General features: G+C 41.3%; 8 protein-coding genes across 17 annotated transcripts; 3 read left to right on the forward strand and 5 right to left on the reverse strand.

The window, feature by feature from the left end:
* Positions 1-277: 277 nt before the first annotated feature.
* On the reverse strand, positions 278-46503 carry LOC124276626 (SANT and BTB domain regulator of class switch recombination-like). Of its 3 annotated transcripts, XM_046712278.1 has the most exons (21): positions 46430-46503; positions 45401-45554; positions 42328-42508; positions 38912-38982; positions 38123-38163; positions 36002-36193; positions 34425-34483; positions 33149-33243; positions 31113-31178; positions 30215-30301; positions 28629-28694; positions 26459-26789; positions 21281-21441; positions 20139-20250; positions 17088-17235; positions 14608-14686; positions 12332-12402; positions 10583-10665; positions 10013-10104; positions 8277-8352; positions 279-594 (listed from the first exon to the last, which is right to left on the reverse strand). In XM_046712278.1, exons 5-20 carry the CDS (start codon positions 38154-38156, stop codon positions 8286-8288), a joined length of 1743 nt encoding a protein of 580 aa, XP_046568234.1. In that variant the 5' UTR covers positions 38157-38163; positions 38912-38982; positions 42328-42508; positions 45401-45554; positions 46430-46503; the 3' UTR covers positions 279-594; positions 8277-8285. The 3 variants fall into 3 exon arrangements, with proteins under 3 accessions (XP_046568237.1, XP_046568234.1, XP_046568236.1); XM_046712280.1 differs by lacking the exon at positions 8277-8352; XM_046712281.1 differs by lacking the exons at positions 42328-42508; positions 45401-45554; positions 46430-46503 and having other exon boundaries at positions 278-594; positions 38912-38975.
* Positions 46504-46796: 293 nt separating this feature from the next.
* On the forward strand, positions 46797-52325 carry LOC124276627 (CD2 antigen cytoplasmic tail-binding protein 2 homolog). The gene is made up of 4 exons (XM_046712282.1): positions 46797-47238; positions 47966-48087; positions 50612-51179; positions 52015-52325. Exons 1-4 carry the CDS (start codon positions 47079-47081, stop codon positions 52296-52298), a joined length of 1134 nt encoding a protein of 377 aa, XP_046568238.1. The 5' UTR covers positions 46797-47078; the 3' UTR covers positions 52299-52325.
* Positions 52326-58797: 6472 nt separating this feature from the next.
* On the reverse strand, positions 58798-69105 carry LOC124276628. 2 transcript variants are annotated; one of them, XM_046712283.1, is made up of 4 exons: positions 69028-69105; positions 61551-62425; positions 60976-61032; positions 58798-59717 (listed from the first exon to the last, which is right to left on the reverse strand). In XM_046712283.1, exons 2-4 carry the CDS (start codon positions 62222-62224, stop codon positions 58865-58867), a joined length of 1584 nt encoding a protein of 527 aa, XP_046568239.1. In that variant the 5' UTR covers positions 62225-62425; positions 69028-69105; the 3' UTR covers positions 58798-58864. The 2 variants fall into 2 exon arrangements, with proteins under 2 accessions (XP_046568239.1, XP_046568240.1); XM_046712284.1 differs by lacking the exon at positions 60976-61032.
* An 18926-nt stretch (positions 69106-88031) lies between these two features.
* LOC124276629 lies at positions 88032-101336 on the reverse strand. Of its 2 annotated transcripts, none has more exons than XM_046712286.1 (3): positions 101281-101336; positions 90589-91501; positions 88032-89108 (listed from the first exon to the last, which is right to left on the reverse strand). In XM_046712286.1, exons 2-3 carry the CDS (start codon positions 91065-91067, stop codon positions 88682-88684), a joined length of 906 nt encoding a protein of 301 aa, XP_046568242.1. In that variant the 5' UTR covers positions 91068-91501; positions 101281-101336; the 3' UTR covers positions 88032-88681. The 2 variants fall into 2 exon arrangements, with proteins under 2 accessions (XP_046568242.1, XP_046568241.1); XM_046712285.1 differs by lacking the exon at positions 101281-101336 and adding an exon at positions 97175-97625.
* Positions 101337-108455: 7119 nt separating this feature from the next.
* LOC124276632 (leukocyte receptor cluster member 1 homolog) lies at positions 108456-123159 on the reverse strand. The gene is given in 8 exon segments (XM_046712294.1): positions 108456-109335; positions 115109-115205; positions 115938-116031; positions 117085-117202; positions 119394-119615; positions 121733-121795; positions 121797-121833; positions 123122-123159. Coding segments are annotated over 8 exon segments (975 nt in total). The 5' UTR covers positions 123145-123159; the 3' UTR covers positions 108456-109014.
* Positions 123160-123259: 100 nt separating this feature from the next.
* Positions 123260-134459, forward strand: LOC124276630. 5 transcript variants are annotated; one of them, XM_046712291.1, is made up of 4 exons: positions 123260-123573; positions 127521-132082; positions 132318-133552; positions 133663-134459. In XM_046712291.1, exon 2 carries the CDS (start codon positions 127532-127534, stop codon positions 129239-129241), a length of 1710 nt encoding a protein of 569 aa, XP_046568247.1. In that variant the 5' UTR covers positions 123260-123573; positions 127521-127531; the 3' UTR covers positions 129242-132082; positions 132318-133552; positions 133663-134459. The 5 variants fall into 5 exon arrangements, with proteins under 5 accessions (XP_046568247.1, XP_046568246.1, XP_046568245.1 ...); XM_046712290.1 differs by having other exon boundaries at positions 132318-132434; positions 132474-134459; XM_046712289.1 differs by having other exon boundaries at positions 127521-129465; positions 129561-132082; positions 132318-134459.
* A 3654-nt stretch (positions 134460-138113) lies between these two features.
* On the reverse strand, positions 138114-143755 carry LOC124276633. Of its 2 annotated transcripts, none has more exons than XM_046712295.1 (2): positions 143469-143755; positions 138114-140211 (listed from the first exon to the last, which is right to left on the reverse strand). In XM_046712295.1, the coding sequence occupies exon 2, from the start codon at positions 140202-140204 to the stop codon at positions 138633-138635; it is 1572 nt and encodes a 523-aa protein (XP_046568251.1). In that variant the 5' UTR covers positions 140205-140211; positions 143469-143755; the 3' UTR covers positions 138114-138632. The 2 variants fall into 2 exon arrangements, with proteins under 2 accessions (XP_046568251.1, XP_046568252.1); XM_046712296.1 differs by having other exon boundaries at positions 138114-140217; positions 143463-143755.
* On the forward strand, positions 142887-143450 carry LOC124276595 (vegetative cell wall protein gp1-like). Its single transcript, XM_046712242.1, has one exon. It carries the CDS (start codon positions 142887-142889, stop codon positions 143448-143450), a length of 564 nt encoding a protein of 187 aa, XP_046568198.1.
* Positions 143756-144179: the final 424 nt, after the last annotated feature.

Raw genomic sequence — 144179 nt, forward strand, 5'->3', positions numbered from 1 at the left:
AAATATATTTCGTATAAATACTTGTCAAGTTTCTTTTGCGAAACACGATTTGACACATGAGGAAACCCCGACAGTAGGAATCACTTGCGTTGCCATGCAACGATATACGTCACTATTTTTCGATTGGCTAAAAACTACACTGTTGCTATTTATATCCAGTCGGACCTGACATTTCGCACATCACACGGTCGCTCAGTTATTTCTCACGCGACTTCAAATACAAATACATGGTTGGAAATAGTGATCGATGAATCGTCCAGACAAACCACATCACCAACTCGCTCACACAAAAACATGTCAGGACTCCTTCAAAATTCTCAGTACACCTCCACTTGCAATATGATGTGTAAGTACACTCACACCCCAAAAGTTATCTGGAGCCCTGTCTGAACAAGATAAACAAAATGTGTAGTGCTGACAGCTGAACGTTGTTCAAAAAGAAGCAGCCATTTGTGAGCTGAGCTCCGAGTATACAAAGCCGTGAAGTACTGACAGTGTTCACATTGTAATGTCTCCAACATGTAGTTGGGGCTGGCAGATGACGAGAAGGATCAGGAGAAGGAGGATCTCACTTGTCCCAGTCTGGGTTTGGGCCTGCAACAAGAAAACACATCCAGCATTGGTGAGTGAGTGAGTGAACACTTGTTAACATGCTTCAGATACCGATGAAGTGTGAGTTTGAGTGTGTGAGTGGTTTTACACTGCTTTTAGCAATATTCCAGCAATATCACGGTGAACACCAGAAATCTGCTTCAAACATTGTACTGGGGAATCGAACCCAACAAGTGGACGCTTTAACCACTAGGCTACCCCACCGCCAGTTTGATCTGTGAGGAAAGACCAAAGTGGGGCTGATCCTGTTACTTACCATAGATGACAAGTGGGGCTTGGTGCTGGTGCTGGAGACTGATCAAGGGGAAGCTATGGTTTGAACACACGGCAACTATGAGGAACTGGGGACTGACTAGGTCATGAAATCTGAGTGAGACAAGCATAAGGTACGAGGGACCTGTTCTGTCCTGGAAGTTCATGGGGAGAAAAGCAAGATGTACTGGGCCCCTACTCTGTCCTGGAAAGCCACAGGGAGACAAGCATGGGGTACTGGGGACCTACTCTGTCCTGGAAAGCCACAGGGAGACAAGCATGGGGTACTGGGGACCTACTGTCCTGGAAAGCCACAGGGAGACAAGCATGGGGTACTGGGGACCTACTCTGTCCTGGAAAGCCACAGGGAGACAAGCATGGGATACTGGGGACCTACTCTGTCCTGGAAAGCCACAGGGAGACAAGCATGGGATACTGGGGACCTACTCTGTCCTGGAAAGCCACAGGGAGACAAGCATGGGATACTGGGGACCTACTCTGTCCTGGAAAGCCACAGGGAGACAAGCATGGGATACTGGGGACCTACTCTGTCCTGGAAAGCCACAGGGAGACAAGCATGGGGTACTGGAGACCTACTCTGTCCTGGAAAGCCACAGGGAGACAAGCAAGCATGGGGTACTGGGGACCTACTCTGTCCTGGAAAGCCACAGGGAGACAAGCATGGGGTACTGGGGACCTACTCTGTCCTGGAAAGCCACAGGGAGACAAGCATGGGATACTGGGGACCTACTCTGTCCTGGAAAGCCACAGGGAGACAAGCATGGGATACTGGGGACCTACTCTGTGCTGGAAAGCCACAGGGAGACAAGCATGGGGTACTGGAGACCTACTCTGTCCTGGAAAGCCACAGGGAGACAAGCATGGGGTACTGGGGACCTACTCTGTCCTGGAAAGCCACAGGGAGACAAGCATGGGGTACTGGAGACCTACTCTGTCCTGGAAAGCCACAGGGAGACAAGCATGGGGTACTGGGGACCTACTCTGTCCTGGAAAGCCACAGGGAGACAAGCATGGGGTACTGGAAACCTACTCTGTCCTGGAAAGCCACAGGGAGACAAGCATGGGCATACTGGAGACCTACTCTGTCCTGGAAAGCCACAGGGAGACAAGCATGGGGCACCGAGAACCTGAAATCCACATTACTACACAAGCATGCTCTGTTCTAGAATATCACAGGGAGACAAGCATGCAGAACTGGGGCCCTAGTCTGTCCTAGAATCCCATAGGGGGACCAGCAATTTCTGCCATGGATTCCCAAAGCAAAACCATCTGGTGGTGCTAAAATCAACCTGGTCACAACTCAGATCTGTTCCATCAAACAAGCTTACATTATGAAACATCGAAAGGAATTAAAAAATTCTAGCCTTTCTTGAAAAAAGGTATTTTTTTGTATTTGAAGAAAAGACATATTTTGTTGGCATTTTAAAAAATTTCAGAATTTTAAACTTAAATCAATTAGTCATATTTACCAACCTGACTCAATAACACAAGAAACAACAAATCCAATTGGTCTGTTCACTCAAATAACATATTCATGGAAAAACATCTCGGCTGGAAACCATAAGAATGCATGGTGGCTTTCCATGAAAATCAATATTGAGAAAGAAATAATATGACAGGGCTAGATTTATTTATTTTCTTGGCTGGTAACTTTCAACAGAAAAATACTGGTTGGGAAGTAGGGAGAAAAATCAATGGAAAGACCTTTCAGAAAATCTTTGGGTGGTACTTGAAAAGTTATCTGAATACATTTCTATATCTTCAGCATGAGCAGTTAGTTTCATCACTAAAACAGTCTACAATTGTCTCATTGAAACATCTTGTCTTTCTGGTATGAATTGTACATACACAATTTCTGTGCAGTGAAAACAAGTTAACATTCTGTAGAATTGAAAATAATACAGAAATACACACTGTTTCAATATTTTAGGGTCAACAGAATTTGTAGAACAATTATTAGAGATGTCTTGTCTAAGATTCATATGACATATCTTTATCTGTGGCCTCACTGACAAAAATCAAAACCAACATTTGCTAGATATGTAAGAGAGGTTACACAAGTACAACGTTAATTTGGGATCAACTGGAAACCATATATTTCATATATTTTACATAGTTTTGTTATACTAAAAGAGCAAATGTTGAGAAGCGATTTTCACTGCCATACATCTACCACTAACTACTGTAATTTCATTACAAATACTGTAGAAATTTATCATTTGAAAGCTTGTGGATACTCTACCTGTCTAGTTAGATTGGTAACAGGAACCAGCTGGTCAACAGTTGTGCAAACCAATAACATAACCCACTGTGCAAATAAACATAAGGGAGGGATGAGGAGTGTAGGAAAGTGGAAATATAAACTTGGCATGCCTCAGAGGTCACAGAAATTCTGCCTGGAGTTGATTACACAACTCAGTTTCAAACACCCGAATTCATCCAATAAATCATAAATATTATATTATTAGTGAGTGAGTATGGTTTTACGCCGCTTTTTTTTAGCAATATTCCAGCAATATCACGGTGGGGGACACCAGAAATGGGCTTCACATATTGTACCCATGTGGGGAATCGAACCCGGGTCTCCAGCGTGACGATCCAACGCTTTAACCACTAGGCTACCCCACCAGCCCAAATATTACCAAAGAATAACATCTCAAGTTCTCATTGATTTTCTGTATCTAATTTTGAATTTTGTTATCTTGGACATATGGGTGTCACACAATATCAAATAACTTTTTCAAACAGTTACTATGGTGTCCTCCCATTACGCAGACAGCCAGTTCGCAGACACCTTAAAACAACAACATTTGGGTTCAGTGAACAGATTATCTACTACCTGTTACCTACACATTATAATGGAATAGTAAAAAAAAACCACAGGAACAAACTGAAGCTATATTATTTATTTTGAAAGATGGACGAAAAGACAGTAATTTGAAGTTTTATTGCTGCAATATAAACAGTATATTTTCATAAACATTTCGGTTTAACCTTCTAGTCTAACGGGAGTCGGCACATCATATTGAAAACATCTGCTTAGCTATTAGAAATTGCGACACTGTTGTATCAAATAAATCAAATAAAGACAAATGTGAACCTAAATATTATTCATATGGAATAAAGAAGTTATATGTTTTGCACACAATATTAAGATATATATATGAGTTCACTTAATTACGACTTATTTAAAATAAATATTTAAAAAATGATGTATCATGTCAATGTGGCCATGGATGTGAGAATGTTTTCCATTACGTCCTTGAATGTCCATTGTATACTACTCAAGGACATAAACTGTTACAATCTTTAGAAAGTATTGTTAAAATTAGAACACTGATTGGTATTAATCGTATCTTACATGGCAATGCAGGTGTCTCATTTACTGCAAATCAGATTGTTTTCAAATATGTACATATCTATATCTCTCCAACAAAACATTTTCTCAGTTAACTTCTGTTGTACATATGCTATTATTGGGCGGGGGCTTTTCTATTAATAAACACAATCAAACCTCTCAGTGACAAACCTGTTTTCATATTCGATAGTAATTGATAGTAAAATCAATTTTGAGAAGAGAAATCATTTATCATTTAATCACAACAAAGTTCTATTTACTCACAATCAAACTTCTCAGTAACGAACCTGTTTCAGGCTCACCCTGCTCTGCTCACTGGACAGTGGACTGTTCCATTATACCCGTAGGTGTTACCCTAATTAACCTTCTAGTTCAGTATCTGTCAATTGGGTGTCTGTCAATTGGGAGATAACCGTTACTATAGAATCCGAATTGATATTTATTGAGATAATTCTAGCAATCTTACAAGAAGTGCATTGCAGTAGAATCTACCAACCATGTATTGCTTCAGCATTATAACCTCCTCAGTTCAGCAAAAAATCTCCAAAAATATTTTAGAATGGAAGCAAAAATGCATTTAAAAAAACACGTGACCTTTAAAAAAAACTCATGTGACCTCTGAGTAAGAAATAGGAAGAGATCTGTGTTGATATCAGGGGACTATGTACTGTAGACTCGACATGCTGTGTGTGTGACAAGGGTGGGAAAACATGCATGTGAGATACATTGTCATGCAAAAAGACACATTTGTCTATTACCGTACAAAAGTTTACTTAAACAAATTTAAACTAACTGAGAATACTCATAACATCTAAGAGTAATTGAAAAGGCTGTGTTGAAACATACACATGCATGATGTGAAGCAAAATCTTCTACAAAATTGAAAAACAACTAATGATACGAAAGGGAACCCCATATCTATCTAGTTGAAACCATCAAAATATTTAATTTTTCTAACAATCTCCCATTAATTATCAAAACCTCTTTCTTTCACCACTAATAGACTTCTTTCCCCCACAACATACAGACATACCACCTTCCCAACCACCAGAGACATATGTCCTTCGCAGACACACCTCCTTCCATCCAGTGAGACACCTCCTTCCCCCATCCCTTGCAGACACACCTCCTTCTACCCAGTGAGACACCTCCTTCCCCCATCCCTTGCAGACACACCTCCTTCCATCCAGTGAGACACCTCCTTCCCCCAACCCTTGCAGACACACCTCCTTCTACCCAGTGAGACACCTCCTTCCCCCAACCCTTGCAGACACACCTCCTTCCATCCCTTGCAGGCACACACCTCCTCCCATCCAGTGAGACACCCTCCTCCCCCATCCCTTGCAGACACACCTCCTCCCATCCCTTGCAGACACACCTCCTCCCATCCAGTGAGACACCTCCTTCCCCCATCCCTTGCAGACACACCTCCTCCCATCCCTTGCAGACACACCTCCTCCCATCCAGTGAGACACCTCCTTCCCCCATCCCTTGCAGACACACCTCCTTTCATCCCTTGTAGGCACACCTCCTCTCATCCAGTGAGACACCTCCTTCCATCCCTTGGAGACACATCTCCTCCCATCCCTTGCGGGCACACCTTTCATTCAGTAAGACACCTCCTTCCCCCATCCTTTGCAGACACACCTTCCATCCAGTGAGACACCTCCTTCCATCCCTTGCAGACACACCTCCTCCCATCCCTTGCAGGCACACCTCCTCCCATCCAGTGAGACACCTCCTTCCCCCATCCCTTGCCCCCTTTTCATCCCTTTGTAGGCACACCTCCTCCTCATCCAGTGAGACACCTCCTTCCATCCCTTGCAGACACACCTCCTCCCATCCCACTGAGGGCACCTCTTTCATCCTTTGCAGGACACTCCTTCCCCATCCCTTGCAGACACACCTTCCTTCCATCCAGTGAGACACCTCCATCCCCCATCCCTTGCAGACACACCTCCTTTCATCCCTTTGTAGGCACACCTCCTTCCATCCAGTGAGAGACCTCCATCCCCATCCCTTGCAGACACACCTCCTTTCATCCCTTGCAGGCACACCTCCTTCCATCCAGTGAGACACCTCCTTCCCCATCCCTTGCAGACACACCTCCTTTCATCCCTTTGCAGGCACACCTCCTTCCATCCAGTGAGACACCTCCCATCCCCCATCCTTTGCAGACACACCTCCTTCCATCCCTTGCAGGCACACCTCCTTCCATCCAGTGAGACACCTCCATCCCCATCCCTTGCAGACACACCTCCTTTCATCCCTTGCAGGCACACCTCCTTCCATCCAGTGAGACACCTCCTTCCCCATCCCTTTGCAGACACACCTCCTTCCATCCCTTGCAGGCACACCTCCTTCCATCCAGTGACACACCTCCATCCCCCATCCCTTGCAGACACACCTCCTTTCATCCCTTGTAGACACACCTCCTCTCATCCAGTGCAGACACACTCCTCCTCCCATCCCTTGCAGACACACCTCCTCCCATCCCTTTATGCAGGCACACCTTTCATTCAGTAAGACACCTCCTTCCCCATCCTTTGCAGACACACCTTCCATCCAGTGAGACACACCTCCTTCCATCCCTTGCAGACACACCTCCTTCCATCCAGTGCACCTCCTTCCATCCCTTGCAGACACACCTCCTTCCCCCCATCCTTTGCAGACACACCTCCTCCATCCCTTGCAGACACACTTCCTTCCATCCTTCCCATCCAACCCTTGCAGACACACCCTTCCATCCCTTGCAGACACACCTCCTTCCCATCCAGTGAGACACCTCCTTCCATCCCTTGCAGGCACACCTCCTTTCATTCATTCCTCCTTGAACCATCCCCAGTACAACCACACTTCCCCATCTCTTGAAGACACACCTCCATCCATCCCTTGCAGACACACCTCCTCCCATCCCTTGCAGACACACCTCCTCCCATCCCTTGCAGACACACATCCTCCCAACCCTTGCAGACACACATCCTCCCAACCCTTGCAGACACACATCCTTCCATCCAGTGAGACACCCCCTTGACATAAACTTAGAGTAAAACCTTTCATTTGTAAGCATGTAATCTACTTAAGCACCTAAATAAAAAGAAAAAGCTTGAACCTCCTCTTAATCATCAACTTCTTCAGTTACCAGTTTTCTGGCTACAAACACCTTGTACATCAACAAGTGTAGAAGTGAGCACAGCTCACATACCCCCGCTTCCCACGTTGGGACATGGAAATGACTGATATTGATATATATAATGTGACAAGGATCAGCAGCTCACAAGACTTTCTCCTTGACTCTCTTAAAGTTTATATACATGTTAGATAATAGTTTTGCCATGTACTGATTACAGTAATAATTTATGGAAACATTATTTTTTTGTGTTTTCCGTGGAAACCTGACATACCAATGAACTTGACAGTCTCATGTTGCACACAATGATGTGGACGTAGATGAAGATTGTTATTTTTTAGCACATGGCATATCTGTGGGTCATGATTAACTTGTGTATTAAGTTTTGTGAACCTAGCATGTATAGTTTCGATGATATGCTGTGGCCAGGTAACCATCAAACACATTTTGCACCAAGTCAACAACAAAACAAATTCTGAAAAAACTTTAAAATAGCAAAAGGCACATCAATGGGTAATGATTAACATGTGTGTGAAGTTTGGTGAACCTAGCATGTAAACTTTAAGAGATATGCTACGGACAAAACCATCAAACACATTTGGCACTAAGTCGTGTTTCCATGGAAACAGCAAAAAAAAAAAACTTCTGAAAAAACTTTAAAATAGCAAAAGGCACATCAATGGGTAATGATTAACATGTGTGTGAAGTTTGGTGAACCTAGCATGTAAACTTTAAGAGATATGCTCCGGACAAAGTTCCAGGACGGGAGGACAGACGGAAGGACAGAATGAACGCTATATACCCCCGTTACTTCATAGCAGGGGTATAATTAGTGATGCCTGAGACAGGTGAGTACATGCCTAGTAGTGCAGGAGATGCAAGAGAAACATATACCTGATGTACCTTAACGAGCTAGGATTTGTTTGTAAATGACTGTTGTCTGCGCTGGTAGTACGTCTGACCTGACCCCATGCGATGCCTGGGAAGGAGGATGCAGATACAGCAGAGGTTCAAATTTTTTTAAAAGCCACTTGCCACAGGGCAAGTGACTTTAAGAAAGTAACTTGTCCTGACTAATTTTCCACTTGCCCTGATTTTATGACATAATCATGATGATGTAAGTATGAAAGAATAAATCAACATGGTATTTGATGTTAATGTTTACTGGACTATTTATTGAAAAGTGATAAATAGCAAAGAAAGAATACTCGACTTTATTATCATTGCGAAATGAAATAGCTACATTTTGAGCAGATATGAAATTAAATCCAAGTTTATTTTCAGTTTGAAACCATAAGTGGAAATTATCTAGTAGCCCACGGACAAGTAAGATACCATTATTTGATTGCCCGAAATGAAAACTGACTTGTCCTGGGCGTCGGGCGATGGGATTTTTGAACCCCTGTACAGCAATTTCATTATTTGTTTGTTGTTTGTTTAATGCAACACTCGGCAAATTTTCAGCCACATGATGGTGGTCTGTCAATTCTGGACCAGACAATCCAGTGATGAAACTTGTGAGCAGCTATCAACGCTGCCAGGGAGCCAGGACATATATGAATATAACAAGACTAACTGACCAATCCATTTGGCCATCTGATACAACATAGGTTGCTTGAGACCTATTAGAACCTGGATTCACCAGAGGTTTCAATTACAAGTCAAGAAACTGGAAAAGAAGGAATATTTTCATCATTAAGGCTTCTCGTATTTAATTGTTTGAAACAGAGAGAAGTCAATGTCACTGACATCCAATCTTTTACTCTGAAAATCTGAGGACACCTCTATAGGATGTGTCATCAGAGGCAACCGTAACGAATTTTGACCGATAAATGATGACTTGGTCATATATTTTGATAAGACAGCAAAGAAACCTAATTAATCCAGGTGAAATTTTCATCATGTTGAAATGCATCTTTAAATGCTTGGTGGTTTGGAATGTCAGTTTCATTAATCAATCAGAGGCCCAGATAAGCTGCGTATCCGGGTAAAATACGCATAGAAAATTTCCAATTATGCATTGAAAAATAATTGTTGCGTACCAATTACGCATTTAAAATGTTAGATACGCAAAATGTTTAAAACAAATGCATACGGAATATATTTATAAAAATCGCTTGCGTAATGAAAAAGACATCGATTGCTATCAAGTTGTACTGTTAGTATAGGACAAGTGTTGTACTGCCAGTATAGGATGAGGGATTTTTTATGAAATCATTTCCATTATATTTAAGTTGGTTTTGATTAGGTATGACATAAGGCAGAACATACCTGCTTAGTAAACTTACTCAATGACATAATACTTAGGTGAGTAAACTGACTGAAATACGCACATATTTGAAAGCAGTGGGTAACAGAAAATGAAATACCCACTCAACATTCATAATACCCACTCCCAAAAAATACAGTGGGTACAGTCCCCACATGAGCTAAATCTTATCTGGAGATCTGTCACTTTCACCTGGGGTCTCACCTGACCTGGAGGTGATTAATGAATACATCTGGCCAGGAGGTCATTAGCAAACTTACCTGACGTGGATGTGATTACCAGATTCCATGGTCCAGGAACTAATTAGTGGGCTCACCTGGCCAGAAGGCCATTGGTAGACTCACTTGACGGACATGATTAGTAGACTCACCTGGCCTGACTCTGTCCCTGCTGTTTGCTGGGCTGGGTAGTGTTGGCCATCTTCCACTGGGCTTCCAGTTTGCTGAATATTCCACCAGAGAACTATGGAGACAAAACAACCAACATCACATAGTGTCCATTAACATATCAGAAACTAAAGGCGAGAATTTATGGATTCAACTACTTGCTCGCTGTTTCACATGAACATATACTGAGGGCAAAAAATAAGGGATCATGTGAAAGCACAAGTGTTCCTTTATTTTTTTTGGTACAAAGCTTGTGAAGAAACCTTGGAAAAAAATTAACAAACACTTGTGCTTTGCATGTGATCCCTTATTTTTTCCCTCAGTATATATAGCTATCTGTTTCCGAGTCTTTCCTTCACCTGATGAAGGGGTAAGACTATACTCCGAAACATTACGTTCCTCAAACAAAGACGTTCACATCCATAAATGTTCGCCTTTATGTGTATCACTTCTAAATGCCATTCAAAGAGTCAATAAGAAACTAGCCAATCAAATGCAATGGAATCACTTGCTATTTTTTTATTCCATAAAAGATGAACTTTCTCAATTATTACCTCCTTTTTCGGCTTATCAATCCTGTCTGCATTCAGCCTCAGTTTGGTCAAGTATAGACGAATGTCCTTCATTCTTCTCTGGTCTGAAAAAAACCCAAATAGCACTAAATAGCAACAAAATCCTTTCCACATCCATAAGAAATCTCTGCTAAAAGCACAGTCAATTGTGCAGTTCCGACTATATTATAAGCATGTGTTTGATTATGTTTTTGCTTAACATTGTACTCAGCAATATAACAGCTGTTTTATGGCGGTCTGGAAAACAATCAGGTCTGGACCAGACGATCCAGTGGTTGACATCATGGGATACAATGACAGAGCATGTGTTTATGATCACAATTAAGTAGCGATGATACCAGGTGTTCACGAAATGGTGAGTATGTTCTGATCGGTTGGTGGTACACATCACAAACACATGCAAAATACTGATCGTCTGAACATTTTTGTGAACATTTGGTACAAGTCAAAATAGGGAAATTCGTGAACATTTGGTACAAGTCAAAATGGCGAATTTGGTACAAGTCAAAATAGGGAAATTCGTGAACATTTGGTACAAGTCAAAATGTCTACCATAGAACTTTTTGAAAGTTTTCCTGAGGCCTTGAATGTTGTAACCACAATCAAACAACTTCGGAAAAATTTCTGAAATCTTGATAAAAAAGAGCATATGCTCAATTGTACCCCAAAAGTTGTGAAAAGTAAACAACAAAGGCATGCACACTTCATCTCTGTACTTGCAAACATTACTTGTACTGTGGTGATGGAGTTTATATATAAAGTCTTATCAAAAGTCAAATGACATGTTTACATATTAGTTTTTTGCAGTATCACATAAGGGCATCAAGATCGAAAGACGTCCATACACCATGGCATTGAGAAATAGAGAGTGAGTGAGTGAGTATGATTTTAAGTCACTTTTACGCACAGCAGGGGACACCAGAAATGGTCTTCACACACTGTACCCAAGAGGGGAATTGGACCCAGTTCTTTGGTGTAATAAGCAAATACTTTAACCACTAGGCTACCCCACTGCCCCGCAATAAGAGGGAGAATGATGGGGCTGGGTTTGTCAGGGCTAGCTTTTGTGCTTTGTTACTTGCACTGGTGCAACCCAATATTACACAGTGCAACCTAGTTATTAGCCTAACTTGCACCAGGTGCAAGTCAATTTTTGAGAAATAAATCAACAATTAATTTAACATTATAAGCATTATTATAATTATGTCGGCTCATTTCTCTTCTAAACTTTGAATAGCTATGGCACCGAAACAGTGCTATTTATAGACAGGTCTCAGGTATGACAGCTCTTGTAAACAGGGATCAGTTGCGTCTCTGTATTGCCATGGTTTCATGAGTACTACATCATGGAAATATGTATAAGTGCACCGAAACCTCTCATGTTTTAACACACTACATTGCAACTGAAATTTGGCTGGTGCAACAAGGATTTTATCTTAGGTTGCACCTGGTGCAAGTAGATTAACATCTCTTAAATCGAGTCCTTTTTGTCAAGTGATCAGGTCACACAGGGCTACATTGCATGCAGTGATGGGTGACCCATTATTTACATGATCACCATGGTGATCTGGGATGTGTTTGGGTGAGATGTTTTGTTTTGAAGCGGGACTGTTAGTTCTAAGGCATTTCCATACCAGGATCAAAAGAAGAAAAGCATAGTGTGAGATAAGATAAGCTTCAAAATCAAGTCTTCTTAAACATATTTAAAGTAGTATACTATAATTGTCCTACCTTCCTGTCTCTGTGCATCCTGGTTGTATCTCATTGACCTCTGCGTATCCCATGTTGACTTCTTCGTCTGTCTGAAATGTACACAGAGTAAGCGGGACCCAGTGAGTGAGTGAGTGAGTGAGTTTGGTTTTACGCCGCTTTTTGCAATATTCCAGCAACTTCACGGCGGGGGACACCACAAATGGGCTTCACACATTGTGCCCATGTGGGGAATCGAACCCGGTTCTTCGGTGTGACGAGCGAACGCTTTAACCACCAGGCTACCCCACCGTCCCAGGGACCCAGGTTGAATGTTTGTAGTGAGTAGCTACTTCTTCGGAGCTACACCCACAGCTTGTCAATGAACAGCCGTCCTTGTGATTGAGGAGCAATGATGAAATAAAAGCCAAGTTATGGTGTCTGAGGGCGAACTCCAAGGATGTCGCCTCTTGCTACTAACTAACATGTGCTGGGGATCCATTTCATTCAATTTTCACGAGGAAAGTCACAACCTTTCTGACCATCACAAAATTACCTTTCAAAGCTGCCAACATTTCTGTTTGTTCACAGTTCAGTTTCAAACCTTGGAGTAATTATAATATTAAATCATAAAATCAGTTCTTGTGTGTATGAGTGATCAGGTCAGTGCTCATACAGAACATCAAGCTGGAAGCTTTGAAACAAGGCAACTTTTCATATGAGGTGAGGTGAGGTGAAATTGGGTTTAACGCCGGAGTGCTTGAGAATATTTAAGCTCATATGACAAGCGTGCATGCGTGTGTATGTGTAATGCGGCTGCTTGTACTAGCCCAGACTTAGGCTGGTTTTATAGTGCTAGCCCACTGAGATACCATGCGCAGTGAAGCATGAATACCCCACTCCAGACACATTATATTGACTCCGAGCCGACCAGTCCTTGTTGTACCCATTAGTGCGGCGCCAGGCAGGGACCAACAAGTACCATATTTTAACGTCTTTTGGTATGGCGGTTGGGGATCGAACTTCGCGACCTTCCGCTCTCGGGCAGGCCTCTAACCCACTACACCCTGGAGGTGGTCACTTTTTCATATGAATGTTTAGACAAAAAAAACTATAATATGCTGAGAGAAACAAATAGAGGAGTACAGGAAAATTCAAGCATTCCTTTAATATTTTCCAGTTTTCATCACCAGCTTTGAATAGCGTTGTGGTGTTGAAAACTGGAAAATGATAAAGGAACGCTTGAATTTTCCTGTGATCCTTTACTTGTTTCTCTCAGTATATACAAACCAGAAAACTACCTTTTATTGGGAATACAATTGATATGTTGTTTTTAACAAAAGTCGTTTACAGCTTTATCAGTGTTGTGCCATATTTAGAGTGCAACAGACACTGTTTCTGCATTTAATGCAAAAACTAAAAGAGAATATCCAGAATTATCTCCCTTCTCTTAATACCCTGACAGAGACAAAAGCAGTACTGATGCCTCAATGGACCGCCTGCTTCGTTTAGTAGATACAGCGCCATCATATCCCATTTGTGTAGATCGATGCTCATGCTGTTGATCACTAGATTGTCTGTTCCAGACTCGACTATTTACAGACTGCCGCCATATAGCTGGAATATTGCTGAGTGCGGCCTTAAACAACAAACCAACAACCCTGACGAACATTACGGCATCCTCGCATTCCAGCGTCAGTCCTGACTCATACAAACAAGCGCATGCCTGCATACTCTCAAGCACATTTAAGTTGCTATATGCATGAATGCAATGTTTAAAACCCATTCAAGTCATGCTGTAATGGAATGTAAGTTCATTTGCTGATTTCCCAGGGCAGGATGAGGTGAGGTGAAATTCGGCTTAAAGTCATGCTTGAGAATATTTCGCTCATATGACGACGTGCATGCGTGTGTATGTGTATGTGTGGCTGCTTGTACTAGCCCAGACTTAAGCTGGTTTTATAGTGCTAGCCCACTGAGATACCATGCCGCAGTGAAGCATGAATACCCCACTCAGACACATTATACTGACTCCGAGCCGACCAGTCCTTGTTGTACCCATTAATACCGAGCGCCAGGCAGGGACCAACAAGTACCATATTTTAACGTCTTTTGGTATGACGCAGTCGGGGATTGAACCCGTGACCTTCCGCTCTCCGTGCGGACGCTCTAACCACTACACCACGGAGGCGGTCCAGGGCAGGATGATACATATTCAAGTTGTAAGACATTTTTTAATTCAGAACGATCGTAGAAGGAGAACACACATAATACATACAGAGCACCTAACTGAATGATGTAAAGCATTTCTGACTTACTCAAATCCTGGAGCGTCCAGCAGGATTGCCTGGGGGTCGATGGTGACTCGGGATTTCCTGGTAGCCCTTGGTTTCTTGACTGCAAACAGTACATGAGTACGAGTCAATATAGAGCTTCCTATTGGGCTAGGCTTTAAATATACTGGACAAATTAAGTTAGGGATATTGGTATTTTCATGATTGATATTTTATCAATGTGTCAATGAATAAATACATCAGTATTCATAATTTCAAAATTTACATATATCCTAACTATTTTGTCCAGTACAGTGAAGCCTGGATTAATCGGACGGTTCGCGTTTCTCAGTAAATTAGATCGGATTGCGAATAGATCCGGACTACTGAATCAAGACCCAAGTTGCTTCCCTAAAATTACAAAAGCGACCAGCGAATCTGGATAAAACAAATAAGCATTTAATGTAAAGCAATTCATCACATCAATAATTTTACCGAGTGACATCGCATGTTGATCCGGCGTGTCTGATCCGTCCTTCCTCATGTCCTTCCATAGCTAATGTTCAAGTAACGTGTAGAGGCGAGGGTAACTTTGCCCTGATCTATTGTGAGTATGCCTTGAATGTCTGAATTATTCCTGCATCCATCGGTTGAATATGAGGCGTGGTATTTGGTTACATTTAGCAAAGTTAAGCGAAACTTTTGCTTGTGACTTGCAGCATTGTTAAATAAAAAAGCAAAATCACTTTTAGTCCGCGTGACGGATCTCTCTGTCAAAGTACATTAACCAATCACAAAACAGTTCACTTGTCATCCACTGTGCTTTGTATTGTGGTGTCAATCAAAGTGTAAATGTACAGTATCTTCAGTCGGGAGCTTTTTATGTCTAATTAAAACAACAACCCAGTTGGCCAGTTAATTAAGTAAACATCGCGGTGCGGTGTTATTCGCGGTTCGTGAACACGACTTACAGTGTCGGACTGTGAAGCAATTTACTGTTTATTTTACTGATTGGTGACAGCTACTTACCGTCGGTTCGAGCCGAATTTCCGGATTATCGAGGAAAAATTATATAGGCATAGATTGGTAACAAGATGTTTGTTAGACTGAAATCCGTTGAGATGTCCGGGGGCGGTAACTGTAATCTATAGAGGCAGAGACATGTCTTGGGCTGATGGATTAGTAGGCTGAAATCGCCGGGGCCGAGACTTCCGGATTATCGGAGTCGGACTAGCGGGGGCTTCACTGTATATGTCAATCTCAAAATGCAGGTCATACTTGTATCAGTCAAAGTAATTCTGTGGACCATCTCGCGAAGACCATCTACAAAGTGACCAACCAAATCCAGCATGAATATGACATTGAGTGACTGGTTATTTATGAGAGCTGGGAGGAGACCGGTTTCAGAACTATCACATTTTCATTTTAAAAAACCCCATCATTAACACACATCCCCCATCTCCCTCATACATCAAACATTTTATTTCTGATTTTTCATGACTCCTCCTTATTATATATGATAAGTCCCCAAATAATATTTGTAGATTTATGTTTTCTTTTAAAACTGAACTGCACTTTTTTCTTGCCCCTACGCCACATAAATTTTGGCCACCTTCCTCTTTTGCTGAAATTATTTTCGACCCCCACTTAATCTTGATCCCTCCCTATAATAACTGAAAAGTCCCAGACAAAACTCTTCCCTGTTTTATCAAAATTGTACCACGCCTGAGTGTCGGTTCCTTTGATCTTACCCGTGGTGTATTTGCTGCTGGAAGACAACAGTTTTGTGCTGAAGGCAGATTCGTCTGCCATTGGCTCCTAAAAGCCATTACGGCAATAGGACTGAACACAACATTGTTCAACATTGTACACAATTTATGTCAGTCAAAAGGATTGCAACAAGGAAATGTAACTTCTACGAGTTTTAATGGTTTCAAATGAATTTACAAGCTGAAATTGACCAACCCTTTTATTTATGAGAACAAAAATGCTGTAATAAAATGAAAAAGAATTAAGCGTATACATGTACTTTATATGTACTTTGAAATTTACACAATAATGAAAGTTATAGTTCCAAAAATGTTTTTCAGATTTAGATTAATTATTGTAGAAAACACAGTTATTATAAATAGCACTCATTTTAGCAACTAGACTGAAGAATGAAGCGATTAGTTAAAACTTTAAAATTTTCCCGCTTCCCATACATAATAGAGCGTGGTACAAGTCAGTTAGCTCATCAATCCTCGATCTGTGCTCATTATACACCACAGTTTTGCGGAGTTGATTGACAGGTGTTGAGGAAGCTCGAGCAAAGCTCTCGCGTCTCCCACCTGTCAATCAACTCGGCAAAACTAATATGTATACTGAGCACAGAATCGGACTGAAATGATCTAACTAATACTAAGAATACATTCTACCTATTTACTAAGAAATATTGTCTTGTAACAGGTAAACTGTCACCAACAGTGTACTGGGATGTATATTATGACCTCAGATATCAGTTCAGGATTAATCTGTCCATTCACCTGAACCTTTGAGAGACTCCTCATCTCCAATCTCATCATCGCTTTCACCGAAGGCAAACTCGTCAATCTCAAAGGACACTTCTCTCTCCACAGTGAGGGCTTGTAGGCGTGGCTGGGGCTTGCTTTGGTGGTGGTGGTGGTGGTGGTGCTAGGACACAAAAACACTGCTGAACATTCCACACAACTACCTGGTTTTACCTTGACTTACAACAGTGGGGGTCAAGGGGACCCCTGATCAATAAATATTGTAGGGTCCTTGTAGGTAATATATGAGGGTAGTGTAAAGTATTAAAAAGGTGTGGTGTGGGTGTGTGTGTTGTGGTGTGTTGTGGTGTGTTGTGTGTGTGTGTGTTGTGTTGTGTGTTGTGTTGTGTTGTGTTGTGTTGTGTTGTGTTGTGGTGTGTGGTGTGGTGTGGTGTGGTGTGGTGTGGTGTGGTGTGGTGTGGTGTGTGGTGTGGTGTGGTGTGGTGTGGTGTGGTGTGGTGTGGTGTGGTGTGGTGTGGTGTGGGGTAAAACTCATGTGGTAAAATGTCCAATGCAGCATTGAAAAACAATTGTTTGCATACCAATTATGCATTTAAAATGTTAGATCATAAAAAGTTTAAAACAAAATGAGCACAGGAATATATTTGTAAAATCGGCTTGCATAATGAAAAAAGACATCTATTGCTGTCAAGTTGTACATGTTGTACTGTCAATTATAGGATGATGTGTTGTATGCAATCATTTCCATTATATTTAAGTTGGTTTTGATTAGGTATGACATAAGGCCAGAACATACCTGCTTAAGTAAACTTACTCAATGTAAACTTAAGCTCAATGACATAAATCGTATGAAAAGCAGTGGAGTAGTAAACTGGCTGATATACATATTTATGAAAAGCAGTGGATGTAGCGGTCAGAAAATGAAATACCCACTCAACATTCATAATACCCTCCAAAGACATACAGTGGTACGTATATTTGTACCTATGAGCTATGTAGTATGGTGTGTTGTGTTGTATGCTAATGTGTTATGTTTCGTTAGTGGTATGTTGCGTGGTGTGTTAGTTGCGGTGCTGTTGTAATGTATGGTAGCGGTTAGTGCATATTTGGTGTGTATCATATGTTGCGTAGTTATGTTGTGTGAGTGTATATTATGGTGGTGCAGTATGTATTGTGTATTTATATGCGGTGTGTTGTGTGTGGTGTATATTTGGGTGTGGTATGTGTTGTATGCGGGTATGTTGTGTGTATGTATTTATGTATGTGTATGTGTTGTATATTTTGGTGTGTTGTGTGTGTGTTGTGTTGTATGGTGTGGTGTGGTGTTAGTGTATTGTATAGTGTATGTTGTGGTGAGTGTGTGATGTGTGTGCGGTTGTGGTGTGTGTGGTTGTATGGTGTGGTGTGTTGTATTTGGTGTGGTGTATGCTGTAGTGTGTGTGTGTATATGGTGTGGTGTGTTGTGTTGTATATGTGGTGTGTTGTGTTGTGTATTTATAGTGTAATTATGGTGTATTTATGTTGTATGGTGTGTTGTGTGTTGTGTATGTATTTAATATGGTGTGGTGTATTGTATTGTAGTGTGTTGTATTAAATGTTGTGGTGTATTTGTATGTTGTAGTGTGTTATGTATATTTAATGTGTTTATAGGTGTATGTATATTGTATGTTGTGTATGGTGTGGTGTTGTATGTTGTATTGTATGGTGTGGTGTGGTGTTTATGTTGTATATTTATGTGTTGTGTATGTTGTATTGTGTGTGTTGTGTTGTATATGTTTGTGTTGTGTGTTTGTATAGTGTGTTGTGTTGTGTGTGGTATGTTGTGTTGTGTTGTGTTGTGTGTTGTGTGTATGTTGTGTGTGTGTGTTGTGTTGTATGTTGTGTTGTGTTGTATGTAGTGTGGTGTGTTGTGTTGTATGTTGTGTTGTGTGTTTGTATGTTATGTTGTAGTGGTGTGTTGTATGTTGTGGTGTGTTGTGTTGTATGTTGTGTTGTATGTTGTGTTGTATGTTGTGTTGTGTTGTATTGTGTGTGTATGTTGTGTTGTGTGTTGTGTTGTATGTTGTGCGGGTGTGTTATGTTGTGGTGGGTGGTGTGTGTGTATGGTGTGTTGTGTTGTGGTGGTGTGTCGTGTGTTATGGTGGTGTGGTGTGTTGTGTTGTGTTGTGTATGGTGTGGTGGTGTATGGTGTGTTGTGTTGTTGTATGTTGTGGTGTGGTGTGTTGTGGTGTTGTGTGTGTATGTTGTGGTGTGTTGTGTTGTATGTTGTGTTGTGTTGTGGTGTGTTGTGTTGTATTGTATTGTGTTGTATGTTGTGGTGTGTTGTGTTGTATGGTGTGTTGTGTTGTGGTGGTGTATGGTGTGTTGTGTTGTGGTGGTGTATGGTGTGTTGTGTTGTGGTGGTGTATGGTGTGTTGTGTGGTGTGGTGTATGGTGTATGGTGTATGGTGTGTTGTGTTGTGTTGTGTGGTGTGTTGTGGTGTGGTGTGGTGTGGTGTGGTGTATGGTGTGGTGGTGTATGGTGTGTTGTGTTGTGTTGTGTTGTGTGTTGTGGTGTATGGTGTGGTGTATGTTGTGGTCAGATAAATGAATCAGTGGTCACGTGGACAGTGGTCTTGACTGATGGGTGAAATAACAGACACAGAAAACTACTTGGTATTTTTGTGCATATCTCTGGACTCAGCATTTTGCGTTTTCTGCATCCATTCTCTACATTTGTGAGTACTGGACACACACTTGTGTGTCGCATAAAACCCTGAGCCACCTACAGTTTATCAAACACTAAGAAATCATACAATGCTTAATTCAACGTTAATCTAAGATTACTACCTCACGAACATCCCTCTCATATATCCTGTATTTCAGCTGTAGTCACATATAAAATCCTCCGATTTCCAACATAAAGAAGTGAGCGTTTCCTCAATGCACATGTACAAGAGCCTTTGGGTAAAGAGCTACTATTACCTGCACAACTGTTCATGGATAGCTGAAAGTGAAGAGGACTTCTGTTATACAATAAGAGAATAAAGGGATGTAGTTTAAATATGACCTGTATATGTTAATTACCTCTACTTTCTTGTCCTCTTCTCCTAAGGAGGACAACTTGGATATATGCACTCCCGTTGACCTTGACCTACTGGCAAACACCTCATTGCCAAATATGTTCAGCTCAGCTTCACTGCAACACAACGAGAACATTATACATGACATAACGTCTGGCAACATTTCAATCAACACTCTTGATTTAAAGTCAAAACTCACAAAACAACCATCCTCGATCATATCCAGGGTATACGTTACGATCACTCTCCACTATACCCTGGATGCATCCACTGCTTGGCCCAATAATTATATTACCTCCCTTTGCTGGCTCCACATTCTCACAGTAGCCAATCAGCTAAGCCGCCGTTACATCCAAGCTTTTTACCCAAACAGGTGTCTACGCTGGGAAGTTGAGCGAACCAATCACAACTCACTTTCGATTCTAAATTTATCTAACCGTTTAAACTTTGCAACACAATTGATGCAGAGGTACTCTGAAAAGGGTAGAAGGAGTTCTTTGATATATTTTTTTTGTCTGTATGATTTCCCCAAAAATATGTGTGGCACTGCGAACGAACCTTCGCGACTGCGACCGCTATCTTTGTTGACACTGGAAAGCTCGGATGTAACGGCGGCTTAGCTGATTGGCTACTGTAAGAATGTGGAGCCAGCAAAGGGAGGAAATATAATTATTGGGCCAAGCAGTGGATGCATCCAGGGTTTAGTGGAGAGTGATCGTGACGTATACCCTGGAGATTATCGAGGATGCAAAACAACATGAACATGAAGAATTAAATGCTCATATAGTTTTGAAAATATTTTAGCATTTCACAGTAGTTCTGGTAAACTGGAATACATGTTGCAATATTTTTCCGTGTTCCAGATATCTTGCCTAATAAATATAGCAAACTTTGTTATTACTGTTGTTCTGTAGCCTAAAACCTTCAGAGAAATTCATTTACAAATGTTTCCCCTTTGAAATCAATTGACAAAATTAATGGCAGAAACATAATTTACCCTCGCAATGTTATTACCCCTGTATCCATGTGAACAAAATGGCAGCAACTGACTTTCATTTTCAAGTATGTAGAAAGGAGAATCTGCATGCACATGTGGAAAGGGTTTTGCTACTTTTATTCAGAACAACATGAGTTAACAGCACCCACCTTGTCTCAGGCAACCTCTGATAGGGAACGCAGATCACATCTCGATGAGCCAGGAGGTCATCATAGATCTTGTGTAGAGGAGACTTGGTGTTTGTGTCAAGGTCACCACCACCAGGGGTCGTCTCGGTCAGGTTGATGATGTGGTCCTTTACACGACAACCCTGAAAGACATTTACCTTATACAGCCTTTGAAATTCATGCTAGTCTGCTAGCCCAAGATTACAAAACTGTGCAGAGCAAAAATTCATTGATGGAAGCCATCACGGACAAGCAGCACTTAATGGCTATCATTCTTAACCAGTTCTCAGTGCTTCAATTTCCAACACATAAAAACTGAATAAACCTGACAAAAATTTAATTTTATTAAAATCTAAATATTTTAGATATTTAAATACTTACCTTACCATAGGTTTTATGCATATTACCTCAAGCTCCGCTGAAAAGAGATCAGACAGTCGTTGATTCGCCATTCTCTAGAATGGCTGTCTCAAGTATCGATGAGTGTACAGGAACGGAAGTGACGTGATCTCCCCTCCAGCATAGCGCTTGTCTATCCAAAAATCACTTTTACTGACCAGGTCCGAAGAGCTCAGAGAGGGGAGGAGCATCCAGCGTTGGGAGGGAGTTACCGCCCTATGGTAAGGTAAGTATTTAAATATCTAAAATATTTAGATTTTATTACATTTTTAACTTACCTTACCATAAGTCTTATGCATATAGATTCGACAGTAGGACGGCGGTGTCGGGCTCCAGAGGACCGTCCCATGAAGAAAAACAAGACCACATGCCAAGGGAAACCAAGGAAAACTAACTGAATCGGCAGACTGTCGCAGGAAGCGCCTGGAACAAGAAACAGATAGTAACGTAAGGAAACACTAAGCATTGACATCCAATGCGTGGATCTCACTGACCCTCGCTGTGGCCAGGCCAAGAGAAAAGCTGTCTTTCTGGAGAGGTTCTCGAATGAAGCAGTGTCCAAGGGCTTGTAAGGTGGACCTCTCAGATGCCGGAGAACGATGTTAAGGTCCCAAGCAGGAGGATGAAACTTTGCCTTCTGGTCCTCCAGATTGAAAGCTTTGAGTACGGCAATGAGCTGCGGCACCTTGGAAATCTTTTTTTGCACTTGATCGCCAAAACAGAGTTAAGAGCTGATAAATAAGTTCCTATAGTGTTGCCCTTGAGATGCCGGGACTTCCGAAGGAAAAGAAGGAACTCTGCCATAAACTGAGGAGAAGCTTTCAACAGGTCCTTGGACTTATGTGCACAAAACTTCTCAAAGGAAGTCCACTTATCATCATAGAGTGATCTTGTGGAGACTAGATGAGCACGAGCAATAACCTTGGCTACACCCGTGGAGAAGCCCTTGGCCTTCAGCGCCTTTTGCAGATGATCCAACCGTACAGATGAAATCGCGTCGGATCGGGATGCAGCTGTCGACTGTGCGGATACCTGTGCAGGTGAGGCCACTCTGGTAACTGTTGTGGATGTCTTTTGGCGAGATGGCGCAGATCTGGGAACTAGGTTCTGGTTGGCCACTAAGGCGCGACCAAAAGCAGATGAATCGTCTCTGTCTGCTTGGCCTTTGCTATCACTGCTGGCAGCAGAACTGGTGGTGGAAAGGCGTATGCATCCAGACCGTCCCACAACAAGGCCACGGCATTGACTGCCCATGCCGCCGGATCTGGAATCAGAGACACGTACAACGGAAGCTGTTTGTTGAACCGAGTCACAAACAGGTCGATCAGAGGGCGGCCGTGACTGTGACATAGAAGGTTGAAAGCTTCTGGATGTAACATCCACTCTGTTGGCGATGGCTTGCCTGGCCTTGAGAGAGCGTTTGCTAGGACATTCTTGCACCCTGGGATGTGGCTCTGATGCCATTGTTGTCCAGGAAACTCGCCAACAGGAAGGTCTGCTCCAACAACTGCTCCAATCAACCACACCACCGTAGAATTGTCCGATGCTATCCGGAGCCTGGTGCTCCGCAGCAGAGGCGTCCAGTGTCAAACCGCTAGAATGACTGCTTGGAGCTCCAAGTTGTTGATATGCAAGCCTAGCTCGGCGTGGTCTGGTTGTTGAGGTGTGCACCCCAACCCTGAAGAGACGTGTCTATAAAAAGTTCGTGATTGTGAACAAACTCTGTCAAGGAGACTCCCACGCAGACGTTCGACTCTACAGTCCACCAGGGGATGCAGAGGCAGAAGGAACCTCGACTGGAGGTCGTCCGCCTGGATGTAAGGCAAGAGGAAGCGCTGTAACGGCCGGAGCATCAAACGACCTCTGAGTGTCAAGTCCTGGGCTGAGGTGAGGAGACCTAAGAGGGACTGCCACTCCCTGAGCGTGAGCGGCTGGGACAGACCTCAGCTGGCGAAACTGACAACTTTCCTCCAGCGATCCTGTGGAATCCTGACAAGCGCGCAGTGAGTCAGGAACAAGCCTCCTATGAACGTCAGTTCCTAGAACGGCTCCAGGTGGGACTTGTCTGTGTTGATAATCCACCCCAGTTGCTCCAGGAGACGAATGGCAAAGTTCATTTGTTTGCGAAGCAACTGAGGGTCGAGGTGGTTCATGAGACAGTCGTCTATATAAGGGTCGAAATTGATGCCCCTGAGATGGAGGAACCGGGTGATCGGCAAAGTAATCCGAGTAAAAAGCTACGGGGCTGTGGAAATTCCAAATGGAAGCACTTTCCACTGGTAGTGGGACCCGTTGAAAATAAACCTCAGGTACTTGCTGTGATGATGGTAAATGGGCACATGCAGGTAGGCATCCTGGAGGTCGAGGCTGGCCAGCCAGACCCTGGGCGCAAGCTTGGCATGAAGCTGTTCCAGGGACACCATCCGGAAGTGAGGCAGCTCCGAAGGGTAAAGGTTGTTGAAAACTGCCATGTTGTGAATCATGCGCATTTTCACCGAGTCTTTCTTGGGAACCAGGAAGATGGCTGAGTAGAACCCCAGGGACTGTTGGGGGTCTAGCACTGTCTCTATAGCTTCTTTGTCTAACAGAGTCTGAATGTTGTCTGCTAGCAGTAACTGTTGGTCTGGAGCATACACACGTGATTTGGGCGTCGTAGTCAGAGAGACAGTTTAGCAAAGTTGGCATCCAAAGAGGCCACGGCCACCATCGGGTTAGGCGGGAGGAGTAACTCAGGAGAAGACCTAAAACCTCTCGGGTCATCAAGAGCTTGAAGAGGGAGAAGGACAATCCGGCAGTCTGTCGGCAATCCAGTCAAACACAGCAGATAGGGGGGAGGTAAGTACCCCCATCATCTTCCTCTTGTAACATCTCGTTATAATCAGGAGAAAAATAGCTCTCCTCAGTGTCCTCCCAGGACACGGTAGTAGCATTTTCCCGTTGGCCAGAAGCAGCAGGCGGCGGGCTCTAAGATGACAGCTGAGAAACAGCACTGAAGGTAACTGTAGGGGAACGTGGTCGTCGCAGCGAGCTGCGAAAAGGAGGCGACCTTGAATGGGACCGACGGTAGCGCCTCCCACGAGTCGGTAACCTTGAACGCCTCTCCCTATCATTGGGACGTCTGGGAGACAGGACCTGGAATCAGACCAACGAAGGCGATGATTAGTATCAGAACTATGACGAGGCCTTCTAGAATGATGGCGCTGTCAAGGAGACCTAGAGTGAAACCGCTTGGAACGACGGGAGCTCTCGGCTTCCTGGCGTCGGGAATGCTCTTCCAATAACTGACGCTGTAAATCCTCCTCTCGAGACAACGTAGACACAGGCGCCTTCTTGGGGATACGTTAGTCTAACAACGGCGTTGTCGTTGGCCGTCGTCGCTGGAACTGCACTAGGCAACACAGAATTCGATGCTGGGACAGCCCTAGGTAACGAGGGTGTCGGCGCTGGAACGGCGCTAGCTTGGGCTTCAACTGCTGCAAGCAAAAGGAGCGTCCATAGAAGCTTCTGTACCTCCAGATGAGATAAGGCGTCCGGCTGAAATAAGTCCACGAAGGCGTCAGACGGGCACTGGGCGTCCGCGTCAGCATACGCGGCGCAGGTGTAGACGTCTGTTCTTCTAAAGGAGAGGAGCGTCCGTCCGGCGTCCATGGAAGAGAAGATCAGGACCCGAAAGAAGAAGCAGGTGAAGACATCTTCCTCTTACGCTGCGACAAACGTTTCTTCTTGGCGGCGGTATAAGCCTTAAAATCGGCGACGGACAATGGAGTACAAAAAAGACAGCGCTCAGCAAGAGAACAGGCTACAGTAGCGCAGTCTGGGCACCAAGGGTGGGGATCCTTGGCAGACTTCTGCACCTTGCAGATACAGCAAAACTGCCGGGTCATGCACACAAAGGCTGTAACACACGAACAAAAGTGAAACGTAAATACTATGTAAACACACAGAAAAAAACACACCTGCAGCAAGAATGGGCATGCCCAAGCAGGCGGAACAGTAGAGTAAACAACCAAGATGGCTGCCCCCACTGAGCCGAAAAGAGCGTGAAAACATGCACAAATTAGGCAATAATATCAAGATACACAAAACCAAGCATGAACATTATGGTGAAAGAGACATAGGAGAATACAAAACACCAAACATGCCCAGTGGAGTGACACTCGCGACGTAGGAACACACCCCACACCGAAGTGAGAGACATGAGGCAGCCAGGTAAGGGAAGTTTACTTTAATTATGTTCTTCACCCACACAGAGAAGAATATAGGATATAAAAAGCATACATACCAAAAACAAACAAGAACTTTAATATCTGAAAGTATCAGTAAGTAGCAAACTAGCGACTTAAAAAAACGTCTGACACGCAGTACGCTTGAAGTGAAAGTGATTTTTGGATAGACCGCTTTCGCGGGAGGGGAGATCACGTCACATCCGTTCCTGTACACTCGTCGATACTTGAGGCAGCCATTCTAGAGAATGGTGAATCAATGACTATCTGATCTCTTTTAAGCAGAGCTTGAGGTAATATGCATAAGACCTATGGTAAGGTAAGATAAAAATTAATTAATTTGATTTGATTTGATTTGATTTAATTTAAAGGTGAATCATAAGGCTTGCTGGTGAGACTTACTGACTTTGTTAATGTTTTTTATCATATCTCATTTGCACATGTCGAGACTCATGATGTCAATCACTAGATTGTCTGATCCAGACTGCCACAATACAGTAGAACAGTGCTGCATTAAAACAAGGACTAAGAAACAAACCTTATTGAGTTGGATAGGATCAAACCGCATGGTTTTCTGATGACAGCAGGGGTATAGCCCAACACACGACGAAGTTGCCGGCCCCGTTGTTGTCCCCTCATTATCATATCGGGGAGCTTCTGGGTGATATTTACAGTGTCCGAACTCTGTGAGCGGGAATGTCTCTCCACAGCGACTACAGGCCAGCGAGTTGATGGTCCCCCACACTCGCCAGTAGACATCTCGCCAGTACTTCATCTGGGACTTGAGTTCCAGCAGGTAGTCGTTCAAATCAAAGGTGGTGTCTTTCAAGTGACAGTATGTCAGTCCACCTCGCTTGTTGATGGTCATTCTGAACAGGAGAGAATCATGAGATAAATGGGTTCAGATTTGAAGGTATTCAACAGGAACTATAATTTTTTTTAAATTGATTTAAAATTCCAGAACAGAATCATATATTTCAAGCAAACTATTCACAGGCAGTGAAATCCCATTAGCAAAGTCTCAAAGCCAGTACAATTGCAGCACATTCAACATGAATGTCATTAGGGGTGGGTATTGCAGAGAATTTTCATATTGCGATATATTGCGATGCGGAAGCATATATTGCGATATGTATTGCAATATATTGCAATATATTGCAAGGATTATTTTTTTAACAAAAACTACTTATAATTGAGTTAATGCTTGATTATAAGCAAAAACACAACAAAATCACTATGATTGATTAACCATTTATAAAAACTTTTAATCATGACAAAATAAAAATGTAAGTAACATTTGGCACTAATGAAACAGGGAAAAGAACAATTAAAAAAACGGAAATATCCGAAGATTTCCGAGTGTTACGAAGTTTTCCGAATGCATGTCAAAATACCGGTTTTCGATCAGTGTATCGCAATACGTATCGTTTTCATGTCTGAACCGGTAAATACCGGTAAACCGGTTATATTACGCAGCCCTAAATGTCATGAATGTTTAACAGATAAATGAAATCCAGAAATACAACAAGGTGCTGAAGCTCAAATGGTCATGGGCATGTGACTGAACAGTGCATTCTGGTATGACTAAGGGAGGCAACTCTGCATTAAACAGCATGAACAACAACAAGGATCTACCATTCCATGACTTCAGAAATTAAGAAATGGTTTAATGGTACCATATGTTTTGATAAAATTTGAATAAAAAATGATCATTTATGAAATGTCAATCAATCACCATGACAACCATGCTTCATAGTTTAAGATAAGACACACAAAAAGATTGTTAGACAATAATAAAAATTTTTTATTAGATTCTTATCCCTGTCTATCTCTATACAAAATGTTCCCAACTACCTGCGAAGAACATAACTGGTGGCCCAGTTATCTTTAGCAATTCAAGTTTCTGTGCATACTTGCTTTCACTGGGTACAAGAGAAACCTAATTCTAGGTGTGTAACAGCATATCCATACTCATGGTGTCTAACCAAAGCTGTAAATGTCTAACACATGCTTCACATTAAGATATTTCTTCTACGAAACTGTGATACTTTTAAAAGCGATGATAAACCATCTCAATCCCACCAAACATTCATGATTCACGTAAATCACAACCATCAACAATTTATCTATTTAGGGACCGTTCATAATTTATGACTAGGGGTGGTGATGATTTTTATGGAGAAGCATGTACAATGTGAATGACCCCCTAAAATTATTATGTACAAAATAAGTGATCCCCCTGCATTTCATGTACAAAATCAATGACCCCCCCTCCCCTTCCCATAATTTCTAAGCATAAGTTTAAACATATTTTTAGGTACAAAATTGATGACCCCCTAGTATGTGTGTACAAAATTGATGACACCCCTAGCTCCCCAGAACAAAATGGGTGACCCCCCCTTAAAATCATCATATCACACAAGCACGCACGCACGCACGCACGCAGACACTCACACATACAACATAAATTATGAACGGTCCCTTATCTATACAAATGTCCTGAACAACAATAAGAATAACCTAAATGAAACAGAATGTCTCCTGCTTCTTATAAAACTTTCTAAACAGAATACAAATATTGCTAGGGATCATGAATGTTTTTGAGACAGGTTTTACTGTGATGGCTGAGTTTCTAAAATATTTTACGATCCCTATCTTTTTTGTTGAGCATTTGTAAATGCATCAAATATGATATTGTTACCACTGACCTGCTAGATACACATTTGACCTTCTTCTCCAGTTTTGCTGTCAGGTGGCGTTTACAAATGGAGCACCTGAAAAAAGATTGAATCTACAGATACAGCTGGCATCAACACTTCCTACACTATTACACATAGTGAAAATAAACAGGAATAATGTCTGGTTGGAAAGAAGACAATAATTAAATCTTATGAGAAACGTTGAGTACCTACAAAGAGTGTACTCATATGTTGTAAATAGGGGACAGACTCACAAAGGGTGTTATGATACATATACCTATTGCATCAATGTACACCACAGTACTTGAGTCATGCTATTATACATATCGTGATAGTAAATCTGTGCCATATACCTATTGCATCAATATACACCACGGTACTTGAGTCATGCTATTATACATATCGCGATAGTAAATCTGTGCCATATACCTATTGCATCAATATACACCACGGTACTTGAGTCATGCTATTATACATATCGCGATAGTAAATCTGTGCCATATACCTATTGCATCAATATACACCACGGTACTTGAGTCACGCTATTATACATATCGTGATAGTAAATCTGTGCCATATACCTATTGCATCAATATACACCACGGTACTTGAGTCATGCTATTATACATATCGCGATAGTAAATCTGTGCCATATGTTCATAAAACTGTCAACATTCCATGTGGCTTGGTTAACAGAGCTTGTTCTGGAAACCAGTCTGTGTGTAGTGAGTGAGTGAGTGAGTGAGTTTAGTTTTACGCCGCTTTTAGCAATATTCCAGCAATATTACGGCGGAGGACACCAGAAATGGGCTTCACACATCGTACCCATATGGGGAATCAAACCCGGGTCTTCAGCGTGATGAGCGAACGCTTTAACCACTAGGCTACCCCACCGCCCCCAGTCTGTGTGTAACTTTCTACTTACATTAATAGCTGTGGGGCAGTTAACTGCAATTTTGCATTCATATCAATACCATTTTTTTTATGAGAAAATATATAGTCAGGAACTTTGTGATGCATGGATACATAAGTGTATTGGGGCACCCTCAGTACATGCCACCCATGTCACAAAGTTAAAAAATAACATATACAGGGACTGACACAGCTTGACATGAAAAAAAATGTGTATATGTGCAACCCTTACACCACCCATCCTTGGTCCCCCTCACCAGTGCAATGGGTAAATAGGTTTGGTTTTGGGAATGAATACATAGGGTGGTGTCTGACATCAGCCATTTTGTTTGTACGTCAAACAATGAATCGAAAATGAATGTATATTAATCAATAACAGCCAAAACAATAACCTAAATGTGCAAAATATTATCAGTTGGTACACTGAAGTATTTCATCTGCAAGAAATGTACTACTTACTTGAAGAGAGAGACGGCACTCTCTGGAGAGTCAGGTGTAAGATATGTACTACTTACTTGAAGAGAGAGACGGCACTCTCTGGAGAGTCAGGTGTAAGATATGTACTACTTACTTGAAGAGAGAGACGGCACTCTCTGGAGAGTCAGGTGTAAGATATGTACTACTTACTTGAAGTGCGAGACGGCACTCTCTGGTGAGTCAGGTATAAGATATGTACTACTTACTTGAAGAGAGAGATCGCACTCTCTGGAGAGTCAGGTGATGTATTCTCTGCATCAAACAGCTTCTCCAACTTCTTGCTGAACAGCTTGCTGTGGTCAACACAGAACATACAGAAGTGTGAGAGAAAGCTGAATGTAAGCACCATAAATCTCCATAACACTACTAATTGTGTTGCTTGAGTGCAGCTATACCCATGAAGATCCGGGTTAGAACTGCTTTTCAGTAACCCATGCTTGTTGTAAACGGCGCCTAACGAGATCGGGTGGTCAGGCTCACTGACTTGGTTGACACATGTCATCGTATCCCAATTGCATAGACCGATGCTCATGCTGTTGATCACTGGATCATCTGGTCCAGACTTGATTATTTACAGACTGCCACAATATACCTGGAATATTACTGAGTGTGGTGTAAAACTAAACTCACTCACTCACTTGTGTGCGGCTACTAACAAATGGCTGAAAATCAATAGTATCATGGCACTGGATGTAATTCCGCAATGTAGCAGTTTCAGATTGCATACTTGTCAGTCCATACAGATCTTGATTTACTTGTTAAAAGGCAGGCAGTATGTCTATGAGCTCTACTTCAGTGAATAATGAAAACAAATGTCTTATGTCTTTCTAATTTAGTTGTAACTTAGACATCGTGGCTCTTATGACAATATGTCACATACATCACATCGACATGTAATGACTCAGTACTAGTATATCGAAGATAACTTGAAATTTATTCAACATGGATCAATGATGGTTGATCAGCTGTGTAAAGAAAATCTGCAACTGTTTGCCTTGACTGACAAATTATCAGACTTGCAAGTCTGGCTTAATGTCTTATTCGAAAGAGAAAACTAATAGACAGATGAAATTCAACAGAACAAAATGTTACAAAAAAGTTCACCTCTTAAATTTGTCTTTCCTGTCCTTTATCTCATCTGCCTCTGAATGTGTGAACAGGTCTGCAATTCTGAAAAGGAATAAAACCAACACTGTCAATCTGAATGGAATGAACTACGTGTGAGTGAGTTTGGTTACTGTTTCCGCCATGCCCAAAATGTGGTGCCTCAGATAAACCGGTCCATGTGTCCCCAACAGTGTGATGATCAATGCAGTACCAGGCAGAAGGTTACACATTGATGGCAAGTTGGGACATTAATAGAGACAATTCCCAAGATGCATATCTTCACAGCAGGGGAGATAACTCTTGGCCTGCAACACAACTTGAATGTACCAAATGAGGATAACTACAGTCTGTTTGCAGTGAAAACGTACCGATGAATTTACTTTTAAACAAAAACGTAAATCAAATAGAGTGAAATTAGAAGTACGAATCCTCACATTTTACCTTGCCAATTGAACATTTAAATCTCAGAATTTTATTCAACTTAGGATAAAAGTTGTTGAACAAACGATCATAGTTTCAAATCGCTATTGTTGGTTTGTATTACAAGGGGGTATGCACATTAAATGAAACACCGATAAGAAGTAGGGTTGGTCTAAGTTAACGCTCATCACATTCTGCACGTGCATTTGTATCACTGTTCCAATTACTGCGTTTACTCCCTTGTAATTAAGAAATACACTTCGCTCTACCACCATGTATAGCGTAATAAAACACACTTTTGCCCTGAACTATTATAGTTAAAGCACCGAGGGGCGCCTTGCGTCCTCGTGCTAACTATAATAGTTCAGGGCAAAAGTGTGTTTTATTACACTATACATGGTGGTATAATAGTTCAGGGCAAAAGTGTGTTTTATTACACTATACATGGTGGTAGAGCGAAGTGTATTTCTTTTCTAAGATGCCAAATTTAATACTTTCTAAAGATAATAACGATTAATTTAAGGCAGAAAACAAAGGACGGTGTCGGTGACCTAAATTAAGAATCCTCGCACAGGGCTAACTGGCGCGCTGTTCTATTGATGTGTCTGCCCCCTACGTTAAGATGAACGTTACCGAAAAAAACAAATGATAACAGTTTGATGACGGTTTACTTTCGGATTAAATATCTTCTCTGAATTATTTTAATTACATCTGTCATTAACGTAAACCATATGGGGCAATATGAACATTGCATTTCTACTACCAGCGTAAGTTTAGATCAGTACATCCAGAGGAAGTTGAGTAGTCAAGCGACATTCCACGATTGTATTGTGGGAATGTAAACATTGTGAACGTTTTCATGTCGCCGAAAACTTGTGAGTCGAATTGACACAGTTTAACCGTCGGAAAACATAAACGTAATGTTTCCACCAGTGATGTTAGCTGCGTGAAGCAACTGCAAACCAAGAAACGGGATGCAACGGTGTAGTTTACTGTAGGAGGCCGTACGAGGCGATGACAACTGACATGCATCGTAACGCCGCTTACATTGTGACGTAATGTAAAATGGTTCGATTACGAGGGGGCACACTAGAATGGCGCAGTGACGGGATAACGTCATTCAATTGTTACGTCATCAAAAAACTACACCTTTATTGTCTGATAATGTATTTTTTTTTCGATTGTTCTAACCGCTAGGCATCTTAGAATACAAACCAATAATAGCGATTTGAATCTATGATCGTCTGTTAAACAACTTTTATCCGGAGTTGAATAAAATTCTGAAATTTATATGTTTAATTGGCAAGGTAAAATTATGAGGATTTCGCAATCTTAATTTCACTTTATTTGATTTACATTCTTGTTTAAAGAGAAATTCACCGGTACGTTTTCACTGCAAACAGACTATAGTGATGCATTTATTCATGGTTGTATTCAAAATTAAATAAATTTGCAAATTTGCCTGTTAAGGGCATATAGTTTATAATGGGAACTAAATCCCTGACAGAGCATATAACAAACAAGGTCGTGATAGCATTGCTCACTGTCGTATGTTCAGCAGGGCCTTATTTATACTGAACATAAACTCTGAACAGAGCTGGATGCACACATACCTTGTGACGAGCTTGTCATTGATGCAGTTCATGTTACAGTTGGTGGCTACTATGGAGGTCATCTGCTTGTGGCAGTACTCGATACATTCCTGAACCTGCAACACGCCAAACACTATTATCCAGCCTCATGTAAGAATGTCGAGTTTTGATTGGTTCACATGACTCTGATAAAATACCATGTACACACGTCACGATCCGCGAGCAGGGAGTTGAAAAGTCATATTATCCCGCCACGCCTCGGTGTCCGCGAGAAGTGAGAAAAGCGTGCATCGCCAAGCCTTTAGAAACGTGCGCTGCATTGAAGTCAATCGATCAGCTGTTGTCAACATGGCATCCCACATAAATAAAAACAAGTCGATTCGATGCGTATTGTTTTCCTCTGATTTAGTAAAAACATTCAGCTAGATAAATGCGTTATCACATCGTGTCGAGGGAAATACAGGGTTTTATCAGTCCCTCGTAAGGTTGTATTCCCCCCGAGCCCTTACTTGGGACTGATAAAACCCTGTATTTCCATCGACACGATGTGATTACTTATAGAAACACGCAAGTCATAATAGGTTTCTCTGTCTGATTATTCCAACAGAAACAAGTGATGTTTGAAGATTTTCACAACAGTGAGTGAGTGAGTTGGGTTTTAAGCCGCTTTTAGCAATATTCCAGCAACATCACAGGGGGAAGACCAGAAATGGGCTCCACACATTATACCCATGTTGGGAATCAAACCCTGGTCTTTAGCATGATGAATGAATGCTTTAACCACTAGGCTACCCAACTGCCCCAGTTTCCAATAATAATTTGACACAGAGATCGATACACCATAATCATCAATGAATGCTGGTAATGGCACCAGAACATATCCTATTGGTATCATATGCTTAGAAATTTAATCAGAAGTGTCTGTGCTGTCCGTCAACATGGAATAATTACATCTTCCTAACATTTTGTTTCTATGGTTATTGAAAATCCTGCAATAGTAAGTGTTTTCACTAAATAAGTATATTTTACGACTAGGTAGACTAGGAGACTAGGATAGAAGACTGACTGACTGACTGAGTTTGGTTTTACGCCGCTTTTAGCAATATTCCAGCAATATCACGGCGGGGGACACCAGAAATGGGCTTCACTCATTGTACCCATGTGGGGATTCGAACCCGGGTATTCGGCGTGACGAGCCAACACTTTAACCACTAGACTACCCCACCGCCCCCCTAGGATAGAAGAGGAAATGAAAGTAGCATCACTGTACAAGAAAGTACTACATTTATGAACCTACCAGATTGTCCATTTTGAGAAAGTCAGATGAGATGAGAATGGACACCACATTGTTTGGTTCTGAAAGACAAACACTGTTATACAGTTCTTACGGTCCACACATGGCTAAAATACATAACAATCTGGTCAGAAGCAAAGACTTATACATTTATTAAGATGTGTAAAGCAATTGTTACTAGACTGGGCATGGTGTGGTGCATTATTCTACTTAAAGATGTCACAGATTTTGTACCCTTGTCTACAGTCATTGTGATGTTAATGAATAAATAAAAAGTCTGGGAAGATATTATAGTTGACATACTTATTCACGAGAACTGACTACAATATGTTTTTGCATTGAATTGGTTATAAGGGACCGTTCATAATCTATGGCTAGGGGTGGGGGTGGGGGTGTGATGATGATTTTAAGGGGGTCATCCATTTTGTTCTGGGGAGCTAGGGGGTCATCAATTTTGTACACACATACTAGGGGGTCACAAATTTTGTACAAATTATATGTTTAAACTTATGCTTAGAAACCATGACTGACTGACTGGGTTTGGTTTTACGCCGCTTTAGCAATATTCCAGCAACATCACGTCGGGGGACACAAGAAATGGGCTTCACACAATCTACCCATGCGGGGATTCGAACCCGGGTCTTCGGCCACTTGACGGGCGAACGTGTGTGTGTGTGTGTGTGTGTGTGTGTGTGTGTGTGTGTGTGTGTGTGTGTGTGTGTGTGTGTGTGTGTGTGTGTGTGTGTGTGTGTGTGTGTGTGTGTGTGTGTGTGTGTGTGTGTGTGTGTGTGTTCCATTGATTTTGTACATGGCACGCAGGGAGGTGGGGGTGTCACTTATTTTGTACATAAATTTGGTCATTCACATTGTACATGCTTCTCCATAAAAAATCATCATCACCCCCTCTAGCCATAAATTTTGAACAGTCTCTAAGAGTAAAAACTGGTATGTCTTAACATTAATCCATTTATATATATTAAGGGTCAATGACCTGTAACCAAGCAATCTGGAGCATTATAACAGTACAAGCAATCTGGAGCATTATAACAGTACAAGCAATCTGGAGCATTATAACAGTACAAGCAATCTGGAGCATTATAACAGTACAAACAATCTGGAGCATTATAACAGTACAAGCAATCTGGAGCATTATAACAGTACAAACAATCTGGAGCATTATAACAGTACAAGCAATCTGGAGCATTATAACAGTACAAACAATCTGGAGCATTATAACAGTACAAACAATCTGGAGCATTATAACAGTACAAACAATCTGGAGCATTATAACAGTACAAACAATCTGGAGCATTATAACAGTACAAACAATCTGGAGCATTATAACAGTATAATCTGGAGTTATAACAGTACAAACAATCTGGAGCATTATAACAGTACAAACAATCTGGAGCATTATAACAGTACAAACAATCTGGAGCATTATAACAGTACAAACAATCTGGAGCATTATAACAGTACAAACAATCTGGAGCATTATAACAGTACAAGCAATCTGGAGTAATAACAGTACAAACAATCTGGAGCAATATATCAGTACAAAAAATCTGTGTCTTACTTACCCAGTCTTGGTTTGTCTGGGACATCTTTGGTTGACCTCTTCACATATTTCATGAGCCAATCAAAGATCTGCACATCACAGTGGACGGATATGTCCACCTCCTCCCAGCGCTGGGCGTCGGTCGACAGGTACTCCGCGAAGTACTTCATCTCCTTCACCAGCAGGTCTCGGGGACAGTTGAAGTCCTTCTTCACTGAAACACATCGGCAGTTGTACATAGAGCACTACATGATCAACAAGCAGATATCATTTATCTTCATGCTGTGTCTTATAAAAGGGAGCAATTTTCGTGCGTTTCTTAAAATACCATTTCATTTTTTTTTTAACTGAAGCATTTTTTTGTCTTTCCTTTGTCTTGAGCGGCACACGAATAACACAACAGTCATGGATGATGTCAACAGCTTACTGCTTACTACCCTTTCATAGTCAGACCCTCCACAGAAAAGTTTCAGACATACCTGTCTATTACAGAATTAGTAAGGCAATAAGGATAATGCCTACTAGATACAGAGATGCCCACCCTATTTTGGGCCTAAGTGTAATACTGGAGGTCAAAAAGTGTAATTTAGACCTAAAACGTGTAATACTCAAACAAAAAATACTTAGTAAAAGGTGACAACTTTACAAAAATTACTTTTAAGAAGGTTTATTCACATGAATAGGAATTATTCTAGACAGAAATACATGTGACCAATCATTATGAAGCTCCATACATCGAAAATTATTGGTCATGTGACACAAAATACGAAATTCCTTACAAGTTAATTGGAATGAGCGCGATGCTAGGAGTAAGACCATATCTGAACCCCTGTACCAGTGCGTTACGAAACACTTCGATGTGAAATTTTTTCCACTTTATTGATTTTCGTAAAACGAGTAGAAAAGCGTAATTTTTCGCAGATAAAGTGTAATGGCGTAATTTAATGATCAAAATCGTAATAATTACGCCCAAAGCGTAAGGGTTGGCATCTCTGTAGATAGGATCAAAGAGCATATATAAATACATATTTAAAAAAAGACAATATTATTTCAACACAGATGTTGTTGAATTGACTGAAACACAAAAAATAATCTATCAAAGAATTCCAATGATGAATAGTCCATCATAATCATGTTAGGTCATCACAGGGCTGGAATTCAATCACACCCACTTGAGAACCGATATCTCAAACATGATCCAGCGACAAATCCCACGATGATGTTTATAAAGTGACTTTGCCTACACATCTTGTGACCATCATGTGTCTTACCATTAAAATAATCGCAGCACAGACATACCACATTCTCTTCCCACAGAGGTTACTTGTCATATCTTCCTACGAACCTCTGTTCTAATACGTCCCTTTCATGGTGCGAGTGTTCAGGATTCTTGATTGGTTGCAATCAGATTTAGTTGTGCAATCAGCGAAGTTGTTTCAAAAGTGATCATTCGCAAGGCCTTGGGAATTTCCTTATGCTTCAGGAAAACTAGAACCTCTTCTCCTGCGCGATGCCCAAACGTTTCTTCTACACAGAACTCAGTCATGTAATAGCGGATCACTGGCGTCTCCATCGCCCTCGTTGACAACGGACAAGCTAGCCATTCAATGTCTTGTGTGTCACATTAACATATGTCCCCGGCAGAGGAGGGATATTTGTGGCCCCATATTTACTTGCATTAGTCCAGTTAGATCTCAGTCGATGTAACACGTGTTCTGATTGGATAGAAAGAAGGGAGATAATTTGTGTTGTGATTTTGTGCCGCTAGGGGATTTTACGAGAACCGGGAAATATGTCCGTATTAGAACAGAGGTTCGTAGGAAGATATGATAAGTTACCTCTGCGGGAAGAGAATGAGACATACCAGTGAAATTGCTAAGACAGCTTTCTGGAACTTGGTCAAGCCTCAAAAAGTTGGTTAATCACTGCTAGATGTACATACCACTACAACAATAGAGTTTGCAGACAAAGTAGATCTGAATGTTTTGACCCAAACTTATGGAGACTGCCAACAGGCAAGGTCTGTTGCCTTGAGACTAGAGACCATGAAAGCGCAATATATTCCGAAAATAAAGAGTAGGTCTGTTAAACTTCAGCCTATATTTAACTGATTGATGAAACAGAGAGGGACCGTGGTACTCACAACTCTTGGCCTCATCACAGACGTGTATCACCATGATTGGTCTGAAACAGAAGAACAGCCAACAACTTCCATTGTACAATAGTCGACTTTATCCTTGTAGTAAAATAAATATACTGAATTCCAAACAAAATGCAGAATATTTGAAACAGGACACAAATGAAGGCCAAGCGGTGTGTAATATTGAATAAACTTTATGGATAACAACTTCTTTTATTTCATGAGTGTTTACTTTAAAGACTTACACTGTTTTCTCTGTATGTTTTCATTACCAAACCAAAGATCTGTCTCTCTATTCACCACTTTTTACAGTTTTACATGAATAGTGTTTCTGTTTGAATTATTCAGATTATATGGACTTACACAGTATGAACATCGATTTTTCCATATATCTTACAGAATGCTTACTTAAACATAAATAAGAAAAACTGTAGACAACGATATGAATCAGTAACATCATTCAGTGCAGTAATGGAACACAAGCCCCACCCATTCTATTATCAGCCAATCACTAAACAGTAGTATGCTAGTGGGTGGGACCTAATTTTATTCACTTAAAGGAGACAAAAATGCAAAAGAACTGCTTTGTTAGGCATGGAATAACTTGTAATTTGTTTATATTAATATGATATATAACACTAATACTGCTGTACAGTACTGCTCAATAATTGCAGAGATTGTTTCATAATTAAATCCACAAATATATCCTGTTGAAGTAAGTTGGGGGCAATCTTCAGCAGGTCAAGCATATCTAAAGTGCTACCTTTAGAAACCAACAGTAGATGTACCTACCCATGTTCTCCATGGTCAGAGTTCTGGGGAGCACCTTTGACCTCTGCATTTCCCCCGTTCTTCTTTCACGCCTGAAAAGTGATGAAGTTCTATCATCAATCATCAACTGTACTTAGTGGTGTTCCGATTAATTGAAATAATCGAAGATTGGTCGCAGTGGCCAAACGACCAAGCAATCGATCACATTTTCTCATAATCGAACACAAACGATTTTGGAACCGCTGTAATAGAGTTTGAAATACTTGATGATGGAACATATCTAGGATGTTGTCAGGGCCTGAAAACGTGTTTATTTCTAAGAAAACTCACTTCACTTTCTGAAAAGTCATGACTGAATATTTCTTGAAGACTCTGGGAAGTTAATGTTACACTGGAACTGAATCATTTTACACTGGATGTGAAATCTGCAAATGTAATTTGTGCAGTTTCTAAAAACAACAGAGAACCAAATGTTTTTTTCTTTATACTTATCTGCAACTACAACCTGAATAGGAAAATCTAAAAAATGACGCTAACCAATTTTTTTTCGATGATTGGTCGTTGGTATTGAACCAATCATCATTTGTGAGATTTCAACCAATTCCCAACACTATCTGTACTCCATAGCTTTGTTTACACTACATTTCTTCATCAACCATGCAATGTAGATGCTGTTTTTGTTACTTCATTCTAATACGACAGCTAAAATGATCCAAATACACCATGGTCTGGTCGCTGGTGATTGGTCGATGAATTGTCGAGGGAGTAGCCCAAGATGCAAATGCATTGACCAATCGACAGCGACCAGGCCGTGGTGAATTGGACCAAGCTCAAGTGATTGGATGAGGTAACAGCTTTGTACCACGCCCACATTCTGCATTCAAATTTCAAAATCTGCGTGGTATATTTGAATTTAAAATCATTCTATTTGAGACTGATGCCAGTCTAGTCACGAGTGGGATAATACTATACGACATTACACTGTCACAAATAGTTGACGGAACTGAAAGTGCTTCACTCTGGGATGTAACAATCGATGACATCACTCTCTCACAAGCTGCCGATGTAATGAAAACTGAATCTACCATGTTAGCAGGGATTGACCCAGTTATCAGTATCGAAGACGGGTCAATGTGCAACTTTTCCTGAACTGTCAAAGTATATGCACACTCACATAGACATGGCTAAACTTGCAAAGAGCCAATCAGAGTTGCTGTCGAAGGCAGCACAAAACCCGTGGTGTAACCATACAATACACCACAGCTGAGATCAAAGGAACCAGTCGGGGCATGGTACAAAACCAACAAATCAGACCTTGGCCTGTTTCTAGCAAGATGGTAATTAGCAAGTACCCACACCAATGTGCAGTCAGGTTATATCACAAAATGGCAATGTTACTCGCTGATAACTTATGTACCACAGCCTTGTGTTGTCTGCTTGACCCATTATTTTAGTGTTGGCCAACTTGACAGTAAGGGGGCAGTTGTGAGCTAGGCATCCATAAAATTTCCCCTCTTTATGTGTTTAATTTCTAAATGCCAATAAAAGAGTTTAACTTGACAGTGTTTACTCAAGTTCATACAGAGTATGGCTCAATTGACCTCCATTCATGTCAATATTACCACGATCGCACAAGTGGTGTTCCGATTAATTCAAATAATCGAAGATTGGTCGCAGTGGCCAAATGACCAAGCAATTGATCACATTTTCTCAATCGAACACAAACGATTTTGGAACCACTGTAATAGAGTTTGAAATACTGATGATGGAACATATCTATGACATTGTAGGGGTTGAAAACGTGTTTAATTCTTAGAAAACTCACTTCACTTACTGAAAAGTCATGACTAGATATTTCTTGAAGACTCATGGAAGTTTATGGTCATGGTATATAAATCATCACTTTAAAGTAGCAAGTTGCATCATTTTACATTGGATGGGAAATACAAATGCAATTTGCGCAGTTTCTAAATAAAGCAAAAAACATCAGAGAACCAAATGTTGTTTTTTTATTTATCTGCAATAACAACCTGAAGAGGAAAATCTAAAAAATGTCGCTAACCAATATTTTTTTGATGATTGCTCGTTGTTATTGAACCAGTAATCACTTGTGAGATTTCAACCAATTCCCAACACTTGATCGCACCAAAGAGTTTTGCTAGCCAGTTGGGCTAGCTACATCTGAAACTTACTAGCCCACAAAATATTTCACTAGACTGAAATTTGAATGTAGAAACTAAGCAAAAGATTACAAAAAGGTAAAATACCATCATTTATCAGGCCATAATCTTGCATGATTTAAAAGTGTATAATAACTTAACAAGTTGGAGAGTGTGATATATTTAAAAATGACCCCATGAAAATTCACTAGCCAGTTGGGCCAGTGACTGTGGAGATTTACTGGCCCGACTGGAGTTTTACTTGCCACGGGCTAGCGGGCCAGTGGCTATTTCGCACACTGGAAGTATGTATGTATTCACAGTTGATAAGGAACAAATTGCACACAAAACCATTAAGCACTGATCCTATCTTTAGTCATCTCTTTAAAACTGATATGAAAAAAGTTGGAAAAAACCCCATTTATTTATAATTTCTTAAATGTAAATTGTTTGAAACCAAATGCAAACATAGCTACAAAATTATGTGATGTGTTTAATCCAATCTTGATGTGCATAGGTATTGCATAAAAGTGCAAGATTTATAAGTTTAATGAGATTGGAGATACCTTGGAAGTTAAGTTAGCCCTCAAGGCACCAGAGGGTTACCCCACCGGGTACCCATTCACTGCTGGGTGAACAGAAGCAATTTTGAACAAAGTCACTCTCCTAAGGTGGGACCACATGTGTTAAGAGTGCTTCGTTCTGGAGGCTAATTGACAGACAAAGGGAGCAAATCCCACAGTACTGGAGTGAAGTGAGTAAATGTTCTGAAACAAAATTATCAGAGTTCCTGTTCTAGTGTTGAAGTGTTGTATAAAATATAAGTGGGGACCCCTTAACTTTTACTTCTTCATTTGAGGTGAGGTGAGGTGAAATTGGGTTTAACGTCGTGCTTGAGAATATTTCGCTCATATGACAACGTGCATGCGTGTGTATGTGTATGTGCGGCTGCTTGTACTAGCCCAGACTGAAGCTGGTTTTATAGTGCTAGCCCACTGAGATACCATGCCGCAGTGAAGCATGAATACCCCACTCAGACACATTATACTGACTCCGAGCCGACCAGTCCTTGTTGTACCCATTAATGCCGAACGCCAGGCAGGCACCAACAAGTACCATATTTTAACGTCTTTTGGTATGATGCGGCTGGGGATCGAACCCGCGACCTTCCGCACTCCGGGCAGACGCTCTAACCACTACACCACGGAGGCAGTCTTCTTCATTTGAAGCAATAGTTACTGAAATCATATCAGCTTCACATGCTTCACAAACACTGACCTTTCTGTCGATCTGAGCCAGGTCTGCTGGATGTGGAACTAGTTGTCTTGCTAGTATTATCTGTCTCGGTAGGATTCACCTGGCTGGTGCTACTAGACGTCTGTAGTGGGAAGTTCTTCCCAAACTGGGCATATGACAGACCAGTTCCACTGCTTAGCAGCTCCTGGTACCTTCTAGAACACTGCAAGGAAAATGTACAGTTACATTAGAATCTGTACTTTATGGAGAAAGTGTAACCCCAAATATAACATGTTACATCTGACCACTTTCCAAAACAAAAAGGTTGCTCCATGACCAATAAACAAGAAGTTGTTATCCATAAAGTGGCATACTTTGTTATCTTTAGTCATTTGTTTGGAACGAACACGAGTTGGACGTACAGATATATTAGTTCAGGAAATAATTCATTTTCAATAATTTAACATCTGTGATAGCAGTTCATTTCATTATTCCCATGTAATTATGTGAGCCCAGTTAACTTAAAGGTCACATGCAACCAAAAAATCAACATAATTAAAACACAATTATCACTTATTCATGACATATAATATACATTGCTGATTATGAAAAAACATATAAACAAAATTATAAGTGTACAATCGCAATTCAGAAGTGCAATATTGTGTACTTGGGTTTACTTCCCAAGAAACGAAGCAGCCGGGATACCGAACCCAGTCAGAGCGGGTGGGTGTGCACTCAAGTGTAATGGCTGGTTCATTTGCAAATGCCCTCACGGCTCATTGTGTGTGTGTATATAGAGATGTTGGGTTTTGTAAATACATGCTCATTTTTTGTGTATAACATTTTGCAATCAACAGACATCATAACATGTCATGTGTACAAGTATCACACCTGCCTATCTGTGTAATTACATAATGTGACAGAGATCGAACTTGGGCCATAAATCAATGCGTTTTGTTTATGGTGTATAGCCTGATAGATGTTAAGTTCAAATTGCATTGGGTCAGTGATCGAAGTTGTGTATTGAATATTGTCATTAGCAGACGGGCAGGCAGACACATAGGTGTCAATAAAACAGACACTGAGTTTTGTCTGTGACAACGACATATCTATATCACAGTTAGAAACTCTGTCAACGCTAAATAATGACATTGCTTTAAAGTATCGAACTGAGAAAGTGACTCGGTAAGAAGAACGCGTGGTGAAATAGACAAATGAAATTATATAAACAGTTCAATCGGTAATCTACTGTCATAACATATAAAAAGTTCGCGCCTGTGAAATATCAACAAAACATTAGAAAAATAGCTCACACCAAAGCCTTCACCGAGTATTCACCAGACAACCCGCTTCCAAGCTGCGCGAACCTATTTCACTGCGCGAACCTATTTCACTGCGCATGTGCTATGAGTGCAGCCCAGCTGTTGAAACCACTTAAATTCCCCCAAGCGCAGGGGGAAAATTAGTGAACCGTTTGAACTACGATTTCGCACGGTTCTTTTCATCGTGTTATTTTTCAATTTTATGAGTTGAATTTGCATTTTTGATGATTTGTTTCAGTAAGTCCATACCGAAAGGTATCAGAATCTGCAAAGTTGTGTTTTACGTTGCATGTGACCTTTGAAGTCCCTTTTGTGTATGTGTCGTTGAATGCAACACTCACAATATTTCAGCCAGGTGATGGTTAGTCAATGAATAATCATGATAATAGGTAGCAAACAAACAAGTGACTGATATCATGAGCAGCATTCAATAATCATGATACGATGTCACACAATTAACAACATCAGCAACATTCAGTTGCTTCAGAATCATTTCCAACCCGGAATCTCTCATACGGGTTTGTACAGATTATCAGCCATCATATGCAAGACCTTTTTAGGGGCTCTTCAAGGCCTAATCAACAATGTTAAGGAACTATAGAAACATATATAACACACAAGTAGTTGAATACACACAAGGCTGGTCAGATGTGGGACCGACCATCACAGGGAAATAACTCTTAGCTACATCGCTGCTCTGGGGAAGATTTGCTTCGTTAGAAAATTTGCTTCGCAATGGAGATTAATTAACACCCACAGTCTATGCAGGGTATTTTTATTATGCATTAGTTTCCTGTAAAATCATACCTTGACATTTTCTTCTGAATATAGGGCCTTTCTAGACCAAATCACTAAGCTAAATCAAGGCTAAAACAAGTATACGGTCTTTCTAGGGTAAAATGTCCAACTTTCAGGCTTTTTCAAGCCTGCACGAACCTTGTTCATCAAACATCTCTTCAATGACTACAACCTGTGTTGTTTTGGGATTTTCTCCCATACATGGTTGTTGTTCGTTGGTTAATGTTTTTCTCAGGAACATTCCACCTATATGACTGACACCTGTCTGTAAAAGTCTGGATAGGACAATCCAGTGAATGACAACATGACCATAAATCTGTGTATTTGGAATACCATCACACACAATCATTTAGGTCATTGAGTCTGTGCACCAGATCCAATAAGATCACTCTTACAAAAGCGTAGACTGGCCGTGACCAATGCTTATCCTGATTACTATGGAGGCCTCTCACAGTGCTACAGCTTAATTACTGTTTGAAATGCCCCTTGAAACTGAGTTATGAGACCAAAAAGCCAAAAGTGATGTTGGTGATAGATTTGGGCCAGTGTATTTTCTGGTAGTGTGTTTATACCATGGATCATAACTGACTGACTGACTGAGTTTGGTTTTACGCTGCTTTTAGCAATATTACAGCAACATCATGGCAGGGGACACCAGAAATGGGCTTCACACATTGTACCCATGTGGGGATTCGAACTCGGGTCTTTGGCCTGACCAGCAAAAGCTTTAACCACTAGGCTACCCCACCGCGCAGATCATAACTGAGATAGTCTTGGGAAAGAATCAATAATTATCAGCTACAATCACTGATCAGGAACTATTGGTTTTGGAAATTGAACTCCTACTCAACAAGATGTTTTAACTCTTTGCATATCATACTTCGGATCCTTTAACAGCTAAGGGTGGTGACTCTGCACAGTGAACTGAGTTTTGGCAAAATGTGCTGGCCATATTCCACATAGTGATTTACCTAACACTCGGCACAACGTACCTGTGTTGCTGATGTTCCAGGGATGAGACGAGCAATTGCCTCCCAGTTTTTAGCTTGCAGGTCATTGAAGTCTGATGATGCAATGAGGGTTTTGAGGATGAGGTCGAGTGTCACTCCAACACGGGATGATGGTTCGATTGCTGACATGGTCAATCTGAAAACATACTCATGTTCTTTATATGACACATATCAGTGTTGACAGTTGACAATATTAGTAGGGTAGAAGTATTGGCTATAATGCAACTGTGAAGAGTATTCCCGTCATATCAGTGTTTGAGTTTAAGGGGAAAGCCTGAAGAAACATATCATAATGGTGCAACTAAAAGCATGGGTTTGGTGCTGACACCAAAGAGAGCTTCAGGGCACATGAAAAATCAGCATATCTCAAATTAAACAAGGAGTGAATGAGTGAATGAGTGAATAAACGAGCCTTGGGGTGGTTGAGTGATTCAGTGAGAGAGAATGAGTGAGTGAGCAGTGTAACATCTGATTGTCTATAAATCCAAAACTAGTTTCAACATTAATAACGTTAAGAGAAAATTGTGAACAATTGTTCAAGAAATGGAGTTTACTCATTAAGAATTTAAAACAATTACTACCAGCAGGGAAGGGTTATGAAAAACATTAGTGGAAGGTTTAAAATAAAATGCACAAAGTTCTGTGAACTGACACACCTTTTCAACAACAGTTGTCTTAAACGATAAATGCTTTTTGTTCTTTGAGGAAGTTGGTTTATCAACACAATTTATTTTATTCTCATATTGTATGGGGAAAGACTGACCTCCATTATTTCACTGACTGTACAATCTCTGCATTCACATGCATTGTGATATCTGTGACATCTAAAATGCTTTATAAATAATGAAGCAAACACGACTCAGTACTAACAGTTGCAGCTTCTATTAGTAATATACTGCAGTGAGGTCTTGTTTAGGAATGCTGAAGTTGAAACAAACGCCGTTTGAACTATATTGGGTACCCTATAATGTTTACAATGCTTTTGTTTAAGACTTATAGTTACCAACTCACATTAGAAAACAAATACTCTAAATGAAATTCCTTAGCGTCATGTTGCCAAGTGCTTGGCCTCCATTTTTCCTTTTACAACTGACCAATGGAGAGAAAACGAACTGAGGATTTCTACAAATAAAATGCAAATACAATGTCTAGTCTATACTTTCAGATATTCATGTTTATATTGCAATGACTATTTCCCTTTGTTGGTATAAAACAATTTCTCTTTTTCTAATATGTAAATAATGCAATGTCCGTTTATTCACCATGTTCAACAGTGCCGGAAGTTCACAATATCAATCATTCCAACAATCGGCACCTTCTCACACCCGCCTAAAATAGCTAATGATACTCCTTCGTTCACTTCACAGTGCCACACATGGAACCCATAACGCAGATCCAGTTTTATTTTGAAATATGTTTTTAAGCGATGATTTTTTTCAGGGCCTTCATTCAGAGAGAATTTAGGCTCTGGTCATCTGACGGAGTTTGATCAGAACATTTTCGGAAATTTCCGAGAAAATCCGAATGGTGTTCTTCCGCCAAACGCGCTTGAAGAACGTTCATGCTTTGTGGCGAAGAAACACATAATACTTGAGGTGTTTTCTCTTTCTCAAATTAAATTTGGCTTGTGACAGTTGAAGAGAAAAGACCAAAATCCACGATGTCTGAGTTTCAAGGAGATATGTTTTCTGAGATGGAAGAAACTCGCCCCAAGGAGCAACCGAAGGAGACACGTTTTAAAGAAAAACATTCTCTCGACAGTGACGAAGAAGACGACGATGGTGACAAACATGAAGTTCTCGACGACGAGGAAATTGAAGGTAGCTATACTATGCACAACGCGAGACTGATATTGATTAAAATGTTTTCAGAAGCTTTGCTTGTCGCGAGAGGGCAGGTAAATCGGCCTGGTGCGTCTTCAGACTGGAGATTTGGTTGATTGCATGTGTAGCGGCCATAAAATGTCAGAGTCTCGTGCTGGGATTCGAACCACGGACCTTATGATCCGAAATGTCCGCATGACCAATGGAAACAAATAAAGACTTCCGACCGTATCCCCCCTTAAATTTCATTCTAGTCAAATTATATCACCTGAATATAAATTCCCCATCTGAAAAGGATGAATTTTAACATGTTTCTTTAATTGTATCTGAACATACTGAAAAAAAATGGCCCTCAAAGGAATTTTTCCTCATCATTAAACTTTAGGGGGATGTACATACAATGCCAATGACAAAATTTCCAAATCTCTGCATTGCCCCAAATCACTAATACCACAATCAGTAAGAAACTGTACCCAACAATGTCTATCTTTTGTATTCTTAAAAACTTGAATTCATTTTATGAAACTGTGATGCTTTCATAGCATGTTTTCATATTCTCTAAATCATAACACATGTCACCGTTTTGACATAAACTATCAAACACCTCCATATCATTGTGATCATGATTATGGATATGCTTTGATCATGATTATTTGTATGATTCCCCCAAATATAATAATCATCATTATGAGATAATAACACACCTGCTCATCATATTTTGTAGGCCAAGAAGAGGGAATTAGTGATGTTGTGGAAGGCATTCAGATAACACCCTTCAACATGACAGAGGAAATGGAAGAAGGGCATTTTGACAAGGATGGCATGTTTATCTTTGAGAAGGACAAGGTAGTACTCTTTGATTCAGTTATATGATGTTATATACTGTAAACGTATTATATATCGCGCAGGTTTTATTTTCACACTCTTCGCGCAAAATATTTTACCACCGAAAAAACCTTTATACACAGCGAATAAACCTTTCATTCACTAGAAATCTACGGGAATCTTAAAATGACGACTGATAGTGGCATAAAGAATCATACTTACTGTGGCTGTAATGGATTTCCCAAATGATGTCCTCACATGTTGTACTTTGACCAATTGTAGTGACAGATGGTTTGATACAAAACAGATAACCATGAAACGACTCGGAAAGAAATAATACAGCAGTATTTTATTATTCATCAAGATTTTATTTATATTTATTCCTGCATAATACGAAATGAAATCACAAAGTCTGGAAGTCCAGGAGTCTTACGGGTAGGTGCTTTCGTTAACCACATTCGCAATGCCATCATCAGAATTCGGAACATAAGACTGATGTGTTTTTCATATCTTTATATAGTATACTAGTACTAGTATTACTGTATATATCGCGCAGGTAGGGATTTTCTGTGAGTAAGCAATACACGCCGCCTGACAGGTTAAGCCACTCTGGTTGTTTTCATTGCTATTAGTGGCTGCCTAAGAGACAGCTGGCAGTTCAAGCAATTACTGATTGCGTGAATAATTGACTGCACGATGTAGTCTAAACTGTCAATTCTGCAAAATTTGCACCAAGCGAAAAAAAGTATGTTTACAGTATCTCATTGTTTGTCAGTGTTCATGTCAGAAAAGTGGAATCCAATGACCTCAAACTTTGTAAGAATTGGGGACATTGGATGAACACTGGTATGTATTGTTCTAATGCAATCTTGGAGCAGAGCCCAAGAGTGAGTGAGTTGAGTTTTACGCCGCACTCAGCAATATTCCAGCTATATGGCGGCAGTCTGTAAATAATCGAGCCTGGACCAGAAAACAGCATGAGCATCGATCTGCGCAATTGGAACAGATGACATGTGTCAACCAAGTCAGCGAGCCTGACCACCAGATCCCGTTGGTCGCCTCTTACGACAAGCGTAGGATACTGAAGATCAATTATAACCCGGATCTTCACGGGTCGCAGAGCCCATGAAGTTGCTTTGAGTCAGGATCAGTGTATGTTTACTGTCACCTTTTGATTCACATTTTGTATTGGTAGTTTTCTTTAAGTTTGATTGATTGATTGATTGTTGTTTAACGCCGCACTCAGCAACATTCCAGCTATATGGCAGATGTCTGTAGATAACTGAGTCTGTACCAGACAATCCAGTGATCAACATCATGAGCATCAGTTTTCCTTAGGGGTTCGATATATTTGTGTGTTGCCCCTGTTGCTCACTGCAGTGAGGTTGTTGGATCATGTGTACACATAATGCCTATATTCGGTCAGTAAAAGATTTGTAGATTTCATAAAGATGGGTACTCAAGTGTAGAAAGCTATATTGGGTAATTGAGCATAGTGTTGCTTCTCTATTACATTGTCAAATGTTTTCATTCATAAGTGTATGCGGGCAACTCAACATTAATTATTAGGGATGTCAAGATACATAAGTTTCATGAATCGATACGTATCACGATAACTATTTTTGCGTTATTTCATAAATATTTCATATTTTATAATTGTCCATGAAAAGACAAACATTTTTTATTCTCACTCTCAGAGATTAAAAAGTTCTAATATCCCATCTTTGTGCATGAAAAATAATCATTTATAACTCTCATAACATCAAAAAACATGATACAATTGCAAAATGTAAACGATACATAAACATATTTCAACCAATACTTTCAAAACTAAATATTGATACAGTTTTGAATGTATCGATAATTGTATCGTCTGAAAAGTATCAATGTATCGTGGCATCCCTATTAATCATGTTAACAGGGTTTTACTTTTAATGAGTTAGTTTGCATGTTTTACACAAAAACTGAGCTTGTCTCGTGTGTATGGAAATCAGAGCGGGGCATGTATCCTTTTTATATCATCATGATCATTGTCTCTTTCAGGGTTCGATTTTTGGAAATACACCAGCTAAGGTTTAATTAAACATGCTGAAGTGTTAACATGATTAAGATTTCAGCATTTAGTCATGTTAATCATGTTAATGATGACTTATTTGTAATTCAGTTATAAAAAATATCATCAAGCCGAAGACCTGGGTTCAATTCCCCACATGGGTACAATGTGTGAAGCCCATTTCTGGTGTCCCCGTCATTTATTTTTTCGATTTCCATGATATTGCTGGAATATTGCTAAAAGGCGCATAAACCAAACCAAACTCACTCACTCACTATAAAAAATATTTGAGAAACTTCCACTTCCATTTTGTTTCTTTCAATTCCATGATGATCTGCCTGTAGCTGAACTACTGCTGATTGTTGTGGTACTGCCACTCTCACTGATTCTCAGTATCTCACAATTTCAAGTTGTTTAAAGAATTTAAATATAAAGTTACTTGTATAGAAAGCTTAAATAAAATTATATGGAAATTGTACTTTCTATTTCCAGGCACAAATCCGAGACAGCTGGATGGACAACATCGACTGGGTTAAGGTGAAAGAAACGCAGATCAAACATGACCTCAAGCGGTCACTGTCAGATAGTGATGAAGAGTTACCTCCCTTTAATGAGCAAGCTGTCTATGCCGAGATACTGCCAATGTTGCAGCCTGGTGAGAGCATTGCTAAAGCCCTGCGGAGAATTGGGGGAAATCAAAACCTTTCTGCAAGTCAAAGATTAAAACTGAAGAAACAAAAGAAATTAGGAAATGTAAACAACAGCAATACTGAGGAAGAAGCTCAGGAGAAGAAGGCCAAAATGGCGAAATTGACAGAACTTGCAGACAGCTTTGTGTCAAACGGTATCATGGACATTTATGAAATGACATATGAGAAGATTTCACACACTTTGAAGAAGATGGAGAGTCAGAAGGTGAAGTTTGACGTACCAGCTGATGTTGATGACGATGATGCTCTCGATATGTTTGCTGATAACTTTGATAAGAAGGAATCTGACGGTACTGAGATTGGGCCTAGAGAAAGCAAAAAAGCCAAGCTAGATCTGAATGGCAGTGGAGGTAGGTTTGTGTATCTAGAGTCTTAACTTCAGTAACGTGATGTTTCAAATTTAGAACCCTTGCTTGCAGCAAGAGGTATCCAACAAGAATGACATTTTTATAGTGAGGTACATGCATAAAATTGTATCCCAGTTCTATGCTCATGTTTTCAACCACTGGGCTGAGTGGCCCAGGTTGAATTACTGGCAAACAAGGATAAGTTGAGCACCGACCTGACAACTGACCCATATTAGCATGTATGAGTGCTGCCCACTGGTGCTTACCATTGTGAGCGAAGGGGCCCCAGGTAGTCTGCGATCAAGTGTAGTGCTACACTGACCACGAGAGTCTTATGAGCAAGGCGTGTGCAGCTATGTGCGGAATAAATTTCATCGTCATGCACTGCACGTGCACTAGCCTACATCTGTTCTACCTTTCAGTTTCACAAACCAAATGGGTTTGCTCATTGCCGTGCAATGCCTACTTCTCGTGAATGCATTCTCTGTGCCGGTCCAACTTTTCCTTGTTTGTCAGTACAGGGATTTACAGGAAGAAAATTCTTGCATCCTATATGCATAAAAATTGACAATGGACATAGCAAATTGACAATGGGGACGAAAGCAAAATTTTTGTATTAATTACGCCCAAGTGACAGGGACACTGAAAAGTCCAAATACTTTTTGTAAAAATTCAAATCAAGTGACAATACGTTCTATCACTCAGGTAAAACAGTTTTCAGTTTTACTTGCTACTATATTCCTGTCAATTGCAGTGGTTTATTTTCATCAAATATCAGTGCCAATGAAGCATCTATTTATACATTCTATAAACTGTTCTTGACATTTGTGTGTTCCAGAAGATGCATCCCATAAAACAGAACCTGCAGCAGCATCAACATCCACAGAGGCAGCATCATCGTCAGCAGCAGCATCTACATCAGCGGAGGAGTCTGAGGTGAAATGGGAGTACAAGTGGGAGGACACAGACTCTGCCACGATCCACGGCCCCTTCAACAGCACACAGATGTTGAAGTGGTCAGACGATGGCTTCTTTAAAAACGGAGCATACTGTCGCAAAGTTGGTGCAGCTAACGCCCAGTTCTACAACACGCGGAGAATAGACTTCGACTTGTATACATAAGCTCAAAAATAATTTCTATCCAAGAAATAGTGTGTTTGTCTATGATTGTTTAGAACCACATCCTTCAGCTTTTAATAAGAAAGTGTCTTTGCAGTGTGTCCAGGCATTGATCCATAAGGGATGAATACTAGTATTTGTATATATTGAAAACTGTTTTAGTGCTTTGATTCTGTCCATCCTCTAAGGTCCAGGGTCTTATAATATTGAATTATACACCTGGAACTCATTTGCCAAGCCCCTAGTAGCATCATATGACTATTGAGGGACAATCCCTCATACCTACTGACTAGTTGTTCATGCCAGTGTTGAGCACTAGTCTGTTTGTGAAATCTTGGAGGGCGAGTTGTTTTTCTTTAGTTATCTATCTAGTTAGTTTACAGAATGTATTCCAAATGTAGCTATAGACGGATTGAATCTGACCAATAACTGCTACCCCTGAATGTAAGATAAAGACTAATGACTATTAAGACTATTGTCTACCCTCAAACTAGCAGATTAGTGGATCACTATGGTTTTAAAGTGTTGATGTCAGTGCTGGTCTGATGGTCAGTGCTGGTCTGGTCGGTGTTGATCCGAGGGTTGGTGTTGATCTGAGGGTCGGTGTTGATCTGAGGGTCAATGCTGGTCTGATGGGCAGTGTTATCTCTGTATCTGTTTGATTGAAAGTCAATGCTCCAATTCAGTATTGACCAATCTGATCCCATATTTTTGTTCATTTGTAGGCAGCAACCAGGTTTTTTACATATCTTGTATATTAAATACATTGTATATTTGATATTTCTCATCAATTCCAGTTAGGTAAAGGTAAAGATCTTTTCTGGTAGCAATCTCAGGTTTGTCAAAACTAAACATGGTGTGTGTATTTGTAATATTGTCACTGCTGAGATTGCACTAGTTCTAGATGAGTAGATTACTTACTTATATTGAGAGTGACATCTGTTGGGGATATCAGGACAGTCTTGCCTCATCATACATACCAAATGATATTAGCATCTGAGGACATGGAGAAATACTGCTGATGTGACTTTAAATTTTAATTCTACCATGACTTCAGTAAACACTGGATTGTGATTGGTTAATTAAAGTCATTCAGAGGTATATAATCACGTTATACAGGTCTCTGTTTTCCGTGCGCAATCATACATGGTTTACGGTAATGCACTATTTTTGTCTGCCCACTAACATGGCGGACACCGAACAACCTACCGATGCACCGATAAATTACGGCGATTTTACTGTCGGAAATCACACATATGTCTTTAAAGATGGATTTAGCGATGACGGGCACGACTCACTACTTGCGTAAATCACAGCAATAGGTGTTTATACATACAAAAGTACTTCAGGATGGAAACAAATATTCAGTCGAACAAGATCAAAACATCGTCTGCTTTCCGAATAAAAATTCAGTAAAAAAATATGTTTACGCTATGGATTCTATGTTATGTCAGAATAGATCAGCAATACTGCTACAAAATTTCCGTTTAAATTTATTATCAGCTTTGTCAGCATCATATATCCACTGATCTTGATCCGTAAAGGATGCATTAACATCGAGCGCCGAAGAAATTTTGATTCTAATGCCTTCCGTCCACATAAATAAACAGTTGGGTTATCAATTCAAACAAAATGATATTTTGAAATTTGTACTGTTTCAAATTTAGCGGTAGTAAAAAACACAATTAGATCTACAGAATCTGCAAACCCGTTCTGTTTAGCCCAACATATTTTTTTTAAATGTATAATATCACTTTAAAAGTCCATTTAGCTTAGTCATGATCCCTCTTATCCATTACACTGCTTGATCTAAAGTAGTCTATTAAAGTATACCCCTGGTCTTACCGTGTTTATGCCAGAGGTACACCCTCCCTGATCCATCCTTTCGAATATCACCACAAATCCTGTCAACAGACTGCCATGAACATGCCAGCCAATCCGGTTCAATTTGAATTCACTACACTTTGAAGCCACTAGGTCACAAAACACTTTCCAAAATGCAGAAAATAATATCAGAGGCATCGAATTTGAGCACAAAGTACACACATGAGTGTGTGAGACCACCACATGCTGTCGCCTTGTGCGCGTTGTGAGGCAGGAAATGAAGTTGACTAGAAAAATTCAACAGTATCTAGCTTCGCCAACACGGACTTCTCGCATACAGCAAAAGCCCTACTCTTAAATTTTGTACCAGTACCAGTAATTAGATATCAAAGACTATCTCAGTCATACAATCAGGTTAACCTTAAGCAAACTGTCAGTGTCTCTCCTGTGTAGCATCTTTCCAAATGTAAACAATGACTTGAGAAAAGGTCAAGGCCATGAGGTTGCTGCCACTATTCTGGTGGGGAAAGGGTCTTACGATGGAATTTTCAAATGTGAACCAAGCTTTTGAAACTTATTTGATATATGTTTTCCAACTTATCAGTTAATGATTGGTGATTGATGCATTGAAAAACAAAACGTGATTTGTTATTACTGAATCTGGAGTTTGTTAGTCATTGACGGTTTGCCACCAAACACCCGTTTAAGAGGCGATACCACTTGAGATTGGAATGCGAGGCCGCTTCATGTATTGACTCGTAACCAAAGAAAGAGCTCCACCTGAAATTGTTCATAAAATTGTCATGGTAGAATGGAGATAAACCTACTGTGTTGGAAAATCAGAGGTATATAATTGAAATTATAATAGCTCTAAATTGTTCATTTAAAACCTCGCATCTGGCGTTCGGTTTTAAATGAAATTTGAAATTATAATGGATTACCCTCTGATTTTCCCACAGTACTCTACTCCTACTCACTGAAGACATGGGTTACAATCCACCTTATAGGCTTGAGTTCATGTCAGGTTTGGCGCTGTGGTGTCATGTGTTTGGGAGAGGGGGGACCAGGTGACCAGGTGAAAGGGGTGACCAGGTAAAAAAAGGCTCCGACATCAGCTATGGAATTGATATGATCATATCTCCAAATCCAAAATTTGTTGCAATTATGATTCTAGATTTGTCAGCATCTTGCTGTTCTTGTAAGTTTCACCCAAGAGGTAATGTCTTAGACATTATCACTTTGGGCTTCCCTCCTTCATTAAGCTGACATACCTATATATAACTGGAATACCCAACCTGTGATTAACCCAACTCACTCATTCATGTATAATACAGGAAATGAAGTATGGTATAGCGATGGTAGTATCTTGACAGTCCTGAATGCAGAGTGAATGTTGTTGACAGCTGCTGATTTAGTGAATGTGATGTTTCAAGCGGGAGTGAATGTGGGGTTGAAACACATGCGTCCTGAATATTCTCTTGATACTAACAGTACTGTAACATTATGAGATAGTGTCTTGAAAACATGTTTGTCCTTTAGTCATATACAGATGACATCGTCAGTACTCAAGATTTGTATGCACTAAGTTCCTCCAAACTGAATACAAAGGTTGCTTCCCAATGTATTAATGAGGTGTGACTACTTTCAGTATGCTTATCAAATTAGGCTGTGCGTTACCATGGAAATCTTTTCAACGATGACTGAGTGTATCAGAGTGATCAGGTTCACTGGCTTGGTGGGGCGGTGGGGTAGCCTGGTGGTTAAAGCGTCCGCTAGTCACTCTGAAGTCCCGGGTTCGAATCCCCACATGGGCACAATGTGTGAAGCCCATTTCTGGTGTCCCCGGCCGTGATATTGCTGGAATATTGCTAAAAGCGGCGTAAAACCAAACTCACTCACTCACTCACTGGCTTGGTTGATGTATGTCATTTTTTGATTCATTAGTAAAAATAGTGACTGTTGCAAAGTGGTAGTATGTATTCCTAATAATGGAAGTTTGTTTATTGTTTAATTGGTTGACGCGTGTCATCATTTCCCAGTTGTGGAGATGGCGGCTCATGCTGTGGAACAAGGTATTGTCTGGTGTAGATTTGAATATTTACAGACCACTGCCATATATCTGGAATATTGCTGAGTGTGGCATTGAACAACAAACAATCAAATGGTTGTTTCACTATGCACTCAGCAATATTCCAGCTATATGGCAGCGGTCTGTAAATAATCAAGTCTGGACCAGACAATCCAGTGTTGACATTGTGAGCATCGATCTTGGCAATTGGGAACCGATGACATGTGTCAACCAAGTCAGCGAACCTGACCACCCGATCCTGTTAGTCACCTCCTCCTACATGGATGGGTTGCTAAGAACAATTCTAACCACGATCTTCAAGGGAGACACGCATGGGTTGCTGAAGATCAATTCTATTCCTGATCTTCATCGGTTCGGATAGTGGAAGTACCAAATGCATACAAACATGTGACTGACAGAGTAGATATGATTTAATTTGTGTATGTTCTCATACACATGTGCTTTTGACAATTGTGTTTTTTCTGGCAATACCATTGTTTGACTAAAGGTGAGGGATGAAATAGAGGGACTCTTTCCCTGTGTCTCATAACTGTATGCATTGATAGAATATTTACAGTAATGCCTGTCATGTATTATATGTGTTGAGAATTCCATGAACTGTGGTAAGAAATGAAATAAATGTTTAGATTAGATAAAACATTTATTTACGCAATGGACAAGGGAGTATTTTGTCTATCACGTTAGATGACCGGGTAGCAAGGCTGATGGGGACATGTGTTACACAGGTGAGAAGTGATGAAACTCGATATGATCATAGGGATACTGCTTGCCCTTTCAGTAGTAGTCAACTCAAGAATGTTTTCAAACAATGGAAGGTTGTTATCAAGTAATATTCATCCTGTGGCCGATGCCGAGTTATTAGAGCGTCCGTTCAATGCCGAAGACCCAGGCTCGATTCTCTACACTGGTACAATTTGTGAATCCCATTTCTGGTATCCCCTGCTGTGATAGTGCTGGAATATTACTAAAAGCTGCATAAAACCATACTCACTCACTCACTAATATTCATCCTCCATGCCTTTCCAAAACTTAGTGAGAAATAGTGGACACTGTTAACTGTGAGAAATGGTGGTCACTATTTATAAGATATAAATACAGTAAAGTGTAATTATTTCTTAAAATATATACCCTCTGATGTGAAAAGGCAACATTACATGAATGGATCACTAAAACTCAGTGATAATACCGCTAAATAATATCACTAAAAATCAGTGATAATACCAGTTTGTCTGTGAAAGGGTAAGAATGTCCTGTGTTTCGAGATTGAATCAGTCCTATATGATTGGCCTTTGTCGGCTGTTTTGGCAAATTCTGTAATCAGCTGTATGTTTGCCTCAAGGTGTACTGACCACATGTCAACGTTGGCCTTGTGTCCGGTCTTGTTGTGTATACTGTATATCATACATATATCCTGTATATTCCACCATTAGCATTCTGTATATACCTCATCATCATAGCCATTGTTCATACCTATGACAGTAAAAGTTACCTTTTGTCTTTGTGTGTGTTTGTTTTTGCAATCTCAGCGCTATGACTGTGACTTTGTTGTTTCTGTGCATTCAGGAGATGAAACAAGGGTTGTCGTGTTGTTATGCTGTCAGAGTAGGGGTATCAATATAATACATATACCGGTACTGGACAAAAATAGTTCGGGATATATGTAAATTTTGAAAATATGAATAATGATCTATTCATTCAATGACACACACTGATAAAATATCAATCATAGAAATACCAATATCCCTAACTTATTTTGTCCAGCATATATGAAAACGGCAGTATTCCATAATATTATTAACACGCAGGCACACACATGCATATACACGTCGGTATAAAAATGCAATATTCTTGAACACTAAAGACTATTTTACCTAATTTTCAAAACTTACGTATAGTTTGAGTGGGATCTTGTCCACTAATACAGGACTCTTGGATATTGGATGTGTAATTCCTAATCTGTCATGGACTACCTTCACACAGATTTGTACTACTGAGAAGAGGTTGGGACAGTGGAGAGTTACTTCCCTTAGTCTCCTTGGCTTTTTAGTCTTGTTAGAATCCCAGATTACCACTTCTTATCCCACTTCCTTTTCACAAACCTATTGTACCGTTACGACAACTGTCCATATTTTACAAAGATTTATAAAACTGCCATCATGGTGTATTCTGCCTCGAGGGGCGGTAGGGTCGCCTCGTGGTTAAAGCATTTGCTCGTCACGCCGAAGGCCCGGGTTCGATTCCCCACGTTGGTACAATGTGTGAAGCCCATTCTGGTGTCCCCTGCCGTGATATTGCTGGAATATTGCTAAAAGCAGCGTAAAACTCCCTCACTATTCTGCATGGCGAGCAAATCATCTATGTTTCAATCCCAAAGTCGTCAGAGCAAATAGATGTTAACTGGTGACCAGGCTAACCAAAGGACGAGTCTGTTATGATGAATACTTAATACCAACATATTACTCTATACCTCATTTCACTTATCAGTACCCGAGGTCATTAAAACCCTCACACAAAGATAACGTCTCGGTATGACTTATTATAAAATAGAACATAGTTTCCCTGTAAAATGGAACTTATGAACTACATAAGGACTGACAAATGGTTTATTTCAACTGATGACAAACACTGACTTATGACAGATCCTGCAACCTTGGGTCTACCTTGCTATGGACATTAGGTCTACTACTTTCTGCATCTGTCTTTTCTTTATCTTGTATTCTATTGGAAGCTGATCTCTTGCACTGGGATTAGTTGATTTATGTAAGGATTTGCTCTTTGGCACTTCAATATCATCAAAGGACACTGATAAAACATTACCACAAGCCTGAGACTCACTAGGCCCCTGACCTCTCTTAGAATCCTTGATTGTATCACACGTCCGTCCAACAAGCTCTGGAAGATGTACATCCGGTGTATATTTATTATCTCCCTTTTTGTCCTTGACCTTCGGCTTCGATACCTTGGAAGTCCTGAAGCCTGTTCTTAGACATCCGTCTCCAAGGAGAGCCGTTGACAGGAACTCTGACAGTTTAACACTGGTGGACTTTTGATGATCTGTTTCTCTGAGGAACTCCACATGTCCTCCTTTGATATGCTTATATTGGAGAAATCGTTTAAAGGGAGACTGTAACTGGTCGAGTAACCGCTGGGTAGCTGATGAGAAGTCAGAGTTTGGTCTGGATCCAGGTTTGACTGTTACTTCTGCGTCATTTCGGAGCAGAATCTGAGGCAGTGTGTTGGACTTCTGCAGCTCTCGTTCCCTTCTCAGCCGTTCGTATTCCTTTATGTAATCTTCTGCTGTGTCGTCTGCTCGGCGGTTGTGGTGATCTGTGGAGTCACTCTTCTTGTTTCGAACGGGAGTCAGGGATGGAACGCTGCGGGTGTTGGTTAAGTGCGGTTTGTCCCCCTTCTTTCGTTTTGGATTGTCCCCCTGGGGCGTCTTGTCGTGGCCCCTCTCCTTCTCCTTTACCCCGGACTCGGCGGACATCGTGCTGCCGAAGTCGGAACAGCTGAAGAAGAAGAATAAAGGCATGTTTAGTCTTTTGTTGTCACTTTTGGTTGTAGTTCAACAGTATTCCAAAGATCTGGTTACAGACCGCTGCCACACAGGCAGCGGTCTGTAACCAGATCTTTCAGTAAGAGGCCACATCGATCTACGCAGCTGGGATACAATGACATGTACAGTCGAACCCCGTTTACTCGGACCCCGTATATCCGGAAACCCCGCCTTCCGGACGATTTTTAGGTGAAACGAAACTTGCCTTCAGTAATTGTACTCGCTTAGCCGGACCCCGCGCTTCCGGACCCGCACGGAGAAGTTTCAAACCATTCCCATAGATTTCCATTTAAAAATGATCCAGTTATCCGGACGGAAAGATCTGGGCACATGTGCATGTGTACATGTATGTTTCACGTCAGTATTGTTTACCGGACGACTAAGTGTATTCATTGTTAATCTCTCGGCAGGCGTTTGCTGTGAATTGAGTACCCATCAAAACACTAGGGACGCGTGTTAATCTCTCGGCAGAAGTCGGCGAACATGACTACCCGATCCCTGTAGTCACCTCTAACGACAAGCATGGGTGGCTAAAGAATAATTCCAAGGACATATTTACTTTCTTGAGTTAAACTTGATTTACTAGAAATTTATGTGCCGATATGTCAATTTTGTGTGTAGGTTAAAACACGAGTCGGGAGTTAAGCCGGGCGTTGTTAACCCAAGGGAAATTAAGAATTGAGGTCGGAAATTAGGTCTTGCCGCCGGGGCTCTGTTTTTTCTGTCTTAGATACCCACCTATCCAATATGATAGAATAGAGAAAAGGTGATCACAAAGCATGAGTCATAATATTCACAATGCACGGAGATTCTAACCCATGATTCCTGGAGCCCATTTTTCTTACCCGCAATCCCCACACATCAACCGGCATTGTGATCCTAAAGTATTGATTTGATCCCGGGGACTTGTGCCAAATGATCACACTGTTTGAATACAGCTGTTCCAGACAGTCGTAGATTTCGTATATGCTAGCAAAAATTTATCTGGGAAGGGCAGTCATATTGAGATATCCATATGTTGAGACGAGCGGGATGGCTATAGCGCTGTCCGTTGTTGTACTATCTTCGAGCTTAGATAATCGCAACGGTAGTCACTATGTGCTGTGTTCAACTGTATTTAGATTCTGAGGATATACTCGTTTGTATATTTAAATGGTTTAGGTGCGAAGCTACCCATTTGGATCGTTTTTGCTAGAATCTGCCCTTGTTACCTTGCGTCCGAGTCACCAGGGAGCAGAGAAGTGAAATCACATGAGTTGACAATAGAGCTGGAACACAAAACACGGGTGGTCAAAACATGCAAAGCGGGCGTGGTTAGAGTAACAAAGGGGCGTGGTTAGGGTGACAAAGGGGGCGTGGTTAGATACATGCAGAGGGGATGTGATACGTGACATGCAAATGAGGTAGTGGTCTGTGAAATCTAGAGGGTGTGATCTGAGACATACAAAGCGGGAGCAATCAGTGACATACAAAGGGGGTGTGGTCAGCGACATACCGGTAGGCAATGTCAGTCTGTAAAGTTGCCATGCTCATTCAATGTGATCAGAAAAAATGTCTAAATAATATACAATGAATGTAAACCTGTCCTTATTTGTGACATGGTAGACATAGGTAGTACACTGAATGAGAATGTATGTTGTTTAACGCCGCAAATATTCCACTTCAGTCTCGAGACATCAGGCTCCTTCCTACCCACCACGTATTTTTTTTGTATTGTTAAAGAATCGAACACAGCAGATACAGGGGCCTTTATATAACAAGCCATACACCCAGAGAACAAACTAACCATATATTTTTAATCCTGATGGCGTACGGATCTGGCACGTCAACTCCAAACCTGGGCGGCGGCCGAGCCTCTTTCCCGACATCCGCTACAGTATGGCACTTCCGGTACTGCGCCATGTGGTCGCTGGTGTCAGTCGTATGTTGGAAGTGGTATGGTTTGTACTTGTGATCGGCACAGAGTCGCTGAAACACTGAAATGTACGGCTTCCTTTTGGACACAGACACACCACTGTTCTGTGTTCGAACCTTGTTCTTTGCACCTCCCCATGCGCACATGCTACCTTCCTCTCCTTCGTCAATAGGACTACAGAAACACTTCCTGTTGGACAACGAATACATTTTGAGCTGGTCTCCTGAGGCAGACTTTCCGTAATTGCACATGCATTTAGGAGTCTTCTGCACAGCTTGAAGCGTCTCATGTTTTGGACAGCGGTTGTCTGGTAACACCTCTTCCTCGCCCTCTTCCTCAATAATTGCACTTGTTGACCTTTGGCACACGAGATAACCATTTGCAGCGGCGACCGTATCAATTTCGGGAAAACCGGTTCGATGCAGTTTGTCAAAGTTCTTTGGTATGACGTCATCGAGATGTGACTGAGACTCATGGTTCTCGTTTGGTTGTTGCCATGGCAACAATCCACCATCTTTGATGTCGATGATACGGGCTTGTGTCATACCATCACTTCTAATTACCCCGCGCCAAGATTGACATTAATTTTTTATCAGACCCTGAACCGTCTCCTTTCAATGAAAACAATGGTCGGCCTTTGCGGTGAATAATTGAACAGGATACCCAGCAATATGGCCGCAATGGTGTGAATCTGTGGAGTTTGGGAGTCACAGTTGACGCCCAACACCCATTTTTTGGAAACAGATCTGAAACAAAAACAGGGACGTTTATTTCAAATAACTGAACATCTATATGATAAGAAAGCAAACTTGTGTTTGCTGTTTTATCGATTCACCATGCAAGGTAGAGACGAAGAATTTTTACTTTCACAAAACTTCACATATTTGCAAAACATTCAATGTGTCCAGGGAACGAACAATTGTTGTCTTTTCCGGTGAAGCTCGAGGCAAAATTATTATCATTATTTAATTTTGGTCCCTTCGAACACTTTGGCTGTGTTAACACTAATCCTTTAACCGTGGACACAGATATATAAGATGAAGATGACATGGGGTTAGGGGCGGATCCAGGGTTTTGGAGAAGAGTTTGGAGTGTGTGTGTGCTCATAAATCATGAAGTCCAAAGGTTAGGGGGAAATGCACCTCAGGGAAAATGTTTTCGGGGAACCGACCGTGGGGTTCAACGTTTAAGATTATGGCACATAAATTGACGTAGAAAAGAAAGTACAGGCCTGGCGTTTTGGGATTATTTTCCCGGAAACAACGTAAATATTTTGAAAAGTGCTTTGATTGTGACCTACAAGCAACAAGCAGTGCGTACTGCCAAATCAAAACACTGATATCGGTCCCAAATGCAACAATATACCGGCGCGAATGCATGTGCGTGCGTGTTTTGGTTTGATACTAGTCCATACTAATTCCGTTTGTTAAGGGGGCCGTGGGGTAGCCCAGTAGTTAAAGCCTTCGCTCGTCACGCCGAAGACCCGGGTTCGATTGCCTACATGGGTACAATGTGTGAAGCTCATTTTGGTGTCCCCCGCCGTGATATTGCTGGAATATTGCTAAAAGCGGCGTAAAAATAAAGTAGCTTTGTGGTTAAAGCGATCGCTCATTCCACCAAGGACTTGGTTCGATACCCCGTTTTTGTATTGCTTGTAATATTGCGGGGATTTTGCTCAAAGCGGGATAGAAAATAGTATGTCTCACAATCCCTGAACTGTATAATTTGCCCTTCTGCCAAGCGCTTTCTGCAATGCTTAAAGCCCTAAATACATAGGTCTACATTTCCTCAGGTTCTGGGGCGGTAGGGTAGCCTAGTGGTTAAAGCGTTCGCTCGTCACGCCGAAGACCCGGGCTCGATTCCCCACATAGGTACAATGTGTGAAGCCCGTTTCTGGAATATTGGTAAAAGTGGCGTACATCTAAACTCACTCGCTCCCCAGGTTCTGAATCTCCCATATCACAAGGGCTTCTTTCCAATTTAAAAGTAATTGTCTGTTTCTATCAAAATTATATATATTCAGAGACTAAGCGTTAGTCTAGGTAAATCCATACGCACTCATTCTCTTAACAGAATTGTTTACATTTACCTGTGGTGAAATCCAGTATAGTCTTTCAAACACAAAAACAAAACGTCAACTGTTGTTCTGAATCAGGGCTGCAGATAAGGGCCGTATAGGCGTAGTTACGGATATAAAACAAGCACGATACGGTAGGAAATAATTTAGAAAACGTAGCAGATACGCACTACAGCAATGGAGTACGGTCTTAGAATCATTTACAGACGTATTTATCTAAAAAAGTATTGTTTTATTGTTTATTGACCTGTTTACACAAGAGTAGCAATGTTGTGGTGCTTATATGAAACGAAACACAAGATTACTGATTCTCCATTAAATTCCATTCAGTACTCTAAATGTACTCTTATTGTTTTCCAGTACTCCTATATTGAAAAATTAGCAGTACGTACTCCTGATGTTGAAACGTTATCTGGAGCCCTGTGAGTGACACACGTCCGTGCTGGTAAACTCCTTTGAAAGTAACTAGTTTCTCGAGATAACATCAACATCGTAATGTGCAAATAACTCAATGTTATTTTTCCGTTTCATGATGTAATTGTGTTCATTAATGTTTAAATCAGTCGGTATTCGTCACACCTGGACCCTCTTACCTTTGTAAGTTCACCGTCTTGGAAGATTATCACCTTACCTGAGGTACTCCGAAAAACTAAGCCGTATCCCTCGGGGAGAGGGTCAGTAAATACGTACACTATGTTTGAGCACGTTTGTATACGTAATTAAACCCGCAGCCAGACACCTACCTGGCGCACAGGCTCCAACACAAACAACCAGTCAATCTGACCGAGGTCGCCAACACACGCCCCTATAACTGTTTAAACGAAATATGTACAGGTTGTTATCCGTCTTTGCTGATCGTGATTACTGCCAGATATGACCCGTGTCAATATATATATGTTCTGCATTCAACTCTGGCTTTGTATTCCACGAATAGGAAAGTTTATCTCGACAAAAAGCATTTGCAAATAAACATTTCTATTGAGACGCGTCCGGTGTATAATTATGTTTGTGAATGCCTCCATGTTAGATGAATAGCAATTACTGGTATATTCCATTTAATGTACCGCCGTATCATGTAGCGGCCTCTATGTGGGAGATATTGGCAATTGTTTGTACCTTTCCTATGCGTGATAACGTCAAAAGACGTTGTTAACGTTTTGACAAACATGGCTGATTGAAATTCGGTCTCGACACTTCGTCATTAGCGTGGAGGTATTTGTCAGTCACGGCAGTGTGCACGAGTTTACGCTACAACGAAATCTATGAGGGTGTTGACGTGAAACGTGAGACAGCGTTGTATATGGCGGACTTAATTGATAGTCTATACAATAATTTCTAAAGATCTTTAACAGGTGCGCGTGTTAAAGGGCGTGGTTTTAAGTCCGTCCATTCTCTGAATGATTTGCCAGGATGATAAAGGTATCACTGCTTGAGTGAGTGAGTGAGTTTTATTTTTACGCCGCTTTTAGCAATATTCCAGCAATATTGCGGCGGGGGACATCAGAAATGGGCTTCACACATTGTGGGCTATCGATCCCGGGTCTTTGGCGTGACGAGCGAACGCTTTAACAACTAGCTAGTCTACACCACCGCCCCACTGCTTGAATGACACCCGTAATGAATGAGTATGGTTTTACGCCGCTTTTGGGCCAAAATTGCGCTTTCCCCTATTTTAACTGAATTTGTTTTCAAAATATTTTTCGCACTTACTCAGAAACAGGTTTTATGCCCCCTGAAGGGAATCGAACCCGCATCTTCGGCGTGGCGGTGAAGCTTAAAACACAAGGCTACCCAAGCCCTTCGTGTTATCGCCTCTCATAGAGAATAGGGAGAATAGAATAGGTAGATTATCCCTGCATGGACTAGCATTATTGCAGGTGTGTCTTATGCATGCAGTAAGAATACCACAGTTAGGCATGTTACTGCAGACAACAATAGACAAAAAGTGTTTTTTCCTGTAGATATATGTCGTACTTTTCCGGAAAATGTCGCCTTGCGAGATACACAATAACGTTTGGTATGTTGCAAATGTGATACCAACAGTTCGGCAGTTAGAACAAAATGTGCCTTACTTGTTAGAAAGGTTCACTGAAACTAATAAAACGGATCTCCGCCAATCAGACTCCGACATTTGTGTGTAGTCTGGCTACATATAACACGATATAGCCGTCTACAAATGATAATATCTGGGGTAAAGAGAGTAAAAGGCACGGTTATACAATCGTGATATACGTCACAAACAGTGCAGGCAAGATATCTGACTTCCTACACGATAACACCAGCGATTTGTTACCATGTATACCACCAGCTACCTACACCTACAAGTACCTGCTCGGAATATGATCGGTGGCTGGCACTTAAACATTTTATCATTCATCTCAATCAACACCTGATCTCTAGAAATAACGTAATGAACTGATATACTCCAGGACGACTCTGAGTCCTGGATCGGCCTCAAGTGGTCTGATCTGGAGTTGATTTGTCAGAGTGAATAACGCTGGTTATTATGCATAGGGTTAAATAATAGTCCTGATTTCTAATACACAGGTTTCAAAAATAGTCCTGATTTCTAATACACAGGTTTCAAAAATAGTCCTGATTTCTAATACACAGGTTTCAAAAATAGTCCTGATTTGTAATACACAGGACTAATCAAAAGTCCTGATTTCTAACACTCAGGGTTAGAAAATAGTCCTGATACATAGGGTTTTGAAAAGCCCTGATTTTCTAAAACATTGGGTTCTACAAAGCAGTGATTTCTAATACACATGGTTACAAAAAGTCCTGATTTCTGATACACATGGTTAAAAAAAGTCCTGATTTCTAAAACATAGGGTTCTAAAAAGTCCTGATTTCTTATACACAGGGTTAAAAAAAGTCCTGATTTCTAATACATAGGGTTCAAAAAAATTCTAATACACAAGGTTCCAAAAGTCCTGGTTTCTAATACATGTTTTAGGGAGAGATAGGGTAGGCTTGTAGTCAAAGCGTTCGAAGATCCGGGTTCGATTCTCCATATGGGGACAATGCGTTACCAGCATCGGTATTGCTGGGATATTGTCATATGGAGGTGTTTAACCGTACCTGCTCACTCAGATGAGATTCACATAGTTTACAAATGTCAACAATGCTATTGACGTCATACACCCTTCTGTGTTGACGTGGAAAATGTTCGGTTCTTGTGTGTGAATCATAATAACCCGTCTGTGGATCAAAGGTCACGCGTGTGGAGCATTACCTGTCTGTGGAGCATACGTCACTCGGGAGGAACATTACCCGTCTGTGGATCATACGTCACTCGTGTGGAACATTACCTGTCTGTGGATCATACGTCATGCGTGTGGAACATTATCTGTCTGTGGATCATACGTCACGTGAGTGGAACATTAGCTGTCTGTGGATCATACGTCACTCGTGTGGAACATTACCTGTCTGTGGATCATACGTCACTCGTGTGGAACATTACCTGTCTGTGGATCAAAGGTCACGCGTGTATAGCATTACCTGTCTGTGGATCAAACGTCACGTGAGTGGAACATTACCTGTGTTTGGATCATATGTCATGTGAGTGGAACATTACCTGTGTGTGGATCATACGTCACTCGTGTGGAACATTACCCGTCCGTGGATCATATGCCACTCGTGTGGAACATTACCTGTCTGTGCATCATACGTCACTCGTGTGGAACATTACCTGTGTTTGGATCATACGTCACGTGAGTGGAACATTACCTGTCTGTGGATCATACGTAACGTGAGTGGAACATTACCTGTCTGTGGATCATACGTCACGTGAGTGGAACATTACCTGTCTGTGGATCATACGTCACTCGTGTGGAACATTACCTGTCTGTGGATAAAAGGTCACGCGTGTAGAGCATTACCTGTGTGTGGATCAAACGTCACGCGAGTGGAACATTACCTGTGTGTGGATCATATGCCACTCGTGTGGAACATTACCTGTCTGTGGATCATACGTCACTCGTGTGGAACATTACCTGTCTGTGGATCATACGTCACTCGTGTGGATCATTATCTGTATGTGGATCATACGTCACTCGTGTGAAACATTACCTGTCTGCGGATCATACGTCACGTGAGTGGAACATTACCTGTGTGCGGATCATACGTCATGTGTGTGGAACATTATCTGTTTGTGGATCATACGTCACTCGTGTGGAACATTACCTGTGTGTGGATCATACGTCACTCGTGTGGAACATTACCTTTCTGTGGATCAAGCGTCACGTGAGTGGAACATTACCTGTCTGGGGATCAAATGTCATGCGTGTGGAACATTATCTGTCTGTGGATCAAACGTTACGTGAGTGGAACATTACCTGTCTTGGGATCATACATCACGTGTGTGGAACATTATCTGTCTGTGGATCAAACGTCACGTGAGTGGAACATTATCTGTCTGTGCCCGCCGTGATGTTGCTGGAATATTGCTAAAAGCGGCGTAAAACCAAACTCAGTCAGTCAGTCTGTGGATCATACGTCACTCGTATGGAACATTACCTGTCTGTGCATCATACGTCACGCGTGTGGAACATTACCTGTCTGGGGATCATACGTCACTCGTGTGGAACATTACCTGTCTGTCGAACATTATCTGTCTGTGGATCATACATCACTCGTGTGGAACATTACCTGTGTTTGGATCATACGTCACGTGAGTGGAACATTACCTGTGTTTGGATCATACGTCACGTGAGTGGAACATTACCTGTCTGTGGATCATACGTCACGTGAGTGGAACATTACCTGTCTGTGCATCATACGTCACGCGTGTGGAACATTACCTGTGTTTGGATCATACGTCACTCGTGTGGAACATTACCTGTGTTTGGATCATACGTCACGTGAGTGGAACATTACCTGTGTGTGGATCATACGTCACTCGTGTGGAACATTACCTGTCTGTGGATCAAACGTCACGTGAGTGGAACATTATCTGTCTGTGGATCATACGTCACGTGAGTGGAACATTATCTGTCTGGGGATCAAACGTCACGTTGGATCATAACCCGTTTAGTGGAGAACATCCCATGCACGGATCATATCGTATGCACTATATACCACGTGTGGAGACAATAACCCGTGCGTGTGTGTGTTTTCGAGATAACGCATGTATGTACCGTTAGACACACCCACACACGCGCGTGCGCGCACGCAAACACACACGCACGCACACAAAAACAACAAACAAACAAAAAACAAAACAAACACACAACATACACATTGAACAATACACATACACCGACTTACCTGGCGCACGTGTAAAACCTTCAGGTGCCCGCTAGTGTGTGATCAGTATTCTAGCCTCCTATCTGACGACCCTCGTACTCCAACCCACCGTCAGATCGTCAATAATGCATCGAACTATCTCCATCTTGACTGATGGTAATCAATACCATCCTATTGTCTTTTTATGACCAGGAAGCGGTGTAAGTTGTCTAATTAAAATCCCCAACAACGTGATAGGTAGCCGAGAGAGACATTTTGTAATGGCATAGCAGAGTCTAGGTCCGTGTTATGTGGAGCGTACGTTTGTTATAGCTAGTGGAGCGTACAGGTTCATACTGTTCATAGCCAGAGATAGGTGTCGTACAAGCAAGTGTCTGAAGATACCTCCTCAAGTGTCTGAAGATACCTCCTCTCTCTCTCCCTCTTCTCCCCACCTCTCTTTCTCTCCCGGGGCGGTGGGGTAGCCTAATGGTTAACGCGTTGGCTCGTCACGCCGAAGACCTGGGTTCGAATCCCAACATGGGCACAATGCGTGGGGCCCATTTCTGGTGTCCCCCGCCGTGATGTTGCTGGAATATTGCTGAAAGCGGTGTCTGTCTGTCTGTCTCTCTGTCTCTGTCTCTCTCTCTCTCTCTCTCTCTCTCTCTCTCTCTCTCTCTCTCTCTCTCTCTCTCTCTCTCTCTCTCTCTTTATGTTTCAATTTTGCCTTTCTAATTGTCGCCCTTGATTTTACTGACTTTTTGGGGCATGTATACACAGGTTCAAGTCACTTCCTTTGTTGAAGGGTTGTCAGTGTCATCAGAGTACTTAGAGAACTTACAAAAACATATATGTACACACAATACATCCGATACGCTTTATACACACGTATCTTACAATAATAATCTACCCCGATCAGATGTTGGCATGTCCCAATGTTTCACATTGTCAAGCAGATGTTACAGGCTTAGAGACTCCATGGATGGATAACTGTAAGCTTCTTGGTAATGTTTGTATCATTGTATATCACTATGTTTATAATACTTATAATGCCATGTTATTTGAGACATTCTGTGTTGCTAGCCCCAGCGACAAGTTGTTCGGCAGTGAAGGAGAGCAGCGCTCTGATTGGTTGAATTCTCACTATGCACATGGCGAACATGGCCGAACACTCAGTCAATGTGAGTAACTTAAAATCCTTAACTGAGACGTTTCAACTGTGACGTCACTACAACTAGTACTGTCTCAGTTACTGGTGCACCCAAGGGATGTAACCCTGCACAGTGCACAATGAGGTATCACGAAAGGGCATCAACCTTGCCTGCAACATCCCAACTACAGTGACCAAACAAGATATGTCTTGGATCCACATTGGAACCTGCTTAACGACGTAGTGACTACCTCAACATGCAGGACAGAGTACGTTTGTCTCTGGAACGTCTGTTAACCAGATAGTAATTGTCTTCAAAAACGACCGCCATAGTATACGAACTATATACCGCTGAGTGATCAGGCATTACATGGATCACATTAAACGGCTTCACATACTGTACCCATGTGGGGAATCGAACCCAGGTCTTCAGTGTGACGAGCGAACGCTTAAACCACTAGGCTACCCCACTGGCCCAACAAACAAGGAACGTTTATTGGTTCATTATTATTTGATCATAATTATGTTTTTGTTATTAATTTCCCAGTAATTCGACGACGGTTTTCAGCCTAGCTTTGCATTGAAAAGGTTTGTAAAGTTTTGATCAAAACCAATTTTCCAGGGATGGATTTCTGTTGTCTATATGCATTATCAGCATAGGCTTGTGTGTGGTATGTTTAGGCCCACGTACAATGGCGGCATCCGTATCGTATCCATGATTCATTGTAAACTTGTATGATCACGCAGACAGATTAACAACTCATGTCATATTCATGCCGTCAGTTAGAAAACGGACACACCTGGAAATAGCGTGTTATATTAATTACAGGTATACTATATTTGTCATCCCAATAAACCAACACCACAAGGTTCACCGCAATGCAATCTTGTGTACTAAATACTGATACTTACAGTCGGCATGTGTCGGTTACTTCCGTGTCCCAGCTCAAAACGTGACCAGAATATATTAAGGCACTGACAATATTTCATATCAGAAGTATCGCCCCATATTTTTGTGATCTTACGATAGATGGGCTTCCGAAATAGCGGGTTGTGGTTGTAATTAGTCGTTGGTATTCTTTCAATCCTCTTAACAAGTCAATCATTAAAACTGTTTTAACCTGACCAATGTTCTATATCCTGACCAATGTTCTATATCCTGTCCAATGTTCTATGACCTGACCAATGTTCTGAATCCCAACCAATGTTCTATGACCTGACCAATGTCCTATGTTCTATATCCTGACCAATGTTCTATATCCTGTCCAATGTTCTATGACCTGACCAATGTTCTGTATCCCAACCAATGTTCTATGACCTGACCAATGTCCTATATCCTGACCAATGTTCTATATCCTGACCAATGTTCTATATCCCAACCAATGTTCTATGACCTGACCAATGTTCTATATCCCAACCAATGTTCTATAACCTGACCAATGTCCTATATCCTGACCAATGTTCTATATCCTAACCAATGTTCTATGACCTGACCAATGTCCTATATCCCAACCAATGTTCTATATCCTAATCAATGTTCTATGACCTGACCAATGTTCTATATCTCAACCAATGTTCTATATCCTCACCAATGTTCTATGTCCTGACCAATGTTCCATGTCCTGTCCAATGTTCTATATCCTGACCAATGTTCTATATCCTAACCACTGTTCTATACCCTGACCAATGTTCTATGTCCTGTCCAATGTTCTATATCCTGTCCAATGTTCTATGATCTAACCAATGTTTTATATCCTAACCAATGTTCTATATCCTGTCCAATGTTCTATACCCTGTCCAATGTTCTATGTCCTGTCCAATGTTCTATGTCCTGTCCAATGTTCTATATCCTGTCCAATGTTGTATGACCTGACCAATGTTCTATATCCTGTCCAATGTTCTATGACCTGACCAATGTTCTATATCCCGTCCAATGTTCTATACCCTGTCCAATGTTCTATATCCTGTCCAATGTTCTATATCCTGTCCAATGTTCTATGTCCTGTCCAATGTTCTATGACCTGACGAATGTTCTATATCCTAACCAATGTTCTATGTCCTGACCAATGTTCTATATCCTAACCAATGTTCTATACCCTGACCAATGTTCTATGTCCTGACCAATGTTCTATGACCTGACCAATGTTCTATGTCCTGACCAATGTTCTATACCCTGACCAATGTTCTATGATCTAACCAATGTTCTATGACCTGACCAATGTTCTATATCCTGTCCAATGTTCTATGTCCTGTCCAATGTTCTATATCCTGTCCAATGTTCTATGTCCTGTCCAATGTTCTATGACCTGACCAATGTTCTATATCCTGTCCAATGTTCTATGTCCTGACCAATGTTCTATATCCTGTCCAATGTTCTATATCCTGTCCAATGTTCTATGACCTGACCAATGTTCTATGACCTGACCAATGTTCTATATCCTGTCCAATGTTCTATGACCTGACCAATGCTCTATGTCCTGTCCAATGTTCTATACCCTGTCCAATGTTCTATGTCCTGACCAATGTTCTATGTCCTGACCAATGTTCTATGTCTTGTTCAATGTTTAAGACCCTGTCCACTGTTTATTTCCTGCCCATATTTTACGTCTGCTTTAAAGGGTGGTTGCTTTACACAACAATCAGCAATGACATATCTATGATATCATATCGGTAGACGATGACACACGATATTCCAAGCGCCCATTCTCCGTTTAGTCTTAGCGCAGACATCGATAGACACGGTCCGGTTCGTCACCAGAATTGGACATATGACGTAGTTCACGGTTTGATGAACCTTGTCAGTAAGTGGGTTTGCTTAACGCCGCTTTGAACAGTTTGTTGTTTAACGAACCCGTGAAGATCCGGGTTTAAATTGGTCTTCAACCCATGCTTGTCGAAAGAGGCGACTAACGGGATAGGGTGGTCAGGCTCGCTGGCTTGGTTGACACATATATATCATCGTATTCTAATTGCGTAGATCGATGCTCATGCTGTTAATCACTGGATTGTCGATTGTCGATTATTTACAGACCGCCGCCATATAGCTTGACTATTGCTGAATGCGTCAAACAAACAAACAAAATGCTGTTTAACGCAGTTTTCCAGCTTTATGGCGGTGGTCTCTAAATGCCATCATGGAAACAAAGTCAGCGAACCTGACCAACCTACGACAAGCATGAGTGGCTTGCTAAAGACCGATTCTAACCCGCATCGTCAAGCTTTGAAAAGTGGCCACGTTGTGTCAAGGCAGGTCAGCTTAATATGGGAGGCAGGTCGCAGAGGTATATTACTTGTGTTAAGCCCACGAGCTTGAGTTTAGAGCTGACAAAGTTAAAACACATTATCAGGACGAACCGGGAATTATGTCAACAAAACCTATGGATATAATACATGACAAAAAATGGTATGCAAAACATAAAAATTCCAAAAATATAATATTATATGGTACTACTCACCCGACTTAGAGAGGAGGCCTGTTATCGCCATGAGTCCCGCTACACGTACTTGGTGTTTAGTGGGCGGCGGAGCGCCTTGAGATTCGTCTGGAAACACACCACACTGTCAATAGTTGCTGGGAAACTAGTATGTAATAACGTTGAATGATCAGGCAGCCACGCAGCGGACGGTCGTCCTGATAATATAAATTTGGGTTTTGAAGAGTTTAATATTAGGCTCGTGACTTCTTTTGTTTAGGGTCGATATGCGAACAAAAGGTTGAAAGCGAAACTGATTAATGGCAATAACAGTCAATAAACCCTGGCATCGTGTTACCGCATTTCCTGTGTCGGGCTGGTTTAAATATGAGTACATGATTTAACCGAGACTCGGTCTTCAAGAAGAATTGATTTTCACTTACTGTACAGGGTTGATTTATATCGCACATGCAGGATATGTTCACTGAATTATTCATGCAAATATTATACATCGTGTTCTCATTATTGAAGGTGGTAATTGGTCTCAAGCGTCACAAATGGGCGTGGAGTTATGTCCCCTAGTTGTATCAGGTTCCAGTGATGTTACTGATAGTGATCCTTGGGTTGTCAATGCCATGGTCTGTTTTCGGGTTTTCTACTAATCATAAAGGGTGGTGGGGTAGCTTAGTGGTTAAAGCGTTCGCTCGTCACGCCTAAGAGCCGGGTTCGATACCCCACGTGTACAATGTGTGAAGCCCATTTCTGGTGTCTCCCGCCGTGATAATGCTGAAATTTTGCTAAAAGCGGCGTACACCTAAACTCACTCACTCACTCACCCATCGTGACGTTGACAGGCTGTGACAGAGGTGGTGACGTGAAATGGGATTTAACATCGCTGTATTCTGTAGTCTGTAGGAATAAATGCGATATTTTAACTGGCAAACAAAACAAATCATCTCATTTGTTAGACTAAAAGTCTGTTTGTGCAAATCCTGACCGACATGGGAATTATTGCACATAATGCGGAAACGTTATTGGTCTGCACGTGCAGGTCGTGCGGTAATCTGTCTGTGTGTCGCACATGTCACGTGAGTTTTCCCCGGGTCTGACATCAGATCCAGTGTCAACAATATGTCTTTGTTTACATCCTCTACTCACCCGACTTAGAGAGGAGGCCTGTGATCGTCATGAGTCTAAACAAACGATTCGATCTCTGGTTATGAGACAAACGTGACCTGGATTTGACGAAAATGACACTCTTTAAACCCATAATGAATAAGTTAACTTCGAGGAAACTTCGCGGTGTGTCATTATCATCACCCTGGCGCATAGACGTGCCTATAATCTATTTGCGATGGTTCACATTACCTCCGCAGCTAATTATGAAAAGGGGTTCACTGTCAAACTGTCATCGTATCCCAATAGTTGGTTGGTTTGTTGTTTAACGCCGCACTCAGCAATATTCCAGCAATGTGGCAGCTGTGTTACGACGTAAATTGTAATAAAAACGTAAATTGTAATACTTGCAGCAAATTGTAATAAACATGACGTAAATTGTAATACGCAAATTGCAATAAAAATTAACGTAAACTGACTGTAAATAATCGAGTCTGGACCAGACAATCCAGTGATCAACAGCATGAGCATCGATCTATGCAACTGGGATACGATGGCATGTGTCAACTAAGTCAGTGAGCCTGACTACCTGATCTCGTCAAACGACAAGCGTGGGTTACTGACCCGGATGTTCACGGGTTGTATACCAATGGCTCAGATTGTACGCACTGGAGTTTGAGTGATTGCCACCAGAAACCAGTAACAAAAAACTACAGTTCGGAAATCATCTCCTCAGTGTCTCATGCAGTTTCTATGCTTTCTATTCCGCGTTGCTATGTTTGTATACACATTCGCCTCATAATCAGTGTACGAAATAGCCACTGGCCCGCTAGCCCGTGGCTAGTAAAAATCCAGTCGGGCCAGTAAATCTTCACAGTCACTGGCCCGACTGGCTAGTGAATTTTCTTTGGGTCATTTTGTAAATATATCTCTCTCCGACCTGTTAAGTTATAATACACTTTTAAATCATGCAATATTATGGCCTGATAAAAATGTTCATCATTTTAGCAGCTTAATGATGCCTACATTCACATTTCGGACTAGTGAATTATTTTGTGGGCTAGTAACTTTCAGGCAAAGCTAGCCCGACAGGCTAGCAAAATTTGGAAACTATTTCGCACACTGTTTTATAATGTGTACATTTCTATGCTTTTCCTCGCAATTCGGTTTTTTCTTTGGTAGGCCTGTCATGGTGTCAATCAATATAAGGCTAAAAAGGTCACAATCATGTTAAACGGTAACGCTATATGACTCAAAAATCTAAATTTGGAGGAAGTCTGATGAGTGTTTGAGTGTCGTATGCACACTTCTTCCTGTTGATGGTATTTGGAACACTAATAGGTATATATCAATCCTATATACTCGTCTTTGGCTATAGTCTGTTTGCAGTGAAAACGTACCGATGAATTTCACTTTAAACAAAAAAGTAAATCAAATTATGATTGCGAATCCTCATAATTTTACCTTGCCAAATGAACATTTAAACCTCAGATTTTTATTCAATTTTGAATAAAGTTGTTTAACAAACGAGCATAGATTTGCATCGCTATTATTTTGGTTTGTATTACAAGGGGGTACGCGCAGTAGATGGAACAGTCAAACGAATGCACGTGCGGTACGTGATGGGCGTTAACTTAGACCAACCCTCCTTGTTCTCGGTGTTTCATTTAAAGTGCATACCCCCTTGTAATACAAACCAATAATAAACAGACTATAGTTAATGGCGACTCTCTCTCCCAAGAAGATAACGTCCCCGTGACAAACCGAATAGCGACACGGAAAGAGGCGAGTTGTGACGAATGTAAGTGCCCCTTGCCATATTTCAATGCGAACTAGCCAGTGGAAATCTGACAATGGGATACTCACTCTAAAATGGCTAAAATAGGGCACACACATCAATATCATAAGAACACGTCTCGAAAACTATAGATATAAAGTGACGTTTGGGTGAAATCAAAAGTTCGGACTGATTGACTGAGTTTAGTTTTACGCCGCTTTTAGCAATATTCCAGCAATATCACGGCGGTGGACACCAGAAATGGGCTTCACACATTGTGCCCATGTGGGGAATCGAACCCGGGTCTTCGGCGTGACAAGACTTCGGAACTGACTTATGTCAGCTGACTGTAGTACGCATAACAGTAACGGGAAAATTGAAGCTAAAACGGGAAAACAATTTGGACAGTTTCACAATTCTCAAAGCCACCAAGTGTGTTGTATTTCGTGATAACCATTAGTACTCGTGTACCATTGGATCACCCATGTTGTGACATAACTAGCTGGCAATAGCATATGTCTCTCATTCCGTGTGAGACCCCATTGCCTCGCTGTGGTGATGTATAATTGACTATATCACACCTGGGCTTGTCCCTGGAGCGTCCTATTCAAAATAGTGCAGGAAACCGTATAGTTATTGTAGGCCACGTATTGTAATTTTTTATAATTTTATTGTTCATTTCAAATACCCCCAACCACGGAACAATAAAACAACAACATAAGTTCCAACATTGTGCATTGTTTATGAGTTCAACCATTTTGTTTTAGTTATATCGGTCTTTCTTTGCGCTGCGTCCAGTGTATATGTTCAGATCATTCTGGGCACCATGAGAAGTAAATAATGATAGGCAAACACCGTTGTATCAAACTTTGATGTGTCGAAGGTCAGGGTGTCTCGAAGTAAACGTTTCTTATGCTTTCCGTATTCATAGTTTTCCGGTTGTGTAGAACCTCAGATGTCACTGTGGGGTACGCTATTGGTTAACGCGTTCGCTCGTCACGCCGAAGAACCGGGTTCGATTCCCCACATGGGCACAGTGTGTGAAGCCCATTTCTGGTGTCCTCCGCCGTGATATTGCTGGAATATTGCTAAAAGCGGCGTAAAACCCAACTCACTCACTCAATAGTATGCAGCAGAGAGGGTCCTGGCACAGGCAGACTGGTAAAGCTCATCATCAGCTCAGGGCCCTTGCCCCCTCTACACGCAGCCCAGACAGCGAATGGGACTTCTCCCAGGAAGCGCTGTCAAGTCGAGCCCACCAAGAAGTTTCCGGAGAATATGTAGACCCCCAACACTGCAGCCTTCTGCATTACCCAGAGTGTCAGAAGGGCTGTGCTCTCGGTGGAGAACCAGGGCACTCTCCAGATCTGCGCCAAGAGATCAGGAGGTACCAAACCAAGGGCACCGAGAACAATGGGATCTTGACGACAGTGTACTTTTGGTGCACGCGAGACATTTCAAAGGCGAGGTCCACATATGTATCATGATTTTCCTGGATCTTGTCAATCACACTGCTGTCAAAAGGGACAGAAAAATTCAATAACATAAATAAATTCATTGGCTTTATGCAAAAGGACAAGATCAGGTTTGTTGGCTGAAATTTATCTTAGGCTGTATATGGGCCTATTCCAAAGAAGTATAAAAGCATCATTTTCCATGACGCCCTGGACATGTACCTCGGAATCAAAGCCACAGGAATGGCGAAGACAATAGTAGAAACAACGAGCCATGCCATCATGTCGTATAAGGTATACTGTTTGTGCCAAGAAGGCATTCACTGACAAGGTGTAGGACAGTCTCTGTAAATTCATTACACAATCGACATTTCATGTCAATATTTTCTTTAAGAATCACATTTAGGCGATTGCGAATGGGAAGTGACTGGTCCTGGGCAGCAAAATGAAAGCCCTCAGTTTCACATTTAAGACCTGCCGACTTCATCCAGGCGAAGGAGTCCGTTGGATTACTATTCTGCTCCACACACTACATGAACACACGATGCAATTTGGTTTCTCAGAAAGCTTCTCCACAAATGACCGACTCTGGGCAGACTTGGTGAGGGACTTCACCTGGTTTACTCCCATCACTGTACCGTCCAGCAGTACAACGCCATCAACAAAATCAACCTCAGATTCTGTCCAACAACCTTTTTGGTGCTTACTTTAGCACCATCGCAGCGGTCTGTAAGTGGACCAGCTGACCCAGTGGTTGATGCTATGAGCGACGATACGCGCCACTGGGATAGGGTAACGCCAAGTCATGCACGGTCGGTGTACGTAAGTCACTCCCCACAGGCAAAGATTACTTGGGATCCGTTCCGCCCAGATTTTCCCACGGAAAGGCTGTAACGTTACGTGACGGGATCTATTTTTTGTAGTACTACGCGCTCCGTGTGGTTCTGACGTCACGACATGGTCAATCACTGCTCCTTCCGGAAAACGCAGTGCGGTCAGACGCTGCACGCTGCCAACATGTCAGTATGCAATATGTAACGAGCACCTGCAGCTAATCACAACTAACGGCCTGTCTGCACGCTCTCACCTGCATGCAACTGCACGGGATTGGCACTGACGCAGTTCAGACAAGTAAAAGGCAGTTAAAGTAACTATTTAATAACATATTTTATTCAACACCAACCAACATGTGTTTAAAAATATAGCAAATATTATCAGATAAATAAAATCAGATCTTAGATTCCGTTGCCACTAAACCAAGAGTATATCCTTTCATCCGGGCATGCAGATCGGAAAAGTGGTTTTCGGAATGTGTTTTCTAATCATGGACCTCGGAAACATGAACACGTATTCTGAACGACAGTTCCGTACTCATTCCATTCGTCACCACTCGCCCCTTTCCGTAACCTTATGAAGATTCGGCATTCGTGACCAACTCGTTATTCCGGGACAAGCCGAATAGCGGGGTTACGGAAAGGGGCGAGTGGTGACGAATGGAAGATTCGGCTTGTCCTGGAATAACACGAGTTATTCGTAATTACTCGCCTCTTTCCGTGACGGAATGGCACGAGTAATTACGAATGTAACACGAGTGGGTCACGAATGGTTCCATTCGTAACTACTCGCCTCTTTCCGTGACCTACAAGAAGACTCGTACCCCTATCGTACGCCGTTATTGCCAAGAATCATGGCAAACCAATCAAATAGCGCGTAGTAAAACGTATTTCGAAGCATGAAAATGGCGGCTCCGTTGAAGTTTGAAACTTTGCTAAACTATGCAAAGCACAATTTAAACATAAACTTTGAGCTAAAGGATCAGAAACTTTAAACACTGAAACATATTTACAAAGGGAATGACTGTATTGCTGTTTTGCCTAGGGGATATAGGATATTCTAGGAGCCATGTTTGGAAATTCAGTTATCTTTCCTTGGTAATAGTACTAGACTATTTTCATCTCCATGCCCGTTTGCGCTTAGACAGGGCCCAGTCGTAAACATGGCCACGAGAAGGGTACGAGACGCCATCCGGCTTGCCGGAATGGCAGAGTAGTTACGAATGGAATGGTTCTAGATCTTTTTGTCCCGGATGTCCCGAGTTGGTCAGGAATTATCCGGCCTGTTCATAAGATTCCGTCAAAGTATATTGTATATATTTCTCTTCAGTAGGATGAACATTTGAACGGAAGAGACTTTCCGTAGCCCGGGGGATGTACTGCCATACGATAGACATTCCATTCTCTTCCCCACAGAGGTTACTCCTGTCATATCTTCCTACGTAACCTCTGTTCTAATACGGCCCTTTCATGGTGTGAGCGTTCAAGACTCGTGATTGGAGGCAATCAGATTTAGTTGTGCAATCAGCGACGTTGTTTCAAAAGTGATCATTCGCAAGGCCTCGGTAATTTCCGTATGCTTCGAGAAAACTCAACCTCTTCCCCTGCGCGATGCGCAAACGTTTCTTCTAGACAGAACTCAGTCATGTTATGGCGGATCAGTGGTGTCTCCATCGCCCTCGTTGACAACGGACAAGCTAGCCATTAAACGTCTTGTGTGTAACATCAACACAAGTCCCCGGCAGATGGGGGGATATTTGTGGCCCCACATTTGCTTGTGTTAGTCAAGTTGAATCTAAGTCGATGTAACACGTGTTCTGATTGGATAGAAAGAAGGGAGATAATTCGTGTTGCGATCTTTTGGCGCTAGGGGATTTTACGAGAACCGGGAAATATGGCCGTATTAGAACAGAGGTTCGTAGGAAGATACGACAAGTAACCTCTGTGGGAAGAGAATGTAGACATTCCAGAAACTTCTTTTCTTAAATTTTCAGATTTTGACTCTGGAATTTTGTAGAAATATTGTTTAAATTGTATTCTGGAATGTACATCGCCAGTTTGAAGCCAGTGACACGAAACTCGAGAAGGCTGTTTTCTGATTGGATAATGTTGACTTTTTTTTTTTTTATTCTTTATATTCATTTCAGGAGGTGTACATTGCAAGGTGGAATGAAAATTGATATAACAGCATTTACAATACCGTACAACACAGGAGATATACGTTTCATGACAGTGACATACTATAGGTTCTCTAAGTATTCAATTAATCTATTTGGCCACTTTTTGTAAAATTTGGCAATCCTATTGTTTTTCCTGGCTATGTATCTTTCAACTATTACAATATCCCGTAGTATCTTCATGAATTCTGCTATATGTAAAAGTTTATTATTAATGCTAGAAGTAAATATAAATCTTTTACCAGCCAGTATAATGTTGTTGATAAAATCATAGCCAGAATTAAATCACAACAGGATTGTAAATTTGTGAGTACTAAATCAATTTTAAGAATGTTTCTAAAAACACTCTTAAATCATTCCAAAACCTCTGTACATATTCACAAGAGATGAAACCATGAATAATATCTTCAGATTCTGTTTTGCAAAATGTACAAATATTTTTATCTACTAATTTCATTTTCATTAATTCTCGTTTGGTATATAAAATCTTATGAATAAACCTGAACTGGAGTTCCAATAGCTTAGTATCACGTGTACGCTTTCTATAGTTAAAAAAATAAAATAAAATATGAAAATATTACTCCATGGTAAAGGGATAATAAGGACCAGGTTCGAATCCCCACATGAGTACAATGTGTGAAGCCCATTTCTGTTGTCCCCCGCCGTGATGTTGTTGGATTGTCGCTAAAAGCGGCGTAAACCCATACTCACTCACTCGCTTGTATGTACCATTTTCTCCCTTGTGCTGTCATCAGATGAAGAAGCATGGTAAAAATGCAGACCATGAGGCGGAGAAGAAGGCTGAGAAGGAGAAGTGGGAGAAGAGCATCGGCTTGCTGACATACCTGGGTCAGAGCGCAGTGGAGACTCAGGGTAAGTCACAGCATAGGGAAAGATACCTGGCCAGTCTGTCAGAATCTCGTATGAGAACTAACGGCATGTAGTGCATACACAGTGGTTAATGTTTAAGGCCTCTTCCAAAACCACCCACCCAAACCCTTGTAAAGGCCTAAAAAAACAATGCTTATTATGTACCCATGCTATGAAACATTCCTGATTGTAAACCAAAAGTCACTGTGTTCTTTAATCTGATTGGTTGAAAAACGTGATCATGACATATAATATACATTGCTGGTTATGAAAAAACATATAAACAAAATTATAAGCGTACAATCGCAATTCAAAAGGGCAATATTGTGTACTTGGGTTTACTTCCCAAGAAACGGGGGCGGTGGGGTAGCCTAGTGGTTAAAGCGTTGGCTCGTCACGACGAGGACCCGGGTTCGAATCCCCACATGGGTACAATGTGTGAAGCCCATTTCTGGTGTCCCCCGCCGTGATGTTGCTGGAATGTTGCTAAAAGCGGCGTAAAACCAAAACTCAGTCAGTCAGTCAGTCCCAAGAAACGAAGCAGCCGGGATACCGAACCCAGTCAGAGCGGGTTGGTGTGCACTTAAGTGTAACGGCTGGTTCATTTGCAGATGCCCTCACGGCTCATTGTGTGTGTATATATAGAGATGTTGGGTTTTGTAAATACATGCTCATTTTTTGTGTATAACATTTTGCAATCAACAGACATCATAACATGTCATGTTTTCAAGTATCACACCTGCCTGTCTGTGTTATTACATAATGTGACAGAGACCGAACTCGGGCCATAAATCAATGCGTTTTGTTTATGGTGTATAGCCTGATTGGTGTTAAGTTCAAATTGCATGTTGTCAGTGATCGCAGTTGTGTATTGAATATTGTCATTAGCAGACAGGCAGGCAGACACACAGGTGTCAATAAAACAAGACATTGAGTTTTGTCTGTGACAACGACATATCTACAGTTAGAAATTCTGTCAACGCTAAATAATGACATTGCTTTTAAGTATCGAACTGAGAAAGTGACTCGGTAAGAAGAACGTGTGGTGAAATAGACAAATGAAATTATATAAACAGTTTATTTACTGTCATAACATATAAAAAAGCTCGCGCCTGTGAGATATCAACAAAACATTATGAAAATAGCTCACACCAAAGCCTTCACCGAGTATTCACCTGAAGTTGCGCGAACCTATTTCACTGCGCACGTGCTATGAGCGCAGCCCAGCTGTTGAAACCAGTTTTCTCCCGAAAAGTCGGGGGAAAATTAGTGAATCGTTTCAACTCCGATTTCGCGCGTTTTTTTTCATCGCGTTATTTTTCAACTTTATAAGTTGAATTTGCATTCTTGATGATTTGTTTCGGTAAGTCCATACCGAAAGGTATCAGAATCTGCAAAGTTGTGTTTTACGTTGCATGTGACCTTTAAGCTTTCCCATTTACCACAGACCTCGGGTAAAACATCAGTTTTTGTCAATTTGCCATAAAACATTCTACAACCTTTGGAAGCTACAAGAAGAGAATGTACGGCATCATTGATCACTAGATTTTGGTTTACGAATTTATGATGACTAACAGCATCTCTCCAGGACACTGGAAAAAAATTATCACCCTGTTATAGTCTAAGAATGTTCCCCTAACTGGATATATGTTCTTGAAATCATCAAACGACAATAGACCATTAGATTTACAGAGGTTCTCTATGTCTGTGATTCCATTTAATTATCAAACCAATCTTTTATAAATTTGGATGGATCCGAAAGCTGATGATTGAACCAGAGCGGTTCCGCAAGTATTTTGGAAATGTCATTCTGATCAGTTATAAAAAGTCCTCTATATCTCTTCCATGCTTGCAGGGCATCCTTCCAAAATGGATTGTCCACATTACAATATTGGTCTATATTAGCCCCAATACTCGCAATTTGTCCGATGGGAACATTACATGGGTTGTTATAACTTACATTCTTAAAACATCTCTTTATGGCGGAAATTTTTAATGCATCAATAAAGGACTTTATATCAATCATTCTAATTCCTCCATCCCCATAATCCTTTTTTAAATTTACTCTTTTTATCTTATCCGGTTTACCATTCCAAATAAATGAAAAAACCAGCTTCTCAATATCATCGATAAAACGTTTTGGAGGATTAGGGAGAGATGTAAAAATATGAACTAGAGTAGATACAGCCAAAGTTTTTATAACAGTAATCTTCCCAAGAATGGTTAAGTTCTTTTCCTCCAATTTCCAAGAATGTTTGAAATAGCTTTTAGTCTCTTCCTTGTGTTAATAACCCACAAATTACTCAAGGTAGCATTTAAGATTATCCCTAAGGCCTCAAAATTACCTGTATGCCAATCTAAACCATACTCACAGCATATTGTATCCTGGCTGTTTGCCATAGCTCCAATCCATAAAGCTTTTGTTTTGTCAATGTTAATTTTTAATCCCGACATCTTAAAAAATAAAGTGAGGGTGTCCATAGCAGCCTTTAGGCTGATTTCAGAGCCATCTAAGAGGAGCTGGGTGTCATCTGCATATTGGCCTAGCTTATATTCCTTGCCATTCAAAATAATACCCTTAATATCTACATTTGCATGGTGAGATAGGGTCCCCTGCCTGCAGCCTCTGTTTTGGAAAGAATCATGATACCCAAGATCTCTGCGACAAACAAAAACAGGTATGGTGAGATAGGGTCCCCGACAAGCATGCCCTGCAGCCTCACGGGTGTTGTTTGGAAAGAATTCGGATAGATGTCCATTTTGTATAATACAGGAGGTAGCATTTTTAGTGAGAATTGAGATCCATCTCATGATATATGGGCCAAATCCAAGTTTTTGTAACACCTTAAATGTTGACTTCTTGTTATTAGTTTAATGGTATGGTCTCTGGTTTCATTGGTGGGTCAAAGGTCGCGTAAGGTCACTCTGACGTGACCTGTAACGGGAAGTCCTCAGATCATCATGTTTATGGTGATAATTACAACATATTTTGTAACATAAAATGTCAGAGCATGATTACGGTTTCGGGAATGCCAAGACGAGAATATGTTTTAATACGAGAATGTACAATCAGGGTTAACGCCAGACGTAGGGCATGTTTATTCGTGATACTATATCTGATTCAGTCTGACAAGAATCAAACTGAATCCACTCCTAAAAGGTTATTTGTTAGAAACATATTGTGTTTATAAACTGAAGGCCGAAAAAAAGAGTGAGTGAGTATGGTTTTATACCGCTTTTAGCAATATTCCAGCAATATCACAACGGGGGACACCAGAAATGGGCTTCACACATTGTACCCATGTGGAGAATCGAACCTGGGTCATAGGCGTAACGAGCAAATGCTTTAACCAGGCTACCCCATCGCCCCTCCAAAAGAATGAACACCTAGCTCTTTTATGTAAATGAAAATTGAATGAACCGTTGGAAAATTTCTTTATCTATTTAACCATCACTCAATCTTGGAACACTTTGTAAAAGTAATGTTGGCTTTGGTGAATTTGTGTATTTAGTGGATACTGGGATAAAACATGAAGAGGCAACCGCATAACCCCGACCATGTTTGAAACGCAAATTTATTTTGAAAAGTGAAATTTATCAATATTCAAAAGTTGGATGTCCAAGGTACCTATCAGCAGTTGTGTATTATGTAATCGGTGTCTATTTAATATTAATTAGACGTTTTCAACTAAGTTATAAGTTTTAATAATAATACATGTAATTTCATATACTGCAAATAATATTAGATGATAAATAATATACACGTATAGTTATCACAGTTAAAACATAGGAACTTATATTAAAACACATTCTCTCATCTCACACATTCAGTGAAGGGGATAGTAAAGATAAGAATATATTAGTGATATTTATTTATGTTTATACCTTAGGCTTGAAAAGCTAGCATAAATACATTCAGCACACTTACATGCTATACAATATAATACCTCTTTAAATGTTAGTAAATAGATATACGTTTATTATATACATACTGCAAGGATTAAATGCAATATTACTTTAATTAAATGAATACTAACCTTAATGTCACACTGTGTCTGTCCAAGCTGTCTTTACATGGCAGAGAGTCAGTGCAGAATGAGTGAAATTGTGCATGGAGTTAGTGAGACCAATCAGCCGAGAAGCGTCATGGCTTGGGCAATTAGTGAGACAGGCCAAGCTCTAAAGCTTAAACCTTAAACTGCCTAGAAATAACATAGCTAAAAGGAGAGAATAATAATATGATTAAAATACTATATTTACACTAAAATACACCTGCCACATTCATATAACATGAGTACAGTTAATTTTGTATGACACAATATATAGATTATATGATATTTATTAACAAAGTCATAGCTCTATATGTGATGAAAACAGCTGAGAGGTATATTTTCTTTTGTCGCTTGGTATGGACTGAAGTCACTATTGCATGAACGACTTGTGTTTCCTAAGGTTAATGTTTTACATTTGTGTCAACTGTGTCAGGTTCCGGTGGTCCAGTATGTAACACGGTTATGTCCCTTTATCTGGTTGATCCATACCCGTGTTCCTGGTTTTCACCAACGTCTCAAACGTCTACTTCACGTATCACGTCCTCTCACGCAAATCCATGTACCGTTATCTATCTAAACTACATTTCAAAGGCGATTAAGTCAACTCACTCATTCAATTTTATTCGCTTCCGGAATTCACTTTTTAAAGGAGATCACATTTCTGTAGTCATGTCGCTTGTCCTCACCCTGGTACGGTTTAACATTAAATCAGTGCAAGAAGTGCCGTAAAATATCCACCGACAGATTCGAGCGGCTATAAAATAGAGAGACAGAGATCGAGAGTAGCAGTAGCAATGTGTATTGTTGTCCCCTCTCACACTCATACTCTCTCTCTCTTCTCTCTCTCACACACACACACACACACACACCAGCCATATAATTTGAGCGGTCTCTAAGCTGACGACAAAGTGGCGGTAAGCCAACTCACTCGCTAATTCATAGGATGAATGCCATTTAAGTAGAGGTGAAATGTAACATTGTTAAATTTGCGATTACTCTTTCTCAGTATTGGACAGATTCTAGTTCTTTTGTTAGATTGAGTCCCACTCTTTTGTGGAAACTTTATGTGCTGTCGATAAGGTGCCTGACTCTTGAAAGCGTTGGTTCGTATATGGCGCCCGTCTCTAATTCTCAAAACCACCGATCATACACCTTGGTTAACACGTGTTTAAATGGTTGTTTACTGTTTCTTAACCTGGACATGTATCGTTATTGGCGGCTAATTCTCTTCAGTTCATTCCTCTCTATGAGACGGCCTCTATGGTCTAGAGTCACTGGAAGACTGATCGGCTGATAGTCAATAAACGCCTTCCCTGAAACCGAGTGTGTTTCATAATCCTACTAAGAACATTGACTGTACCAGTACAATGCAGTCGGTACCAGTACAATGCAGTCGGTACCAGTACAATGCAGTCTGTACCAGCAGTCGGTACCAGTACAATGCAGTCGGTACCAGTACAATGCAGTCGGTACCAGTACAATGCAATCGGTACCAGTACAATGCAGTCGGTACCAGTACAATGCAATGCAGTCGGTACCAGTACAATGCAATCGGTACCAGTACAATGCAGTCGGTACCAGTACAATGCAGTCGGTACCAGTACAATGCAGTCGGTACCAGTACAATGCAATCGGTACCAGTACAATGCAATCGGTACCAGTACAATGCAGCCGGTACCAGCACAATGCAATCGGTACCAGTACAATGCAGTCGGTACCAGTACAATGCAGTCGGTACCAGTACAATGCAATCGGTACCAGTACAATGCAGTCGGTACCAGTACAATGCAGTCGGTACCAGTACAATGCAGTCGGGAAATCCTCATGAAACCCCCAGGGAGACCATGGGTCTGAAAAGACTCATACTGCTCAAATAAAGCCAGGGATTCGTGTCATGTCAGGGATCTTGTACAGGCAAACGTGTAAAGATGCTTCTGATTATCCTCTCCCTCTCTCTCTCTCTCTCACACACACACACACACACACACAGACAAACACATTCTTACCACGCGCGCGCACACACACACGTTATACTCGTTTGTACGCTGCCATACACACCTCCCTTAAGCATCCTTGTTTGGGGACCCATCTGTCATGACAATTAGACAGATACAACATGTGACTTGGGTAGTAGTGTGTTTAGATGTTACGATTTATTCCTTCGTGGTCTGCAAAATTATTAACCTCAGTGGAATCACATAGATACCGCCCATCCATGCGTCAAGGTCTGAGGGCACCACCATACGAGGTCACAGACTCGATTTAATACTCGGCCAATGAGATTGGCTGCAGCATTGCTCTGCTGCCCTAAATAACACTCAAGCAGACTCCCGCCACAAAGGTTCATTGCATTGCCATTTCTCACTCCCTCCTTTCCTTATTCACCCGTGACAAAGTTCAAAGAATAAACAAACTAATTTTCTTTTATTGATTATATTTTATCATAAATGTATTTGGTGTCTCCTGACTTTTGAGAACTTGTACATTACTCCAACCCGTGAGTTCGGGCACCTGTTATTGGAAAACTTCTTGAACTGTTCATTCTGGGAAGGTTCCCTCTTTGAAGATTTTACTGTTTTGCACTGTTCGGGATGAGAATGTGGTGACGACACAATGTTGGTATGGTTCCCCTGCGCTGCTGAACGACGGGATGCTTCTGTGAAGGAATGATGGGCAGCTTGGTTGTTCAATATTTCCTTCATGACTGATTTGCTGCACACTCTCGGCCTTTCCTTCACTGTGGTCATTTTGAATCTGGAAGTGGTGGGGGCTGATGCTGACCATGCACGAGGAATCACAGAGGCGGAGGAAGAAACCCGTCTTGATTTCACATCCGGGGCAGCGGGAGACATGGTTACTGGAGACTTCTCAACATCAAGATTTTCCTTACCTTTAGTATTAGAGTCTTCAATTTGACCCGGGTTTTTGGTGTCTCTGTACTTAAACTGGCACCGGAAGAGCGCAACGGGAACGCAGACGAGACCTTCCTCATAGTCTTGGGTGTCGTCTGCTCGTCTCTGTCGAGCACAAAACTGGTGCATGTCTGGAGATGCTGTGGAGATTGTCTGGGCGTGACGTCTGGGCCGTGTATTGACATGTACTCCTCCCACGTCAGGTACAGACGTTTGGATTGTTTCAGGTTTTGGGAGCAAGGGGCGGACTTGTTCCTCTTGGCAGACGATAGGTCGGTCGAGCGTCGTCTGCTGTTCACGAGGAGCGTCCGGAACTCGCTTATACTCGGTCCGTGCTCAGTCAGATCGTTCAGCAGGATGCTTCTGTTGCTGTGAACATAATGATAATAATGATGAAAATATGCATCAATGAAAAATATTGATAATACTGTAGATACTTATACTTTAGATTATTCAATGACTCGGCCAAATTGTAGTATTGTATAATAACAACCATATGGTACATACTGATATATTTTGTATTTCATTTTTATAATTTCTGTCAGCAAATTACAGAATGCCGCTTTCAACAATATTTTAATTAGTTTTGTCACTGCGTGTCAGCGTGTTTTGGGAGCCTGAAGTGAAGCAGGCCCGAGACGCTGACCATTCAGACGTTAACGTAAGTTCCTACGTGGTGCTAACAAACCGAAAATCGTAATCAGGACGAATCGTGATTCGAACCAACGATCATAGGTTTCTGGTACGCCAAGGGGACGCAACTCTGTTCCGCAGGTTGTCGCATATTAGGCTGTACACAACAGAACGCATGCATCACAATGACGTCATACACCAGATACAGTTACGTCACCAGACTTTATTCATCACACGTATGTCATCACGGAATGAACATAGTAAATACACGTACGTCATCACAATGTATGCATCAGATTTACACGTACGTCATCACAATGGATGCATCAGATTTACATGTACGTCATCACAATTTATGCATTAAATTTACACGTACGTCATCACAATGCATGCATTAGATTTACACGTACGTCATCACAATGTATGCATTAGATTTACACGTACGTCATCACAATGCATGCATTAGATTTACACGTACGTCATCACAATGCATGCATCAGATTTACACGTACGTCATCACAATGCATGCATTAGATTTACACGTACGTCATCTCACTGTATGCATTAGATTTACACGTACGTCATCACAATGCATGCATTAGATTTACACGTACGTCATCACAATGGATGCATTAGATTTATACGTACGTCATCACAATGCATGCATTAAATTTACACGTACGTCATCACAATGCATGCATTAGATTTTATGCATTACAATGATGCATTGTTTACACGTACGTCATCACAATGCATGCATTAGATTTACACGTACGTCATCACAATGCATGCATTAGATTTACACGTACGTCATCACAATGTATGCATTAGATTTACACGTACGTCATCACAATGCATGCATTAGATTTACAAGTACGTCATCACAATGCATGCATTAGATTTACACGTACGTCATCACAATGCATGCATTAGATTTACACGTACGTCATCACAATGCATGCATTAGATTTACACGTACGTCATCACAATGCATGCATTAGATTTACACGTACGTCATCACAATGCATGCATTAGATTTACACGTACGTCATCACAATGCATGCATTAGATTTACAAGTACGTCATCACAATGCGTGTATCAGATTTACACATCACAAGGTATACATATACACTATCACAGAATGCCCAGCCATAAGGTACATACCATGCATGTAGAACACGGTCCCGCTGTACAATCATTCAATAGCATACATACCTTGTGTCATCGGACGCCACACTTGCTACCTCGATGCCCAGGAGATGAGGGTCCATACCGGTGTGACCTGCATCCCCGACTGTGTGGTAATACCTATACCTCTGCATGTATTTGTCTATATTGTCAAAATGGGTGAACACGTATGAAATGCTTCCGTCACATTGTGACCCTCCCAACTTTTGACCGCTCAGACTGGCCTTCACCTTCTTCTGACCTCTTTCGCTTGGATCACATCGGACCCTATCGTAGACTTCCAGGAAGTTCTGAAGCCTCGGCTCTTCGCCTATACATGCTGGACTGTCCGACGCGGAAAGGAGGGTTTTGGTCGCAGCAGCGGTGGAGAAGCGACAACCGTAGCCGTAGATGTGCTCACAACCTCCGTCCTCGGCCATGCTGTCTGATTGTGACATCATACGTTTGTCACTCTCTGGCGTCAGGGTACCGAAACGAATAGCACAGACCTCATCAAATGACGTCATATTTTTGTGACGTCATTTGAGGCTAATGGCAGCAAAAGAAGGTCCATTGGAATTTTGCGCTTGACTCGTTCTGTAACTTGATCAAACAGATCGGTTTGGAACATACTCCAGAGTAGATCTATCGAACAGTTTTTGAAAATGTTTTCATAAACCAGCACACACAAAAAAGACACGTCTTTGAAGCTGCATAACCCGCTATGGGGGTCACGTCAGCACATCTAGTGATGTAAATTGTGTTGGCCTCAGCAAGTCATTAAGTAAATGACCTTTTCAGTTTCATTACGACGGTTGATGCAATGTTTCCATGACAACCAGGATAATAAGGAGTGTTGGTATTGATATGGCAGCCTCTGGTACGACGTCCAGGTCACCAGCAGAACGCCAGCGTCGACGTGCTACTCTGGGGTAATACGACCCTCCGATCAATGAAACATCTGTAAAGAGAGGCAACTCATTATTAACACTTTGCCACTGGTCATGCTATTACCCAATCAATATATGTAATCTAGTTCCAGGCATTGTTTCAGCAATAAAGTACGAATTCAGGAATTTACACATGACATCAGTTCATCAATGTTATTCATAAAAGCAAATTATCAAGCTGTTTCACGCCGCACTCGACAACTCTTTTTTGCAAATTTGGTAAAACATGGAGTCTGGGCCTGACAACCGAGTGGTTGATGTCATGACCATCGGTCTTCGCAGTTTGGATACAATGACATGTACCAACCAAGTCAACAAACCTGACCTTCCTATCCCATTTGTCGTTAATGAGAGCGGACCGCCTCCGTGGTGTAGTGGTTAGAGCGTCCGCCCGGAGAGCGAAAGGTCGCGGGTTCGATCCCCGACCGCGTCATACCAAAAGACGTTAAAATATGGTACTTGTTGGTCCCTGCCTGGCGCTCGGCATTAATGGGTACATCAAGGACTGGTCGGCTCGGAGTCAATATAATGTGTCTGAGTGGGGTATTCATGCTTCACTGCGGCATGGTATCTCAGTGGGCTAGCACTATAAAACCAGCTTACGTCTGGGCTAGTACAAGCAGCCGCACATACACATGCACACGCATGCACGTCGTCATATGAGCAAAATATTCTCAAGCACGACGTAAAACACAATTTCACTTCACCTCACCTTAATGAGAGCGACGCGCAAATGTTTCAGCGTGTTTCAAGCACGAAACCAGTTCTCTGCCAAACACCGTTATATAGAGGTGTATTCCAATATTCTTCCAAGAGTAAACCTACTGTCCAGCAATAAATATGAGAACCCGTTTATGACACGTCTACTGAGAGGACCGAGTGAATTACAACAGCCGGGTTACGTGTCATTAAACCGTATTACTCACCTCGCACTGATCGGCCCTCTCATATTCAAGTATTTGCGATCAAGGGGGGAATAAATTCAACCTCACAAGCACATATTACGACATTAACAGTCGGTCGATGGTAAATCTGATTATTACATTCCCGAGTCTGGTTTTGACCTCTAAAGATCCGAGACCGAGTTCCAAGGATTTGTCTGATATTCCTTACTAACGTGCCTTAAATGACATGATTCTGTTCAAAAGTCGTATCAATATTGTTTTGGAAAACCGATTCAATGCAATAATTTAAATTATACGCCCTGTAAATGGCCCTGTTTGTCCTGTTATCTGTGAAATCCAAGTAACCTTGACGAAGCCATCTCATAATTTAACATGAAGTAGGAAATTTGGGTGAGATTATATGTCTCTGAACAGGCCCAAATAAATCGCCTTTGTTGTGAATATAACTATTGTGACTACTTGTTGTGTATCTCGTTTTCACAAAACTGATAAGGAAAGGAAACCAAGTGTTAGGTTTCCGAAACTAACGTGATTATACATACTATGAATATCTTCATTGTATTTGAGGTCATTGGATCCCATAAACACATCTGTGTTGGCGAATGCAAAACGGCCGTAAGATGGCTTGTAGTGAGAGCCTATATACTAAACCCGACTGGGGCAAGTACCTTTCAAACTGGAGAATCTTGGCGTTAATAACAATTGGTTGTATGGCCGCTTGAAGATGTGTCAGCTATCAGTAGAAAGTTCGGGGTATCAATCTCACAATACACTTTATCCACCTGCACAAATCACTTCTTGGGAGATATGATTGAATAACAACTGGTTGTATGTCCGCTTAAAGATATGTTGGTTATCAGTAGAAAATTCGGGATATCAACCTCACCGTACACTCTATCCACCTGCACAAAACCACTTCTTGGGAGATATGATTCAATAACAACTGGTTGTATGTCCGCTTGAAGATATGTTAGGTATCATTGCAGTAGAATATCCGGGATATCAGTCTCCAATATACGGAAGGCATCAGTCACAAACACAGGTTGTTTTTGACCGATTATAGAGCTATGTTGGTTGTCACGCGACAATCCGTGACATCAATCCGAATCGTTTCGCGATGTCACACTCCCTTAGGACAACCTCTCACCATACATTCCGATGGGAAGAGACCAGTGCTGACTTGCTCGGCTTTAACTCGTCGTTTGTTTTGGCTGCAGGGTTGAGAAGCCATGCTAACATATCCTGATACAGATAATCCTGTATTTAGCAGTATCGTAATCTGTTCTAAATGGTGAGTATTACACGGATCTAATGGCGGCTTATCCGCTTACAGCAACCATTAGCTTCATAGTTGATGTTCTGGGTATATCGATATTAAGTGGTCAAACTGATAAATGCACACATACAGATGGAGTGAGTGAGTTAGTTTAGTTTTACGCCGCACTCAGCAATATTCCACCTATATGGCGGCGGTCTGTAAATAATCGAGTCTGGACCAGACAATCCAGTGATCAACAACATGAACATCGATCTGCGCAATTGGGGACCGATGACACGTGTCAACCAAGTCAGCGACCCTGACCACCCGATTCCGTTAGTCGCCTCTTACGACAAGCATGGGTTGCTGAAGATCAATATTCTAACCCGGACCTTCACGTGTTAGACTGATGGATGAATAATGAGAGAAAATGGCCTCACTTCATTTTTATTGAGCCGCGGGGCGTTTGTGGTTTAAATGTTCGTCGAAAACCATGGTTCGATTCCCAACATGGATACAATGTGTGCAGCCCGTTTCTGGTGTCCCCCGTTGTGATATTGCGGGAATATTGCTAAAAGTGGCGTAAAACTAAACTCACTGTTGTGCCGAGGAACTCGGATCTGGCACAACTAAGCCTTGGAGTGAGTGAGTTTCGCTCGCATCGCATATAACAATAATTCAGTAATAGCAGGACGTGTTAGGTTAATTTGGGAGTATTTGTCAAATAGATACATGTCACTGACGTTACCACTTATAACACCAAGAGTATAGTTTTGAGAAAACAACGAAAGAGTCAAAATCAAATCCTTTTTGTTAGCAACATTTCAACGTGCTGTTTTCTACTTACAGTTATTAAAACTCGTGCGTGAGTGAGTGAGTATGGTTTTACGCCGCTTTTAGCAATATTCCAGCAATTTCAAGGCGGGGGACACCAGAAATGGGCGCCACACATTGTACCCATGTGGGGAATCGAACGCAGGTCTTCAACGTGACGAGCGAACGCTTTAACCACTAGCCTACACCACCATCCCTGGTGTCAGGACGTTCACATTGTTAGGCGAAGGCGTTAGTATAGTGACATTACTAATGTCGTACCTGTATTACGAAAACCTTGTCTTTGTTTAACGTCAGTAAAACTCCAGATATTATTAACCATAAATTCTTCGTATAAGTATTAGGGGCGGTGGGGTAGCCTGGTGGTTAAAGCGTTCGCTCGTCACCCCCAAGACCCGGGTTCGATTCCCCACATGGGTACAATGTGTGAAGTCCATTTCTGGTGTCTCCCGCAGTGATATTGATGGAATATTGCTAAAAGCGGCGTAAAAACCAACTTACTCACTCACTCGTATAAGTATTTACTCTGAACTACATATATATGGATAATAACGCCATATTAGGTCACACAGACATAAGCAACACGCAATGTGTCATTATCTCTAATGTTACATCACGAACACTCGTTAATATTGTATTATAAACGCCAATGACTAGTTCTGCACAACATGTATGCACGTTAATGTCATAGGAAAATTATTACAACATGATTACATAATCGATATTGTGTTACGAAAATAACGCCATTCAAAATAATCAGTCGACTGTGGCTAAACTACAGCGAATGGGTGTTAGGGAAACACATAAACGGAACAGTTTGATTTGCAACAAAAGATATAACCAGATGTTTTATCTGTTAACACCAATTACCTTGCTGAGACATGCAAAATATATTGATCTATACCGATTGTAAGGTCACATGCAACGTAAAACACAACATTGCAGATTCTGATACCTTACAGGACCGCCTCCGTGGTGTAGTGGTTAGGGCGTCCGCCCGGAGAGGGGAAGGTCGTGGGTTCGATCCCCGACCGCGTCATACCAAAAGACGTTAAAATATGGTACTTGTTTGTCCCTACCTGGCGCTCGGCATTAATGGGTACAACAAGGACTGGTCGGCTCGGAGTCAGTATAATGTGTCTGAGTGGGGTATTCATGCTTCACTGCGGCATGGTATCTCAGTGGGCTAGCACTATAAAACCAGCTTACGTCTTGGCTAGTACAAGCAGCCGCACATACGCATACACACGCATGCACGTCGTCATATGAGCGAAATATTCTCAAGCACGACGTTAAACCCAATTTCACCTCACCTCACCTCACCTGATACTTTACAGTAACAAATGATCAAAAATGCAAATTCAACTTATAAAAAAACCCCGCGAAATCGATTTACTAAATTCACCCCAGCTGGGGTGGAAAATGGTTTCAACAGCTGTGCTGCGCTGCGCTGGACTGCGCTCAAGGCGCATGCGCAGTGAATAGGTTCGCGCAGCTTAGAAGCGGGATGCCCGAATTATAAAGTCGTGAGCAGGAGCAGTCTAATCTTGGTTGTGTACATAAAACAACAAACAGTAAATGATCTACTCGTTACATAAAAGAACCTTGTTAAGGATCTAGATCTACTCAGCTATGTGTCAACCAGTGAGCCGTTCGACATTTCAAGACGGAAAACCTTCGCTGGCGGTGAGTACTCGGAGTAAGCTTAATTTGACGTGAGCTATTTTTCTAACGTTTTGTTGATATTTCGCAGATGCAAGCTGGATTTTAATAATCTTTACAAGGCGGCGTAATTCGCTGTGCATACCTCCCTCGGTAGTGTCCGAAACCAATGATCGCGGGCTCGAGTCCCGGCACGACTTGATTATAATGTTGGATTTGTCAGCTTCATACCCGTGCGTGGTGCTTTCATCAAAACGTCTAAAAACTGCCTCACTTCGGGATTTTCTCCTACGTGAAGCCGTGGAATAGTCTAAAGCAGCGTAAAACCCATCTCACTCATTCTGGAATTTATCAAGATCTACACAGGCGTGAACCAGGGTTTACAGTTATTATATCCTAATAAATGATATTTCCTTTCAATAATATTTTGCAATATGTCCAACCAATAAGAGACACTGTATACAAGCAATTGAACTGTTCTCAATATCAACGCCAGGTATCGATAATACTCGGACATATGTTCATAAATAGGTTCCATTTGCTGATATAAATGGACACAGAATCTAAGCTTTATATCTACGTAAACTGACACCTTGTAATCACCACAAGTGCTCGATGAAAGCATACATTCTCCAGATACTTTAACGTGCCCGCTGTACGTGACTAACACTCTTGCGTGACATTGTCATAATCCTATCACCCAATCATCTCTGGCTAACACCATACAACAGTATTTCTCAGGCATTTACGATGTAATTTGATAAATGTTTAAATGATCAAGACGTGATTAAATAAGAAATGAATCAAACTTATCACAACGCTCGAAACGGATTTCGCTTTACCGGGAAGGAATGTTTACGATAGAGAGATATCTAAACTTTTCTTATTTTGAGTATAAACCGTCTATAAATAAGGACCGTCTTTAAGAAGATGAAAATATTCGGTTTTAGTATTCTGTATCAACATTTAAATTGTTTCAATAGTCTTGTTAAACAAAGAAGAAATTTAACATGACCAAAACTCACCTCCAGTAGGTATCAAGGAACGTTATTCAAAGAAATGGTAAAACACCCGTCTAAGAAACTCAAAAAACATCCATAGTCCCTGCTTCCTATCCAGTGTGGACTGATCAGATCCCGAAGCAGTTCTGCAGGTTTCCAGAACTGGTTTACTTGGGGTCACGTGGTGCGGCGTTAAACTGGGAATCCTCCCTCTATGACACCTACATCCGGGCTATCAGGCGTCAATCCCACTAGAGCTGTGAACGAGGTCACACCAGGTTCCGTAACTCACGCCATCTACAGACAAGTGCTAATTAATGTAAACAATTGATCAGTTGGTCTCTGAGTTTCTGTGGCGTGTTCCATTTGGCACTGATAATTATTTCTTCACATCGTCCTACAACGATAATCATCCGTGGAATAAGGTTAATAAGTTACAGTTGTTTTTTCACATGACTGAGAACTGTATTTGTGTTCTTGCACTGAAAACCCTCACAATATTTGTCTTTGCTTCACTTGCATTCACAAACTATTCCGCTGCAGTCTTAAGGGGGGAGTCTATTATGAATGAGCTGGGATAACAGCAAGCCAGTTACATCACGGCGCGTCAGCTTGAAGTGGGAGGAAAGTGAGTGAGTTTAGTTTTACGCCGCTTTTAGCAATATTCCAGCAAAATCGGGGGGACACCAGAAACGGGCTGGAAACTCGGCAGTGATACAGGCCTTGCCTGTGTACCACCTGATGAATACACGAGCACGGTTTTGGTGCTGACAACTTAGAAACATAATCGGCACGAAACAAGATTCCAATCCACGATCAGAGGATCCTGGCACGCCCAAGGGAGGTAACCCCGAACATGCGGCGAATTATGTCGCCATAGAACACTCGGCCACCTGGGTATGCTGTGAATGGTACTGCTCCTCTTCGATTTACAAATAGTGTTTCCTGAAAAGAAATCCTGAAAAAGGTTGGCGGTCGAAACAAAAAGGACACCTCTGAAACCTATTATCTTGAAGCTGAATAATCCAAATAGGAAATATGTTGACTCAGGTCTTGTTGGAACTTCCAAGGCGATTCTTTCCAAATCTTTCAATTTTTTATATTCTCATGATATTGAAATCTCTTGGCAGAAAACGTAGATGGCAAAATGGGATCGAATGATCAGAATATGGATAAGCCGTGCCGACTGTTGCTGTCACCCTAAGGGTGAATCACTGTTCACCGGTTTGCCTTGCCCAGACACAGGGTGACGTGATACAGCTTGAAGTTGGTTGACAGCTGCGTTGAACGAAATTCAACACACTCAAAGAAAAGCCCGAGCTTATTCAAAATAATCCTCTAAGAATAGCCGGTCTCAGACAAGATTGGCAGCTTAAAAGACTCCGTGTACAGCGTAGGGCTCATAGTCGTGTCCCCGCGAGGCCACACAGCGAGCGGACAAAACTCACTTCCTTTGTAGTTGACATCATACACAATCTTGTAACAGTAAATATATATCCGTGAAATCACATAGCACCCCAGCGGAGTCAGTCGACAATCCGGACTACTAAATCCTTTCTGTTTGACGCCGAATAAACCTACAGGGAATGAACGGCTTTAAAGGATAGGTAGAGCTTTGTTGTGATTTATTATCGTCAAATCTATCATAATATATTCACAACGTAATTCTCAGGCTTAACTCGGTTTTATCAACGATGTCTGCGTGGTACCATAATCTGGGGGTTGTACAGTGAGTGAGTTTAGTTTTACGCCGCTTTTAGCAATATTACAGCAATATCACGACGGGGGACACTAGAAATGGGTTTTACCCTTAGTACCCATGTGGGGAATCGAACCCGGGTCTTCGGCGTGACGATCGAACGCTTGAACCACTAGGCTACCCACCGCCCCGTGTGTTGTACAGAGGGACCATAACATCCAGTCGAGATTACCCATGCTGGAAGCCCCAGGGACGTCGTATAGGTGGTAGACGGTGCCGAAATCGTGATGAAGAGGGTCCGACTCAGCGAGGTTGTCCTAGAGGTACCCTTAGTCACAAGGGGGTGGTAAAATGAGGATTGGTTGTCACAATGCACTCATTTCCTTGAGGTGAGGGGAGAAAACTGATTATAGACGTACAGTCTTCACCCATGTCTAAACACAGACCTTAAACATAACATCTGCATATGTATGAAATGTTGATAGAAACAGGTAATTCCTTTTAAATTGAAAAGGCGCCCCAGTGACATGGGAGATGCAGAACATGAGGAAATCTAGACTTGCTTCATCTAGGGCTTAAGCATTGTGGAAAGAGCTGGGCGGTAGGGAAAATATTGTGGTTCAGGAACTGTGAGACAGATTAACCTGTGCCGAACGAGTAGGGAATAATGCACTCGACTATTAACAAGTCTACATTTTGTCCAATCGAAATCGTGTAGCGGAATCGAGGTCCGTCTCATGAAAAACATGACCGCCGTTGAGACTGCAGAGCATCTGTCCCGTCAGCTGAACGTCAACAAATGTTTCCCATTGTTTTCATGTATTTAATCAAAATGCTCAGATGATTTGGTTTACTTTGCGAGATAAGACCTGTTTCATCAAAATAAAGATGTTGATTGTCGATCAGATTGTCTTGCCTGGGCGCCGCATGTTTATTTGAAGCATATACAAGTAATATAAAGGTGGAATCGGACAGGTCAGTTGGAAGGACATGGAGGGGTTACAACTCATTACAGCCCTTAGTGGCTATTTCGAACTACGAAATTCGAAACTAGTTCGGCAATGGTGAAAACAGAACTTGATCAAATGTACAGATTCTGGTAATATGGTTGCATTGAGTCCCATCCGGGATTCGAACCTGTACCCTAAGAGTCAGGCACCCAATCGTCAGCACGTAAAGAAACAGAGCTTTTAAAGTCAGTTAACTCCCTTGCCTCAGAAAGACTTGACCTGACTCATTCGTCACCACTCGCCCCTTTCCGTAACCTGCAAGAAGATCGCTATTCGGCTTGTTCCGGAATAACACGAGTTGGTCACGAATGGACCTGACTCTGCGCCTGGCGTCGTATTTCGACAATCTGTATCAGTGCTCATGCCATCGACGGCTGGTTTGCTGCCCCGGACTCGGTGAAGAGGCTGATAAATAATGGGGTCTCGCTGATGGAGGTGACATTTACTTATTTGTAGAATGATAGAGATAGCATATCAGTGACTTCGGCGTGTTAAATACATATCGTCGTACCCTGATGGCGTGGGACGTTATTCACAATAGCAAGCACTGGATTGTACTGTCTAGACTCGATTACTTACTGACCGCCGTTACATAGCTGGAATACTGCTGGGTCACTATCCAGATGACTCGCGGCAATGTTTCGTCAAGCGACTGTTATTGCTATATCAGTATTGGAAGACGTAGTAGCCGTTCCGATACGACCGCTTGATGAGACGGACCCTAGACTGCCCAGCCTGGGCTGCGCACCCTGGACAGATACTGCTGTTTGGGTAGCCATTGACCACGCTGGTCGTCTATTTCACAAACTTGAGTGAAGACTTGGTTGAACAATAGCATAGGGCACCGTACAATGAGCAATGCCAAAAGATTGTTGAATCTTTGCGTTTAATACCCATGATGTATTGCTGACGTGAGCTGAAAGAGTATTCCATTACGATGTAGTCAGACCACGTGTTACTTAAGATCTTCAAGTCCTTGTGTACCGATCGATGACTATCTCTACATTTGAAGTCGTGTCGGACAATAATTCAACACCGTAAACTATCAACACAACGCATGCGCAATGTTATTTAGCCCTCGAATGCCGAGGATGAAAAGACCAGAGATGAAGTGTTCACATGTGCGTCTAAAGTGCACACTCCCTGATCCCCCTCCCTCCCTTCATCCATCTATATTAGGAGTGGCGGGATAGCCTAGTGCTAATATATATGACATTATCTTGTGACGCCGAAGGCCCGAGTTCTATTCATAACGTGGAAACAATGAGTAAAGCCTATTTCAGGAGGAACCCTTATCGCCTTGATATTGCTTGAATTTTGATAAAGCGGCTCAAAACCAATCTCGCTCTTATTTTGCATCATCATGTTGCATGTATTCTTTGGTATATTCCGAATAATTAATTAAATAAAACAAATCTCACCTTAACTGGGGTTTTTCCGTGTGTCACGACATTCCCGTAAGCCCGTGTTCGTAGACGACATCAGGGTATGTGGCTCACCCGAACATAACCCTGTTATAACACCCTCAACACAATCGATCGTTTACCCAGAGAAATCGATTTGCGTAATGATTGATTGCAGTCATTCGGACCACACCACACGGGCCTCAGACAACACGGGTCATCGAACTTTATAACAAACCGCGCTAATGCTGGCATCCAATATAGTAACTGGAGATCTGATTAATTCAGATTTACGTTGAGCAAAATGATGAATCGTCAACGACGTGAACGGTGCGGGTATTCCGTGACGTTCCAGCGCCGTTACTGGTAGCTGTGTTACGACTGGGAACGCTAAGACATGTACGTGTTGTAGACGGGGGTCTTTATGTAATAATCCAGGGTAGGTATTGGCTTATAGTCGACCCCCCTGCTGTGTGCATGACACTTACAAGGTCTTACAAACAACGCATATGGACCTGGAGCCAGGGACCCGTTCTATAAAGCTATCTATGTCGATGGTAACTCCATGCATTAACTTAGACTTACGACAATCGGGCCCTACTCCACAAAGCGATATTAGCGCTTAGACGGTCGTAATTCCCTCTATCTCAGCATAGCTTTACGAAAATGGTAGCTCTTAAATGAACAGCGGACCATTCGACTAAGCGACCTCGGCGCTAAGACGGTCGTACATTTAATACATAAACCTGATAGATAGCTCTGGGGAATGTGGCCGGTTGTACAAAGCAACCTTAGCCCTACGACTGATCTGAGGTATGAAAGTAATCGCATCTTAGCACTAAAACCTCTTTGTAAAACGGCACCCATGGCGTAAAACAACGTGAGACCACCCTTGATTACTACGTAAGGTGAAACTGGTTTAGAGTCTTCTTCAAGTTTATGGGCGAGTGAGTGAGTGAGTTTAGTTTTACCCCGCTTTTAGCAATACATGTATTTCAGCAACATCATAGGGACACCACAAGTACCAATATTGGGAATCGATTTCGAGTTTATGACAAGTATAATAGCTACTGATTGCCAGTCGACCAGGCAGGGTATCACGTATACCACGTTTAACGACTTCTGGTATGACGCTGCCGGGGATCGAACAATCCTACTGCCCTCCGGGCAGCAACTCTAGCCACTGTGCCAAGAGGCGGTCACTTACTTGGAAACTAGGAGTGATTGGGTGAGTATGGTTTTACGCCACTTTTAGCAATATTCCAGCAATATCACGACTGGTGTCACCAGAAATGGACTTCACACTTTGTACCCATGTGGGGAATCGAACCCGGGTCTTCTGCGTGACGAGCGAACGCTTTAACCTTTAGGCTACTCCACCGCCCCAGGAAACTAGGAAATGCCATGATATAGCCGTTTGTAACCTTGCAATCGAGGTACAGTATTGTCACGTGATATGGTGATGGAGATATGGATCATGGCACAAACCATGGATCATGACCCCGGCCAAAGGGACCAAGTCTGCATTGGGAACTGTCGTAAGACCAACGATCAACCTGAATGTTTTTAATAGCAAGACCAGGGAGCGCCTGCAACAATCACGGCATCAACTTTATTGTCAGTCTTGTAATAATGATCGACGCCATAAATACCTAACTGGGAGAGCAGGGCAACAAGTGGACAATCCCAGGATTCCATGGAGAAATTAATTAAACACCTGTATGTACAAATATCAATTATGACAATAAAGTGGAAAGTATTGATTCATTAGACACAGAAACTAATCACTTCCCCAGACGGCGGTCTGTTTGATCTTCGGTCAAAGACCCCAACTTGCTTTTGAACACAATTAGGTGTTCTCTGTAAATATCATACCAGGCGTACCCGGTTCTGAAGACGCAAGAATGAACCTCTCAATCAATCTGAACACTGATGGTCGATAACAGGGTATTGCACTTGTGAATGCTACTCAACAGAAGTTAAGGATCAGTCGTTTCGTTCATATGACTGCGGTTAACCTGGCTGGTGGGTATTGGTAGACATAACCTTTCAGCTGTGGGCGTTTAACTTTTATAGAGCAGTATATTCAGTCATGAGAACGGGATACCCAGTCGGTTATAAACCAATTGAAATATGCGGCGGTGAAATAGTGCGTGTGAATGAAGACAATCTTGACCTGCATCACCCAGTAATAAAAGTAGATGGAATATATACTTGTAGGCCTATTAGCTTCAGTGGAAGAGTAAACAAATAAAGAACCTTTCTCAGACTTAAGCTCCGTACATCTAAATTCAATCTACATGATAAAGTGTATGTTTGTTTAACGTGCTCTGTTCTATTCCTACGGTTAAAGATCAGTTTTTTGAAGAATGGATGTTACTCCTATGAACCAAAGAGGACGTGGGTGACCCTAGGATGCCTTCCGAGAAAACTTTAAAATGAATCAAAATCTAGAAGCATTTGGCACGTCGGGATTGCCTCAGCTGCTGATATTGTTCGGGGCTTCAATTGATTATATTTGTTTTATTCTTCTGATTCTATGTTTGGACCAGACTCGATTATTTACAGACCGCCGCCATATAGCTGGAATATTGCCGAGTGCGGCGTAAAACTAAACTCACTCACTCACTCTTCTGATTTTAAATTTTCATGTAGGATGGTCATAAGTTCCGGAATATTCGATGTGATCTGATCTATACCAGTTTTCATCTGGTGAGTGAGTGAGTGAAAGTACTAGAATCTGTACTTTACTGAGAAAGAGTAACCCCAAACATAACATATGTTACATCTGACCACTTTCTAAATGACATTGTGTGTTCATATTACCACGTCCGTTCTATAGACCGGTCTACATATCAACACTTAACGCATAGTTTTACGTCAAGACATATATCTCATCAGCATTTCGGGAATATTCAGACAAAACTTAAACGTGAGTTTAATCACGGCTTTTATCAAGACAACACACGATTAAAACTCTAATATTCTAAACGAGACTTTACTTACCAAGCGAGAGTGATGTGTTAGTTGAGCTGCTAATCCCTCTATCCAGTACACATAAACCCTTCACAATGACACAGCCTGCAAATTAACTAGCCAACACCGATTTGCCCCACAAAGCACCGTAGTGGAATGGCCCTTCATTCAAAGTCAACCAGTGATAATATTGCCATTCGCTGTACGATAAAGCCGTGGAATATTGTGTACTGTAAAGTTTAAATAGGTAATAAATATATTCATACCTTCCGTGAATTCTTAACCTCAGTTCACTCAGTTTAATGTCCTCGAGCAAAGCTTTCCTTTCATTGGTACAACTAACTTTGGCGAGTAGTAAATGTACGGTAAGGGTCTCAACGTGTCGCACTTCACGTCTCGTGTATTAGGTCACGACGCTTTTTAAATGATTCGAGAGCAACGTTTCCAGTTGTCGAAAGCGCTGCAGAGAGTTGTGCTTTTCCTTGCCAGGATCCGCTGATTTTCGTTTGGATTAAGATCCTTTATTTGTTTATTATCTCAAAACCATGAATAGAAGTGTTAGCGAATCTTTACACTTATGACGTGCCATAGCACTTGAGGTACTGTTGCTCACCTTTATACGAAATAAACATCTTGAGGCGAGGTGAGGTGAGGTGAACTTGGGTTTTAACGTCGTGCTTGAGAATATTTCGCTCATATGACGGCGTGCATGCGTGTGTATGTGCATGTGCGGCTGCTTGTACTAGCCCAGACTTAAGCTGGTTTTATAGTACTAGCCCACTGAGATACCATGCGCAGTGAAGCATGAATATCCCACTCAGACACATTGTACTGACTCGACCAGTCCTTGTTGTACCCATTAATGCCGAGCGCCAGGCCGGGACCAACAAGTACCATATTTTGACGTATAGTTTTGGTATGACGCGACCGGGGATCGAACCCGCGACCTTCCGCTCTCCGGGCGGACGCTCTAACCACTACACCACGGAGGTGGTAAACATATTGAGCGGTAAGGAAGTACTAAACTGTCACATTTCCAAATGAGAGTGGTTTCCGACGTTTTTAGCTGTATTCAGGAAATATAAAGGCGGAGAGACCAGAAATCGGCTTCACAGATTGTACCCGTGTTAAGAATAGAACCTGGGTCCTCGGCGTGACGAGCGAACGCTTACCCACTAAGCTACCACTTTGGCATTAATTTACCCCAAACTTGGATACGACACAAAAACTTCTAAATGGCATCATATGAACATCTGGTTTAACTATTAGGATATTTAATCACAGTCTAACTGTTAAAGTAATACTCAAGCTACTATCAGATATCGGGTGAATTCCCCGGCCAAACATAGCAAGAGCAAGATATGTGTTCGACCCCAAGCTGCGTCACACTAGATGTCGCTGAAAGATGGTTCTGTTCGTTAACATGCTTGGTGGTCGGTATTTAGGAAACATAGCTGAATTTGGTTTAATTTCGCTTTTAGAAATTGTTCAAAATAATGCACGGCTATCCAACTGCTCTAGGGAATAAAGGTGTGGTTGGTCCTTCGAGTCTCGCCCTCGGTATAAACAAACCACAGCGTCCACCCCAGGTCACTAGAACTGACCGACTCCCTGTGAGAAAAGATCATTATTCCATTTGTCTGGAATGGTGTCAAAAGCGGAAGAAAGGTTAGGGCGTTGGGGTAGCGTAGTGGTCAAATCGTTCTCCCGTCATGCCTAAGGCCCGGGTTCGATTCTCCACATGGGTACAATGTCTGAAGCCCATTTCTGGTGTCCCCCGTCGTGATATTGCTGGAATATTGCTAAAAGCGGTGTAAAACTAAAATCACTCGCTCACGGAAGAACGGATAACTCGCACATCATCTAAATCGGATCGGTAAAACGTCACATATTTTACGATCTCTTCCCTTAATTTCTGAAAACGTACACCAGGTCTTTCGGCATGCACGTCAGCAGGAAACAATAATAAACACAGAGATATTATGGTCTGCCTTCATCCCATGACAACGTAGCTCCCGGGGCTTTCATATTTACTAAAAGCAGCTTCATATTTCCCGTATGCCATTTGTAAACAGAGCACCGGGAGCTTCGCAATTATTAGAAGTCAGTGTGTAAGTGAGAGAGTATGGTTTTACGATGCTTTTATCAATATTACGGCGGAGTATACCAGAATTTGGTCTCACACACTGTCCTCACGTGGGGAATCGAACCCTGGTGTTCCGCATGACGAGCCAACGCTTTAACCATTACGCTATCCCACCTCCCCACAATTATTACAAGAAGATGGGAAGGAAAGTATGGCTCAACACAGCATATGGTCTGATTCCTCGTATGTGTCCAATGAGTGAGGTAAATTTGTGGTGTCCCTTGCATAGGCGGATCCAGCGGGGGTCCTGAAAGTTTATTAAATGACCATTGAAACTCTCCTGAAAATAAAGTGTGCACCCCCTCCCTTTCCCAAGAGGGTGCTCCTCCCTCCCTTCCCCCCTCTTCTCAAAAAGCCATGTCTCTTCTCTTCTCTCTCTCACACCATGGATGAACAGAGGTGACGTTTTAACAAAGTCACTTTATTAAGGGGACACATAAAATAATTTACTACATCCCGAACCAGTGGCCTGATTCATTGGGTGCAAAACTCAAGCCCCTGACCACAACATACTACAAGTTCCAAACTACCTGGAAACTGAGAGGCACCAGTTAATAGCTAAAAAGGTATTTGGGCAAATTTGAACCATTTTCCCAGTAATATGAGGCTTAGGGTTATGCCAGAAACAAACTTGAGTGAGTGAGTGAGTGTGTTTAGTTTTCGACCAGACAATCCAGTGATCAACACCATGAGCATCGATCTGCGCAATTGGGAACCGTTGACATGTGTCTACCAAGTCAGCGAGTCTGACCACCCGTTAGTCAGTCGCCTCTTACGACAAGCATGGGTTACTGAAGATCAATATTCTAACCGGGACCTTCATGGGTGAAACAAACTTGAACATGAGGACCAAAATCATGACATGCAGATTTAATTTCATCTTATTCTTTACTGATGGAAAGATGTATGGTGTCTGCTTAACAGAAATCTGTTATTGACATGAAATATTATGTTAAGCACCATGATATGTCAATGTTGTACCACTTTCACATACCTCAGTAGCAGACATAATGCAATACCAGCATCTACTCAATACTTAATTTTGCATTATCTAAATCTTCAAAAGAAATTTCTTTCAACACCATAAGTATGTTTGGGCTTAACTCAGTTGATGTGTCAATTTATCTTACAGCATTATGCAGTCTGATTTAGCATTTGTAGGGTAACCGTAGCTGAAGAAAAATGCTGAACTTGACAAACATTACTGAAAAATCAACACTGCTTTACAACATACAATAATACCTGGGTACAACCATGGAGTATAGATCCCCATGTGTGCACTTGTGATGCATTTTGTACATTGGGATTCGTAATCTCAAAAAAAAAAATTGAAATAAATCTGCATTAATGTATATCTGTACTGTCTGCAAGTTTAATAGTTTTTGCTATTCAGTTGCTTTTCATTATTTTAATATAAACATTTCCAGTCCTTATAACAATCAACGTTGTCAAATGGTCAAAATATATATTATGGCATTTATATAGCGCACATATCCACGCAACTAGTACATGCTCAAGGTACTATTTTTTCCCCGCGATCTGTGGATGTCAATCTCAACGGCACGTGGTATTATCAATATCACCTCCCTGGAGACCATATAACTCTTGCAGCCACGAGGCGCACCAAGTTATTGCAACTTTCCCATCCGTACGAGGTACCCATTCACAGCTGGGTTGACTGGGACACATAGTCACAGTACTTTGTCAAAGTTCACTGCACGTTGCTGTACCCGCAACTGGGTGTTTGTACGTATTCATGTGGCCACCATCTGGTCATCTACCAACGGATTCGTGGGTTCTTGTAAGTGCACAGGGTTGTGTACTGTACACTAGGGGTTGTGACAACACTGAAAGAGTCTGCACACAAAGTTGACTCCAAGGTTTTTACACCCGGTCACAGGTGGGCTCGATCCAGCACCTAAAGCTCGCTGGATTACTAGCCTGGAGCCTTAGACAGCCCACCCACCAAATGTACTGTCTCCTACTATATATATCACCACCAACTGTCAGTACCCCATCAACATGATCAATTCAAAAACACACACCAGTGTTTCAGGTAACATAAACCCAGCAGGTCAGTTCATTTTTATTTACAATTTCTAAATGTTTTACATGTGTGTAACTGATGTCAGTAGAAATTATTCTCAAATCTGAGATAAAAAAAGACCAACAAATAATAAGCTGCAACAACAAGTGTTTCCAAAAGATAAACATGTTGGTTACTTAGGCTGATAGAAATATTTGCATGGGATCAAACAGAAATGCTCACTGTCACAGAAATACAATTGCCCCCAAAATAAATTTGTGGTGATGTACAGATTATGTGTACTGTACCAAAACATTCGATACGCAAACACACACACTCATAAACTCTTTAAAATACCCACAGGCACATGCATGCACACACACAAACACACAAATGCATGCAGACACAAATTCACACACTGTTCTGAGTTGTGCATTACGATCCTCTAGGACCAATTCAAACTCATTGTTTAAATCAAAGTGATATTAATGACGACCAGCATCACTCACTCACTCACTCATGCACACAAACAATCTCCTCCAACTGAAGAATACTTCCACTGAGCATGTCTCTGTCAAGCATCCATCAAACACTAATCTGTCACTTAGACATACACATCAGATGGTCTGAATTTCTTCTTCGGCTGCCGCACAGACTCTGGGTTATACTGAGAGTTATATTTCCGTTGTCGATCACCAACAGGTTCTTCCACAGGTTCGGCTGGTGCGTCTCCACGTAACCTTGCCATCAGCATCTGTGTCTTCTTCCTCTCATCCCCCTCCCTCCGCAACCGCGCTGCACGTAGCTGCTCCATCGTCTTACTGGAACTGCCTTGACTGGAGCCCTTCTTGTGTTTGTGATCCTTGACCTTGCTGTCCTTGACCCTGCTGTGGTGGTCCTTGACCTTGCTGTGGTGCTTGTGTTTCTGAAAACAGTGATATTTGGTCTGAGTGAATGTTGTTAAATGCTGTGATAAAAGCAGTTGTTCCACTGGAGCTGTTGTTAGTGAGGTCACAAGAGTCGTAACCGTGTGATTGTTCTGTGGTCCAACAATATTGGTTCTGTGTACATAACTTCAATATTCTGTTAAGTATGAGGGGCGGTGGGGTAGCCTAATGGTTAAAGCGTTGGCTCATCACGCCAAAGACCCAGGTTCGAATCCCCACATGGGTATAATGTGTGAAGCCCATTTGTGGTGTCCCCCGCCCTGATGTTGCTGGAATATTGCTAAAAGCGGCGTAAAACCAAACTCAGTCAGTCAGTCAGTTAAGTATGTTGAAAGTAAATTTATATTTGACACATTTTCGGACTTAAAAGGTCTAAAGATGTGTAAAATATAATGAATTTTAAGTTAAATCAGCTAGTTAAATCAAAAATGTTATAAATTAAACAATGCTAACATAATACTTTCTCCAGTACTAGTTTTTGTAAACGTGTTTAGCTTCTTAAAGAAGAGACTCAAGTTTATTCAAATTGAGCGAGAGTTCTTGTACAGTTATCTCCCTTGTACTGATACAGCCATGTTTTGTATGTGTAATTTTGTCAGGCTCAGATAAGGGACTGTTAATAATTTATGGCTAGGGGTTGATGATAATGATTTTATTTATTTTTTTATTTTATTTTATTTTATTTTTCTTTATTTTATTTATTTATTTTATTTATTTATTTATTTATTTATTTATTTATTTATTTATTTATTTATTTTATATTTATTTTATTAAATTTTGGGGGAGCACCCATATTGTTCTGACATGCAGAGGGCTGGGGAGGGCATTAATTTTGTATACACATATTAGATTAGTATATGCGGTCACTAAGGGAGGTCAATTATATACATGTGGTGGGAAGGGGTGTGCTGATCAATTAGGTGCCTGACTCTGAGGGCATGGGTTCAATCCCGGATGGGACTCAACCCAACATAAGTACAGGAATCTGTACTTTACTGAGAAAATGTAATCCCAAATATAACATATGTTACATTTGACCACTTTCATAATGGCATTGTGTAGTCATGTTAACGTACCTGAGCAGAATTACTGATACCCAATATCAATTTCCATTTTCCAATACATGCATAAGATAGCTCTACATCTCACTTATTGTTGATTAGACATTATTTATCTGTTGTGAGTTTATACAACACGTTTTACACTTGGGCAGGACACGAACAGAGACTAATTACTACAGGGGTGGAAATAATTTTAATATTGCTAGTGTACTCCGGTACAGTGGCACATGTAAAATCACTTGCCCTGATAATTTTTCCACCATACCGGCCGTTTTCTTGTTGATTTTTAAATAAACAACATAATTAATATTGGAAAGTCAACTGGACATCGATGTAGCGTGATATACAAATTTGCTTGCCCGACAGAAAAAAACACTGGACTCGGGCGTCGGGCAATGGGTTATTTCCACCCCTGTACTAGTCACCTTAAACAACATTTAATTATTACCTTACAAAATGCCTGCCAATTAGTGGGAAAATACTCAAATGGCTGGACCCAAAGGTGTAAAAAGATACCAAATTCCAAAAGAAAACTATCAATACCAAATATGTATCATAATTTGAGATGAAATACTTGTATTTTTCAGACATATTTACCCTTTAAAGGTCACATGCAACGTAAAACACAACTTTGCAGATTCTGATACCTTTCGGTATGGACTTACCGAAACAAATCGTCAAAAATGCAAATTCAACTTATAAAGTTGAAAAATAACGCGATTGTACGCTTATAATTTTGTTTATATGTTTTTTCATAACCAACAATGTATATTATATGTCATGGATAAGTGATAATTGTGTTTTAATTATGTTTGATTTTTTGGTTGCATGTGACCTTTAAGTTCACCACCATGATATAAAGATTATATAATGCAAAGTTTTAAAAGCAGGTATTCAACAGGAAGAAATATTGTCAGAATGAGAATTATTGGAAGTGGACTTCCCCAAACCTAAGCCAGTCAGATAAAGAAAAATATTGACTGAAAAGGTGAACTTGTTACCTGTTTCTTAAAGTTTCCTTTGTCATTTTATTATGGAATAAAACAAGTAGACATAACAACACTTTTATGTAACCTGGATATTACTTGAAAGAGCTAACCTGTGTAAGTGAGTGAGTGAGTGAGTTGGGTTTTACGCCGCTTTTAGCAATATTCCAGCAATATCACGGCGGGGGACACCATAAATGGGCTTCACACATTGTGCCCATGTGGGGATTCGAACCCGGGTCGTCAGCGTGATGAGCCGACGCTTTAACCATTAGGCTACCCCACCGCCCCTCCTGTGTAAGTAGGTCAATAATGTCATAGCATGGGAAGATAGTCTCAGGTTTGGGGACATGTAGTAAGCAGCACAAAAACCCAAGGGTGCTGACAGACGAACATAATAATCAGGCTAAATCTGGGATTAGAACTCAGCAGATCCTGCCACAAGAGGGGACACAACTCTGCACTGTGAATTGCTGCATATGAGACAACAGATCACTGTTTCAAGATGCAGGACTGTTTGGCTATCTGCACATGAACCATAATTGCAGGAAACGGTCAGTATGGGAAACATTATCCGTGAACCAGTAGTTTGTGATGTAAACAGTTTACTGACAAAGCTGTTCTCACCTTTTCTTTGTGGTGCTTGTGTTTTTTCTTGTGGACATATTCTTTCATCTTGTTCATAGGGTCCAGGTGTTCCTGTCGTTTGCGTTCCTTCATTGACCTGGTTAAAGAAAGAAGTCTTTACCAGAATGTTACCAGAAAAAACAAATGATAAACAGTTTGATGACGGTTTACGTTCGGATTAAATATCTTCTCTAAATTAACATCTGTGATTAACGTAGACCATATGGGGCAATATGAACGTCACATTTCTACTACCAATGTAAGTTTAGATCAGTACATCCAGATGAAGCTGAGTAGTCAAGCGACATTCCACGATTACATTGTGGGAACGTTACCGTGCTGCTGAAAACTTGTGAGTCGAATTGGGAGATTTTAACCGTCGGAAAACATAAACGTAATGAATCCACCAGTGATGTTATCTGTGTGATGCAACTGCACACCAAGAAACGGGATGCAACAGAGTAGTTTACTGTAGGAGGCTGTACGAGGCGATGACAACTGACATGCATCAACACGTTGCTAATGCAAAAGTGTTCGATTACGAGGGGGCAGACTGGAATGGCGCAGTGACGCCAATACATTGTGATGTAATGCAAAAAGTGCACATTATCGTCTGATAAAGTACTGTCGACGCCTTTGACTTTTCACCGAAGCATCTTAGAAGGGATAATAGAGGATAGATACTGTGTTCTATTTGTATCACAAGCAACACTATCCCCGTTTCTGGTCATGCTGAAAACACAGTCAGTTCTCGAGTAATGTTTTCGTCCTAGCATCATAAGTATCACAGCTATATCACGGCACATTTAAGCATTTCCCTCACTTCAAATCAAATTTCTTTTCTTCTTCCTCCTCCTCTTCCTCGTCATCTTTCTTCCGCTTCCTCTTCTGTGGCACCAGATACCAGGGGGAAGACTCTGAGACACATTATTGTAGAGTGAGTGAGTGTGTTAGCAAGGTTTCACACTTTTAGCAATATTCCAGTAATATCACACCTGGGGACACCAGTGAAGTAGTTCTCCGCTGTTTTTACCAATATTCCAGCAATATCATGGGGGTCACACCTCAGGGCTCTCACATGATAAGCTAACACTTTAACTACAAAGCTACCCCCACAATGGTTGGAAGGGATGTCTAACACACAAAATGGTGCCATAAAGTGCTGGAGTGATATGCAAACAGAAGACAAACTAGTTTTTCTTTGCAAAAATATCAATGAATATAGGAGTGGAGTGTACGTTACAGTTAATGCGCTTCTTCACATTTAAAGAGATAAACATCATGTGTTGGCCAATTTCTGGGTTGTTATTGAGTATTTGAAGCACAGGAATTCATTTGGAACCGGCGGCGTTTATTTTATGTAAACACAAAAGTAAACCAAAAGGTCCACACATACGTTTTTGTGTCTGTACTCAGTGACATCAAGTACGGGTGCAGCGGTGAAATGTCATCAGCGTGCGTTCGGCTGTATCTCCTTATGCCATGAAGCGTCTGGAACTGCTCATTTGTGTGAGCGTTATTATTCGTCACAATATGATTTTAATGACATCATCACAGCTGGCGCACGTAACAATACAATGGTGTGCGCGATGTTTGTATGTATTAATGCAGCTCGCGATTTTCCGGGATAAGAATACCACCATTTGATCGCGTTTTCAACCAATCAAGATTAAAGTGACTTTTGGTTTACAATCAGGAATGTTTCATAGAATGGGTACATAATAAGCATTCGGTTTTTAGGCCTTTACAAGGGTGGGGTGGGGTGGGGTGGATGGTTTTGGAAGAGGCCTTAAACATTAACCACTGTGTATGCACTACATGCCGTAAGTTCTCATACAAGATTCTGACAGACCCGCCAGGTATCTTTCCCCTACACTGTGACTTACCTGAGTCTCCACCGCGCTCTGACCCAGGTATGTCAGCAAGCCGATGCTCTTCTCCCACTTCTCCTTCTCAGCCTTCTTCTCCGCCTCATGGTCTGCATTTTACCATGCTTCCTTCATCTGATGACAGCAATAGGGAGAAAATGGGTACATACAAGCGAGTGAGAGAGTATGGGTTGCGCAGCTTTGAAGCGACATTCCAACAATATCACGCGGAGGGACACAAGAATGGGTTTCACACATTGTACCCATGTGGGGAATCAAAGCGTCTTAGAACCTTCACACTTTTCAATATGATAATAGTTATGGGAGCTGGTCTGACTTTTGTGTTTATTTAGTTTGATAAATTATGCCAACAATTTACTGCATACCTTCTTTCATATATAATAGTTTTTATTAACTTGAATAAAAAGCTTGGCCCGATACATCCGACTTCCCCACTGAGGTTCTCTGTCTGGCTTTCATTGGCAGCAACTATGGTGTGGAAGACCTACCATTATATGTACTCACTATGTAAACTTAACCATAAAGAGAAAAATCCATGATTTTGAAAAACTTACTATACTCACTTCCCAAGCATATTGTAATTACATAATCATTAGTATCTCTGATCATTTAAACAAGAAATACCATGCATCTCTACAAAATAATTTTAAAGCCCTGTTCAATATTAGTGTTCAGACCCGATTTCTCGAAACAAACTTAAGTCTGAGTTTTGACTTAAGTTCAGAGTTTACTCAAATTTGAGAAAACACAGGAAATGCATTTCACAGAATGAACCGCTGAAATCGGTATTAAACTCGAACTATGGAAGATAATTTGAGTTTGGTGGATAGATTACTTAAGTTGTTTGGGCTTTTATATTTTAAAAATGCAGTAAAGTTCAAAGGCTTCAGCTATTCCAAATTGTGAGACTCAGTTTGAGATTTGAGTAAAACTTAAGTTTGTTTAGAAATTGAGGGCCAGGTCAGGTTTCAAATTTAAGTCCTTGTTAAGGAAGATTCAAGGGGAGTGGTGGTCACACATGGCACTTAAGTACAGTATTAAACTGGGTCTTGATCACTGTTTCAAGATGCAGGACTGTTTGGCTATCTGCACATGAGCCATAATTGCAGGAAACGGTCAGTATGGGAAACATTATCAGTGAACCAGTAGTTTGTGCTGTAAACAGTTTACTGACAAAGCTGTTCTCACCTTTTCTTTGTGGTGCTTGTGTTTTTTCTTGTGGACATATTCTTTCATCTTGTTCATAGGGTCAAGGTGTTCCTGTCTTTTGCGTTCCTTCATTGACCTGGTTAAAGAAAGAAGTTCTTACCAGAATGTTACCAGAAAAAACAAATGATAAACAGTTTGATGACGGTTTACGTTCAGATTAAATATCTTCTCTAATTCATTCTAATTACATCTGTGATTAACGTAGACCATATGGGGCAATATGAACCTCGCATTTCTACTACCAATGTAAGTTTAGATCAGTACATCCAGATGAAGCTGAGTAGTCAAGCGACATTCCACGATTACATTGTGGGAACGTTACCGTGTTGCTGAAAACTTGTGAGTCGAATTGAGAGATTTTAACCGTCGGAAAACATAAACGAAATGAATCCACCAGTGATATTATCTGTGTGAAGCAACTGCATACCAAGAAACAGGATGCAACAGAGTAGTTTACTGTAGGAGGCTGTACGAGGCGATGACAACTGACATGCATCAAGACGTCGCTAATGCAAAAGTGTTCTATTACGAGGGGGCAGACTGGAATGGCGCAGTGACGCCAATACATTGTGATGTAATGCAAAAAGTGCATATTATCGCCTGATAAAGTACTGTCAGCGCCTTTGACTTTTCACCGAAGCATCTTAGAAGGGATAATAGAGGATAGATACTGTGTTCTATTTGTATCAAAAGCAACACTATCCCCGTTTCTGGTCATGCTGAAAACAGTCAGTTCTCGAATAATGTTTTCGTCCTAGCGTCATAAGTATCACAGTTATATCACGGCACATTTAAGCATTTCCCTTACTTCAAATCAAATTTCTTTTCTTCTTCCTCCTCCTCTTCCTCGTCATCTTTCTTCCGCTTCCTCTTCTGTGGCACCAGATACCAGGGGGAAGACTCTGAGACAAATTATTGTAGAGTGAGTGAGTGTGTGACTGAGGTTTCACACTTTTAGCAATATTCCAGCAATATCACACCTGGGGACACCAGAAGTAGGCTTCAGAAATTTTTTAACTAGTGAGTGAGTTTAGTTCTCCGCTGTTTTTACTAATATTCCAGCAACAGGGCTCCAGATAATTTTTCATGATCAGGAGTATGTACTCCTTATTTTTTTTAATATAGGAGTACTGGAAAACAATAAAAGTACATTTAGAGTACTGAATGGAATTTAATGGAGTATTAGTAACCTTTTGTTTCGTTTCATATATGCACCACAACATTGCTACTCTTGTGTAAACAGGTCAATAAACAATGAAACAATACTTTTTCAGATAAATACGTCTGTAAATGATTCTAAGACCGCATTACCATTGCTGTGGTGCGTGATTCGCTACGCTTAAATTATTTCCCACCGTATCGTGCATATTTTATATCCGTACATACGCCGATACGGCCCTTATCTGGAGCCCTGAGCAATATCATGGCGGATCACACCAGGGCTTCACGCATTGGGAATCAAAACTGAGCCTTTGGCATGATAAGCTAACACTTTAAATACTACGCTACCCCACCGCCCCTTTTTTAAGAATGTCAGAGTGGTTTGAAGGGATGTCTAACACACAAAATGGTGCCATGTGCTGGAGTTCTATGCAGACAGAAGACAAACAAGTATTTTTTGCAAATATCAATGAATATAGGGGTGGTGTACGTACAGTTAATGCGCTTCATTTAGGAGATAAACATCATGTGTTGGCCAATTTCTGGGTGTTATTGAGTATTTGAAGCACGGGAATTCATTTGGAACCGACGGCGTTCATTTTGTAAACACAAAAGTAAACCAAAAGGTCCACACACGTTTTTTGTGTCTACACTCATTGACATCGGGTACAGCAGTGAAACTGGTTTTGGAAGAGGCCTTAAACATTAACCACTGTGTATGCACTACATGCCGTTAGTTCTCATACAAGATTCTGACAGACCGGACAGGTATCTTTCCCTACACTGTGACTTACCCTGAGTCTCCACTGCGCTCTGACCCAGGTATGTCAGCAAGCCGATGCTCTTCTCCCACTTCTCCTTCTCAGCCTTCTTCTCCGCCTCATGGTCTGCATTTTTACCATGCTTCTTCATCTGATGACAGCACAAGGGAGAAAATGGTACATACAAGCGAATGAGTGAGTATGGGTTTACGCCGCTTTTAGCGACATTCCAACAATATCACGGAGGGGACACAAGAAATGGGTTTCACACATTGTACCCATGTGGGGAATCAAACGTCTTAGAACCTTCACACTTTTCAATATGATAATAGTTATGGGAGCTGGTCTGACTTTTGTGTTTATTTAGTTTGATAAGTATGCCAACAATTTACTGCATACCTTCTTTCATATATAGTTTTTATTAACTTGAATAAAAAATTGACCGATACATCCGACTTCCCCACTGAGGTTTCTCTGTCTGGCTTTCATTGGCAACAGCTATGGTGTGGAAGACCTACATTATATGTACTCACTTATGTAAACTTAACCATAAAGGAGAAAAATCCATGATTTTGAAAAACTTAATATACTCACTTCCAAGCATATTGTAATACATAATCATTAGTATTTCTGATCATTTAAACAAGAAATACCATGCATCTCTACAAGTAATTTTAAGCCCTGTTCAATAGTGTTCAGGCCCCGATTACTCGAAACAAACTTAAGTCTGAGTTTTGACTTAAGTTCGAGTTTTTACTCAAATTTGAGAAAACACAGGAAATGCATTTCACAGAATGAACTGAAATCGGTATTAAACTCGAACTATAGAAGATAATTTGAGTTTGGTGGATAGATTACTTAAGTTGTTTGGGCTTTTATATTTTAAAAATGCAGTAAAGTTCAAAATTCAGCTGTTCCAAATTGTGAACTCAGTTTGAGATTTGAGTAAAAACTTAAGTTTGTTCCGAGAAATTGGGGCCAGGTCAGGTTCAAATTTAAGTCCTTGTTAAGGAAGATTCAAGGAGTGGTTGTCACACATGGCACTTAAGTACAGTATAAAACTGGGTCTTTGGATTCTGTTTAACATGGCACTCAGCAATATTCCAGCTATGTATTAGTAGCTTATAAATAGTCAGTCTGGACCAGACAATCCAGTGATTGATTTTGTAAGCCAGGGCCTAGATTTTCGAAGCTCTCTTAGTGCTAAGAGGGTCGTAAGTTAATGTTAATGTATGGCACTTACAACTATCTTAGTGCTAAGAGGGTCGTAAGTTAATGTTAATGTATGGCACTTACAACTATCTTAGTGCTAAGAGGGTCGTAAGTTAATGTTAATGTATGGCACTTACAACTATCTTAGTGCTAAGAGGGTCGTAAGTTAATGTTAATGTATGCCACTTACAACTATCTTAGTGCTAAGAGGGTCGTAAGTTAATGTTAATGTATGCCACTTACAACTATCTTAGTGCTAAGAGGGTCGTAAGTTAATGTTAATGTATGGCACTTACAACTATCTTAGTGCTAAGAGAGCTTCGAAAATCTAGGCCCTGGATTCACCCCATCTATGACTGCTGACATATACTCATGGAAACCAATACGTAGTGGTGGTCCGATTAACTGAGATAATCGAAGATTGGTCGAAGTGAATAAACGACCAAGCAATCGATCATGTTTTCTCATAATCGAACACAAACAATTCTGGAACACTTGTTGCATTATCAATGTCTTTCACACGGTTGGTTTTGTCAGTTACATTTCATGAACACTACAAGCTCGCCCAAGTCATGATTGAATTTATCTTAAAGAACCCCCAAGAAATTTATGTTCCTAACATACTAGTCATCCTTTAAAGATGACCAAATTGCAAAAAAAAGAACCCAAAGAACTACATGTTTTTTCTTTATGTTTTTGTGCAAACAAAATTAACCAGGAAAATCTGATAAATGACGCTAACCAATTATTTTCGATGATTGATCGGTTGTAATGAACCAATCATCAATTATGAGATTTTAACCAATTTCCAACACTACAAATAAGGGAACGCATGAATGCAATCGTGTGCCTGTATTCTTTTCCAGGTTTCCTCGCATGCTGTTTTGCACCGTGGGTGAAAAGCCGGAAAAGCATAAAGGAAGACATGTCCTTTTATATGTTCCTTTATTTTTTTCCATGAGTGTATAATGAACCAAGTCAGCACCAGATCCATATTGTTCCCTTTTTATTTATGACCAGCACATGTTGCACACATACATGCCTTTGCCGTGATGAGTCAAAGGCCTAATGACTACACAAACCCACAGCGATCTGACACTGACAGCAATACAAATAATTACTAAGCTTACCCCATCTTCTATTTCCTTGAAGAAGTTGATGTGTCGTGGCTGGTGATCAGCCCCTAACACAGCTGTAGACTCAGCCTCTAACACAGCTGTAGACTCAGCCTCTTCACCTCCCTGTAGCTCCCCAGCTCCCGCTACGGGTCCATCTTCTATCTGATCCGAAGGGGCATGCTCAATACGAGACTTTGCTCGTTTTCGGAGCAAATCTGTTCTCGCTTCTTGCTCCTGAAATAAATGAGTGAGTGAGTTTTACACCGCTTTTAGAAAAATTCCAGCAATATCACAGCGGGGGACACCAGAAATGGGCTTCACACATTGTACCCTTGTGGTCCTGAAGTAAATACAGTTTGTCATAGAAATTCTTCTCATTTGAACAAGAGTCATCAGAAGATGACAAATTCCCCCACAAATTTGAAAGAACAAATCATCTGACAGTTACTTAAGTCCAACTTGTTATTTTTACTAAGTCCAAATCATTTCCATGCAAATCATAAAAAATATAATGCCAAAAATCTGCAAATAGCAAAAGGCACCACTTTGGGATCTGTCTCATATATCTGCCAAGTTTTGCTGAAAGATAATGAAAGGTTTTCAAGTTATGCTCCGGAAACAAAACCCACACCTCCCTATTGAGACTAAGTCCAAATCAAACTAAGAAAATTTAAAATGCCAAAAATCTGCAAATAGCAAATGGCACCACTTTAGGTTCTGTTTCATATATCTACCAATTTTTGTTGAAAAATATTGACCAGTTTTCAAGTTGTGCTCCGGAAACGAAGCCCATCCCTCCCTTTTGAGACCAAGTCCACAACATTTCCATGGCAACCGAGAAAAATAGAAAAGACAAAAATCTGTAAATATCAAAAGGCACCACTTTAGATTCTGCTTGATATATCTACCAATTTAAGTTGAAAAATATTGAACGTTTTTTTAGTTACTCTCTGGAAACAAATCACTTGGGACGGATGGACGGCGGATAACCATGAAAACGATCAAACAATATGCCTAGACACATCATGATCATTACACTTTTTCATCGTAATGAAAAACACAGAGTGGCATATTTTTTTTAAATGAAAAACATATTTACAGAAGTTCTAAAATTATTGATATCACAACTCTAAATCTAGTAGGTGAGGTGAGGTGAGGTGAAATTGGGTTTTACGTCGGGCTTGAGAATATTTCGCTCATATGACGACGTGCATGCATGTGTATGTGTAGCTGCTTGTACTAGCCCAGACTGAAGCTGGTTTTATAGTGCTAGCCCACTGAGATACCATGCCGCAGTGAAGCATGAATACCCCACTCAGACACATTATACTGACTCCGAGCTGACCAGTCCTTATTGTACCCATTAATGCCGAGCGCCAGACAGGGACCAACAAGTACCAAATTTTAACGTCTTTTGGTATGACGCGGCCGGGGATCGAACCTGCAACCTTCCACTCTCCGGGCAGACGCTCTAACCACTACACCACGGAGGCGGTCTAAATCTAGTAGGACTGGAGCTTACACAGTGAGGTTGTGAATACTCTATGTCTTGTCACATCCCATTCCATGCAGACAAGAAGAAGAGCTTGAAATTTTGAGAATCGTTTCTTTCCAGAGTCCCAGAAACCAATCTAATAACACTGACAGACCAAACAGGGACAAATCTGTAATGAAACATTTTTGCAGATCCTGGTGTAATTAAGTCATGTAAATCTGCATATCTAATTGCTACTTTAATTACTACTTTCTCAATTTGAGTGAGTGAGTATGGTTTCACGCCACTTTTAGCAATATTCCAGCAATATCACGGCAGGGGACACCAGAAATGGGCTTCACACCACTGCACACATTGTACCCAAGTGGGAAATAGAACTGGGGTCTTCAGCGTCTCCACAATTTGAAGACCTGAAATATAACTGATAATAATAATAATAAGTCATCTTCTATAGCGCACAGTCTCCAAACACCAAGTGATTGCTCGCGGGGCTTAATCAGAATCTGATTCTTATTACCCCAGATAACCCAAGCTGCCTGTTAGGCTAAAAAGGTTATAGTCACATGACTTTATCCAACCAGGTACCCATTTTCTGCTGGGTGAACAGAGGCAATTTGAACAAACTCACTTGCCTAAGATGAGACCACATGCATCACATGTGCTTCGTTGTGGGGCAGGACTGAAGTCCTAGAAACTCTCAGGAGTCAAACACGGTCACCCATCCAAGGATTGTCCGAGCTCGACGTTGCTGAACTTCAACTGATTTGTGACCTGAGCTCTCTGCACAGGACCATGCGCCACCACCGTGATACCGTGTGGTACTTTTATGCTATCTGTGATGAAAATTGATTCTTACTGCAAGAGCAATCTTCCTCAGCCTCTCTTTCTCCTCTTCAGCAGCTTTCTCTTCATCTTTACGGAACTCTCTCGATGTTCTTCTTTGTCCGTACATGCCAACTGAAATGGGCAACACATTCTTGGAGACAGATTCATTAATGAACCACAAAACCATACATTTTTCATGTTAACTATGACTGACCTAAATCCTTTTCTACCTGACCAAATTAGTAAACTCCTGTCTACCTGTCGCTGCTACACTGTTCTCTTTTTTCACTTGTGAATCACAACCCTGAATCATTTGTTTTCAAATTTCACAAGCACGGAATGATACTGAAGGGGAGATACATTAACTTCTGGGGGCACTATGCATATACTGCTATTTATAGGAAACAAAAGAATTCCCATATCTAGTTCTTGGGTTCTTGGACAGTTTGTTATTACTTACACGTTTTCACATCAATAAAACTTGTAATGACACAAATCAAATGTTTTGCAATACAGAAGACGTAAATCAATGTATTGTATAGTAAGTGAGTGAGTTTAGTTTTATGCCGCTTTTAGCAATATCCAGCAATATCCGGGGACACCAGATATGGGTTTTACACATTTGTACCCATGTATAGTATAGTAAGTGAGTGAGTTTAGTTTTATGCCGCTTTTAGCAATATTCCAGCAATATTCGGCCGCAATATCACCCATGAGACCAGATACAAGCCAGTCCGATAAATTCTATCATGCAGCTGCAATAGCGTACTTCCGTATCGAAGGTAAACATTGTCTGCTACCACAGTCACACTTGAAATCGGGACATTTCTACAACGGACTGGCGTTTAATCACTAAAGGTAAGTAAATAACAGTAATTGACAGTTTTATGAAAATTCGTTTTCTTCAGACTTTTAAAACTTTTTCTTCATTATTCATAATTGGATTTAATATGAAACAATCTTCCTTACATTGATGAAGAGATTTTTGAAAATAATCAGTTCCATACTTCGGATCTCCAGCTGGATGTTATGCGCATGAGTTGCTGCGCAGAATTACCGGACAGCAAGCGATGAGGTCAGAACGGCGGTAAGGTCAACCGCATAATGCAACGTTAGAATCGTATAGTCGTCAATAAAACTTATATTTCTAGGTAAATATGATGCATACCAGCATGTTTAGTCACGTAAACCACAAGAAATAAGAGACGTTAGTTGCCGTGTTGCGATCAATGTGCTTAGGTGCGCGGAATTACCGGTCAGTATTGTATATGATAAGTAACAGTGACACTGGCACTGTCACTCGGCAACTCGTGAAAAAGATCAACACAAGTTGTACAAATGAATAAAACAACAAGAATTACATCAAGTTACTGGCAATATTGCATTAGTTTCGTTTGAAGCAATATAACTTTGACAATACCTTTTATGTGGTAGGATATTCATCCCAATCCAAAACACTCACACTTGGACTGTTGGGGTCAGGTCGGTGGGTCGACGATTCACTTCCTGTTTTACAGTTCAGCACGAAAAGTGTGACGGTGTTTGATTGGACAAAAATATATTTCCATATTCATAAACAAGTGATGTCACGTTCACGTTGTTTATAAATAACGAAAGAACACTTAAAACTTGGACCTGTTAGAAGTTTATCCGAGCAGAAGTGGAATTACACATCTGTGACATCACTTTCCATGTTAAGAATGGGATTTCGTGAGTCCAAAAGGCATTGGGTCGATCTCTTTTGTGGACTGTTCTGTTGAAATCGTTGATTTCGCAACAGGAGTGTAAAACGTAGAAGGGGACAGATCAGTTCCACTGCACACGTACACCGGACGGTGTACGGGTAAATGGAATCAAATTACTGATCAGTTGGTAAGTTATTTTTGTTTTATTTTAAAAATGACATAGAGAAAGAATGACAGAATGCTTTTATTACATTGTCAGTGAACAAAACGCTGATGTAAAATTCCACTGAGATTTGTATCTGGTTGGGTAATTTGGCTCGGCTGAACTAAGCCAGATTCAAGCGTGGCTCTTGGATGCTGACAGATTGAGTGACAAGTAAGAATACTTCAATGTTTCTCCAGTTGGGATTCTGACAGATTGAGTGTCATGTAAGCCCACTAAAAGGTTTCTTCATCTGGGATTCTGACAGATTAACTGTCATGTAAATCCACTTACAGGACTCTCCAACTGTTGACAGATCAGCATCTGGCCATAAATGATTACATGTTTATTTCTGTAAATGGGACATGAGCCCATTACTCATTATCATGATTATCATGATAATGTTGTAGTTTCATGTGAGGACATTGTATGGGGTGCCATGTAAACAACAACACAAGAGAAATACAGCTTGATTGATCAAGATGTAACGAAAACTATAATTAATGTGTCGATAGATAAGAGCTGTGACTGGGCCCTAAACTAGTCATATTCACAGGCAAGGTCCTCAGTTGTATGGATTTGTCAGGGAAATGAGCAAAGTTTTCTCCTGCATTAAATGCTTGAATACTAAATTTATAGGAATATATATCTGTGCATTACTTGATTATTAAAACTCTTTGGGAATTCTGGGTATGAAACCCCAACAAAATATGTTTGTCATAAGACACAAGATGAATTGGATGGTCAGGCTCGGTGACTTGGTGAATTGTCTGTTATCATGTACTTGAGTTCAGGCTAAAACATCATCACAGCAAAACGGCACCTGGCAAAAATGGCACCATTTGGACATAACGGAACCTCGACTTGGCGAAAACGGCTACAATCTTATGGCGAAAATGGCACCAACTAAAATCTTAGATATTTGTTATTAGATAATCAGATTGCAGAATATTTAAATGCGTCTACTCTGCCGACAGTGATTGGAAAGCCCATGTTCTAAGTGCACCAAACTGTAATTTTTCAAGCATTGATGCCTGGCTAACTGTACAATTATCCAATATACAACTACAATATATTTATACATAATGAATAGTGTTTTTCCTGATAATCGTTATTTGTAACGCCTTAAACAAATTATGATAAGTGAAACAGAATTTAAATTCAAATAATACCCTATCAATGTACATGTATCTCACTTTAATACAAATTTCAACAGGGCTCAATTTAGGAGATGTTAACCCACACTTGCACCAGGTGCAACCTAAGATAAAAACCTAGTTGCACCAGTCAAATTCCAGTTGCACTGTTTTTAATGCAATATGTAATATCAGAAATATGCTATTGAATTATGTAGATGTTTTATTCAGAAGTTTACCCACTCAAAAATTTACTTGCACCTGGTGCAAGTTAGACAAATAACTAGGTTGCACTTTGTAATATTGGGTTGCACCAGTGCAAGTAACAAAGCACTAAATCGAGCCCTGTTCACTAATCTCACTATGGCTCATCTGGACGAAGTGTTATCAAAACACTAACCCTAGTCAGCCAAATCCCACTCTGGCTATGTGGGAGACCTGTTTTGACAGACAAGTGAGAGGACACCGAATGGAAAGGGCATCCCATAGCCGATAATCTTGCAGAATGTTTAGATAGTAAATACATCTACTGTGCCGACAGTGATTGGACTATTTGTGGTGCTGTGAATGGTACAATTCATCAAAAACTATATAATGAAACTGGGTTCACTTCATTAGCCAAGACGATACAATCATAAAATGAACTTGTTTTATAAAATGAATTCAAATTTGACGCCTGAATATAATTATATTTATCGGAGCTCATACCTCGTACGAGCCATCGCTTATCACTTTATGAAACAAGAAACTCTGATAATAGAAACTACCAAATTTTACATTGTCGTATTAGATTGGGATGCAGCAACTTAAATGGGTCATAAATTTGATAGATTTATTGTCAATCATTCACGATGTTCAAATGGTCATGCGTATGAGGATGCACATCACTACTTATTTAAATGCCCAAATTATGCAGATAATTGTCATGTAAGGTACTTCTATGTCAATGGTCACAACTTGAACACTGTATTATTTAGCAATAAGAACCTATCAAACCATGTCATTACAAAAATAATCCAATCCGTTCATAAGTTTATATCACTAAGCAAACGTTTTACGTGAAAATATCAGTATGTCACAATGCTTTTCTACATTAATGTATAATAATTGTTGATGTAAATATCCTAATAAATATTGTTTAAACCAAACCAAAAGAAATAAAACATAAGTCAACGTCATACTTTGTTTTATATATGGTGCCGTTTTAGCCCAGAAATCAGTAGCCGTTTTCGCCAATATGGTGCCGTTTTCGCCAAACAAATTTGGTGCCGTTCTGCTATGGTGCCGTTTTAGCTATAACCCATGTACTTGCTGTGTAAATTGACACTCTTGTTGTTTATCAACATGATCAGTGGATTGTCTGGTCCAGACCTGATTGTTTACAGATTGCTGGAATATTGCTTAGGACAGTGTTCAACATCTAACAGTAACAAAGAAACTACATCAATAATCATGGTAGTACTTTTACAGTTGTGCCTAAATTGTTTGCATGAGAACTATAAATCAAGGTGAGCTACTGTACCATAACACAACTTTTGTGGGTTATTTTAGCCATGGCTTTATTTTATTCCTCCATTTCTGAGTTTGGTATGTTCTGTTATTGCATATTCAAACACAATATTCTGGAATGTTAGTGTTGATAAGAACTTCTATAGTGATTTATTTGTGCCTTCAAGTGTTATTGTTTAGCTGGCACATTTATAACCTGCAAGGTCTATAATCACCAAGGATAGACACAACCACTAGTTCTATAGTCAGAAAAAGTCTAGAAGGAAATGTTATTTTTTTCCCAGCAATTTTGCTAAGACACACACCACTTATCTAAACATGCTGAAAGAACTATGGATAATACATATCTAACTCCTGCTGTGAACCCAGGCCAATGAATTATTGCTTGTTTTATCAGTAACTGATGTATCTTGCCTAGCCTCAATTGTTTACCTAATTCTTCACATATCCAAAATGTAATATTGTAGCATGAAACTACAGTCCGTTTGAGTCAGAAACGGACCGATGAATTGCAAATTTTATCATTCTACAAAATTGCCACATAAATATAAATAGTACACATGTTTATCATTTACTAATACCCAACAGCTTTCTTATATTTGAAAATTTTCCGGACTCCACCAAAAAAGTTCTTAAAGAAACTATCATTCAAATTTTGACACAGTTCACTATTTGTTACGAGGGAGGAGTGCAGAGAAAGGGACAGCAAGGTGTGCGAAAGGATGGAGACGGCACAGCACAGGCTAACGAATCAATAACTTGGTGGGCACTTGTGCACATGCTTCTCTAACACCTTGCTGTAAGAAAGCTGTTGGGTATTAGTACATGATTAACATGTGTACTACTTATATTTATGTGGCAATTTTGTACAATGATAAAATGTGCAATTCATCGGTCCGTTTCTGACTCAAACGGACTGTACATGGATTTACTCATACTCATGACATGTTGGTAATGTACTAATAATGTTTTTAACAAACTGACCCGTGAAGATCCGAGTTAGAATTGATCTCCAGTAACCCATGCTTGTCGTAAAAGGCAACTAACAGGATCGGGTGGTCAGGCTCGCTGACTGGGGTGACACATGTCATCGTATCCCAATTGAGTAGATCGATGCTCATGTTGATTGTCTGGTCCAGACTCGATTATTTACAGACCACCGCCATATAGCTGGAATATTACTGAGTGTGGCGTAAAACTAAACTCATTCACTATTTAACGAACTGACTGTGGCGTAAAACTAAACTCATTCATTATTTAACGAACTGATATCTGTTTTCCTTTTAGAACCCAACAAAATGTCCACCAGCATGACCAGCAAGTACTTTACGTCTGGTGCTGCGGAGGCACAGAACATCCCTCTCCTTGAGATGATGAACCCCAACACGGCCCAGACTCTCCAGGATAGCTTCCTGTCGTGTTCGATTTGTTACGATGTTTATACGGAACCTAAGTGCCTGCCTTGTCTCCACACCTTCTGCTGTTCCTGCCTGATTTCCTACATGCAGTCGCAGGAAGTATATGGCGCCAGACGAAAAAAGGGCTTCCCATGTCCTGTTTGCAAACAGTTCATTTCCATTACAAATCATCTCGGTAGCTTTAGTGAGTGGGCAGATGAATTGAAACATAACTTTATGATACAGAATATGATTGATATGGTCATTCGGAAGTCTGACCAAGAAAGAAAGAAAAGTGAAGAGAGGACCACAGACGATGATGTTCCCCCACAGCGACCGCCGCCAAGGCCTTCAGCTCCACCACAGCGGCCGCCCCCGCCAACGCCTTCAGCTCCACCACAGCGGCTGCCTCCGCCAAGGCCTTCAGCACCACCACAGCTACCAGTGTTACCAAGGCCTTCAGCGCCACCATTATCGGTCTACTCAAACACGCCCTCTGACTCTAGATCCCTGTTTCATGGTTGGTCTAATCAATCAAACCTCAGACCACAAACTGAGAGTCCTGACTCTCCAGATCATCCCTCAAGAGCATCTTACGGTAGGCAGAACTCTACCAGTATGCCGGAGTTGAACCCAGGGTTTCACTCACCTGCAGGTCACACAAATGCTGCAGCAGCTGGTGCAGGCAGCCGGGGAACAACCCCAGGAGTTTCTGCTTCTAACACATCTGTATCCTATACAGAGACAGCGATGAGAGTAAACAAAACCTATGAAATGGCAGCAAGAAGCTGGACGGATTACAAACCTCCAAAAATTTCTGATATCTGTTGTCTCCCTAAACAAAACAGCGTGTTGGTGCTTGATTGGGGAAATCGATGCGTCAAGTTCATCAAAGATATCTTCCTGGGTCGGAATGTTACCACCAGCAACGAAGTGGTTGGACGGCCATGTTCCCTAGAACTCCTTGATAAAGTGACAGAGAGTCGTATTGTGGTCAGCGTCCTTGATAGAAAGAAGATGTACTTCCTGTCAGTACCTGACCTTGACGTTGTGAACGTCTCTGACACGATTTCTACATACCGTGGTGTCACAGTGCTAAGTCCGACCACCATCTTGGCTTCCAGTGAAGACGAACCAGCCCACTTGGACCTCCTCCGCATCAACCATCGCTGTAAGATCGTGAACTGCACCAGAATCTACAGGTGTGGATTCTTCGAAGGATCATGGAATGGTGACCTCGCTGAACCTCTCTACATCAAGGCCATGTCTGCAACACAGTTTGCAGTGTCTGACTTTCAGAGGAGAAGTCTTGTATTCTTTAAGATAGAGAATGGTAAAAAGGCAGTGAGGATGTTCACAGTAACTCCTCCAGATTACCGATGTTTCCTGCAGCCAGGTGGTTTGTGTTACCACAATGACAGCATGTACATGGTAGACTCTGAAAAACATGAAGTCCATAAGGTCTCTTTCAGTGCCGGGATCAGGTGCGAGACGATTCTCAAACAGAGGGATGGTGTGTACAGACCGTCATCTATCTGTGTTGGGCCTCGTGGAGAACTTTGCGTTACCAACTGGGAAGGGAAGGTCACCATCTTTAAACAAAGAGTGTAAAGAATAAATCTAGCCTGAGTACACGCCACCAACAGGACAATTGGAAATGTTGTATGGAGAATTGTGTGTCAGCAACTGTGAAGGGAAGGTCACCATCTTTAAAGGAAGAGTAAAAAGAAGCTGGCAAAACTGCGTGGTACCAATTTTGAAATGAAGGTCACTATCTTTATATGAAGAGTGAAAAGAAGCTAGCAAAACTGCGTGGTACCAATTGTGAAGGGAAGGTCACCATCTTTAAAGGAAGAGTGAAAAGAAGCTAGCAAGAGTACATGCCACCAACAGGTCAATTGGAACTGCGTGGTGCCAATGTGAAGGGAAGGTCACCATCTTTAAAGGAAGAGTGTAAAGAATCTAGATGATAGAGTACACCACCAACAGGACAGTTGGAAATGTGGTATGACAATATATTCGCTCACAAGTGAAATTTGCTGATGTAGTATTTAAATTAAATTAAATCTTCAGTCCTCTTTAATATGAACTGTTGAAATTTGTTGTTTTGAAAAGAGCATTTTGTCATGTATGTTCTTAAAGCTATTGGTCACAATATCTGCATATGTTACAAAGGGTTAATAATTTCCGAGCCCCGCCATGGAGTGAAAACTTTGCTTGTGGACATTGTGGAGTTTTTTAACTAAAGTCAAGCTTTGAAAAGAGCAAACTGTTTGGCTGTGACAAGACACAACATGTGACCTATGGACAATGGAATGACTTGAGGAACATAGCATGTACATTTAAAGTGAATAACCCGGCTCCATCCATGCACAAATTGTTGCTTAGCAGTAATGGCCATTAATGAAGATACAAGTGGTGTTCTGGGCATTATGTTTTCATTGTTTTGACAACAGGCTCCAGCCTTGTAATGTTTGTTATTTATTGTCCAAGTTTGAGATGTACACTTTCTTTTGTGAGTCAGATCACATGACCTATATTGGCTGTCTGTGGAGTGTGATAAATGATTGGTTGGTTTGTTTGGTGTTTAAAGCCGCGTGCACCAATATTCGAGGTATATAGCAGCGGTCAGTAAATAATCGAGTCTGGACCAGACAATCCAGTGATCAACATCATGAGCATAGATCTACACAATTGGGATGAGATGACATGTGTCAACCAAGTCAGTAAGCCTGACCACCCGATTCTGTTAGGTGCCTCTTACTACAAGCATGGGTTACTGAAGGTCAATTCTAACCCGGATCTTCATGGGTCCTATGATATATGACATCCTGTGCATAATATATTATTTATGGCCTATATTAATCCCCCAGTGGTTTGTGGTGTATGTTTAGTATCTTGTGAAGATATATATTATGTGGGCTACATTGGATTCCGTTCTTATTTCCGACACAGAAAACCTCACTTGCCCGACTAGCCAGGGTGACAGCTTCAATATTGGCTGAGCTGATAGTGTCAGTGCTGTAGCGCAGGGACTCTACCATTTAGGGTCTTGTTTTGTAATATGTATATATACATTTGTAATATATATATATACATTTGTAATATAATGTAATAATGATCACTAGATTCACGACAACTGTGATATAGAGACAATGTCGAATTTCTTTCTTTTGCCTTCAGGTTTTTGTTATTAGTATTTATAGGACCTGTTTTGTTTGTGTTTTATTATATATATATATATTGCTGTTTTAAAAGGGACTTAGCTTGGAATAACAGGCAGTCCCAGCAAATACTCAAGAAATTGTGATTACCTATTGTGTGGTAGACTTGTGTTCAGCAGGTGGAAGGGAGTTATAGTTTATGATGTGTGTGAACTGGACGCCCTTGTTGATTATAGTTTGGATTATGCAGAATGGACACCCTTGTGGAATATAGTTCTTGAAACTGCAAACTGGACACCCTTGTGGAGTATAGGTCTTGAAACTACAAACCGGACACCCTTGTGGAGTATAGGTCTTGAAACTGCAAACTGGACACCCTTGTGGAATATAGTTCTTGAAACTGCAAACTGGACACCCTTGTGGAATATAGTTCTTGAAACTGCAAACTGGACACCCTTGTGGAGTATAGGTCTTGAAACTGCAAACCAGACACCCTTGTGGAGTATAGTTCTTGAAACTGCAAACTGGACACCCTTGTGGAGTATAGGTCTTGAAACTGCAAACTGGACACCCTTGTGGAATATAGTTCTTGAAACTGCAAACTGGACACCCTTGTGGAATATAGTTCTTGAAACTGCAAACTAGACACCCTTGTGGAATATAGTTCTTGAAACTGCAAACTGGACACCCTTGTGGAGTATAGGTCTTGAAACTGCAAACTGGACACCCTTGTTGAGTATAGGTCTTGAAACTGCAAACTGGACACCCTTGTGGAATATAGTTCTTGAAACTGCAAACTGGACACTCTTGTGGAGTATAGGTCTTGAAACTGCAAACTGGACACCCTTGTTGAGTATAGGTTTTGAAACTGCAAACTGGACACCCTTGTGGAATATAGTTCTTGAAACTGCGAACTTGACACCCTTGTGGAGTATAGGTCTTGAAACTACAAACCAGACACCCTTGTGGAGTATAGTGCTTGAAACTGCAAACTGGACACCCTTGTGGAGTATAGTTCTTGAAACTGCAAACCGGACACCCTTGTGGAGTATAGGTCTTCAAACTGCAAACCGAACACCCTTGTGGAGTATAGTTCTTGAAACTGCAAACTGGACACCCTTGTGGAATATAGTTCTTGAAACTGCAAACTGGACACCCTTGTGGAATATAGTTCTTGAAACTGCAAACTGGACACCCTTGTGGAATATAGTTCTTGAAACTGCAAACCAGACACCCTTGTGGAGTATAGTTCTTGAAACTGCAAACCGGACACCCTTGTGGAGTATAGGTCTTGAAACTGCAAACTGGACACCCTTGTGGAATATAGTTCTTGAAACTGCAAATTTGACACTCTTGTGGAGTATAGGGTCTTGAAACTGCAAACTGGACACCCTTGTTGAATATAGGTCTTGAAACTGCAAACTGGACACCCTTGTGGAATATAGGTCTTGAAACTGCAAACTGGACACCCTTGTGGAATATAGTTCTTGAAACTGCGAACTTGACACGCTTGTGGAGTATAGGTCTTGAAACTACAAACCAGACACCCTTGTGGAGTATAGTGCTTGAAACTGCAAACTGGACACCCTTGTGGAGTATAGTTCTTGAAACTGCAAACCGGACACCCTTGTGGAGTATAGGTCTTCAAACTGCAAACCGAACACCCTTGTGGAGTATAGTTCTTGAAACTATGCAAACTGGACACCCTTCTGGGTTTTAGTTTTTGGTCGGTGCAAACTAAACACCCTTAAGGGTTATAGATCATGAACTGGGCAACTATTTATCCTACAAATTATGGGTATTCTCTGTGCAAACATATATCTGGACTAAAGTCTACCCTTGTGCAAAATGTACACTCATGTGTAGTGTGAATCTGTGATTAGTGCAAACCAACACCAGTACAGTCTGTCCAAACTGAACACTCCCCTGGATTAAAACAAGCGCTGTTGTGGACGGTTTTGTCAAGTCATTGTACAAGGATGGACCTTGTGACTTATGAGTAGTTGTACAAATACATGTTGTATGTTTAGTAGGAAGTTCCCCGTATTTTAGCCTTGTATGTAGCAATACCTTGTACATGTTACACTGTATTTCATGTTATGCAACCACTTTGTGTCACAAGAGAAACCGAATCTGTATCATGTTGATAACTTTCCTGTCATGCAGACCCAACAAGCTCAAGTGTCTGCAGTTTTTATTTTCTAACTTGCCTTACGACCCACAAGTGACATGTTTTCATGCTATGAATGGGTATTAGTATTACTTCAGATTTCTTTTACTGTGTCTTGTTTTTATATTGTGCTATGTTTAATCCATATTAGCTGATTTTGTATGACTAGCATGCGTGACTTTGGAGTTTGTTTGCCTTTTCAACTACATGGTTGAATGAGACTAGTGATCTCTACAAGCTCAAATGATATTTTGTTAGCCAATTTAATCCCGTTTACGGCTATTTGATTTCCTGTATAAGCCATTATAATCAGTGCCAGTCCTGAAGACACAGTATAATCCTACATCACCCTGTATAAACCTCTATGAGTCTGACATTTGTCAGTCAGCAACACTACAAGCCACCATGACCCTTAGCTAAGATTTCTCTTTTAAAGATGACCATGACCTTTGTCAATCTAGTTGACTCTGTATAGGTCACCATGACCTTTGTCAGTCTATATCACTCTGTATGGGCACATCACCTTTGTCAATCTGAATGACTCTGTATGGGCATATCACCTTTGTCAGCATCAGTGACTCTGTAGAGGTCATGACCTTTGTCAGTCCAGATGACTCTGTACGGGCAGATGACCTTTGTCAGTCTAGATGACTCTGTATGGGCAGATGACCTTTGTCAGTCTAGATGACTCTGTATAGGTCACCATGACCTTTGTCAGTCCAGATGACTCTGTATGGGCAGATGACCTTTGTCAGTCTAGATGACTCTGTACGGGCAAATGACCTTTGTCAGTCCAGATGACACTGTATAGGCCTCCATGACCTTTGTCAGTCTAAACATTGCCCTATGCAATAAACAGGAAGTTATTATTCATAATGTTGTATTACTTCCAGAATGTGGATCAAACAATGACACTTGTCAGACTAGATGACTCTGTATAAGCCCAATTTCCTATGTTATGTTTTGTTATGTTATGCATAATTCCAAATGACCTTATGTATATCATGACCACTTGACCATCCAGATGATCCTGTACAAGCCCATATGACTGTCAATCTGGAAGACCTTGTGTCAGCCATAATGGTTGTATATATTTGCTCAACAGTTTGGATGTCAACCCAAATCAACCTGTTTGAGTTATAAAGACTTTGTTGTTTTAAAATGAACAAATATGAGCCCATTGTCATTGACAGATTTACAACTGTTTTGTAGTTTTGATTTCTATATAGGTTGAAAATATGTGAAACTGGTTAATATTTATGTCCTCTGGTGTTCTCTACCTGGAAAATGAAAAAGACTGTGCATATCCATTTAGAAGTAGTCAGAAAAAAGTAGTCAGTCTTTTTATAATGTAACAATCTGCATTAGTACATCTACCGAGGGTGTCATTTTTTTTATGTGTTTCACATAGCCACCAAATTCCGAACATTGGTCGGTCAGTCAGTCGTGAAAAAGCAAAAAACAAAAAAAGTTAATAAAGACAAAATTATCTGAATAATGTTCTTGATTCTCGTTTATTGTACATTTTACACATTCTCACATTCTTTAAACTTGTGGCAGCTACTGATTAAAAGATACACATTTTATATGATGAGGCGGTAGGTTTTAGGTTCGAGTCTGCAGTGTGTGAATGAAAAAAAAAAAGAAGTTTTTTGTGGGGGGGTCGGCAATAAAATTAGAAGGGTCATTCTGGCGATGAGAAACACAGAAAATATAAACGCTGCCCTTACAGTGCTACTCTTTACACCATGCAAGTGCTACATATACACCATGAAAAGGTAAATAAAGAAATTCTATTCTATAAAAAGTGTCCTTGTTATTACTTCGTCTCTGAAGTGGAAAATATTCCAGTGGACAACCAGAAACCGAAATCTTTGAAGAAATGGAAATGTTTGTACTTTGGTAAGCTGACACTGTCCTCATTCCTTACAGGCAATCCAGTCATCTAAGGCATTACAAGTCACTGATAAGAGTTGTGGCCCTTAGTTACGACAGGATTTCATGCCTTTGAATCCCAAGTTTGCGCTGTATACACTCAGGATCTGATATGATTATTTGTTTGGAAAAGAATGTCTTCCCACTGTAATATGTATTACTATTGATTCCAGCAATGCAAAAAAATGTTACAAGGGATATATTATTTTGAGTTTCTAGCTACAGGTTTACCCAGGAGTATGAGGAGAAGAAGAAAAAACAAATATTTCAAATATAGGTTTCTGGGCCATGGTAGAACATTTTCCCAGACTTCCATTGCTTGTCGTCAGAGGCGAATATATCAGTTGTAAGAGGTACATATATTAGTGAACATATTAGTCATAAGACGTGAGTATACTAGTTGTAAGAGTTGAATATATTATTTCGTAACAGATGGATATATTTGGAATGTATTAGTCATAACACGTGAATATATATATTTGTTGTAAGAGGTGTACATATTAGTTGTACGAGGTGAATATATTTAAGAAATACAGTTCGCGCTGCCCCCCATATATAGTGTTATAAAGTACACTTTTGTCCTGAATTATAACGTTAGACCACTTTATTACACATATGGTGAAACATAACCAGTGTAATATGACGGTATTAAACAATTGAAAGTGACGTCAATGAAGTGGGCCGTCACACTTTCTTACTGTGTTTTACTGCACAAATGTACATGAATAAAATGAATGATAAAGAAATTATTACTCTCGAGCAAGTGTGTCATGACTTATACGAAACTCGTGCAAAATTATGTTTGTAGAGCGAACTGTATTTCGTAAACAACTTACAACTAATACGTACACCCCTTACAACAAACATATTCACCTCTTATGACTATGCGTATGACGTCGGTTACCAAGGGTACGTTTGATAAAGAAGGGGCAGACGAGAATGGCGTAGTGACGTCAATACAGTGTTATCGCCTGATATAGTACTGTCGGCACCTTTGATCTTTGAACGAAGCATCTTAGAACTAAGAGTGAGTGTGTTTAGTTTTACGCCGCACTCTGCAATATTCCAGCTATATGGCGGGGGCCTGTTAATAATCGAGTCTGGACCAGACAATCAAGTGATCAACAGCATGAGCATCGATCTGCGCAATCGGGAACCGATGACATGTGTCAACCAAGTCAGCGAGCCTGACCACCCGATCCCGTTAGTCGCCTCTTACGACAAGCATAGTCGCCTATTGTGGCAAGCATGGGTTGCTGAAGACTTATTCTACCCCGGAACTTCATGGGTCTGGAATTAAGAAATACAGATCGCTCTACCACCATATATAGTGTAATAAAGCACACTTTCGCCATGAACTTTTATAGTTAAATAGTTGCCAAATTTAATACTTCCCGACGAAAAGTCGAAGGCAGAAAACAACCGAAATTAACAATCCTCGTTTAGGGCTTACTGACGGTCGGTTCTGTTGACGCGTCTTGTACGTTAAGGTGCACTTTACCAGAAAATAAAGGATAAACAGTTTGTTGACGGTTTACATTCGGGTTAAATTTCTTCTCTAAATTATTTTAATTACATCTGTGATAAACGTAAACTATGTAGGGCAATATGGCCGTCGCATTTCTACTACGTACCACCAACGTAAGTTTAGATCAGTACATCCAGATGAAACTGACTAGACAGGAGGCATTCCACGGATGCATTGTGGGAATGAAAACACTGTGAACGTTGTCGCGTCGCTGTTTAATATGTGAGTCGACCTGAGACATTATATCCGTCGAAAAGCATAAACGTAATGTTTCTACCAGCGATGTTAGTCCAGACAAAATCACTAGTTTGTCTTGTCAAAGCTTAATTCATTTAGTAGTGAGTGAGTTTAGTTTTACGCCGCCTTTGGCAATATTCCAGCAATATCATGGCGAGGGACACCAGAAATGGGCTTCACACATTGTACACACTGTTGGAATCGAACCCGGGTCTTCGGCGTGACGCTCAAACGCTTTAACCACTAGGCTACCCCACCGCCCAATTCATTCAGTAGCTCTAAATCATTTTGAGGACATGTGTGACACCTTACTCTATGGCTGAGCAGGGCCGAGGTCTGCCTCTCAGCTGTGCCAGAAACAGGTGATTGTGGGTTCGAATCCAGCCTTTATTATGTCTCTATGTTTGTCAGCACCACGGTTGTGCTCGCGGTTGGTAAACTGATACCTTTAGGGGTGCTCTCTTGTTACTGCAATGTCAAGTAGGCATGTTCATAAGAAGCCGACTAGTGGGAAGAAGCGACTAGTGGGATCAGGTTGTCAGGCTCGCTGACTTGGTTGACACATGTCATCGTATCCCAGTATTGCTTGTTTTGAGAGGCGACTAATTGGATCAGGTGGTCAGGCTCGCTGACTTGGTTGACACATGTCATCGTATCCCAGCATTGCTTGTTGTAAGAGGCGACTAATGGGATCAGGCGGTCAGGCTCGCTGACTCGGTTGACACGTGTCATCGTATCGATCGATGCTCATGCTGTTGATCACTGGATTATTTACATACCTTTGCCTTATAACTGGAATATTACTGTGAGTGCGGCGTTAAACAACAAACAAACAAATTGTTGTTTAACGCAATTGTCCAGCTCTATGACGGTGGTCTGTAAATACCTGATTCTGGACCAGACAATCCGGTGATTGACAACACACAAACACACAAGCTGGCGTCTAGTGTTCCAACTATGGACTACTGATCAAAGCAGTTCAACGGTTGCACATCTACAAGGATCTATCTTCTGGGCATTTACCAAATATACCCTTACCACACCATATGCCACACTTCGACAGTTCCCGTGAAGATCCGGGTTAGATTTGTCATAAGAGGCGACTAACAGGATCGGGTGGTCAGCCTCGCTGACTTGGTTGACACATGTCATCATATCCCAATTGTGTAGATCGATGCTCATGATGCTGATCACTGGAGACTCGATTATCTACAGACCGTCCATATAGCTGCGGCGTTAAACAACAAACCAGCCAACCAACTACAGTTGTTTAGGTGCAGCTATCCAGCCGCCTTGCGTGAAGGTCACACATCCATCAACAACCTTTGACAAGGCATATCACCAAGAACGCAATGGAATGGCTACTTTCTCAGAGAAGATGTTTGGAAACAACATTCAGTATCACATAGGAATTCACTGAAATACCCTTAATAAAAACAAAACCTGTTGTACCATGAGAGGTTTTAATAACGAATTATGTAGTACAACATACCCATGGAGGCTAATTTATGAAAGACTGTGCAACCAATCAGGTCTTTCACGAGACTAAAGCTAAGTCTCTGAAATATGCAAAAATATGAGGTTGCTAAAAGCAAACAACTACATTTAATTTAATTAATATCACAGCGGGAGACACCAGAAATGGGTTCCACACATTGTACCCATGTGGGGAATCGAACCCTGGTCTTCGGCGTGACGAGCGAACGCTTAAACCACTAGGCTACCCCACCGCGCCCCTCATTCAGGAAATCTTGACTTGCTTCATATAGGACAATAGTATGAACGGCAACGTCGGACAACAATTAGTTTCAATAATTTGCCGAAACATATTGCACTGTGCGTAAAAAGCAAAATAGCAGTGGTAATGATATGCATGGATCACTGAAAATCTGTGATGACACCAGGTGTTCGTGAAAACGGTAAGCATGTCCGTACCGGAAGTATAGGTGACGAGACATAGCAGTTGACTTACGCCGAGGTCTCACGGGGCCTTTGTCTGAACAAGGAGATACCCCCTTCCCAGTCAACCACACACAGGGCACCATTTGGGCCTAAGCACACCGAGGATGGTTTTTTAATTCCATGGCTCTGACAAAGGACCTTTTCACATATTATTGTGTCCCCGGGAAATATCTGATACACCGCATTGCCACCGTAGTCAACCACGTAGAAGCTGCCGGCACCAACGTTACAGCACATCCCACCAAGACTCCGAAACTTCCGGTCACGTGTTGGTGCGAGGGAGAAGAATTTCTTGCCGACTTTTGTTCCATACTCTGTTTCTATATGAAATCCGATCAGGCTCTTTTTTGCTGAATCTGAGACCACGAACGTGTCTTCCGTTAAGGCACAAATGTGATTTGGTCTTAAGATCGTCCTGCAAAGCCTGTCCTTTGTAACCAGAAACTTGTGGGATAACACGTCCAAGAAAACATGTTCAATCTCAATCTGATCTATTCTAGCTGGTTCTGCTGAAGTTCCTGTTAGAAGAGTGTTGGGTGCCGACATCGAGACACTCTCATAGTTACGCTGAGTCTTTAAGACTTTCAGGATGCTTAATCCAGGGATCGAAATGAAGAATATTTGACACTTATGCTGGAGATTGACTACGATACAGTCTTCTGTTTCATTCAACAGGGCAACAGAGCATGGTCTGCCTTTAACCTTGACCTTGGTGGAGTCTCTATTGCCTATGAAATAACTGCTGAAAAGTACAACTGAATTATTGTTGTAGTCCGTCAAAACGATAGTTTTTGCTTTGGGAAGAAAACATACATCTGAGAAGCTGCTATTATCATAGAGTCTCGTGTAGGTGTCCACTCTCAGCATTGTGAATGCATCTACATATAAAACAGGTTCCTCGCCCCTGGTTAAGTCATTCGAACTGGAGCTCCTTGCGTTCATGGGATTCCCGGAGACGGTATGCAAGGCTGATACATCAAAAACACTAGTGGACGGACGGAGACCTTCACCTTGGTGTGCTAAATAACCGGATGAGCTGTTGCTTTGACCAAACGGTGAGCTGTAACTGCCCTGCTCAGTTGGTGGGTCATACTCCGACAGTGGTGGAGCTGAAGGAGATGGTCTTTGAGGAACCGTTGGGGTGTACGGCTGAACAGCCTCTACTGAAGGTCTGATTCCGGCCAATGGAGTAGGGGTGTTTGGTTTCGTCTTAGGATGAAGGCAGTCGATCATATTCTGAATAAGGAAGTTCTTCTGAAACTCTTCAACCCATTCGTCTAAAGGCTTCACCCATTTTTTCACAAAGTGAAACTGTTTGCACATTGGACAAGGAAAGCCCTTCTTCCTCCGCATTTGAGAAGGTTCCTGGGATCGTATGTAGGAGTCTAGACAATGATGGCAGTAGCTGTGGAGACACGGCAGGCATCTGGGCTGACTGTACATCTCGTAACAAATCGGACATGTTAGAAACCTATCGTCTATACTCTTAGTAAATGGGGAGGGAGGAGTATCAGTAGAGCTGCCTGACTGAGCCTGTTGACTTGCTGCATATGTGTTGAGTTTCAATGGATTGGCCATGTTGTCTCTGTAAACATAACATAATAGTGGCAGCATTATCTGCTTAGTATTGTGATAAGATGAGCGCGTCTTGCACCGCCTTTTATTAATATTCTAGCAATATCACAAATATTCCATAAATGGGCTTCACACACTACCCTTTTGAGAATCGAACTCGCGCCTTCAACGTGACGAGCAAACGACTAGGCAACGCCAATGTAGCTATGGAAATTGAGAGAGTAAGTGGGTTTAGTTTTACGTCGCTTTTAGCAATATTCCAGCAATATCACGACCGGGGACGCCAGAAATGGGTTCCACAATTTGTACTCATGTGGGAATCGAACCTGGGTCTCGACGTGACGATCAAACGCTTTAACCACTGGACTACCCCACCGCCCCAGCTATGGAAAGACAACGCAGGATAGGACACCTGGAGGAAGTTGAGCATGTTTCAGCTCAGTTCTTGTTTGCTGTGTTCTTGATACCAGGAGGACCCGGGTGATCCCGTGAAGATCCGGGTGATCCCGTGAAGATCCGGGTGATCCCGTGAAGATCCGGGTTAGAATTGACCTTCAGTAACCCATGTTTGTAGTAAGAGGCACCTAACGGGATCGGGTGGTCAGGCTCGCTGATTTGGTTGACACATGTCATCGGTTCCCAAATGCGTAGATCGATGTTCATGTTGTTGATCACTGGATTGTGTGGTCCAGACTCGATTATTTACAGACCGCCGCCATATAGCTGGAATATTGCTGAGTGCGGTGTAAAACTAAACTCACTCATTCTCGGCCGCATAATAGAACTATATTTTAGAATCTTCGGGATAAAGTCTGACATACAGCGCGGCTAAAGTATGCTTGTAAAAGAAGTGTGAACATGAAGTTAGTGTATGATTTTGGAAACGGGAGTAACGACAAATACTCAACACGCTTATCAATCGTTTAGACAGTTAGGCAATAGATAGATTTGTTTTTATCAACTCAAACAGAAATAGATCTTACACCAACCACAGCTGGAGAACCTGATTGAGCAGTTCTGAGTTATAAATACGTAGAGAAGTATGGAATGTTTGTTTCGTATGGAATCCTTTAAGGGACATTGTCGCGTTGTCGCCCTAAAAAAAAAGTGCCAAAATCAACTAAAGTGATTATGTCACATTGTCGCGTTGTCGCGCATTTTAAGGCTTTTTTTACACATCTTAGATCGGGCGACAACGGAACATATTTTTACCTTCAACATTTTCGCTATGTCGCATTGTCGCCCTTTGGATGAATAAAAAATATTATTCAAAGTGCCACATTGCGACAAATGGCCAAAATGTCGCGTTGTCGCAGTGTCGCACTATGGTTTATTTTAACACATGTAGGATTCCATAGTTTCGTACGGTAAACAGGACATATATAGAGGATATTATATGAGTGCCCATGTCATACTTTGTTTACGACACGAGTGCCTTAATGTTGGTATTTCCCGAGCGAGGGCGAGGGATATACCGATATTTAGGCACGAGCCCTGTCATTTGAGGAGAGTGTCAAAAGAAACGCAAACTCTGCTAGTATGATATGGGCACGAATATAATATTCTGTTTATTACCGAAGTCGTCAAATTGAGGAAAAAACAACCAAATCTACTTTCAAACAAAGGCTGGCTACCCGCCGTCGCCGCATGTAGAATGCAAAGTCACAGAAGAAACGTGCCGTCATAGCCTTGTTCATGACGTCACGTCACCATGACAAAATGATATTTTGCCCTAGTTCATCGTAGGAAAAATATGAACACCGATATGTTCGCCCTCGTAAGTAATAAATATATTTATTATACAGGTAGTATTTTTCCTGTACCACGATTGGTCAAAAGACCGTCACATGATTGACTACAAAACACGATATTGACTTGAGTTTTCTGATAAATTACGATATTGACTTGGGTTACTAAAAATAGACAAGGAATCCCGTACGAAGGGGCTTCCCCCGCTTTTCAGCCAATCAGATCACTCGGATAGATGGCACAGTGTGTGCATTAAAAGTTTATGTTAAAACCCGTTTCTCTTTCATTATATAATATAACAATTATAGACTCTTGTAGAGGTCGATATCGTTTTTATTGACCTGAGAAAAACAATATTTTACTCAGCTCAATAAATATTGTTTTATTCAGACCAATAAAACCGATATCGACCTCTACAAGAGTCTATAATTGTATAATATTATATATATATAATGGGATGGGGTTATAACACAGAACCTTTAGTGGGGTAAGCATACAAGTACACAATGTCGTGAGTAGAGGCCCTATTCATATCACATAATGTAAAGCGATCAGCTGTCACGTTTGTTGACAGAGGGACAATGGGGAAATGTTAAAGCGTTCGCTCGTCATGCTGAGGCCATCGTTCGATTCCCCACAATGTGTGAAGCCCATTTCTGGTGTCCCCCGCCGCGATATAGCTGGAATATTGCTAAAAGCGGCGTAAAACTAACTCACTCACCCGTTCTATAGGGAAACCTCTATGTAAACGGGTTATGAAAGTGAGAGAAGGGTGTCTGTGGAAGTAGGTTCGTATAAGTGAATGGTTCTTACTAAACGTGGTTTCTGCAAGATGGTAAAATTTGCAAGATGTTTTCCGATTATGATACCATTTTTATCAATATTCAGACATATAAGCAGATTCCCTTATGCCATCTTTTTACGATATGCTCTGCAATGCTTGAGTCTTCACTTGGACCACTCGCCGCAAATAGCTGGAAGATTGCTGATGCGGCCCCTTCCTCTTCTCTCATCCCGTTCCCCACCCCTCCTCACCCACCCACCCAGTCTCACCCACCCGTGTCTCCCCTTCCTCATTCTTCCACCCCGTCCCTCCCACCCCTTCCTCACCCACCCATCCAGTCTCACCCTCTCCCTGTCTCCCCCTTCCTCCATCCCATCCCTCCCCAGCCCCTTCCTCACCCACCCTTCCTCATTCCTCCACCCCGTCCTCACCCACCCACCCAGTCTCACCCATCCTTCTCCCTTCCTCATACCTCCACCTCGTCCCTCCCACCCCTTCGTCACCCCCACCCCACCCTCACCCCCTGTTTCCCCTTCCTAACTACCCTCCTGTCTCCCCACCCTTCCTCCCCATGCAGTCTCACCCACCCCTTCTTCACCCCTGTCTACCCTTCCTCACCCCCTCCTACCACCTCACCCCCTCTCCCCTCTCCGCCACGCCCCACCACCTTTGATCTTAAGCCACCACCCGACCCCACATCATTTAGTACCCTGTAGGTCTTACCCTTCTCTTACCTTCAGAGATAAACCTATATCTGTACGTAGAACTGCTCTGACAAGCGAAACATCCCTACATCACACACTATGCGCCGTCGATCGTGTTTGCTGCAGTCCAATAATGGCTATATATTTATCCGCTTCAGTTACCTGCACAGTCTATTGTAACTGTCACTGAGTCATGTTCAGTCTTGCTTAATCCATGCATTTGATGGTTGTGAAATAACATGGGCGTCCAATATATATTTAGATATATATATACTGGAATATTTCATGATGCGACACCCGAAAACGGGTTATCAGCAAGACTTCAGCCTTGATGTCGGCGAGGTACGAGAAACTGGGTCAAAGGTCAATAAAGCTATGGCAACGATTTGTTGATTGACATTGGATCGAAGGTGAAGGTCGAGAATGTTTTGTCTCGGGTGTTTGGAAATGTACACGACATTTGATACGTATATGGCGCACAAGTCGTGGTGGTAGTCTATATTTAGCAACGTATGTAGCCTGTATATGCTGTTTACTTTACGGCTACTTCAGGTTGGGGTGTATTCTTATCACTGATGTAAGACCGGTCCCCGGTCAGTGACAGGTTGACCTCAGGTGGTCTAAGGTTGGCCTCAGGTCTAAGAGTAAGCGAGGTGGAGGCCACCGCCCAAGTTTATGCATAAGGTGAGTGAACCCCACTCCCGTGAGTCATGTACAAGGTCTGTGAACCCCACTCTACCC

The sequence above is a fragment of the Haliotis rubra genome, unplaced genomic scaffold, assembly GCF_003918875.1.
Source record: "Haliotis rubra isolate DU_JTF1 unplaced genomic scaffold, ASM391887v1 Scf210, whole genome shotgun sequence".
NCBI classification, from domain to species: domain Eukaryota; kingdom Metazoa; phylum Mollusca; class Gastropoda; order Lepetellida; family Haliotidae; genus Haliotis; species Haliotis rubra.

Excerpts from the sequence above, each read along its gene's own strand:
- LOC124276626 (XM_046712281.1), bottom strand. The coding sequence starts at position 38,156 with ATGGTGATACACGTCTGTGATGAGGCCAAGAGTT. Across the intron at positions 36,194-38,122 it reads CTGTGATGAGGCCAAGAGTT|TGAAGAAGGACTTCAACTGT; the intron begins GTGAGTACCACG and ends GATGTGTTTCAG. Across the intron at positions 20,251-21,280 it reads CAGAGGTTGCCTGAGACAAG|TGAAGCTGAGCTGAACATAT; the intron begins GTGGGTGCTGTT and ends GTTGTGTTGCAG.
- LOC124276630 (XM_046712287.1), top strand. The coding sequence starts at position 127,532 with ATGTCCACCAGCATGACCAGCAAGTACTTTACGTCTGGTGCTGCGGAG.
- LOC124276628 (XM_046712283.1), bottom strand. The coding sequence starts at position 62,224 with ATGACACAAGCCCGTATCATCGACATCAAAGATGGTGGATTGTTGCCA. Across the intron at positions 61,033-61,550 it reads ATCAGGATTAAAAATATATG|CTCTATTGTCAACTCATGTG; the intron begins GTTAGTTTGTTC and ends TTTGTGTTCCAG. Across the intron at positions 59,718-60,975 it reads CCTGGTGACTCGGACGCAAG|CTGTTCCGACTTCGGCAGCA; the intron begins GTAACAAGGGCA and ends CTTCTTCTTCAG.
- LOC124276633 (XM_046712295.1), bottom strand. The coding sequence starts at position 140,204 with ATGGCCAATCCATTGAAACTCAACACATATGCAGCAAGTCAACAGGCT.
- LOC124276629 (XM_046712286.1), bottom strand. The coding sequence starts at position 91,067 with ATGACGTCATTTGATGAGGTCTGTGCTATTCGTTTCGGTACCCTGACG. Across the intron at positions 89,109-90,588 it reads GTGGCGTCCGATGACACAAG|CAACAGAAGCATCCTGCTGA; the intron begins GTATGTATGCTA and ends TTATGTTCACAG.
- LOC124276595 (XM_046712242.1), top strand. The coding sequence starts at position 142,887 with ATGCTTGAGTCTTCACTTGGACCACTCGCCGCAAATAGCTGGAAGATT.
- LOC124276627 (XM_046712282.1), top strand. The coding sequence starts at position 47,079 with ATGTCTGAGTTTCAAGGAGATATGTTTTCTGAGATGGAAGAAACTCGC. Across the intron at positions 47,239-47,965 it reads CGACGACGAGGAAATTGAAG|GCCAAGAAGAGGGAATTAGT; the intron begins GTAGCTATACTA and ends CATATTTTGTAG. Across the intron at positions 48,088-50,611 it reads TTATCTTTGAGAAGGACAAG|GCACAAATCCGAGACAGCTG; the intron begins GTAGTACTCTTT and ends TTCTATTTCCAG.